At 41.4% G+C, this 144179-nt stretch overlaps 2 protein-coding genes across 4 annotated transcripts; one reads left to right on the top strand and one right to left on the bottom strand.

Moving 5' to 3' along the window:
• Positions 1-21732: 21732 nt before the first annotated feature.
• WDR41 (WD repeat domain 41) lies at positions 21733-58369 on the top strand. 2 transcript variants are annotated; one of them, XM_060235846.1, is made up of 13 exons: positions 21733-22075; positions 25455-25567; positions 30537-30585; positions 32955-33086; positions 35744-35806; positions 36963-37074; positions 37961-38023; positions 39072-39179; positions 43983-44164; positions 45335-45456; positions 47455-47543; positions 48291-48424; positions 58054-58369. In XM_060235846.1, the coding sequence occupies exons 1-13, from the start codon at positions 22025-22027 to the stop codon at positions 58204-58206; spliced, it is 1371 nt and encodes a 456-aa protein (XP_060091829.1). In that variant the 5' UTR covers positions 21733-22024; the 3' UTR covers positions 58207-58369. The 2 variants fall into 2 exon arrangements, with proteins under 2 accessions (XP_060091829.1, XP_060091830.1); XM_060235847.1 differs by lacking the exon at positions 25455-25567 and having other exon boundaries at positions 21949-22075.
• Positions 58370-68218: 9849 nt separating this feature from the next.
• On the bottom strand, positions 68219-140564 carry PDE8B (phosphodiesterase 8B). 2 transcript variants are annotated; one of them, XM_060235844.1, is made up of 22 exons: positions 140188-140564; positions 118413-118472; positions 112658-112848; positions 111786-111845; positions 110638-110695; positions 96219-96307; positions 93663-93741; positions 93299-93439; positions 92056-92144; positions 89677-89737; positions 89151-89202; positions 87401-87478; positions 86751-86827; positions 85462-85626; positions 84291-84336; positions 80275-80410; positions 77409-77607; positions 74962-75179; positions 74232-74361; positions 72383-72550; positions 69912-70041; positions 68219-68777 (listed from the first exon to the last, which is right to left on the bottom strand). In XM_060235844.1, exons 1-22 carry the CDS (start codon positions 140494-140496, stop codon positions 68656-68658), a joined length of 2658 nt encoding a protein of 885 aa, XP_060091827.1. In that variant the 5' UTR covers positions 140497-140564; the 3' UTR covers positions 68219-68655. The 2 variants fall into 2 exon arrangements, with proteins under 2 accessions (XP_060091827.1, XP_060091828.1); XM_060235845.1 differs by having other exon boundaries at positions 118413-118469.
• Positions 140565-144179: the final 3615 nt, after the last annotated feature.

Here is a 144179-nt window from a genome sequence, read left to right as displayed (position 1 = left end):
CAACTTTCTGTTCAGAGACTGGGACATGCTTTAAAGCATTCTTCAGTCTGCATTTGACCTCCTGGAGAGTGTGGGTTAGATTTTGTTTGTCTGTTAGGTACTCATATTTCTCAGCCCTGAACCTTTCTATCTCCTTCTCATAATCACTTCATCTAGCTATGTAATCTTCATGAAATATTTCCCTTCTTGCACAGTCAGCTTTCATTCAACTCTTTTTTAACATAAACTTGCCAACTTGGTAGAGATTAGCCTCTAGATCTTTCCGGGTGGTTTCTCTCATGGCTGCTATGCCTAACAATTCCTGTGATCACATCACATATGAAATCTTGATTTTCATAATCTGGTCCCCCACTGTCTTTGGGTAAAACTACTTTAGCTGCTGCTGCTAGGAATTTCTTCCTGGTTAAATATGCAGTGGGGGCTTTGTCAGGGCTCTGCACAGTGTGGTAGTAGATGTGCCTGATGGTATCTCCATCCTACGTGTAGGATATTACCTCAGCCATCCATTCTAACATGGTGGTATTAGAAGGGTTCTGGTGATCCATTAAATTTTCTACTAAGGCTAATTCTACTGAGGCGCATAATCTCAGCACCTGTCATAATTCAGTTAAGGAGGCTTCTTTGTAGTGAATTCTAGCTCTGGCCATCCACAACACTGAGGTGTCTATGTTATATGAACTGAGGTAGCTGGCAGTCAATTTAATATTCTCTGATCCCCAAGATCCAGTTTCCCTTACAATATTAATGGTTTCTGACCCATCTCCCTTTGCTGTGGTAATCTTTTTATTGAGTATGGGTTGAACTGGACAAGATTCCTTAATCTCCTGTGAGTCTGTTTCCTCTTCTTCCTCAAGACTCCTTGTCTGAGGAGAAATCTATAAACAAGGATGGGGTAACAGCAGAGATCAGGGCTCCTTTGAGCTCTAGCTTTTTCTTTAATTTCTCTATTTCTTTTTTACACACCTCATGGCTAACTGCATCACGGGTCTTTTTGTTTTTCTCTGCAAGTTACTCAGCTGCATATTGCAATTTGCTAACCTGAGCTTGACTTTTTTTCAGTTTACTCTTAGCTTTAGTGAGCTGTTGCTGTGCCCTTTTTAATGCCAGCAACGTGTCTTGCTGAGCTATGGTCAGGATGCATTTGTCCAACTTAAGTTGGGCAGCCTCTTCTTTTAGCTCCTGATTCTCTATCTCTAAGTGTTATTTTCTTGCATGATTTCTTGGATGTACATTTCATGAGCCCTCTCTGATTCCGAGATCCTGCTTTGAGCTTGGGCCAATTCCATTTCACATGTCTTCAGCATGTTCTCCTTTTCAGCTTCCTGTATTTTATGCATGTGCTCTGCCTCTGCTTTATGTGCTGTAAGCATTTGCTCTGCTTTCTCATGTTCCCTTTGCTCTAGCTGTTCCTGCAATTGCTTAATAGCAGAGCTATCTCTTAGGGCTGTAAATAATCCCCATGCAGCATAAAGGTCCCACTTAGTTGTGTTAAGTTTGGCCTTTATGTAGTGGTCTTGAAAAGTGTCTCTGAAGAGCTGGTATGGATCGGGGCTTTTAAAAGACCCAGTGAGCCAGGGATTGTCTCCCTTCTTGGCCAGCTGTTTCTCTAGCTTTAATGCTTCATTAGCCTTTTGAACAATGATTGCCATGGCTGCTACTTTGGTTCCTCTCAAAGTTCTTAGTTTACTTGCAGGGCAGGTTTTCCTGCACTACTTTTAGGTGCCTTTTAGGTGTGGAAGGCCACCAAGATTAATTGACAAGATTAATTGACACAATTGATTAATAGGCACTTCCCTGCCTATTGGGGAGCAAAAAACTTGCAGGACACCTCTGTGTGTCTCACGAGTGAAGAACAGAGTTGCAGGACCTTCCTTAGTCCTCTGCAACACTAACAAATGTGTGTGGCATGGGCTTATGGCCTTCCACACATGGCTGGACTCCTCTACTTCCTCAGGTGATGCACTTATAATAACGATCGAAAAGGAGAGCTCCTGCAGGCTGCAGGCCTTTTTATCTCTTTTAGAAGCAATGCCCTACACTAAGGTTGCTGCGGTTAGCAGGCTGGACCCCGGGACTTTTTGAAACAATGCCCTGCATTAAGGTAGCTGCAGTTAGCAGGCTGGACCCTGGAACTTTTTGAAACAATGCCCTGCACTAAGGTCGCTGCGGTTAGCAGGTCAGACCCTGGGACTTTTTGAAACAATGCCCTGCACTAAGGTCGCTGCGGTTAGCAGACTGGACCCCGGGACTTTTTGAAGCAATGCCCTACACTAAGGTTGCTGCGGTTAGCAGACCGGACCCCGGGACTTTTTCTTAGTTGATGCCCAGAAAAAGCTGATTCATTAAACTCATCCAGCTCTGGGACTTTTCTTCTTTAACAGTGTGTGGATGTGTGTACAGTGCACATGTACATGTGAGTGTGGATAAAGTATGCGATGCTCAAGAAGAAAGGAAGAGGGAGGGGTCTCTATCCATTCTTAAACAATCCTGGAAAGAAAAACTTTCTCCAGTAGAACACGGCACTTGATCCCGAAAGATTCTACAAACCCTAATGATGTTACCAGCCATGAAAACCTGAAATCTTTGATAATCCTGACCTATCTTCATGTTCCCAACCCAGACACATTCAGTAGGCCTCAGGAAGGGGCCAGACTTCACGTGATTCTCCCCTTGCTTTCCAGTCAGGCTCAGCCCCTATACAGGCGGTATCTGGCCCTCTGGGTGCAGCTGGAGAATCAGCGCTGAATGATAGAGCGGGAGCAGCCCCCCCACAATATAGAAATGCTCTCTAGAGACATTCACACAGGTCACAATCACTCACACATTCACACAACAGCCTAACCAGCAAGTTTTCTGGATACTGTTCTCCCACGTCTAGTTTTCTGAAGACACGCGTGTCGACTCATGTATCTTCAGACAGCCAGGATTCTGCCCAAAGCTTTCTCCACCAATATCTGTAAGCCAAATTGCCCTCAAAAGAGGTTGGGGAATAAATAGATGGGCAACTATGGCTCAAAAGGATCAAGAATCTATGTATACAGGATAATGCTTCTAGAAATTCTTACTAAATTGACGAAGGACACTAATTAAGTAAAATAATTGTGCTTTTACTACAGAAAACTATAGAACACACATACAAGGTAATGGATACAAACAACGCACATACAGACCTAAGAAAACAGATATGAAATTGATAGAGGGGTAACACAAGGGTAAAAACATAGACAGGGTATACGACCTGATCCTGGTGGCTTCGGGTCCAGTCACAATTAGAAGATGCAGACATGCACTGCTACGCGCCATGTCTGTGGGCCCCCTTACTTAGCGTAATGGGGGGGGCACCCATCTGGTTCCATGTGCTCAGCTTGAAGAGAGAGAGAGATGAAGCTTTTTCTCTTGTTATATTATTTTTGGAAAAGAAAAGGTCCTCCCAAAAAAGGGGCTGGCTTGTTGGTAGGCAGTGTCTAGTCTATTATGGGTACCTGATTGGATGCCCACTTCAAGCCAATGAGCACACCTGGCTCTGGTTACCTTATTGGATTTCCAGGTAACAATTGGACAGGGGGAGGCTCCCAGTGTAACTATTGGACAGGGCATGGAATGAAAGGATTAGCAAGTACTTTATGGGTTTTACCTATTGACAAACTACCCTAAACAAAAAAAAGACAGTGGGTCAATTTAGACCATGTTGTTAATCTACTAACACCATAGCTACCACAATGGGGCTCTCCTGCAGGGGGGGCTTGATTGTCAGTGTCAGTTACTTCCTTGGGCTAATCCTTTTGTTTCCAGGATCTTCTTAGCAGGAACAGTCTTTTGTGTGTGTGGGCATGACAGGAACTGCTTTTGCGTGGTAGCAAAACCTTTGTTCAACTTAGGGCTTATTCTATTTGCATCTGGATTGCCCCACCTTGTGTATGTGACTCTCCTGCTTTACTTTCATGGTTGACCAAGAACAAGATGGAGTCAGGATTCCTCTCATGGCTTCTGGTGAAGGCTGCTGTTAAGGCTGTCTTCTTTGGACAAGAGTGCAGTTCTGCATGACCTGGCAGCTCCTTGTAAAAGCCTGATAGTGTCCTCCTATGCAGGAGTAATGCATAGTTACAGCACTGGTAGGAACAAGCAGGCTTCTTAGCCAAGCTGAAGTGTTTGCTGCTTGACCCCACAGAGTAAAATGTCCCTATTGAAGCTGGCACAGTTGCCAAATGCTCAGAACCACACAGGGTCCACTGCCTATAGACAGTAGGCAAGTGGATATTTGTTATTAATGTCCATATTGAGTTAGTCCCAATATTCTCTGCTTATCACTGAATGTCCGTAGAAGCAGTTTGTCTGGGTTCACACAATATACGTTCACATCAATAAGAGTCCTGCATTTCTCACACTAGGCCAGAGTTAAGTCAGTCCATAAAAAGATGGAGGAGGAGGGCTTGGGCCTACAATACACAGGCTTCACTGTTCGCATTTTATTTTTGCACCTGCTTTGTGAGAGTAAGAACTTGAGTCTTGTCTATCAAAATACCTGAGCAGTTGAGTTACTTTTACCAAGTTCAGCAGGTATATCCTCTTTTAACACTTAAGAAACTGCTCCTAGGAGGAAGTCTCCTTCTGTTCCTCTCCCCACAACAGACACCCTATGAGGTGGATGGGGTTGAGAGAGCTCTCTGAGAACTGCTTTTGAGAGGAACGGCTCTGAGAGAACTGTGGCTGATCCAAGGTCACTCAGCAGGGGCATGTGGAGTGAAGAATCCAACCCAGTTCTCTCATATTAGAGTCTGTGCACTTAACCATAACTACACCAAACTGAAGAAAAAAAACTGGAAAAAGCATGAAGGGAAAGAACCAGAAGAAGCAGCCTATGTAAGTCAAGGACATAAATAACAACTAGTTGGTAGTTTTGTTGGCAGCAGTGCAGCCCTACCCATGTTGATGTTGATGCCTCCTTGGACAAAGACAAGATGGAGGAAGCTGACCCTAGCATTTTGGTGCTGCAGGAAGATCTGCTGAACAAGGAAGAGGCTTCATTAGATGTATGAGGAGAGTCTAGGGGTGAGGCTATAGGGTTGCCAAGTCCAATTCAAGACATATCTGGAGACTTTGGGGGTGGAGCCAAGAGCAAGGGTGTGACAAGCATAATTGAACTTCAAGGGAGTTCTGGCCATCACATTTAAAGGGACTGCACATCTTTTTAAATGCCTTCCTTCCATAGGAAATAATAAAGGATAGGGGCACCTTCTTTCGGGGCTCATAGAATTGGACCCCCTAATCCAATCTTTTTGAAGCTTGGGAGGTATTTTGGGGAGAGGCACTAGATGCTAAACTGAAAATTTGGTGCCTCTATCTCAAAAAACCAGCCCCCCCCAGAGCCCCCAATACCCACGGATCAATTCCCCATCATTCCCTATGAGAATTGTTTGTGGAGGTGCATGTTGGCTGTGGGGGCGGGGCTTCCCCCACCAGCCAGCTGGCTGGGGGAGGGGGGAAGCCTGTAAAACCAGAGGATCCCCCTCTGGGACCTGGGGATTGGAAAGCCTATGAGGCCAGCACACCACACCCTCAGTCCCACAGCCTGGGACCTGAAGTAGAAGCCCCATTACTGCCAGCCTCACCCTCTGGGTAACCAGAGCCCTTGGAATACCAGAGAAGGAGGGCCTGAAGAGAGGTATTTCCAGCTTAACACCAGTCAACCTCAGACTATGAGTCTGAGTCACCACAGGATCAGAGCTGACAGCCAGTGGTGAGTTGGACCTGTTCCTGAATTATTCAGTAGGGTTTTCCCATAAAAAGCAGCCAGGAAAGGGTGAGCAAGTGTGGAAGCAACTTCTCCACACCTCTTGTATGCCTGCCATTGGTCTTTGCCATCTTCTGAACCTTGGCATTTTTGACCTGGAGTGTGACTTGACTCGTGCCATTCAGATTTGATACTTGGACTATTGGATACCTGTGCTTGGGCCCCTGGACTGTATTTTGACTCTGCTCTTTATCATTCTACTCAGTTACCTGCCTGAACCTGCATGACTCCCCCTCAATAAATCTCTATTTATTTATATAAAATTATAAATACAACACATGGGAAAACACACAATTGTTTCAAATTCCTTTGCAGTAGTTTCTCTACAATGCACTTCACATTTTGAAGTAAGTGAGGTTGCTACAGTCAGTTTTGTGTTTTTAGGTAGAATAAAAAGACTAGGTGAGTAATGAGACAGGCTTTATATCTGTACTTCAATGGATTTGCTGGCAGAAAGGAGAGGTTAGACATGGATTTAAGCTCACAGCATTAGTTGTAACAGGGTGAAGAGTCAAACTGATTTCACAACTGCTTCTTACAATGCTTTCAAGCCCCTCTCCCACAGCTTACATGCAGAAACGTAGTTTGAATGTTTGCTTCTCCTCCTCTGCTCTGTTTTTGTAAATATTTGGGAAATTTAAAAAATCTCTCCTCTGCATGGAAGCATCACTTGGGCAGTGTAAACACACATATTTTAGTGGGTAGAAAATTCTGCCAACCATGTTTTAGATTCTTTAGTAATGAATTTAAATGGAGTTTTCAGAGCTTTTGAAGGCCATGTTATCTTTACTCAGAATCACCTTATCCACCAATCATGCACAATATCCAATGGCAGACGGAAAGGAAAATGGAAGTGGGGAAGAAAGACCCTATGGCACAGAGGAGAGCTCTCAGCAAATTAGCGCAAAGAGGAAAATATGTTGTAGAGCTTAAGAAAGTGCAGAGATGAGGAAGTAGCTGGAGTCCTTTCCTATTAGGAAAAAAGGAAAAACCTGGAGCTTTTCAGTTTAGAAAAGAATGAGGGAGAGGGTGTCAAAATAAAGGTTTATAAAAAGAAAGATGTGGTGGAATGGTCAGGAAGAACTTTAACTTTTAATCACATAATACTAGAACACAGGGGCACCTAATGAAGTTGATGGACAATACGAAGTACTTATGGAATTCACTGCCAGTGTATGTAGTGATAGCCCCAAGAGTGTGTGTGCTAAGTGCCATCAAGTTGCTTCCGACTTATGGCAATCCTATGAATTAATGGCCTCCAAAACATCCTACCATTAACAGCCTTGCTCAGGACTTGCAAACTGAGGGCTGTGGCTTCCCTGACTGAGTTAATCCATCTCATGTTGGGTCCCATTTTTCTGCTGCCTTTCTCTAGCATTACTGTCTTTTCTAGTGACTATCTTCTAGGGAGAGCTCAGGCTTGATTTGATCTATAACTCACTTATTTGTCATTATTTGTCATGGTATCCACAAAACTTTTTTCCAGCACCACATTTCAAATGAATCTACTGTCAGCTTTCTATACTGGCTAACTTTCAAACCCATACATAACAATGGGGAAAGCTATAGTATGGATTATCTTGATCTTGGTCACCAGTGACACAAACGTCTTTAAAAGGACCTGAGGAAAAATGCTCTCTCTGCCTAAGAATTTAACTCAATCCTTTGTGGGGCTGTACTATATACATATCTCAGAAGTTGCAGTGCTGAAAACAAAATGGCCAAAAGAAAAACTACAGGTAGTAAGCATGGAGGGCTTCCATTTCCTTTTATAACTTTCTGGGTGGTACACCTGGCCAAGAAAAAAAAGACTAAGTTACAGCTGAGAGGAAGCCAAGAGGAAGCCCATCCTAGGAAGGAAGAGGACTTGGGTGGCAAAAGCCCCTCTCTTTCCCATTCAAGGAAGGTGGCCTGATCTTAAGCAGAATAACAGGGTGTGGAAAGCCTGTGGCAGGACAGGAGGAGACTCATAGAGTGTAACTGGGCCCTCTTTCCCCTGTGGCATAGCCCCTTTTGCCTGTAAATATATCTCTTCCATTTGGTTGCTCCCACTCCCTTACTCTGGTAAAGAGAAATCATACAAAATTTGACTTTCTTGGTTTCCTTTTATTACTTTGTATAAAACCAGAAAGAAGTAAACATACCTTCCAGGAGTGCTGTTCAATAATAATGGCCTCTAGTGTTGTCCAGCCAGAACTGTTTGCAGTATGCACCAATGTAAGATTTCAGTTGTGGAGAGATCTAGGTATAAAGAACACACAAGGATTTCCCACCCCCTGGCATAATAGCTTGCACTCCTTTGGCAAGCTGGCCCGCAGGCCCCATTTCCATCCTGCCCTCCTGGGTTTTTCTCCCACCTGGAGAGACTTTTCTTTCAGTCTCAGGTAGCTTGCTGTTACCATCTGATCTTTTTATGGAATTACCTACTGGGAGGGTCAGATTTCCCAGCTTCCCTTCCATGTTCTGAGGCCTTGCCTCTGTGTCTCCTGCTGCCCAGCGCCTGGTCACCACAGGGACAGGTTACTGCCTCGCACACCCCTGGAGGAATGCCATGCCAACTGCCTGCCTTCCTCCTAGGTCAACTTTTAAAATAGCATGTCTGAGATGGTGAAGGTCTTTGTGGTATAGAGAACCACTACCACCATCAATTATAAAGGCTTTACTAAAAAGAAAATGTTTACAAGCATACATTTAGCACAGCACCAAATTGAGCAAAGGATACAAAAGAAATATGTAAAATGCAAATCCTCTGTCCCTCTCTATATACATAGCCTATCAGATGTTAAAATAGGTAAGATACTTTTTCTACTCTCTACTCTCTAACTGTCATGTAGTGACTATGGAAATGGTGGCCAAATTTTTGTACCTGGCTATCAAGAGGAGAGACTGTATTAATAAGTGTCAATGATTTATTACTGGTATTTCTTTGCCTGTCTGTGATGCTGTTGAATGCCATTAAAGGTTGTTGTTGATATGTTGAAATAGGACAGGCTCTTTAGCTTAGGAGTTCCAGATCTTTACAGAGGTTCATTTACCTTGATGCTTGCTCCAGCTCTTTAGACAAGCACACGGTCAATGACTGTCTTCCCTCTGGAGAGGTCTGCCTGCTTTCATGGACACAGCACCCAAGGAAAAGAAACCTCCTTTCTTTTGCAAGGAGGTTTTTTAAAAATCATATATGTTTTTCGACCCACTGACTAGGTCTCGCCAGGTCAAATAAGTGGTTTTTGAAAATTCTACACATTTCTTCCCTGGCATTTAATTCCTCCCATAATCTCTGTTCCCTGCTTGAAGGGGGAAGAAGGCAAGGAGTTTGGCTACCCCATTGTCTTTAGCTAGACCTATTAGCAGCTGAGATGAGCCTGGAAAGCCATTGACTAACTTCCTCCTTCCCAGCCTGGTCTTGGCACACAGGAAAAAAAAAACCTGTTAAAATGCAAAATGGAGGTTTCACTCCTTTCAACCTCCCAGGGGGCAAAATGCATTTCTTCAAAGGCACCGTTATTATAGCTTGACCACAAATACTACACTTTTTTGCTACCCTGTCCAACACAATGTTTGCAAGACCTTTTCTGTTGTGTCTGTGCCTGCTGATTTACTGTTAACAAAGAGAGGGGGAGTGTGTATGATTAGAGTGGGCAAATTGTCCCTTGGCGCCTTGGTGAAAGCTTAGCAGATGCTTGCTTTCTCAAATAATCCATCACCATAATGTAAAAAAGTTGCCATTCGTCGCTCTTCCATGGTGAGAAATTTGCAAGTGTTGAGAAAAGAAAAACATTTTCTCCAAACAGGAGAGGTGGCCCTTTGCATCATCCAGCGCACATGCCAGCATTTTGTTACAGTATCAAGTAATTTTTGCTTTTTAAAATTGTTTATTAAATTTCCTTTTAGCTTGAATGCTTGAAGACTAATCTCTGTGCTCATACCACATCTGATTCAGTTACACTTTCCAAAGATGAGAAAAGAGGTGCCTTGGGTGAGTGATTCACCAAAGGGCAAAGTTGTGAAAGTGTGATAGATAGTCTCCACACTAGCAAGAAAAAGCAAAGCAGGAGACATAATAACTTGGTGGAGCCTTTAAATGGCAGTGCAGGGGGGCGGAGCGTCGCTGGTACATGGCAGACGTGTTCTGAAGGAGCTCCTGAGCTACCCCCTATATATCGGCTACTTAAACTCACCAGACTTCGATATTGAAAACTTTCTGATGGGAATGCAGACTAAGAGCAAAAGGAAATCAACTTCTAAAGGAGGAAAATCTGTCGCTGACTTCTTCAAGCCAGAATCTACAGATAAGGTCAGTCCCCCTCAAACTAGATTGGCTGCAAATATGGCCGCCAGCAGCCCTCCCTCCCCGGGATCAGGGCTTGAAGAGGAGGAAGCCCCCATATGTAAGAGGGATCTAGAAGACTTGAAATCTGACATACATCGGTTTTTCAAGGAGTCCATGGAAAGCTTCTTAATACCCATCCAGTCCCGAGTACAAGAGCTTGCTGAGGAACTTACCGTTACCACCAAACTGGCTGAGCAAGCAGCGGAGGGCGCGCTGGGTTTAAAAGAAGACATTAAAAAAATGAAAAATTATGAATCCCAACTTGAGAACAGGATTCTCTTACTGGAAAATCGCCACAGGGCTGCCAACCTTAAATTTAGAGGAATTGGAGAGGGGGAGGAAAAAGACTCAGAAATTTCTATATTTATAAATAAATGGCTGACCAAAACACTGAAAATGGAGGAGGGGTCCTCAATAGCGATTGCCAAGGCACAAAGACTTGGTGCAATGGCAGCGGCTAAGCCTGGTAGACCACGGGACATTCTGGTAAGCTTCGTATTCCCCAAAACAAGAGACACGATTTTAAGGGAGGTGAGGCTCCACGGAGCACTTTCCTATAAAGGTAAAACAGTCCTGACTCTCCTGGACCTTCCCCCTGAAGCCTTGTCAAAAAGAAGGAGACTTAAGCCTTTCGTCTCTAAACTCCATGATGCGAATATTAGGTTCAGATGGAGCCCATCGTCTGATATCTTAGTATTCAAAAATGGCGCCTTGCTTAAGGCTTACAACGTCGAGTCTGGGAAAGATCTTCTGAACTCCCTCGCCATCAAGCTTTCCCCGGCCGAAGAAGAAGCTCTAGCTAAAGAAAGCCTTGCTGAAGAAAACCTGCCATCTGGATCCTAAATGTTCATTATCTTTTCCTATGTGCCTAAAACATTGTGCTGAATACGATCGACTTTGGTGCCACAAGTGCTGACGCTTCATTTTGAGAGGATACCCCAGCGGCGCCATTGCTAGATCGCTAAGCTCCTTTTGCGAACTGTTATTATTGCCTGTTTCAATTATGCTTGTTGCTCCACACCCTTTTATGCAGTTGGCCAAATGCACGGTTTGCCTTTGCCAGTCTATTGTCAATCTCCTTGTCAATCTTGGCGTCTGAGGAGATGATGCACCCCAGGTAGCTGAACTGCTGGACTGTCTTCAAAACTGATTCACCCACAGTGATGCAAGGAGGGTGATAATCTTCCTGGGGTGCAGGCTGGTGGAGAACTTCTGTCTTCTTCAGACTAACTTCTAGGCCGAATAGCTTGGCAGCCTCTGCAAAGCAGGACGTCATATGCTGCAGAGCTGATACCGAGTGGGAGACAAGTGCAGCATCATTAGCAAACAGTAGCTCTCGGATGAGTTTTTCCATTGTCTTGGAGTGGGCCTTTAGTTGCCTCAGGTTGAACAGGCTGCCATCGGTGTGATAGCGGATGTAGACACCATCGTCATCATCTAGATCTACTGTGGCTCTTTGAAGCATCATGCTAAAGAAGATCGTAAAGAGAGTTGGCGCAAGAACACAGCCTTGCTTTACACCTGTGCCTATTGGGAAGGGCTCCGAGAGATCGTTGCAGTGTCTAACTTGGCCTCGCTGTTCTTCATGTAGCTGGATGACCATACTGAGGAACCTTGGGGACATCCTAAACGTTCCAAGATTTGCCACAGGCCGTTCCTGCTAACGGTATCAAAAGCTTTGGTAAGGTCGACAAAAGTCACATATAGACCCTTGTTCTGTCCCTTAACAGAGGCTTAATAGGATGCTAAATACAAGGTTACTTTTTTTGCCCTCATGCTATGAAAAGCTTCACCTCCTGGTTTCCACACAAAATCATCTGTTAAAGAGACAGAACATGATAAAAAGAATTTATACCCCCCCCCCCCAAAAAAAAATGGCAGTGCAACACAGAGTACTAGAGTTTTTCCATCAGGAGATACTGTTATAGATTTGTTGGTGGTAATGATTATTACTACCCAGAGAGCAGACAGTTCTCCTCTCCCCAGAAGTAAGGGGAAAAGGTGGTTTTGCCAGGTAGAGATCAGGGCTATCTATAGGGCTTTTCTGAGCTCCAGGGAACAGGGCTTGCAAACCTGTACTTTCACAGGGGGTTAAAACAGCTTATTGGAAGGTCTATCAGTGGCTACTGGCCATGTGAGTAAAGAAAACCTTCACATTACAGAGTCAGCACACTTCTGAATACTAATGCTAGGAGACAGCATCAGGGGAAAGCCTTGGCCTCTGTGCTCTGCTTGTTGGCTTCCAGACCAACTGTTTGGTTACTGTGCAAAACAGGATGCTGAGCAGGATGGGTCACTGGTCTGATTCAGCAGAAAACCTCCTATGCTCTTAGCAGAGTATAGGACAGATGAAAAGATGCAGCAGAGGGAAAGAGGCTAGGTTCTGAACCAGATGTTTTTCTGCCCTAGCTGAAAAGGAGAAGAAATAAAAGAGGGAGAGGAATAAAGGAGCCCTGCAGAACAAGGCATTGGCAGAAGCCATTGTGGTCTCCAGGCTCTGGCGTTAGGTTCCAAAGGATGCACCCTCCCCATCTCCTATACACTCAGGGTCAAGCCAGATGTTGGAGGACCCTGATCAGATCTCCTGTCTTTTGTTTGCTCTTAAAAAGCAACTTGAGGGAACAAACTAGATCAGGATAATGATGCTATGGAAAAGAAAATTCAATAGTTTATCTCCATGCAGTTTTCCTTAAATCATCTCCCCCAACAAACTGTTATATTTTTCCTCCAGTGCATAGCAACATTTTATCTTTAAAAATTACATTGAGAAGGCATCATAGACGCAAAATTTACAAGACTGCTTGCCTTATATAGAGGTCAGTTGTTTTACACTGATAGGGTCAAGCAAGCAGGCACACCAAGCTATAGGATTGTACCCAAGTCTAGTCATAGGACATTGGAGGCCCGTGTCCAGGGCAGGAAAGCAAGAGACTGTCTGCTTCTGTACCAACTGGATAGAATAGTGGTGGCGTTAAATCTGTAAAAGCATAACTTGTGAACAGTGACAATAACTTGAGAACAATGGAAAACCTGTTCCTGACTGAGGCAGACTGGTGGGCTCAGGGCTCTGATTGTTCTGCCAGACTTTTGGTTGAGGGCAGCAATGGTTTCCTCATAACTAGCGCTCTCCTCTCTTTTTTCCATCTCTCCTGCTTTGGTCTCGTCTCCACCCTTCCCATCCCATGGTGACATGGTCCAGAGTGGGCTTGAGTATAAATTAGAGATGACATCCTGAGATCATTATACTATAGGAAGGACTGTTTTACTGATTTTAATAATATTATACCAATGGTTTTTTTGTTGTTGTTGTATATCGCCCAGAGCCCCATGTATTTGGGGACTGGGCGATTCACAAATCTAAAATATAATATTTATATTTTATAAAACCTGAAATCAAGGAAGATTTCCAGGAGATAATTCCATGCTTGGAATTGCCTTTAAAATCCGTTAGCGTTAAAATCCCTTAGCATTACCAAACATGTCTGAAGGAGAACAAAAATCAGAACTGGGAAAAGGGGAATAGGACTAAATAGGTATCCTGAGGAACTGATGGTATTGCCACTACACTGATGCTCCAGGACACAGATACAGGTGTTACAGAAAGTACTTTGAGTTTCATATTTTTAAATGGGGAAATTAGCTGGACTACCCAAGTGTGAGCCTTGAGGAGCTGAGATCTTTCGCCAATGATAAGGAGGTCAGATAGCTCAGAAAATAACTCCACGAGAATGAAATTTGAAATGGTTTTACTAAAAATAATGTAGGTGTTGCAATACAATCACTCTTTATGCATAAATTATATTAAACATACACACAAGACCGAAGAAATAAAGGGGTGGGAGATAGCAGGAAAAAAAGTGTAGACAAATAGGGTATACTACCTTTCTAGAAGATGGTGGCGGTCCATGAAAAAATGGAGGTGGGAGCAGGCACGACTGGCATGACCTGCCCCAAAGGAACCCGATAACAGGGCATATTGGTGGGTACAAACTCTCAAGGCACCTAACAGAATGCACACCGCTATGGCTCCAGACCTTGGCAGTTATAGAGTTGGGAGGGGGGGAGTCTCACAGCGGGGACTAGGTGGCTGAGCAAGGAACATTGATGGCCTTATTGAGGGATTACAATAGAGGTTCGGAGGTAGAACAAAAGGTGAAAATTAATTCTGTATGACCACTCAGGAAGGGCAGCTAGGTGACCATTTGGTTTTGACATTCCCAGGAAAGACTGAAATGACACTACAATGGGATAACAAAATGTGGCCATGAGCCTCCTGTGTGGCCATGAGCCTCCTCCCCCACAATGTTCAGTGTGAGTGGGTGTTCTCCCACCTGGGAATCATCCTCAGCTCCCACACCTGACCCTGGTGGATGAGTTGGCCTTCCTCAAGGTCAGCCTTCCCCTCTCTGGACTTTGGGGAGTAATGATCCAGGATCCATTTCTCCTGCTTCCCCACATCCACCTCTGCCATATTTGTCCCCCCCCCCCAAGAACCGTTGCTTCCAGCCTCCCCCTGTCCACCTCTGCCTCCTCATGATTTTTGTCCCCTGAAGAATTGGTACTTCAACCTCCCGCTGTCGACATATGCCTCCATCTCTGGGGCTGTTGCTTGGATTTTGTTTTGGACTTAGCAGGTCTCCTTTTGGCTTGAGGGCTGCTCTGCCACTGACTGGCCCACCTTGTTAGCAAGATCAATTCTAGGTGTTGCTGTTTTTTCTTGGGCCTTTATTTAGGACTTGGAGGCATGTCTTCCTTTTGGTTTGAGAGCCACTCTTTCACACACTTTCCTGGGGGTACCTGCTTTAGAGGGTTATAACTCAGCCCCACTTAACCCAATCTTCACCAAATTTGGAGGGCAGGTAGAAGAGAGTTAGCAGGAGACTTGCTGCAAATTGGCATCTCTAGCCCATGGGCTACTGCATCACAAACATCACAAAACAAACAGTTCATTAAACAAGAATGTAAGCCAAAATGCCCTCAAAACGAGGTTGGGAAATTGACAGGTGGGCACCTGGCTTAAAAAGGATCTTGAATCTATGTATACAGGATACACGTTCAGAAATTATTGCTTAAATTTGCCAAGGGCACTAATTAAGTAAAACAATTAAAATTTATTGTAGAAAAATATAGACACACATACAAGATAATAAACTCATAAAACGTACATACAGTCCTAAGAAAAATAGAGAGAGATTCAGAGATAACACAAGGATGGACAAACAGGGTGATAATTACCGATCATAGTCTTCAAGGAAGGCTTCAATGGTGACGAACGAGGACTAGAGGGAAGGGACCCTCAAGTGGCCAAGAATCAGGGATGTATCTAAACAGCAGGGTAGGGATACTGCTAGATGCACATCTGTGGGTCACAGGTTATAAGGACTACCTTGAGCTCTCAGGGGATGGGAGGTACAGGGGCGGATGACAGGTGGTCAGCTGGTGCATGACCTCAGAAAAGGGGAGGCTCTGCAATGACCATTAGAGCTGGACTTATGCAGTAGCCAATAGCCAGTTAATTGGCGGTCCCTGATTGGATGCTCATAGCTAGCCAATGAGCAGACTTGGCCTTAGTTACCTGACTGGACTTCCAGGTAGCAATGGGCCAAGGGGGAGGCTCCAGGATGACCATTAAGGGAAAGAATGGGAAAAATTATTAAGGTGGGGGGTACGTAAGTCTATCAAACTTATCTAAAAAGGTGACAATAGATGGCCAAATTGCTACCTGGGTAACACCCAGCCTATACAAAGAAACTTGGCTCTGGGTGAAGTTGTTCTTTCTCCTCTTTGGTCTTCTATTGGCACCAGTCTTTGTCTTGAGTTCCGTTAGACAAAGGCTTAGGCGGTCTGACAGGATCCACGCCTTAGATAAGCTTGATGGCTTTATACATAGGTGACATCTGTTGAGTACGTGAGCCTCCCGCTTCGCTGTTGTGGAGTCTGGCACTGCAGGAAGATAGCTGCTGTTGGTGTTAGCCTCCCAAGATGGATTCTATGGTCGAGGCTGGAAACCGCTTGCCTGGAGAGTTTGTGGTGGTGCACCTTCTCCCGCTGCTATGGCCGAGATGGGGATCGCATGGAGTGACTGGAAACCATCTGTTCTCCTCGAGAGACACAGAGTGCTGTTGCAACGTTGTGGCTGTTAGTACTCATAAGTCCCTTCCAGTCTGGTAGACAAAACCCACGTTCTCCTGGTAGATGTGTGTGAGTGGAGTCTCCAGGCTCCCTGGCAACCAAACGGGTGACTACGATGTTCTGGAATTAGGGGTATTTTTCTCACAATCAGGTTCATGAAGGTTCATGTTTGTGAGACACCATGAACTGGGACAAACCTTCATTTTCCTGGTTCATGCCTATCCCTAATGGTTAACACCCATCATAGGCTTTGGGTAACAAGTTGGAAAAGTATGGAAGGACAGTATGAAATGCCCTTCAGAGGCTGCATCACCACTCTCTATGGGTGATAGATTAGTACTTTGTATGGATAAATGTTTAATTGCATATCTTGTTTCCTGGGTTTATGTCTAGGCTTTTTTCATTCTGTGTCTCCGAACTACTTATTGCTCTAATGTAAGATTAATCCATAATAATTTCTACTCCTAGACCTGTGGTCACCACTGTGAACACTGATTAGATTTCTAATTTTCCTTGTAAGAATGTGCTAAGAAAATCCACTATTACAGTGCTTTTGCAGTGTCAGCATTGTGGCTATGGCAAATTACAGAAGAAAAATTTAAAAGATTAAAGGGTAACAAATCCACTTTTTATGCTTTTGAGTATGTGCCCCCAAAGACTACTTTTTGGCTCTGCTATCTAATATATTGCATAAACCCCTTTATAATGCTAGATATGAGACTTCAACTATTACTTATTGAGGAAGAATAAATCAGATAGGCAAACAAGGCCAGGATAGGGCTGCTGACACATGGATAGAAGTAACATGATAAGGATAACGTCCTGCTGTGTTTCAGTCCTTGAACCTAATAATTAATTAAAGCTGCTAGTTGATATGTGTGATTCTCTAACAGGGGATTAGTGAAGCTAGGAGAAAGCATGTGCAATAGGGTGAGCTGGTGAAATTCCCTTTCCTGCCTTACTTTACTATGCTCTCTTTCCACAGCAGGGATCCCTAACCTTTTTGAGCATGCGGGGCACTTTTGGAATTCTGAGCCTGGGCGGTGAGCACAAAATGGCTGCCACAGGAGGCAGAACCAGCCACAAAATACCAGGGAGTGAGGTCATATATAATAGTACTACTTCTTCAAGTTCAACACTATAGGCCAAAGCTGTATTTAACAGGATGCCTTTTAATCTAAACAGCCAGTTAGAAGCCTTGCTGGGCAAAAGCCCCACCTAGCTCTGCCCACTTTCTGAAAACACTTGCTGGGCACCTGGAAAGGTATTTGCAGTCACCATAGTACCCATAAGCATCACATTGGGATCACTGTCCTACAGCTATTCCCATCTCCAGTGCAAAAGTGAAGCAAGACTGGAGAAAAATGTTTTAGTTTATAATACAGTAAGGGATAGCAGGCAGGTAAGGTAAGGAACAGCAGGCAGAATTTAGCATCTCTCACCTTCCCAGTTTTGATGGGAATAAATCCACTCATCACATCTAGTTTGGCCTTAAATCTCCAGATTAAAACTTGGCTTCTGTCCTAACCCGCTAAATCCCTCCAGTCTTAACCTACCTGCTCCCATCTAGGTTTTCTATGCAGTTTTGTTTTGATCTGCAACTTCATTACATTTGGGGCATTCTAATATCACTGAAGACATCAAGGCTGATCACTCACTCTTCTTACTATCTCTGAGTAGCAGTTCTCAGAGGTCCCTGGCAGGAGCTTTTGGCAATGGCAGGGATTAAAATTGAGTCCTCCTAAATGAGGATAATTTGCTGAGCCAGGAGGGTGGAAGGGAACAGCAATAAGGCTAACCAATTTTACCTTAAAACAATTGCCATTTTCTAAGACCAACATGAACTATTGTATCCCCCCTCCCCCCAATATCCAGTTGGCCAATACACAGTAATTCTATATGGATTCCATTATGACACAGAATCAGTTTAATATTCATGTGTAATGAAACTGTGGTCATAATTGAATTCACACTTTTCTCATAAAGCTGTTGGAATGTAACTAATTTGACTATAGTTATGATCTTTAAAATTTGAATGGGCCTTTTACTGAAGACTTGCTGCAGGACCTCATTATCTGGGGGACTTTAATATGCTGAACACAGTTAAGGGACATGATTTCCTCTCTCATGGATGAGTTCCCAGCAATTGCATTGGAGTATCAGGATGTGTACAAACTGGATTTTAAAAAAATAAACAAAAGAGACTGCAGCTTTCTTTGTTCAAATTCACCATGAGGGTGAGGAAAAATTTATTTTTAAATCAAAGAATTAGATGTTCTCTATTATGAAAACAAACACATTAGAAAAACAAGGTTATAATGCCATCTGGGGGTGTGCGATCATATCACAGCTTCTTTGCTTTGCCTTTTCTTGCTTGGAACCCTTGAATATGCCAATGTACCCTGCTCCGAACTCCATTAATCAAGCTGTGTATGAATGTATGAGTTGCTTCCTATTATTGTTTTATGAATAACCTACTAACCAAATGTAGTACATATTGGACAGTGAACCTTTTTTATGGTTTGCAGTTGACGGTGTGCAGTGGACATGGACATCAATAAGTCTTTAACTATATATAAGGTATTCCTGTCATCAGCATAACACTCCTTAGGAATACTGTAATTATGAATGAAAACCTGTTAGGAATACTGCAGGAGAGATCAGTGAAATGTTATAATAGGGAATGCCTCTGGGATACCATTAAGCAAATGACATGTTTGTTTTTGAGTACAAAAAGATGACAATCAATAGCAATTTCCCCATCAATAGCCCTTTGACAGAATGTGTCCAAGCATGTACCAGATTTCTTTTTCTGCCATTGAGATGAAGTTCTTTTTTCTTTTTTGAGGAAAGTATCTCAAGGCAAAGTGCTCCTAACCATGTACAGAAATCTTTCCTTTGTGAAAGTAATGTTGTGAGAACAGCACCAGCCAAAAGAAGATACTTTTGACCTCAACTAGGTAGGAACTATTTATTCACAAAACTATCTGGAAGATTCACAGGAAAAATTAAATTGGCAAAACAAATTGCAAGCATGTACCTATTTCTGATTGGATCTTATTAGGGCTAGCTCCTCCTGTGTCCTTCATATGAAAACAGCAAATCTGCTAAAGCAGTGTGTCTCTTGAAGGCTGGCAATACTGTTATAGCTAATTATTTCCAATGGGTAGGCCTGGCCTCTTTACCCTACTTCAAGCTGTTAGCTAGAATCAGCAGTTAGACAGGACTTCTACTCCTTTTAAAAGTTAGAGACAAGAGGCTCCAACTAACAACTGTTTTGTGGGCCAGCTTCCTCTCCTTCCCCACTCTGTGCTTTCCTGAAATTCCAGAAAGTACATTTTTGATACTCCCAGAATTTTCAGAGTGTTTGGGGCCATTTTGGATATCCAAAAACTGACCTGAAACCTTTATAAATAGTGCTCAAGTCTTTGTCTTCCTATCATTTTAGCCCTTCTCTAGCTCTTTGTAGACGGCTAGAGAAGTAGCACAAGGTGGGGTGAAGGACAGAGAGACTCACAAGAGAAAGAAGGGTACAGATAAAGAAGAAATGTGAAAACTGAGAAATAAAAGAGTAGAAAAGGAGGGAGTGTGGACAGAGAAAAGGTAGATGAAGAAGGAATCTAGAAAAGGGGTAAAAAAAATCAGGAAGCAGGGCAAGGCAGAGATGAGGCGCTAGAAAACACATGGCACCCATAGCCAGGGGTCACTTCATAGAAAAATAGGTGGAGCTCATCCAGGGATTGTTATGCAGCTGCACCTACTACTCAATGGAGAAGGTGGGGAGGAGGAGGGGGAACCCTCAAAAAGGTTCAGGAGCTGCACTCCTGTAAGCTCCTGCTGAATCCGAGGCCTGCGCATAGCCATCATGTGAAGAAGAGCTCTAAGACACAAAGAGAAGAGAATGACAGAGATTATGCAGCTTTAGATAAATGAATGGATGGGGAAACTCTCACAATCAATGTGTGGTGGTGTGTTCTGGCTGTTCTAAATAAAAGGCATTACGTGGCTTGTTTTTGGATTTTGCTAGGGACCACTGCTGCTACCTATTTCTTGTCTATTGCAGGGCCCTTCTCCAACTCAGATGCCGGTTGATTTTGATCTAACATACTGGGGGAGAGAACCATTTGCAGAGTTTTATTTGGTTTGAATCTACAGCACTTTAGTCAGGCCTCATTTTGGGCAGGAACTCACAAGAGTGGAGCTCTGGAACCTCTAAATTTTATTGTGCTCTTTCTTTCTTACCCCTCGCACCCCCCAATACTTGCTTCTGGCCTCCATTGTTTAAACCCCCTGTGAGAATTTTCCTGAACTCTTAAGATTTTACTTGAGCCCTGTGGTGCAGAGTGCTAAAGCTGCAGTACTGTAGTCCTAAGCTCTGCTCATGACCTGAGTTTGATCCCAGCAAAAGCTGGGTTCAGGTAGCTGGCTTGAGGTTGACTCAGCCCTCCATCCTTCCGAGGTCAGTAAAATGAGCACACAGATTGCTGGGGGGGGGGGAGTGTAGACAACTGGGGAAGGTAATGGCAAAACCCCCCCCCCCAAAAAAAAGTCTGCTGTGAAAACGTTGTGAAAGCAACGTCACCCCAGAATCAGAAACAGCTGGTGCTTGCACAGGGTACTACCTTTTAAAGATTTGACACTTTCTAATATTTCCCCCCACAAAACATGGGAAAATAATCAAGCCATATAAAGCAGACAGATGGAATCTTCATCATGCCATTGTGGCCACATAGGAGAAAGTAATTTTAAAAGTATGATGGGAGTAAGGTTTTATTATGACAATTATAATTCTAGAAGCATTTTAAGGCAGATGCTGAACTGATATAATTCAGTACACCTTCCGATAATGTAAGGGGTGTGTGACATATGCAAATGGTTATGCAAGTGAATTGTGCTAATGAGCTCCGGTACCTCTTTTTATATGAAATGAAACCTGGTTTTAATCATTATTGGTAAGCAACTTTGAGCCAAGAAGAAAGTGGAGTATAAATATTTTACTAAATATTCCTATACAGGCATATAGGTAATATAGACTGTAATATATGTATTACAGTCCTGAGGCACTACATAGGTTTCATCTCAGGAGGTTGGACACAACGCCTGGGTTCCTTCCCACCATGTTTTAGACATGCAGCATGGAGTCAGCCGCCCTGAGCCCGTCAGGGGAGGGCGGGATATAAACATAATAATAAAATAAAATATTTGGGGGCATGTCAGGCAGCAAATCGGCGGCAGAAACCTTTCCTAATGGGGACTTGGAACGATGCAAAAATCCTGTTGACCAGTCATACAGCCTCTAAGCACGCAGCCACTGTTAATATAAAACAATGAATATAAAACATAGGCACGCTAACTTGACCAATCGTGCTTTAAATCAAAGGAAGAGGGGGAAACAACGATCAGTTAACGTAGAGTGAACCTTTGCAAGGAGGCAGATCGATCTACTCGGCACTCGTGCAGTTCTGTCTAGCTTGAAAGAGAATGAGGCAGCGTCCCTACTGTCGGAAGCGTCGTTGTTTCTGCCATTCTGAAGATTCGGCGATAGATTAGTCGAGAAGGCCGTTGTGGGTTTGCGCTAGACCCTTTCAAACAACCAACTCTGCCGGACGGACGGACTGCCTTTCACCACACCAGGCATGCGCGCTTCCAACCGTAACAGCAGGGATAGGTTTCGCGTGTCAGCTGACTGACTGTGTGCGAAGGGTCTAGGTTAGCCTTTCAGTGCGAGCCCAGGACTCCCGGTCCCGGTCGTGTGGACTCCGCCTCTTGCAATGCTGCGCTGGCTGATAGGAGGGGGGCGTGAGCCGCAAGGATTGGCCGAGGTAAAAGCGTTTTCGGTCGTGTTGGTGTGTGCGGCTGCCCTCCCGCGCCAGTTGGCGGGGAGAGGGATCTGCTTTCAGGGTGACGAGAACGTCGCTTCCGTCATGAAGAAGCTGAAGTGCCCGGGTTGGGCACTCGTGTTTCTTATTTGCGAGATCTTTGCTGTGGAAGCGCAAGGCAGGCAGGGCTTTGACATCGCCTGATGCGCCTCTGGCGGGTTACCTTTTGACATAATGATAAATACACGCATAGCAGGAGCGATAGAGATGAACAGCTGTCAAAGGGTGCGTGTGTGTGTGTTTTTAAGAGGAACTTTGTTTTTAACTTTGAAGCTTCTGCTTCTATAATGAAACCGAGACTCCAGTCAGATGAGACGATGTGACATACCAGACTGGCTGTTCCGGAGCATCATTTTTTTTTAGGGGCGGGATCTTTCTCTGGAGCCACTGCAAAGCCTGTTGCCAGCTGTGTCAAGTGACCCAAAAGGATACAATGCTGGGTTGATAGTTTTGAAAACATTCGAGGGGCCAGGAAAAACAAAACTTGAGCATACATAGGCTGCCTTTTTGTATAGATCAGTGCAACTAGTACAGTACCCCCCTCAAGACTAAACACTGGATTGGAATGAGTCCAGAAAATCAGCCTTTTCCAAAAGAACCTGGAGCTATCCCACTCCCCACTGGCACTAGTACTTTATCCAAGAAGTTATATATTCAAAAGCTGGCAGTTTTCTAGGTGCAGAGAGTTAAGGGGGGGGGGGTTGTTTTTTTATTTTTTGTAGCATGTTGACCATGGCCTATTTCAGAGGCTCAGTAACTACTTCTTTGATCAAAGAGACCTCAACCAGTTTCTCCCAGCTCAGGCAGGAAGAGCTAGTCACACTTCTCGAAGGACTTGTTTAGATTCCCAGGCAACAGCAAATGAAATGTGCCATAACAAAAGTGTTAAGACAATTTTGAGGGCATCTCAGATAAAGATTTTATCTGGATTGGATGTGACAGCACTAAGCAGATGAAATGGTGGTAGAAAACACAATTATTTATCATCACTCCATGGAGCAGACTATAGAATCCAAATCTGTCCTGAACCCTTTTTTACTTGTACTCTGGTCTTCATCTGCACTTTTTTTTTGGTGCTGCTTCTTATTATACTAAAAAGCAAAATGGGCTGCAACTAGAGGGAGAGCTCTTTTTTTAAAAAAAGGTAAAGGTAATCCCCTGTGCAAGCACCACTGACTCATAGGAACTATGTTAATCAGGCAGAGCTCTTTAGCTCAGAGAACAAATGACTGAGGGGTGACATGATAGGAAAAAGGAAAGGTCCCCTGTGCAAGCACCAGTCGTTTCCGACTCTGGGTGATGTTGCTTTCACGGCAGACTTTTTACGAGGTGATTTGCCATTGCCTTCCACAGTCATTTAAGCGGCCCCGTGGCGCAGAGTGGTAAAGCAACAGTACTGCAGTACTGTGGTCTGAACTCTCTGCTCATGACCTGAGTTCGATTCCGGCAGAAGCTGGATTCAGGTAGCCGGTCCAAGGTTGACTCAGCCTTCCATCCTTCCAAGGTCGGTAAAATAAGCACCCAGCTTGCTGGGGGGAAAGTGTAAAAGACTGGGGAAGGCAATGGCAAACCACCATGAAAACCTTGTGAAAGCAACGTCACCCCAGAGTTGGAAACGACTGGTGCTTGCACATGGACCTTTCCTTTCCCCAGTCATTTACACTTTCCGCCCAGCAAGCTGGTTTACAAAATTATGCATGGGATAGAGTAGGTAGAGAAATAAGTACTTTTCTCCCTTTCTCAATATATAAGAACTTTTGAGCACACAATGAAATTGATGAGCAATTGATTTAGAACCAATAAAACAAAGTACTTCTTCACCAAAAGAGTAATTAACATGTAGAATTCACTGCTACAGGAAGTGAAGGCAGCTACAAGCATAGATAGCTTCAAGAGGGGATTGGATAAATATATGGAACAAATGTCCATCAGTGGCTGTTAGGCACAGGGTATAGATGGAACACTGTCTGGGGCACTGATGCTCTGTGTTCTTGGTGCTTGGGAGGTAATGTGGGAGGACATTTGGAGTTCTAGCCCTCCTGGTGGACCTCCTGATAGCACCTGGGTTTTGGCCACTGTGTGATACAGAGTGTTGGACTGGATGGGCCATTGGTATGATCCAACATGGCTTCTCATCTCATCTTATTCCCTCTAAGCTGTGTTATTGTGAACTAGCTCACAGTATTTTAGCTTCTGGCTCACATGTTTTTGTCTTAGCTTAGGAAATATGGCCCCAAGCAAACTAATTTATTCAGTAGCTCACAAGTTTAATGCCAGTAGCTTAGAAAGTATAATTTTTGCTCACAAGACTTCTCAGCTTAGAGGGAGTATTGCTTCTCATGCATTCTTATGCTCATATGGTTAGTTCTAAACCAGTATATTAAACAGAGAGCACAGCATGATCGACATTGGGACAATCATGTGGTTGTCATGGTGGCTCTGAGGACCTATTAAGGAAGCCTAGGGCGGGGGTGTCGAACTCATTTGTTATGAGGGCCAGATCTGACATAAATGAGACTGTGTTGAGCCAGGCTGGGCTGTGTTGGGCGGGGCCATGTGTACCTATTTAAGATTAGGTAGCAGAGATATAAACTTTTTAAAGAACATAAAGATGACTAAAGATTTTTTTAAAAAAACTTAAAATAAAACATGATTAAAACATTAGCACTTTTTGGTCTTAAAGCTGCTTTCTTAGTATTTCTCCCATGGGATCCAGGGAACTGGTCAAAGGAAACTCTGGCTCTTTCCCTTCCTCCCCAGGGGATCAGGAGGGGGAGGAATCTTAACCAATGGAGAAAATAGAGGTTTTGTTCTGTAGCTCCTGTGTGATTGAGCAAGCCTGGCTAAGCAAGCTGTGGTGCAGAAGGAAGCAAGAGAGGGCGAAGGAAGCAGATGAGCCAGTTGCTCTGGGGTGGGGGGGCTAATAAGATCCCTCTGGAGGCCTGATTCGGCCCTCGGGTCACATGTTTGACACTCCTGGCCTAGGGCCTCTAATGGTCAGAGTGCATTTATGTCAGCTCAGTCAGGGATATATTAGGCAGTGTGGTGGATGGAACACTAGGAAAAACCCTAACCTTTATGTTTGATGACAAGCAGTCATATGCCATAATTGCAGTGTGGAAGCATACAGTTCACAATTAATATGTTACCTTTAACAGGGATTAATAAACATATTGGCTACTATTATACTTGATGTGAGTCATAGCTGCTGGGCGCCATCCTATCTACAGTCTACAAAATGAATGTTTATTGATTTTAAAGAACCTAACATAACAAATTTACTGGTTTATGGGTTTATTTTTCTGACTTTATGGATTTCTAGAAATCTGTGCAGACCTTAGGTGAAGAACAAACACAAAATCCCTACACTGAGCTCCTAGTGCTAAAAGGTCATCATGATATTGTGCGGTTTCTAGTGTCAATAGATGATTACAGGTAAGATATTACTTTTATAATCTCCTTTTGTACCATAGGGATGACTTCAGTAAAAGCCTTTAGAATGGATTCTCTGTTTTCCTTACCAACCCTGAAGCAAAACTGACAGGTAGCTTGGATAAAGAAACTATGTGGGATGGGACGGACAAAAAACATATTCTTAGCTGAATTCTAAGTAAAACACACTCATTGTATGCTTTGCCAAAACATTTACAGTTCAAATACTGAAATTCTGTACAATTTACTTATGAATTCCTGAAACTTTATTTTTCTCCTAGTACAGTCCCCCTGAGTGGTTTTTATGCCTGCATTTATGCCTGCAAGCTATCACACTTCATATGACTATGATGCAGTGATATTAGAATATTGTAACCAATAAACATCATGTATATTGGGAGGCCAATACTTTGTCTACAATACATGTGTTTAATTTGAGATAATTATCTCCATGCAGAATAGTAACTGATACACTGAAACCATTTAGTAAATGCATCTGTTGTGTTTTATATCCTTTTCAAGCTTGTACTGTATGCAGGGCTTTTTTTGAACAGGGACGCACAGGAACGCAGTTCCAGCTGGCTTGGTGCCAGGGTGTGTGGCCTAATATGCAAATGAGTTCCTGCTGGGCTTTTTCCTACCAAAAAGCCCTGTGAGAAACAATGGTGATGTCAGGGGCTGTGGTCTAATATGCAAATAAGTTCCTGCTGGGCTTTTTCTACCAAAAAAGCACTGACTGTATGTTGCCTGTTACAGACTGCCTGTTCCCTTTGGCCTGTGAACCACCTCTGTCAATTGGCTGAGCAGCTATGTCTCAAAAGCCCTGTTGGAACAAATGACTTTAGTTTATTAAAATATATGTATAAATTCTATGAATGCACACTGAAAACTGGAGAGTTAAATGATAGGGTGGGAATTTGGAAGGAGCTCGGAGCTCGCAACCAACTAAGATTCCCCCCTCCAGCAACTTCACAGAGAATGTGGGTGACACTGTTCTCTGTTGAGGTGATTCTCCATATGATTTAGCTTGCAAATTGTTTGATCTGTAGCATTTCTGGCAATTTTACAGTGCAATCCTAAACAGAAAAGACCATTGATTTCAATGGATTTAAAGGGGCTAACTTTGCTTAGGATTGCAATTGGGCTTCTCCAGACTCCTTGGAGAACTATTGAGAGGAAGCTTTTGCAATAATGTAGGAATTGTTTGGCAGCTTTATACATTTATTTGGGAAGACCCTTCCCCCCTCCCCACAGCAGAGAAGACTCTGACAGATGGAACAGGCTGTGGTAGCTTTCGGAATGTCAATGATGTCTTTTCATCAATGATGTGTTTTTTTGGAAACTGGTGGTTCATAACACAGAGTCGTTCTTAAGTTTTCCATATTCATTTATCAGCTGCAAAGGATGATTCTCCACCCCTGAAAAAGAAAATCTGCTGATTTTTATTAACCCTGAATCCCTTGGATACAAAATTGTTCTTGATTCGTATTATAGTCACATAGATTTCTTGAGAACTACTTATGATGTTTAGAAGAAAATTTCCAAGCGAATTAAAAAGGGGATGGACTGTATCTCACTAGTAGAGTATCTGCATGTGTCCCAGGTTCAGTCCTCAGCAGCTTTGGCTAAAAGGATCGAGTAGTAAATGATGTGAAAGATTTCTAAGTGAGATCCTGGAGAGCTGCTGCTGGTCTGAATACCCTATACTGACTGATGTTCTAATTCAGTAGAAGGCAGCTGCATGTGTCTTCATCTGTTCAAAACAATGTGTGTTATATGGGTAGATTCTGAAAAGGTGTGTGTATGTGTATGCACCTACCCACCCACCCAAAATAACAATGTATTTGCATATAAACAATAACACATAACATACTACTTGAATAGTGTAGTTCAGCTGGAGTTTCTCATTCAGTTTACTGTAATATGCATAGCCATTAATTAAATTGTTAAACTGGACTCTTATTTGATTCTTTCTACTGCAATTAGCAGTTTTCCTTCATTTCTGCAATGGTTTTTCTTTAGTTTTCATAGTTCTTTCATTGCATTTTTGTCAACTATTGTAAGCTAGGTTTCACGCTTCAGCTCTTTAGATAATATCACCTTATTGAGAATTTTGCAGAAGGATTTTCTTGTTTTCTCGGTGGCTCAGCTAAAACCAGTGAGTGGAAAATTTTCTCAGATCGGTTTCTGAAGATTCTAAATAAATCCTGTATCAACCTAACAGACAGCTGCTTTTCACCTCTTTTCTTTTGTTGTTTTTGAACATGAAGAAAGGGTCATATTGATTGCAAGATCACTAAAGAAAGCTAAGCCTCAGCAAGAGTCTTCCAAAAAAATGGAATGAGATAAAATTGCAAGTAATACTCTAGCATTTGACACATTATAGTAGACTGAATTCATAACACATTTTAAGAATAGCTTTCTCTGTTGCTCGTTTGACCATTTGTTGCTCCTGCAGGAAACAGACAAGGTTATAGAGGATGGTGATCATGACTGGAAAAGAATCAGGTGACCCATGAAACACCATATTGGTAAAAAAAAATCCGTCTGCAGAATGAGGGTTTTGCCATGAGTCTTTCACATGAAATCCTATTCATGTTTCTAATTATTCTAAGGAAAGTCAAGTGACTTTTATACATTGAGATATAGACACTTTATTTTCACGTTTTGTAAATTCTCTCAGGCTGTGACATAGCATGCTATTACTAATAGAATACAAAAGTTTAGGTTTGAACTGAGTTTAATGAGAGTCCTCAGAGAATTTAGTAACTGTTGCCCGTTTGCACTGAAGCTGCTAAGAGAAGAGGAGATTGGATTTATAACCTGCCCTTCACTCAGAGTCAGAGTGGTTTACAATCTCCTTTCCCTTCCTCTCCCTACAACATTCACCCTGTGAGAGAGGATGGGGCAGAAGGAGCTCTTTTGAGAACTGTTCTCTTGAGAGAGCAGCTCTTTCAAAAACTGTGACTGACCCATAATGTATATGGAGGAGTGGAGAATCAAACCCAGTTCTGCCAGATTAGATTCTGTGCACTTAACCAAACTGGCTCTCTAATTAGCATATAATGTTTTAAAAAGGTAAAGGTAGTCCCCTGTGCAAGCACCAGTCATTTCCGACTCTGGGGTGACATTGCTTTCACGGCAGACTTTTTTTTTTTACGAGGTGGTTTGCCATTGCCTTCCCCAGTCATTTACACTCCCCCCCCCCCCAGCAAGCTGGGTACTCATTTTACTGACCTCGGAAGGATGGAAGGCTGAGTCAACCTCGAGCTGGCTACCTGAAACCCAGCTTCCACCAGGATCAAACTCAGGTCGGGAGCAGAGCTTAGGACTGTAGTACTGCAATACTGCAGCTTTACCACTCTGCACCACGGGGCTCTTATATTATGTTTTAGATATACACATAAGATATATTGGCCACTGTGTGACACAGAGTGTTGGACTGGATGGACCACTGGCCTGATCCAGCATGGCTTCTCTTATGTTCTTATGTGATGTTTTAAGTCAGGGCTGTTGAACTCATTTGTTATGAGGGCCGGATCTGACATAAATGAGATCTTGTTGGGCCAGGCCATGTCAGGTTGGGCCGAGCCATCTCGGGCCGGGCCATTTGTGTACCTATTTAAGATTAGGTAGCAGAGATATAAATTTTATAAAGAACACAGACAAACACAAATATATATTTTTAAAAAACTTAAAACATGCTTAAAATGTTAGCATTGGTCTTAGAAATGCTTTCTTTGTATTTCTCCATGGGATTCAGGGAACTGGGCAAAGGAAGCTCTGATTCTTTCTGTCCTTGCACAGGGAGAAGGAAGCAGATGACAGCCAGTTGCTAAGGGGCCTGATAGGAGACCTTTGAGGGCCTGATTCGGCCCCCAAACTGCATGTTTGACACCCCTGTTTTAAATGATCAAGACATATTTCCAAACATATAAGAACAAGCATCACCCAAGATTGCTGCAAATCCCTACTGACAGTATACGCAGCAAAACTGTGTTTTTCTCTGCACAGTGTATAACGCAGCTCTTAAATTACACATTACCTTGTAACTTGGTGAGTTCCTATGTTATCAGCTCATATAGTTGGTCTACTTGAATGAGCAGTGTTATATGTGAGGTGGGAATTTCTAAAATATGATGGCAGCAATCTGTGTGAGTAAGTGAGCTTGACAGTATGCTTCCTTGATTATATACATTCAGGGGTGGAATTCTAGCAGGAGCTCCTTTGCATATTAGGCCATACATCCCTGATTAAACCAGTCCTCCAAGAGCTTACACAAAAGAGCTTTGTAAGCTCTTGGAGGATTGGCTCCGTCAGGGGTGTGTGACCATGACCTAATATGCAAAGGAGCTCCTGCTAGAATTCTACCCCTGCATACATTTCTATGATAGTGTGAGTTCATGCCTCTCAGATTTCCTTGTTTGTGCACAAGACTGCTCTCTTGATAAAAGTGCAGATATCTTGAGTAATGTTTTTAGTGTTTTTAAGTATTCAATGGTTAATGTTTTAAACTTTGAATAGAAAATACAAGTAGTGCAACAACCTCATCAAGAGCTAATTGTTTTTTCGAACTTGATTGAAACAGTTTCTGTGGAATATTGTTAGTAATTTGCTTATCTTTAATTTGTAAGGAGTGTAATGAAAGAGAAGTGTCCTAATTGTATAGGTTTTTCATGTTGTGGTTCTCACTTTTTAGGTTTGCTGTTTCTTTAAATAATGTTTTGTGGTTTTTAATTTGTATTGGATGTTAGTTTTTGCTGAAATAAAGTATAGACTTTTAAAAAATCTTGTTTGTATTAGTAAAGATTTAGAAATTTATTTAAAGGTTTAGTTTTTGCTGATATCTGACCATCTACATCTGACAGCAAACTAATTCACAAGTTATTGTGTATAGCTTTAGGTAATATTTAACTATAAGCAACATATCCTTCAAATATGTGTGTCTGATTTTTGATTTCTTATTCACCAGGTTTGCATCTGCAGGTGATGATGGAATTATGTGTTTGTGGAATGCTCAGGTTTGTTTTTATTCAGAAATACATTTAATATATTTTGTTTAATGGATGTGATTTATGTTACAGCTGTTTTGGTGTTATAAAGGCAATCACAGGAGAAAGGATAATAAAATTACACACAAATAAAAATAACTTCACGTTGGTTATTTTTAATAATGTTGGTGTGGGTTTGGTGATGTTCAAATTGGAACCACTCCATTGAAGCTAGTGTATTAGCTAAATATAAGATTGGCTATTGGGGGTATTTGTAACATGAACATTTGTTTAAAAGCAGATGTACAAACTAAAGATTACAATTTGTAGATGATTACAATAGAACTATATGACCATATATTGTGAGCTTGATCAGTGTTAGAAAAATTGGAGGCATAATTGGCATTCAGCCTCCCTGTGTCTGCTTGCAGGATAGGGCGGGAAATAAATCCAAAAATTAAATTCTGATTATCAGTTTATTCTGACAGTCTGAATTGATGCATGAGCTAGTAAACTTTATATGCTTTTTAAAACTTTTGGAAAAGCCTCTCATCCAAGCTCCTGAGTAAATGTAATTGTCATGGAGCAAGAGTATGGGTTTACATGTCAAGAAGCAATGTGTAGAAGTAAAGGGATAGGTTTTGCAATGTAGTGGGGTTCCACAGGGATTGGAATTTAATTTACTTATAACTGATCTGAAATTTGTGGCGTAATATTTTTAGAATATTTTATATTATTATGGCTACATGCCCTAAAGGATATTACAGTGCTGGAACAGGTGAAGCCATAATTATAAAGGGGTTGGAGCTGCTTCTCTGAGAGGAAAGGCTAAAGATTTTCTGGGTTTTTTGTTTAGATAAAAGAGAAAGGAGATGGGGAGTACATGACAGATTTACAAAATTATGCATGGGGTGGAAGAATGAATAGAAAGAACATTTTATCCCCATCCCATGATGCAGTACAGAAAGGAATTATTTTTGCAAACCTTTCACTTAACTTGTGAGTTGCTATATGATGTAGTAATGGCCACTAGTTTGGCTGACTTTAAAAGATGTTTAGACAAATTTATGAAAAATAGGTCAAAATAGGAGTCGATTGCACCTTTAAGACCAACTTAGTTTTATTCAGAACATAAGCTTTCGTGTGCTCTTAAGCACACTTCATCAGACGAGGAATCCGGCACAGTGAGCAGAGCCATACGTAGCTGGTAGGCAGTGGCCAGATTTAAGAACCAATGGTACAGATTTAAGAACCAATGACAGAATAGTAAACTTATCTGGTAGGCAGTGGTTTAGAATGTAAAATGGTAAAAATATAAGATCCAATGACAGAATAGTAAAATTAACAAATTGAGGAAACCTTTGATCTGAGTAGCATGAGCATGCTACTGCCTACCCGCTATGTATGGCTCTGCTCACTGTGCTGGATTTCTCGTCTGATGAAGTGTGCTTAAGAGTACACGAAAGCTTACGTTCTGAATAAAACTAAGTTGGTCTTAAAGGTGCAATTGACTCCTATTTTGTTCTACTACTTCAGACCAACACGGCTGCCTACTTGGATCTATCTTTATGAAAAATAGGTTCATCAGTTACTATTAGCTATAATGATAAATGGAACCTTCATATTCTGATGGGGGTAATCTTCTGAATAGCAATGCTAGAGTCAATAACAATCATGACAAATGCCATTGTTTCTGTGCCTGCTTCTAGGTTTTCAGGGATTACCTGGTCGATCAGTTTATAACACAGAACACTGGACTAGGTGTACTGGCAGTCTGATCTAGCATATCTCTACTATAGCCAAATATTACACTATCATGTTTCAAATATAAAGAGTTACCAAATTACTGTATTTCCCAGTCTGCCTTGGACTAAAATTAATTTAACCCTGAGCATAGAATTTAGCATTTTGAGAACTGAAGCATTAATTAAAAAAAAGTGGGGCTGGAGGGGGATAGACAGTGACCTTGAAAACAGATCTGAAAATGTTTATTGAAGGTTAGATGAAATCTAGGCGAGGGAGAAGGGACGACTGTGTGGAGTTTCAGTTGGTAAAGGGCCATGGGTACCTCATGGCTTCTTTTTATAACCATGGATGCAATATATGTATATTTGATCAATTTTCTTATTTTATAAAGGTGATAGAATATAACTGTTCTCGGTTCAAAATTTAAATGATGAGTATACATAGCCCCAATTATGTCATCATATTAACCACCTATAAATATATGATATCATTAAGACTGAAGTGCTGATTAGTTTTTTTTAAAGGTATTGGCTTTTGTTGTAACAAAAGAAACTGAATACACAATTTTATTTTTTAATTCCACACTTATTTATATTGATCTTTTATAGTATTTTGTTTATACTCAGCAAATTTACTTTTCTTTTCTTTTCCAGACTGGAGAGAAGCTTTTTGAACTACATGCACATACTCAGAAAATCACAGCTATTGCAGCTTTTCCTGTATCTTATGCATGTGAAGAAAAATGTCATATGATTCTGACAGCAGGTGCAGATAGGGCTGTTATTGTATCCTTTAATCTGAACATAATTAGGCTATGAATTGACAGGCATCAGGGTGAATCATGGCTACTTGCTAAATTCCAGTGTTTGAGGTACTGCACTGACCAAATATCTGTCTTTGGTGATGAACTGATGTGCAAAAAAGAGCTGTGCTGCCTTCATCCATTGTATGAAAAAGTGGTCCATGTGGGGAAAAAGGATTATTTATGCAGATCTCCTTTGCCGTAAATGCAGAAAACTGCTGTAGAGAGTGAAAAGTCTTGTGCAGAAGTCCGGGTTGCATATTCAGTAGGTTGAAAGGTCCTATACAGTCTTTTTCCCTTCCCTGGTATGGTTAGAAGGAAGTGTTTATGGTACATCCTTAGAGACAGATGTATGGTGCATACAAGCACTGTTGTATTGTGGATATTTGGGTCAGGGTGATAGAAAGCGGACCAAGGCATCCAGTTACATCTCTCCTTTGTCATAGTTCTAACACTGGATATAGACATGTATATCTTGCAGGAGTTGCAGAATGAATAATGTACTGGGAAATCTTTCATTCCAGGATACTATATATCTTTAGAGATTTGAAAAAGAAGACCATAGAGTTATACCCCGCCCTTCTCTCTGAATCAGAGTCTCAGAGTGGCCTACAATCTTTACCTTCCCCCACAACAGACACCCTTTGAGGTGGGTGGAGCTGAGAGAGCTCTCACAGAAGCTGCCCTTTCAAGGACAACGTCCGTGAGAGCTATGGCTGTCCCAAGGCCATTCTAGCAGCTGCAAGTGGAGGAGTGGGGAATCAAGCCCAGTTCTCCCAGTACTTAACCAATACACCAAACTGGCTCAGAACAATTTGCCCATCCTGACATTCCTGCAGCACTTCATGTCTGAGTTCTCATCACATTTTTTACACTTCTTTTAATTTGCTAAGTCATATTTCTGCATATCTGGGGAGTCCCCCAAGTATGTCAGTATCCCTACTTTGCCTGTGAATAGTCCTGGTTCTGTGCCTTACTCAAGAGATTGCCCCTTGAACTGATTCATCTACTCTCAATGTTCTGTGCCTCCTGGTTCACACTCAATTCTTGTGAGACAGTTTTAAAATTTTACTTTCATAGAAATATATTTTTGTATACCTAGGGATCCCTTGAGTGTGTAGAAACCATATGTATATTGGTTGCTTTAGTTTAGTGCTTTCAGGATTGGTATGATGCACCCAAGCTGTCAGCCTCCAAAAAATCTTGGATGGTGTGAACAATTTGGCAGTCCTTCTGCCACTCTCATGGATTCCAGGATCCTATAAACTCTTAGGATCTTGAGCAGGCTAATTCCCTTTTTCTCTGACAGACTCTCTACTTCATGCAACATTCTGTGCTTTTGAAACATATTAGGCTATCTTGGCTTTGGGTTGCCTGGTTTTGTTGCTTTTGTGATTGGCAGGAGCCATAGAGTGTTTTTACATTCAGTTTGATCCAGAGTTTTAGAGTCTTCAAATCGCCTGCCACTGTTCCGCTTTAATTATTTTCCTTTTATATTTAAGCGTTTCAATTTGGGGGGGGGGTTGTCTCTGATCAGAGGGCAGCCGGAATACCAGTGCATAGTTAAATGTATACAATTGCTTGGAAATCGTGTCAACACTACAAAAACAATACAAATTTAAATCACTAGATGAGACAAGCAAAGATATGTAAAAATTTCAAGTGCTGTCAGTTCTCATGCAAATTACTGCACCTTGTTGTGGCTTTTGGAGTCTTTTAAAACGCAGGAAAACTTTTACAACACAAGTTTGAAACACCTGTAGAGAAAAGACCAGACCAAAACTAGTCTCGAGAAAAACACTTTTGTGGCGGCGTTGAAACCCATCTCACTGAAACAAATGTACCGTAGTTTTCGGACCATAAGACGCACTCCCCCCCCCAAAAAAAGTGGGGGGAAAAGTGTGCGCGTCTTATGGAGCAAAGGGAAGATAGGACGTACCTTCCTCCGGGGGGGGGGGGATCCGCTGCCTCCGCCTCCGATCCCGGCGCTCCCCCCGCGCCTGCCTGCCTGGCTCCAGCTCTGCTTCCAGCAAGTGCTGGGATTGCTCCACGCTGCCTCCACCGCAAACCCAGCGCTTCGCGAGCGCCGGCTGCGGAGGGGGCAGCGTGCTTCCTCTGTGCCTGTCTGCCTGGCTCCAGCTCTGATGCTTAAAGCAAGCGCCGGGATTGGAGGGCGGAGGGAGTGATCCTGGTGCTTGCTGTAAGCATCAGAGCTGGAGCCAGGCAGACAGGCACGGAGGAAGCACGCTGCCCCCTCCGCAGCCGGCGCTCGCAAAGCCCTGGGTTTGCGGTGGGGGCAGCGTGGAGCGATCCCAGCACTTGCTGGAAGCAGAGCTGGAGCCAGGCAGGCAGGCGCGGGGGAAGCACCGGGATCGGAGGCGGAGGCAGCAGATCGCCCCCCAGGAGGAAGGTGCGTGCTATGGTCCGGAGCGTCTTATGGACCAAAAAATACGATAAATGCCTCGGGAAGCAACGACGGGAAACAGTTATGAGAACATTATGTAATGTAAAAGGTGAGTTTACAATGCGGAGATAGAGAGTTGCAAACTGCTAGTGTAAAAACACTCTTAGTAAGTTCACTGAGGACAATAATGATAGTAACGTTGTTGCTACCTTCAGTTCCTTAATAAACAAAATCAGATTTGGGACTGTGACAATGGCAGGCAAATTCATAAAGTGTCCTGTTTTCATTCCACTGTAAAGGTAAGTGAAAGTGGAAGTTACTTTCATTTTGTGCATTGTATTATCCAATCAGAGAATTGTACAGTAGGACAGGAGAGCTCAGATTACTGCATTTGGTCTGATTTTTCACCTCATAGTTTTAGCAGCCTGTTTTTTCAGAGCAGTTAGGCTACGTTTAGGGCTAGATATGAGTGCTTGTGTTATTTTTTTATTTACTTTAGAAGCTGCTTAAAGCATGCATGCTGCATTCGTCACTTGTTCACTTACATGAACAATGTGTAACTGGAGTATTGAGGCCCACAAGTTTCAGTCATAGCAATTTCCATGTTGCCTGAAATGGGTATCTTTTGAGATTGTGGAAATGGCCTGTGGTGAGATCTGAGTTCTGAGATGCTATGCAGTTTTATTTATTTATTTTAGTGTTGCTTGTATGTACTTAGTTCCAATGAGCACATTAAGCAGCAGATGACAGTAGTTTTAAACGGCCTCTTAACGCAACTGCCTCCTGTGTACCTCTGCCACTTAGAGGAAGTGCTATGTGGAAGGCTCTCTCAGTACCAGTGAAATAATCCTTGATTATTTTTATATTTTCATTTAATGTGACATGGCAAAACTGAAGTATCACAACTGGTGTGAAATCAGTTCTGTGATTTGTAAAAGGTTAATTTTGGTTTTTGATTTCTTGAAAGCTAGAGAAACTCAAGAAATGAAGCATCATGGCTAATGTTTGTGTTCACATTGGTGGAGGGTTTTGATATAATTCTTTTAAAAGATATGAAAAGAAGAAGCTGATTGCTGTTATGTATTGTCTTCTGCTGGCAAAAGGGTTTGAACAGTTTAAATGTAAAAATGCCAAGTCTTAGTTATGTCTGCTTTGTGCCATCTTCAGTGAACTCTTTCTGAATCAATCTCTGTTAATTAATCCCCCTGTCTCCTGCATCAGAGATGTAATATCTTCTGTATGTATTATGTATATTTCTGAAAGTAGTACTTAAGATGTGTTTCATAAGAATTGAAGTCTTATGTTAAGTTGATCATTTTTTGAGGTTTTTAACTTTTTTAGTGGGGAGAAGAAAATCATTGTTATCTGTACATTATTGATGATTGCCATTGAAAAAAATTCCCTAAATAACTTTGTTATGGGGCATAAATCTGATTATCTAATTTGGTTTTACAGTGTTTGACAGTTCTTCAAAGGCTGGATGTATGGTTATCTGGAGGGAGCGATCTGTGTGTTTGGAACCGAAAATTAGATCTGTTGTGTAAGACAAGTCATCTTACTGATTCAGGTAAAAATTTTTTTTTGAATTAGTCATTAGTGAAGCTAAAATATAAATAAAATGGATCTATATTATGATACAAAATCAGCTTGGCAAAGACTCTTTAATTCTAAAGATAACATATATTAAATTGCCCCCTATTTTAAAAATGTCAATGTAATCATTTTTGAATTACAAGTACTCTGGGTCTCCTGTGTCCTATGAATTTTAGAATATGTCAAACTTCAGTAACTGTACATTAACTTAACTGAGCTAGGTCAATATGTTTAAATCAGTAAATGAATATATATCCCTTTGGAAATGAAATTAGACTCTTTCCAAGTAAGTCATGTACTCAAGGAATACACTTTAAATGTAAGATTCCAAGCAGACTTGTAACTATAATATATTAAATAAGCATTGAGTTACAAAAAAAGCACATGTAGTTTTTACATGTAGTGTTCTCTTATGAGGATTTTTTCAATGTATGATTTATTATTGCAGTGCAATCCTATTGAAATAAATAGTCTTAGTTTGGATTAACTCTCTTTAGGATTATTAAACTGGTTGAAAAGCCATTAAAGAGTTAACTCTAGCACAATCTGTAGTTTATAAACCAAACAAATATTATACTGTCCTAAAAGCAGAACAAGACTTTTAAGTCAAGGCACAAACAAGAAGTTTTCACATGTCTTAGTAATAGGTGATTATTATTTATTATTATAATTTTCAATAGTAAAATTATTATTATTATAATAATTGGTAACTTTCTACTTCACATAGTTTCCATATTCATAGTCATGCTTTCAAATTTTCTTTAGAAAGAACTAACCCTCTGGAAATGAAAGTAACTAAATTATTGGGATGTTGTGCTATTACTTTGTAATAAAATATGTTTTTGACTCTTTTAATAAAGATATCAGTGCAATGATTGAATTGCCAAAAAATTGTGTGGCTGCAGCTGTTGGCAAAGAATTGAGTGAGTATCACCATAAATACTGAAGAATAAATATTTGCATTTGTATTCACAACAATATATTTCAAGAATACTATTTCAAAATTGTGGAAAACTTGCCATATACATATTTCTGTCCACTGGCCAGAATCCAAATATCTGCCTGATGAGTTCTGTTTACCAAAGGGATTTTTGTGCTTGAATTTTAAAAAATTGTGTGTGTGTTATGAGGAGTCATGGCAGCCTCTGGTGACTGATTCCTACTGGGGGTCTGGAGGATATTCAGGAGATGGCTAAATAAAGCCTGCCCCCCGAGTCCTGGTATTCCAAGGAGGTCTCCCATCCAAGTACTTGCCAGAGTTGACATTTCTTACCTTCCGAGATCTGATGAAATTGGGCTTGCCTGGGTGAAAATAAAATTGTTTTATTTGGCTTGTTTATGGAATTTAGAAGTGTATGTAGCTTAGTTTTCTAAAACAAAATAGTGAATATACACATGCTGTAGAGACAGCTGCAGTTCTGCATTCTCCCTATAGATATAAAACACACACTGCTATAATGATATGTTAGTTACTGATAAAAAGAGAAACAAAAATCCTGGGGGAAATGGGTGCTGCAGGGGACTGGGACAAGGAAAATGTGTGCAGGATCTGGGAGATCTGATTTTTCATCTACATGGGTAGCAGTCCAGCTTTCATGCAATCTTCCTGAATCACTGCAGCAAAGCAGGTTTGAAAAGGTTTTAGGAAAGCCTGTAAAAACTTGAGAGGTACACTAAATCACCACAGTAATATGAGAAAATGGGAGTGTGGGGGTGGTCCCACTTCTCAGTGACATATAAGCTGTGGCAAAGAAGCCATGTCTAAGTGACTTAAGTCTTTCAATAACAAATGCAGTTATCACACCACTGCTCCGCCAATCTGGTGACCAGTGTCGTTAATGGAGACTCTGCTGATTATGCATGGAACCCTAGGTCAGAGCAATAATCTCTTCTGCTTACAGTAAAAAATATAGTATCTTAATAAACATCACAATGCCTTGGTAGAAATTTTGTCTGCTTTTTTTCCCTCAGTAATTCTTAGACTGAAAACTTCCAGAGATGGAACTGAGTGGGATGTCTTTGAAGTGAAACGCCTTCTTGACCATCAAGATAATATTTTGTCATTGATTAGCATCAGTGGTAAGACTTTGCTAGTTTAATTGTCATTGTGCATTGTGACCTGCAAAGTGTTCTTTTGTTACCACCTAAATACAGCTAAATGTTTTTAAAATTTGAACCCTGACCCCGTTTGTGGTCCTGCATGGGTGGGGAGAGCCAGCAGGGGTGACAGTGACCATGCCTGGCAATGTCCTGCAAGGCAGGACAGGTTGTGCAGGCAGCTTAGGAGACAGGCAACAGTGGGGAAATCTGGCCCTCCCCCTCCCAGGAGAGCCTATTATAGGGTCTGAGCAGGGCCCATGGGAAGGGGAGGGTACACCGGGGTATATATGTGTAAAAGCATGCTGTGCTGGCTGCGTGGAATACCAGCTGCTTTTTATCAGACTATTTTGACATCTCCTCTGATTGAATTTGGTTGTGTATAGTCTCACAGTTTGAACGCTTTTCCCTTTAATAAATTAATATCACAGCTATCATGTCCCTAGTCAAGCAAGTTAGCTTTACCACCAATGTAAAAATAATTCTCCCTTTGAGGGGGAGGACATCTTGTGGATGATTCCCATTCTATGTTTAGGAAGGCAGGAACAAACTTCTTCACTTCCTGTTCCATACTTGCCTAGAATATTCACATGGTACACTTGTACTTTGAAGGGAAAGTGGGATGATATAGTTTAATCTTCATAGATTTTGGCAGCTGATCAGAGCTGGTACTGGATGGGAGACCAGACCACCAAGAAGACTCTGTAGAAGAAGGCAATAACAAACCACCTCTGCTTCTCACTTGCCTTGAAACCCCCTTTCTAGGGTTGCCATTAAGTCAGTTGCAACTTGATGGCATTTACGTATGTATTCCTGTACTACATGTTTATCAGCCAAGAAATTATCAGCAATGTGAGCTCTGGCAGCGCTGATCTCCTGAGTAACTGCCCGTTAAACTGCTCCTGGACAGTTTTTACAGTTTTTGCAGGCTTGTTACAAAAAATAAAAGCTTGCCTTGCTACCTGTGGCAAATACAGATTGCCTCCAGTGATCATGCAGGGAATTTTATTTTCCTTCTAGGTCATGAACCATTACTGTAGAGGTTGTCAACAGGTAGGCTTATTAAAGTTTGCATACACTGAGACTTTTTGTGCATTTAAAAAAAAACTTTTGGCTGATTTCATGTCTTATTTCTGGAAATGGAAGTAAAGGCAGGAGGGAACTGAAAGCATGTATTGATATCCTGCTTGTTTTTCTAATAGAGATTTTGAATCTGTTGCCTAGCAACAGCTTGTATTTCCTCACTTCAGATTGAGGAGGGGGGAATAATGAGGTGGTGTGGCGGTGCTGATGCTGTTAGACTTGTTGGCTGCGTTCGACGCGGTCGACCATCGGCTACTGACCCGCCGCCTCGCCGATGTTGGGGTTCGGGGGTCAGCCCTACAATGGCTCTCCTCCTTCCTCGAGGATCGGGGACAAAGGGTGGCAATCGGGGGTGAGCTGTCCCAGAGGCGCACACTACATTGTGGGGTGCCTCAGGGAGCAGTTCTCTCACCGATGCTATTTAATATCTATATGCGCCCCCTTGCCCAGATTGCCAGGAGGTATGGGCTTGGGTGTCACCAGTATGCAGATGACACCCAGCTCTGTCTGCTAATGGACGGCCGGCCTGGCTGCGTCCCAGAGAATTTGGACCTGGCACTGCAGGCCGTGGCAATTTGGTTAAGGCTAAGTGGGCTGAAATTGAATCCAGGGAAGACAGATGTCCTTTGCTTGGGTCGGGGCACTTTGGGAAGGGAAATATCTCTCCCGGTTTTTGATGGGGCGCCATTGAAAGCGGCGTGCCGAGTCAGGAGCCTGGGAGTCCTACTGGAGCCTTCATTATCAATAGACGCCCAGATAGCAGCCACTGCCAAGTCAGCCTTTTTTCATCTGAGGCGGGCAAGGCAGTTGGCTCCCTTCCTAGAGCATCAGGACCTGGCAACAGTGATTCATGCAATGGTCACCTCGAGACTGGATTACTGTAATGCCCTCTACATGGGGCTGCCTCTGTGCCGAACCCGGAAGCTGCAGCTGGTGCAGAACGCGGCTGCTAGACTGTTGTTGGGGTTCCCAAAGTGGGAGCACATACAGCCTGGGCTGCGTGAACTGCACTGGCTGCCAGTTATATACCGGATTTGTTACAAAGTGCTGGTTATCACCTTTAAAGCCCTATATGGCCGAGGACCTGCCTACGTCTCTCCCCATACGAACCCCAGAGAGCACTGAGGTCAGCAGGGAAGAACCTGCTGACTATTCCCAGGCCGAAAGAGGTAAAGCTACAGAGTACCCGCGCTCAGGCCTTCTCTGCTGTGGCTCCACTCCTATGGAACCAGCTTCCGGAAGAAATGCGGGCCCTGCGGGACTTTGAACAATTCCTCAGGGCCTGCAAGACCATCCTTTTTCGAATGGCCTTCACCAACTAAAGAGAGAGACTGCTAAGTAAACTCACCATCTGTATAATAGCACCAGCATATTAATATTAATTTTATTGTTTTAGAATTTTAATAGAATTTTAATTAACTGTTAAATTAGTTTTGTTTAAATATACTGTACAATGTATGTATTATTTGTGCTGTTAGCCGCCCTGAACCTGCTTCGGCGGGGAGGGAGGGATATAAATAAAATGATGATGATGATTTATTTATTTAGGATTTATATCCCACCCTTCCCACAAGTGGCTCAGGGCGGCTTACAACAAAGAGTTAAACATAAAATTAGACTGACATTTAAATATATAAGCATTTAAAATATTTAAAACATTTAAAACCTTAGAAACATTAAATATCACAGCAAAATATATAACAGGAGTCTGGCAAGCTACGTTTCGTTTCTCATCAGTTAGGTGTGGGCTAGCCGGAAGAGAGTTGTCTTACAGGCCCTGCGGAACTAAACAAGGTCCCGCAGGGCCCTCACCTCCTCCGGCAGCTGATTCCACCATGTAGGGGCCATAACAGAGAAGGCCCTATCCCTGGTGGATTTTAGGCGGGCTTCTTTTGGCCCGGGGATAATGAGAAGGTTTTGGGTTCCCGATCTCAGTACTCTCTGGGGAACATGTGGGGAGAGACGGTCCCTCAGGTAGGCAGGTCCCAGGCCATATAGGGCTTTAAAGGTAATGACCAGCACCTTGTATCGAACTCGGTACATTACTGGAAGCCAGTGCAGAGCCCGAAGACCCGGCCGTATGTGCCCCCATCTTGGGAGGCCCAGTAACAGCCAGGCCGCGGCGTTCTGCACCAGCTGCAATTTCTGAGTTCGACACCGGGGCAGCCCCATGTAGAGGGCATTGCAGTAGTCCAACCTCAAGGTGACCGTAGCATGGATCACTGTTGCTAGGTCGTCGCGATCCAGGAAGGGAGCCAACTGCCTTGCCCGCCTAAGATGAAAAAACGCAGACTTGGCAGTGGCTGCTATCTGAGCCTCCATCTTTAAAGAAGGCTCCAATAGTACCCCCAGGCTCTTGACCCTGTCCGCCGCCATCAGCGGCGCACCGTCAAAAACTGGCAGGGGGATTTCCCTCCCCGGTCCCCGACGACCCAAGCAAAGGACCTCTGTCTTCGCAGGATTTAGCCTCAGTCCACTCAGTCTGAGCCACTCAGCCACGGCCTGTAATGCCCGATCCAAATTTTCTGGGGAGCAGACCGGTCGGTCGTCCATAAGCAGATAGAGCTGGGTGTCATCAGCATACTGGTGACACCCCAGCCCATACCTTCGGGCAATCTGGGCAAGGGGTCGCATAAAGATGTTAAATAACATCGGGGAGAGAACCGCCCCTTGGGGCACACCACAATCAAGTGCGCGCCTCCGGGATAGCTCGCCCCCAATCGCGACCCTTTGTCCCCAACCTTCCAGGAAAGAGGAAAGCCACTGTAAGGCCAACCCCTAAATCCCCGTGTCGGCAAGGCGGCAAGTCAGTAACCGATGGTCAACTGTATCGAACGCAGCCGATAGGTCTAACAACATCAGCATTCCCGAGCCACCCCGATCCAGATGCCATTGAAGGTCATCTACCAGGGCAACCAACACCGTCTCCGTCCCATGGCCCGGGCGAAAGCCGGACTGAAATGGGTCAAGGACGGAAGCGTCCTCCAGGAAAGTCTGTAACTACATCGCCACTGCCCTCTCAATAAGTTTGCCCAAAAAGGGCAAATTTGAAACCGGCCGGTAGTATGCCAATTGGGCCGGGTCTAAAGATGTTTTTTTTAGGAGGGGACGGACCACTGCCTCTTTGAGAGGTGTTGGAAAGTGCCCTTCCGTCAGGGATCTATTTATGATATCCCGTACAGGATATCATGATGATGATGAAAAGAGGGCAACAGCAAAGGGTGAAGAAGTGGGATATCTGAGAAGTGAGGTTGTGAGTTGGTGGCATCCTGTCTATGGTTAGCTCAAGAGACTGTTGGCTGCCACTAACCAGCAGTCAAAAAATGTTCTGTGACTCTTCTAGTAAGTTCATTGAACCAGAGGTAATGTGTTTTTCTTCCTCTTACAACACTGCTATTTGCTTAATAATTTTATATTTACAAAGGATGATAGAAATCCACATTCCACTATTAAAAATCTCTCATAGATGACCAGTTGAAACAAGAAGATGTGAAATTGCTCATTCATATCATTGAGACATGCAGAATTGTGCCCATGTTTTATTTATTTCTTACTAGATTTTGTGAAATACCGTGTTCTAGAATACAGCAAAAAGAGTTTAATGTATGCACTGGCACTTTTTTGTTTTTGATTACTTTTATTAGAAACTTCCTTAGTTTTGGAATTTGTTGTTTATGGGTTGTCTGATTTTTTTATTTCTAGATTTGATTTTTGCAACAGGCTCCCATGTGGGTGAGCTAATAGTCTGGGATGCATTAGACTGGACAATGCATGCATATGAATGCGACTGGGATGCATCTCTTCATGTGGACCCACAACAAGAAATAAAACTATCACACAGTCAAAATAAAATTTCAATTCAGCATTTAGCATCTGATGAAGAGGTAAAAGCTTTAAGCATTATAAAACTTAAAATCAATCAAACCTATAAGTTTTGTCAGTAAATACTTTCAGCTTGTTGCTTGCGCTTGAGACGTTACTAGTGGGGTATATGCTCCAGCATCTTTATTAGGCTGGGAGTAGAACAAACTGAGATGAGGTGCATAACATGATGCCATGTGTATGGGGTGTGCTGTTTTTGAGAAATTAAAGTAGCAGCAAACTAGATATTTTCTGTGTTTTGGAACTGTCCCAAATGGGATTCATGAGCAGAAACTCAGTTTGCATATGTTGCTGATGTTTATGAAAAGTTGACAGTTGTTTAAATAATTTGTTTCTCATAGCTCATATTCCACAATGAACGAAGTTAATTAGAAACTAAAGTTGAAACTTCCTTTACAGTAGTGCTTTACACTATAATTGCAATAGGTAACCTTGTCTACATTGTTCTGCTGTATTTCTGCCCACCGGGACTTTTGAAGCAACTCACAACATAAAGCCATTAAAACAATACCTTAAATTTAATGATACAATATACATATTACACATCATAATAAGACCCAATAGAAGCACAGTAATTAGTAAAACAATGCTAAAGTGCACTAAGCAGGAGGGTTTCAGAATAAGCTGTGTCCTGCCAGCACTACAAGGTCCCCCCCTCCCTTCTGAATGAATGCTTCAAAGGCCTTGAAAATAATTTGGAATGAAAACAACGTGTTTGCAGTTTGTGGCTTACTGGATGTCACTAATGGTTGGAATATTGTATTTTATATGAATTGAGGCATAACACAAAATGGTATTTTAGCCATTATAGTGGCATAATTACATTTTAAGGAGTAGTGTACCTTTTACCTTCCTAGTCATTTGGTAAGGGTAGCAATGGCACAATCCTGCTGGAAATCCATTATACAAAGTCAGGGCTTTTTTTTTTAAAGCAGGAACGCACAGGAATGCAGTTCTGGCTGGCTTGGGAACAGGGGGTGTGGTCTAAGATACAAATGAGTTCCTGCTGGGCTTCTTCTACAAAAAGTCCTGCGTGAAACAATGGTGACATCAGGGGGTGTGGCCTAAGATGCAAATGAGTTCCTGCTGTGCCTTTTCTTCAAAAAGGCCCTGCATAAAATAATAGCGTTATATCTGTTTTGTTAAGATGTTATGTTGAATTTTCTTTATAGTGTGTGTTTGCTGCTGTTGGAAAGGGCATATACGTGTATAACCTTCAAATGAAGCGTGTGATTGCCTTCCAGAGGACTGCTCATGACTCTACTGTACTGCACATTGCAAAAGTTCTAAACAGGTGCAAGTTAGATAATTTTTCATTCACTAAAAAAAATGTAACCATCTAAAAGATCAATGGAAACATATTTCACTGCTGAACCTCTCCCCCATTCCTTTTGCATACCATACCTGCCACTACCCATCTCTCCTGTATGTAACTTCCCTGGCAGCAGGGCAAGCCCAGTATATTCCTGAGCTGCCCTTTTGAATCAGAAAGAATTTTAATACTGAATGATTCCATTGATTGTATGAAATTAACAGGCAAAAATGCATGTTAAATAAGCCCCTTCAGCCTAAAAAACAAACAAACTGGGTGGTGGGGACAGCTAGCTGGTTTTGGGCTATATGTTATAGATATTACATACTATCTTTAATAAAATAGAAGAGCCAATAAGAAATTCAGTAACTTTTCAAATGAAAAAACAAGTGGAATCATATCACTGTGTACCTTAAGTGCCAGATTTCTTTTATTATCATCTTAACATGATTTTATTTAAGCATTTACATCAGCTGTGACTTCATTGAGAATTAGCTGGTCTGTCTATCAGTCTCTTCGGAGTGGAGGGCGGGATATAAATCCAATATCATCTTCTTCTTCTTACATTATTTCATCTTGGTGGTATTTTATTGGCACCTTGACTATGTTGAGATTATGAATCACAGTCAAGCTAAAAGTAGTTTGCTCATGGGATTACAGATCTCTTCTCTCCCTGCTGACTCCATGGTTCAGAAGGGTCTCCTGATGGCTCAGGAATGGCATAGGGGAGGGTAGAAGATAGTCTCAGGAAGGCCCCAGTACATACACAGTCACTCTGCATGGCCATTTGTCTGCAGCACGGTGGCTTTGTATATACTTTCACTGCAGACATTTGAAGCTCTGAAATGATATATATGAAAGTTTCAGAACTGTATCAATTTTTTAATGGAGTGATATGCTTGAAAACTGTTCAATATAATTCAATAGGCAGATAGATATATGATAAATTTTCCATTAATAAGACGCAAACTTAGTGTATAATGCTATTGCAGCAGTTACATTTTTGGGGGTATTTATTTTACATTTTATACTGGTTGTCTGCACCCAAGCAGTATTCAGAGTGGTTTTGTACACATACAAATAATCAGTAAGACTCTGAACATTTAAATCTGGTTCCAAAACGTCCTTTAAAATATCAGCATAAAATCAAGAAACCTTCAGCCAGCACTATAAGACTTTTCTGAAGTACCACATTTGATCAGCCACCAAAACCACAAGAGAGGTAGACAGACATACTTCTGATGAAAACTTGTACCACCACAAAGAAGATGCAACACCATGCAGAAGTTGTATTTTCATATAACCTATTATTGGCGGAGTGCAGGAGCTGCAGCCCTGTGCTTCAAAAGCAATCCCAAGGTAGAGCACATTGCTGTAGCTGGTATACAAGGTTAGCAAAGCATAGGTGCCTGAGCCATATCCTTGTTGAAGTGATGTGGGTGATTCTGGTTCAGAAGTGTAATTTAGTAAAAGGTAGTGCTGGCCAGGAATTCAACAGCAAAGTGAGAAACTCTAGACTATGTACCTTATTTCTCAAAGTCAATGAAACCTCTCCTAGGTCAGGCAAAACTGACATTTTTAGACTATTGTAATCTCTGTATGGTCCAGATTAAGCCTCAGCATTGGCCCTCATGTAGCCCATAGCCACGCTCAAGTGTTCATTCAGAGACTGCATTGCTGCTCTTTGATTTGACTAAAATTAAAAATAGGGCTTGTCACCCACTTGTTGATGGCACTGCACTCCAAACTGTCCCAGTGGCCATAGGTGTCAAAAGAACACTGGAGATGAGGTGAAACTTTGCACAGCAGTTTGAATGGATTTGGAGCTCGGAGCTCAGAGAGATATCTTGCCAAAAATAGTGGGAATGTTAGTTTTTAACGTTTGTAAGCATTCGTGGAAGGGTATGATTAACTGTATTTTGTTTTTAACCAAGTGTGCTATGTTTTAGTAAATGTAAGAATTTTCTTTGGTTTTGACAGACAATTAATATCCTGCTCAGAAGATGGTAGTGTTCGGATATGGGAACTACGAGAAAAGCAGCAACTTGCAGCTGAGCCTGTTCCATCAGGTCTGTGTCTCTGGAATGAGAATTATTTGCAGAACATGGTGGGGAGGAGGATTGTCCTGTATAAGAGCTTTTCAACACATGACACTTATAAGGCCTGCATGATTGGCATGTGTGAAGTTGCTCATGTGGAAGCCAAAGTGGGATGGATCATACCCCCATCCTCGACTCCACTGAACAAAATGTATGTATTTCTTAAAGTATGTATACCCCACCTTTCCTTTTAGCTCAGATTTGGAGCCTTCCTGCAACTTAATTGGCACTTCTGTTAGAGGAAAGCTTCTTAGGCTGGAGGAAGTTTAAGTTTTGTATTCAAACTGTAGAAACTGATGAAGAAAAAAAAACACTTAACAATACAGCCTCCTCCTTTGTGGCTTGGCTTCCACAGTGTTGTTGCTTGCTTACAGAACCTTCACTGATTAAGACTAGTGGAGTTGGTCAGATAAGAAGTTTCTTTCTTGCCATGTATCTGTGGTTTGTAGAAGATTTTTACTTGCCAGTCACCTTGGCTGTCATGTGGCTTTTTATAACTGGGCAATGCAGGCACAAGACCCAAGCAAGCAAAAATAGTATTGGCTTGTTCTAAAGTCCTATGAAAAAGAGGTTAGTGTATTGCTCCCAGTATTTCTAGTTCAGTTGGGCAGATAGGCATACCCAGGGAGATCTAAGTATGTCCAGCCTGACGTACAGTCTTGTTCTTTTCAGGTAGTTTTGACTTAAGACTAATTTGTGACATAATTTGTGTTCTAGGTTTTTTTAGTATTTGGGGATTTGGAAGGGCAACCAAGCAAGCCAACAACACTGCTAAAAAGGCACCAGAGAGCACCACTGTTTATTCTTTGGATCTTACTGGGGATTTGATTGGGCACTCATCAGCTGTGCAGGTTTGTTGAAAATGGGAATAGTAAATGATGAATTCAGAATTCCTTTAATTTGAGGATTGTTTCTTTTTAAACTGTAATTTAGAACATCAAGGGAGAAAAATTGGATTCCTGTGATCTTGTAATGGAAGACAAAATGCTTGCTTTCATTTGATCTTAGGCAATGCATGCACCAGGTTGAGCCACATAGGACTAATATGGTGGCTGTTTCTGCAAAGTTGGGAGAAACCAGATTTGCAGGAAAATACAAAAAATGTATTTTAAAAAGATAAAACAGCGTCTGTGCATGCACATGTTTCACTCTCTCACCCCCACACCCCCCTTTGGGTAGTGTTTTGGATTGCTGTAAGAACCCAAAAAGTGCTAGGCAAATGACATAGATAGATGAGTTGTGCAAGTAGAAGAGAAGTGAAAGATCATGGGGACATTGTTGAGGGAAAGCAAGTGGGGGAAGGCAAGAAAAAGAAAGAATGATGAGCCAGAGACAAGAAGGGTGAGAGATCAGGTTGGGAAGACAGAAAGATTGGAGGAAGAAAAAGAGTGAGGAAATGAAGGGAAAACTAGAGCCAAAGGAAGGAAAGCAAGTAGAGATTAAACAAGGGGGGCAGCTGGGGGAGGGACAAAATTCCTCTGCCCCTTGAGTCCTTGCTATTCCCCCCCTCTTGTTTTTATTATAAATTTGCACAGAATTCACAGCTGCTATATTGCAGCTTAGCTCTTTATTGCCAAGACTGAATTTCAGGTTTATCCATAGAGGTTTATGGCATGTAAATGTAAATAAACACAATCAAAGCTAACCTAAGTTAATTGAAACCAACTGATTAGGGACAAGAGTGATGTATTATTTATAGTTCTGCTAAAAAGTTGAATAGAAATATTAAACCTTTCTGATTAAAATATAAAATTGGTCTTTCTACTACATAAGCATACACATATATTCTTTACTTAGTTATTTTGTCAAGTAATATGAAGAGTCTGGATAAAATCTAAGACTGTACAATTAGGCTGATGTTTCCAGGCAGGTTTCACATTTGTGTTTCTTGAACATCATTCCCCCATGTCATATGCCAGCTGCCTTTTGAAACTGAGGAAAGTTCTAATATAAATTGGGTTATATTGTAGTGGTCCTCTGTTCAAAGAAAGGAGTAAAACCCCCCCTGCAGAGTCTGTTCAAGCTTTTTTGAAATGTAAAGGAGTGCTTTTGCATCTAGGCTGTACTGTTCTTGAATATTTCTCAAATGATGTCTCAGTAGGGGGCGTGGCGTCAACCGCGACGGGTATGGACGCCTGAGGCGAGAGCTCCGCTTCCCTCCCCTCATTTTCCTATCTCCAGAAACTTCATCTCGTTTTTTTTTTTTGCTTTAATTAGTCTTTACATAATGAGGAAGTCAAGCACTACTAAATCAGGGGCTGCTAGCCTCTCTTCTCGTACTCTGAAGGACTTTCTGTCATCTGCAGAGTCTCTGGCCTTGTCAGAGCATTCATTTGACGAGGAAGATAAAATGGCTGCGGAGCCTCCTCCATCCAACATTAGTTCCACACCATTAACCACGCAAGATCTTCTCTTCTCCTTCCAGCTCTTTGAGCGTGAAATGTCAACAAAGATCTCAAATAAGATTGTCTCTATACTTCAGCTGTTGGTGGACAGAATTGATAGCCTGCAACTGACTATTCAACAAGTGGCCGAAACTGCTGATGCAGCATATAATGCCTCTATAGCCTCTAATGACAACATACGCCATTTATAGGAGCATGAATCTTGGGTGTGTGACAAGATCCTTACCTTGGAAAACCAACTCCGAATCCACATCCTGAAGTTTAGAGGGGTGCCCGAGCAAGCTGAAAAATCTACGGATTACGTTTATCTCTTCCTGGCTAGCATCAATCATAAAGTGGGAAGAGGGCTCTACTCTGCTCATCAAACGGGCCTTCCGTCTTGGTTCAGTATGCCCTAATACCTTGCAGTGCCCATCAAGACATAAAGATTTTGTTGTGGAACTTGCCGACACCCGCTCAAAAGAACACATTTTAAGAGAGGCAAGACAAAATGGTTTTTTCCTAGATAACAAGTTTTATTAAATTTAACAGGGAAAATTAGGGAATTGGGGGAAGGATCAGGGATAGGATACAGAAAATAAAAGAATAGATTACAGTTATTACTACATCAAGAAAAACAAAAGAAAAATATAATTCATTATACCTGCAAGTACTCAAAATTAATACATTGATACTACCTTTAAAGTCTACAAATATTTTATGATCTTTTGTTATTACTGTAAAATCCTCCTGTTTTACCAGCTATTTAGTGGCAGATTCCAGATTCTTATCTATCATATCTGTGATCATACAAAACCAAATCTATGTATCTTTAATCTACATAAAGCAACAGAAGGAAGAAAAAAAAAAAGAGAAAGAAAGGTTCAAATTCTGGTCTTCAGTACTAGCTTATTAACCAAGAGGTTTCAATATGTAGCAACAGCAGCTGCATCTCTAATTTACAAAGGAATCTCAAGACTATACGAAAATAAAACAAGCTTCTCATTAACCATGAAAGGCTTTTGTGTTAGATGGTACAGTTATGATACTTATGTCATTAGCAAATGTTGATAACTTTAGGCATATACTTGAACAGTTGGCTCTCTTTAATAAACAAAAAGGATGGGCTTTCAAAAAGAAAGAAAAAGTAAGCAAGGGAGGAGAAGAGAAAGAAACCCACAAACCCATGGAATGCTGTTTTTACAGCAGCACTCATTTCAGAAGGCGCTAATCATTCCCAATTGCTCCCACAACTTCACACTAAACAGAAAGGGGAACCTTGATCTATAGGGAAGATTCATCTCACTCCCATCAAATTGTAGTCATTTACTTCCCTGAAAAGCAAAGAAAAAAGCTCTTAGTGGATTAATTCATTGGCAGACATCTCCATGCATGGGAATGAACAAATGGCACCTCCTCACCAACCATTCAAGAAAAAGCAAAAATATTAAAGGTATGTACACACTTTCCTTATATATATGTATGTGTGTATGTAATTCTAGCTACAATAGTCCAAATTCTAATTAAACAGATTAATTTTTAGCCTTACATTAGCGTATATTTAAATTTTAAAAAGTTTTACAAGTTGTTATAGTCTTTAAAACCCCTCTTTTTTAGCAACAGATTGTTAAACTTCATTATGATTTTGAGCTTTGCAGAAAATCACACCAAACCAAAACAAGCTGCCCATTCAATTTGAAAAATAAAAAACCAAATAATCCTGTTTTAGGTTTGAAGAATCCCTCAAAAAAAAAAAGGGGGGGGGTTCAAAATTAAGTCCCTTAATATTGTGCCTGTTAGAGAATAGTCTTATAATCTCTTTTTATAGTTTGAATAAAAATGAAGATCCCCTCGTTAGAAAATCAGAATATCCATTCCAAGATGTTACGTCAGATCCATAATATTATGCTCATGTCAAGCCATTGTATGGTAAGAGTTTATATTCTCTTCTTCCTAAAAGCCTTCCAAGTCATAATCCTTGTTATTGGACTTGCTTTGAGGCTGTAGATTTTATTTAAGGTGACTGATTTTTCCTTTTCATTGCTGAGCATTTCTACAAAGAGCTTTGGAGCCGAATCGATGTTATTCCCCTCTTTCTTTGTCTCAGTGAACTGTAGGTTTCGTATCTCCTCCATAAGTTCATAAATTGCATTCATTTTAAAATCAGGAAAGGCAATCTCAGGCAGTTGTCGTTTCACTTTTGCCTGCTTCTCAGTCAGATTTGTGCTCCTTGATACCTCTGTTCTTGTATATTTTCCATTTCTTTACAATTCTCCAGGAATTTTCCCATCTGTTCCTTTACCAGTTCTGCTAAAAGACCAAGTCCCTGCCTTATGGAGAGTATAGTAGCCATAAAATCTTTTGAATTATTCATCTCTTCCCTGCTGTTATTTTCAATATGATAGTAGAAATCAGAGAATAAGTTCAGAATGCCAGGTTGAAAATCCAGAAATCCAGCTTTTCTCATATAAAGTCACATTCCTCCTTTGATCAAGTTTTGTATAGTATGTTGGTAGCCCAATTGTCACTTATTTAATTTTAAACCAGATCTATCCACAACTGTATACACAGTCCAATTCCTTTTACTTGAAATAAAGACAATTGTTATACGCTTGTTCTTTTAATTTCAGAAGACTCTGTTGTGTGTGTGTGGGGTCTTTTAGCCTCCTCCCCCTCCTTTTGTACAGTCAAATTTGGTTTTATAATAGGACTTTAGTTGATAGGTTACATTTCAAAGTGAACTTACTTGCAAGGTATAGTTCGTTAACTGAAGTAGAAAGACGATTAGAAGAAAGTATTTTGTTACCGGTAGACATACCTAGTGCCATACAAAATGGGGATTGTCGCAGTGAGGCTTCAGGATAGGCAAAGAACCAGATTTCGCCTGCCGACAAAATCCCTGGGAATGTCATTTCCCATGCTGTCAGGGCTCCCCCTTCAGGGGTCCCCTCGGGTATCTGGGATTCCCAGACCCCCTCAATCCCCCCCCCCCGCCTTGCTGAGCTGAAGCCGGAACCAGAAATCAAAATGGTTTTTTATTGTTACAAAATGAGAAAATACAAGTCTTCTCTGATATTTCTGCGGAATCCCTTGAGAAACACCCTGAGTTAAAACCCACTGCCACCAAGCTGCACCAAGCTAACGTCCATTTCAAATGGTCCCCGGCTAGCAACATAAATGTATTCCATAATGGTACTCTGCATACAGCATTTGATGAAGACAGCGGTCATCTCCTGCTCCAACTACTAAAACTGGAAGCCCCTCCTGATGAACCTAAATCCCTCAACAAACGGAAGAGAGACTGCTGCTTCACCTCAAAAAGCTTTGAAAATCTCTGCCTGATCAGCTGATCAAACTTGACTTAAGCTTCCCTGATTCTTTGTTCAACGTTCCTGGTTTCTGGTTCTGTAAGACTCCTTCTATTAATTTTTTCCTCTTTATTTCTCCTTTTTGCCTTGCAATCTTAATTGGCTAATTCACCACTTATGCCTTGTTACTAGTCTTAGTTTCTTTGCCGTTCTCTTATAAGCAAAGGTTTGTTTCCCTTATATTTATCACATAGGTTGAATGCAATGCTTTTTTACTACCACTACCTGACTTGTACAGTAGATGGCAATGTTATACAGCATTCAGCCCTTCAAAGTATATTGATGCCTTCATTACATTTATCTTCGCAATAGTTCCTAGTAACGCTTTTTATTGTAAATCATGTTATACTCAGTTCTTTTGATGTTGTTTGTCTGGAGAAAGGGGGGCAGGGGGGTGGACGGTCTCTTTTCACTCCAAGTTTGGATGAGTTCTGTGTTCTGGGTTAACACCCAGTGGTTGGAAGAAGGGTGGGTGGGGTGGGGGACTGTACTTTTATTCTGTTGGCTCAGCCTTTTGGAACTCTCCTTAGCGCATGTCACTATCGTTTTATCGCTTACACACATATGTCAGCTACTCACACTATTTCCTCTGGCCATGGTCTTGACCATCTGACCTCAGTTCTTGTTCAAAGTCAATGCAAGTTTGCATAAGCTAACTTTCTGGTTTTGTTTAGTATTCAATAAGTGCCTTGTGGTTGCTAAATGTTATTCGGAATTATCTAAGTCTGTAGTGATTCGTATTGTGTTTCCTCTTCACGATTGTGCTTCCAGCACTCCCTGCTTTTCTAGCACCCTTTCAACCTTTCTCCATCTTTGCTCCCCCATCTCTCTTAGCCACTCTGTTCATTTCTCTTTTTTCTCTCACTTTCACCTCCTTTCCCTTAAGTCCTAAGGGTTGTGCTGCTCAAACTCATTTCTGTTTCTATCTTCATTATCTTCCTCATGCTGTGTCTGCCTCCTTTGTTTAGTCCTACATAATGTCTCAACACCTTAAAATAATTTCAGTGAACTGTCATGGTTAAAATCATAAAATTAAGCTGAGACACATGCAGTCCTCACTTCTGAAACTTAAACCCAGTGTGTTATTCCTTCAGGAAACCCACCTTTGACCTGCAGTAAATCATATCTTTAGCCTCCAATGTTTTGCCTTTCAATACTTAGCCCCGGCTCTTCCAAGTCACGGGGCATAGCAGTTCTGATCTCCTCTTAAGTTTGCTTTTCATTCTAGTCATCCTTAATAGACCCACAAAGTCGCTACCTTTTTATTAATGGTACCACTGACAGCCACCCAGTTACTTTAGCTTCCCTCTATGTGCCCAATCAAGATCAACTCAATTTTCTTAAAGACATCATCTCATCTCTCACACAATTTGCTACTGGGGACATTATTTTGGGTGGCGATTTTAATCACATTCTCAACCCTATCCTTGATACATCCAAATCTATTAATAGCTCTTCTTCTTCATATAAAGCAGCTCTACTTCTCTCCAACTTTCTCTCACAAGCCAGTTTGATCGACATTTGGCGTTCTCACCATCCAATTGAGCGTGGCTACTCTTATTATTTCTCTCGATTCGACGTCCACACACGGATTGATTTTATTTTGATTTCTCATTCTTTGGTCCCATGTGCAGCTTCGTCACAACTAGGTCCGAAACTATGGACTGATCATTGTTGGACAGAATGCTCTTTGAGGTTGGGCACTTTGCCTACCCCGTCATTTCAGTGGTCTCTTAACTCATCCCTCCTGCGTAACAAAAGATTTGTTGCTGACGTAGCGAAGGACATTCAAGATTACATTGAACTCAATAAAAATGATCTGGTTTCCCTTCCCATATGCTGGGATGCCATGAAAGCATTTGTACGAGGCAGAATTATCTCCTGGACATATTACTATAAAAAAGAAAGAGCTAGATCAGCTCTTATCTTTAAGATACATTCCTTAGAACTCCAATACAAGGTTTCAGGTGATAGATCCATATACAAACAACTGTTAGCAGAGTGGCAAGTCCTTCAGGCTCTGGAAACTACAACGATTTGAAAAATCTTCTTTTCTTAAAGCACAAATCCTGGTATCATGGTCCGTGTTCTCTCAAAACCCTCTCCTCAGCAAATCAGCAAATTTCAGCACATTATATAAATTGTATAAGAACCCCTAATGGTTCTACAACTTCAGATTCCAGCCAAATCTTAACTTCTTATCATGAATTCTTCCAGTCGCTTTATAGCTCAGGAAATCCGGACCCTTCTCATGTTTCTCAGTTTCTTTCTTCCTTTCAAATGCTTAAGCATTTATCTGTTGACAACAAAAGTTTTCTTGATAGTCCCTTCACTATGCAAGAGATCTCTGTTGCTGTTAAGTCACTTAAATCTGGAAAGATCCCCGGCAGAGATGGCTTTCCAGCTGAATTTTAAAAGGTTTTCCTAGACGATCACCTTCCACACTTAACTGACACATGCAACTCTCTATTTCTTTTCTTTTTTTTAAACTTTCTCCATTTTATTGCAACTCTCTATTTCTACAAGGCTCTCTCCCTGGTACCTGGTCAGAATCTCGAATTATTCTTATCCCTAAAAAGGGCAGAGATTTACTTGATATGAAGTCATATCGTCCTATCTCTCTTCTAAACTCTGATGCCAAAATTTTTGTCTTTGTTTTAGTCAATAGCCTCAACACCTTTATATCTGAATATATTCACCCAAATCAATATGGCTTCATACCCAAACGCAATATAGCCGATCTCATCAGAAAAGTCCTAAATGTTATTCATTTCGGGCAATCTCAGAAGTTGGAATCAATCATTCAGGCAAGCGATCTGGAAAAAGCCTTTGACACTTTAGAACCCACATATGTGCACCATGTTTTGAGCATCATGGGTTTTGGAGACAATTTTCTTTGTACCATACGAACACTATATTCGTCGCCAAAGGCTCATCTGAAAATCAATGGCTTGATTTCATCTGATTTTTCCTCATCAAGAGGTACACAACAAGGCTGCCCCTTATCCCCAATCCTTTGCCCTAGCCATCAAACCCTTGGCTAATGCTATCTGTTCCTCTAATCTTGTATCTGGGATTCACATTGGTCCTACTGAACATAGGATCAGTCTTTTTGCAGGTGACATGATTTTATTCCTCACAAATCCAGCAGTTTCTCTCAACTCAGCCAAGTCAATACTGGACACTTTTGGTTCTATATCAGGCCTTAAAGTCAGTCTTTCCAAAACCGTTATCTATCCTATCTACCTATCCCCTCCCTCTTTGTATTATTTGCGCTCTGCATTTCACTTTCAATGGGTTACAAATTTGTGGACTTATTTTGGAGTCAACGTTCCGCTCAACCTAAACCACCTCTATAAGGTTAACTTCTCTACTTTGCATCAATCCATTTCATCACTGACCAAACAATGGGAAACAAAGGTTTTAACTTGGCCTGAATGTATCGACCTCATTCATTCCTTTATTCTACCTAAATACATTTATCTCTTCAGAACCTTACCTATCACACTTTTTCGAATGATTTTGCTTTTTAATCTTTGGCAAGATTCTGCTATCACTGACACTCACAGAACTTTGATAGCCTTTCTTTGCACAGCAGCTAAGGCGATCATTGGCTCTGCTTGGAGGGACCCTACCCCTCCATCTCTTTCTTTGTGGTGCAAGAAAATCTGGGATTTTCTATTGATGGAAAAAATCATTTCTTCACTATGTCTCTCTACTTCAGCCCTAAACCATGACTCATTCATCTCCATTTGGTTTCCTCTCATTGAACACATTTCTCACAACCCCTCTCTATTCAACTTTTCTTCCCCTTTAGATATTCTAGTCTTATGATCTTACTCTTCCTTCCCTATCCTCTACTCCTTTCCTCCTGTTTATTTTTGTTATCTTTTGCTTTTCTTTTTTTATGGTTATTTTACATGTGGTTAGCTTACAATATAAATGTGGTCATTGCTTCCTTATTACTGCTGTTATGACATTGTTATCAGCTTTCTGATGCTTATTTAACTGCTTAATCCTCATTTTACTGCCACCTCTTCATGACTGTATTAACTCAATCTGCAACCTACTGAGGCACTGTTTAGTTCCTGTCTATAAATCACATTTGCCACTAATCCTACATGCAACTGTTAAAATTTTGGTTATTCTCATTTACTCCTGTAACCTGATGATATTGTACTATGTATGGTTTTGCATTTTTTCAATAACCTTGTAAAAATTTTTTTAAAATGATGACTCAGTAAATACTACTAGATACTTCAACACTTTGCTGCTTTGTTCTAATCTAGACTATTCCTCCACTGCACCTTGTGATGCCACCCAATTTCTTTGGCACCCTTGAACCAAGCAAGCTCACTTTGATATTCATGACAATGGTTCTTTAGGAATTTTGGTTATGTATATAAACGTCAGTCTTCAGAGCCCCATGTAGAATGCCATTTCCAGAATGAATCTTTGCTGCTTCCCGCTTCCTATTGCAGCCCCCTCCATCACCAGAAAAACAGCCCTTTCCAGTCTGTGAACTTCTGGGAATGCCATGGGATACAGTTTACTATATTGCACTACAGTGTAAATCTCTCCATGAGAAGATAGGATTTGGACCAAACCTCATGTTGTCTTGAGTTTGTTGTTTTCTGCGTATGTGAATTACCAACTTTGACCAACTTTTTATTGTTCAAAACAGGGCCAGTTGATTACATTGTATTAATAATATGGTTTTCATTGCAGATGTTCCTCTATTTTGGTGAACATGGTCTGGCAACGTGCTCTGCTGATCATCTCATTATTTTGTGGAAAGATGGAGAACAAGAGTCTAGACTGCGTAGCTTAATGTTGTTCCATAAATTAGAACAAAGTGAAAATTTGCAACTTGGGATCTGAGATGACTTAACAGGAGATAAAAGTACATATGAAACACAAGTTATTTACAGTACCATTCTATGCAGAGTTACTCTGGTCTAAGTTATTTGATTTCTCTGCATAGGATTCCACTGTTAAAATCTCAAATGTTAAAAATAAATTTGTATATTTTGACTCCTTAAAATCCTTTAATTATGTTTTGCTATTGAGTCTGTAGTCAGTATTATTAGACAGGTACACCTTCTTGATTGTTGTCTTCTGAACATGAAGCCCTTTTTGTTTCATCTGGTGTACTTTTACTGATCCTCTTTCTTAATTGCTGTTTATATGTAGTTGATTAACAGTGGTTTTTTAAATTGCTCACCGCCTTGAGAGCGGCATACATATTTTAAATAAAATAAATGTGTCAGGGATAAGTCCCAGGATCTGAAGAAAAAAAAATAGGGCCAAAACACAGTCAATCCATGTCTTCTGCCAAAAGGTTGATATCCTCATAGGGCATGTCTACATCATGTACCCTAATGCCACATCTTCATTATAGCCTATCACTTCCAATCTGAAGAATCTATCAGACATCCAGTAGATTCTTAGGACACTCTTGTAAGTTAGCTGAAATTTTAAGTCTAAGGAAGATGGTTTAGTGATTTTGAGAATTGTCTTTCATTGCGAGGCTTGGATTTGAATTGTAGTCCTAGAACCTAGAGAGGACAGCAAAGGCAAGGACTCCTTTACAACTACTCGCCAATAATACAGTCACACCCAGCATTTTGGAATAATAATAAGAATTGCAGATTTATACCCCGCCCTTTGCTCTGAATCAGAGACTCAGAGTTGCTTACAATATCCTTTATCTTCTCCCCCCTCAACAGACACCCTGTGAGGTGGGTGGGGCTGAGAGGGCTCCCACAGCAGCTGCCCTTTCAAGGACAACCTCTGCCAGAGCTATGGCTAACCCAAGGCCATTCCAGCAGGTGCAGGTGGAGGAATGGGGAATCAAACCTGGTTCTCCCAGATAAGAGTCCACACACTTAACCACTACACCAAACTGGCTCTCGTAATAAAACATGAAATACAATGGCCACAACTTTTTATTGGTTACAGCTGTAAGAAGCTTTGGCACAGCATGGGTTCACCGGATCCTGACACTGATTGACCCACCTGGTAGTCGATGTATCCTGTCCCACCCAACCTACCTACTGGTGTGGGGAGAACCATGGGATGGCAGTTGCCATATTCCTCAAGGACGATCACCGCTAAGTAGTCTCCTCTGCCACTTGATATTCCCAAGTCTCAAGGTTTAGCTATAGTTGTCCCTTTTTATAAAAAGGGTAAGAAGGAGGACCCATCAAACTATAGACCAATTAGTCTGTTAAACATAAGTAAACTCTATGCAGGACATTTATTGGATAAATTTCTAGATTGGCTAAAGCAAGAAAATATCTTGGTTGCTGAACAGGCAGGCTTTAGACCAGGTAGGTCTACACTTGATCACTGTCTTACACTACAGCACCTCATTAAGAAATATTCAGCCAGGGAGGCAACACCACTATATGCTGCCTTTGTCGATCTTAAATCTGTCTTTGACTCTGTTTCTAGACCCCAGCTTTGGAATAAGCTCCTAATTTCAAATATTGATAAAAGACTTCTGTTTCTATTACAGGCCCTGCATGACCATACTTTCTTAAGAGTCAGATGCAGTAGATTTGGTCATCTCACTGACCCTATAAAAACCCTTAGAGGTGTTAGGCAAGGATGTCTATTAGCCCCAGCTTTGTTTATTTTTACATCAATAATATAGTAAGTTGGCTCAGCACATCTGATCTCCATCCCCCTAAACTTGCAAACCGGCATATATCTGCCTTACTGTATGCTGATGATGCTGTGATATTATCTCCAACCCCAGTTGGTCTTAGGCGAACCCTAAGGAAGTTCAGCATGTTCTGTAAAGATGAACTTCTCTCAATAAACTATCAAAAAACCAAAATTGTAACCTTTGGGAGTTGGGCAATAAATGAACATCAGATAGAACAAGTTGACAGTTTTAAATACTTAGGTGTAGTTTTACAGGCCACTGGTTCTAGGGTTAAGCACAGCAAATATGTTGCCAATCTAGGGGAAAGATCAGCAAATGCCATACTGAAATTTTTTCGAACTCATGGTGGATATTATTTTCCTACAGCCCTGAAGTTATATAAGGCCAAATCATTGGCACAACTGCTCTATGGAACGTTTCTAGGACCACCCTCCTCATGCTTTACCCCACAAGAAATATTTCAGTCCAAATTTCTAAGAGCTGTTCTGCAAGTTCCAAACTGTGTATCCAATGCTTGGGTACGACTGGAGTCTGGTAATCTCAAGTTTGAAGCTAGGGTTTGTATTCTATCCATCTATATGTGGCTGAAAGGTCATTTTAACCCACAAGGCCTGTTTCCTTTGATTTTCCAGGATGATTTCCAATCCAGTTGGTTTAAGGCAATCTATAGCCATATTCATAGAATTGGCTTTTCACCTCAGTTACTCTTATCTTACGGACTTGAACAAGCTAAAGGGCTAATTAAACATAGAATTGAGGACATAGAGCGACAGTCTGATATCTCTAGTGCATCCAAACCTGGGGTGTTGTTAAATATCAAAAGCACTATTGAGCCGGCATCATATCTGACTTAATTGGAAGGAAGAAATTATAGATGGGCATTTGCTCTAGCTAGATGTTCTGCCCTTCCATCTGCAGTTATGCAAGGCAGGTACAATAAAATCCCCTATTCTGAAAGGCTATGCTCATGCCCTCTAAGTGAGGTTGAATCTGTAGAACATATGTTTTTCAATTGCCCATATTATAGGGAGGCTCGTTTTAGAATTATTACTCCATTAGTTGATAGGACATCTATTTATATTAATACAAACAAAGCAAGACTTAATTCGTTCCAGTCAGATAAGAATTCAGAGATTACGCATTCAGTTGCTGAGTTTTGTGCATTAGACTGTGGGAATTGCATTTTAAGTTCTTAAATTTTGATCTCTATTTTAGTATACTGTCTTTATTTTTCATATTATATTTATACTGTATTCTGGCCGTGAGACTAATAAACTATGATGATGATGATGATGCCACTTGAGTGTGAGGGTAACCCATTGGCAGCCCATGAGCTGGGCATGATCCTTGAAAGCCCTTAAGGGGATCATAATATGCTTGGGGAAATGGCATGCAGGCAGATTTTCCTAAAATGGATCTGGCCCCATGCTAATTCAGCAAGTCTTCAGGCCCTACCTAACCCCCTGTAGTCAGATGTCCATTCACCACAGAAACAAGTGAACACTGTCAGGCCAGAATAGGGCGTCCAACTGATGAGAGACATCTGGATGCTGAATTTTTAGGCCCCCCATGACCTCCATGCTTATTCCTCTTGGGGCAGATGGCCCCACACCAAGAGCAGTGCTCCAGCCAGTCTGACCAGAGGAAGGTCATGTTAGGGAGCTGTACCTGCAATCCATGTTAAAATACTCCTCAGCCTGGTGTTCCCATTCAGCACCCGTGCAGTCCCCAGGTCATTCTCACTCAGTTGTATCAGGACTGATGCCGCTCCTTGCGATGGCAGATCACGAGCAGAAATGTGTCTCATTGCATTCCCCTTGTGCCAACCCAGGTGATTTGCAGCAACAAACCTATCCCTATGTAATTGGTGGAATGGGCATCAAAAAAACATGAGTCATCGACTCCACCTCTCCCATACACAAGGGCAGCGTCAATCTTCGTATGGGACTTTTCTATATTTCCCTTCTAACACCTTTGAGGGCATGACTGCGCATCGAGCCAACGTAAAGGCTCTTCTGTGAGCTTATACCTCCAAATAAGAAAAGTACTTGGCCATCCTCATAACATATTTAGTCCCAGTAGGCGCCAAAAAAGAAGGGGCCTGTTCTAGATCCCTTTGTCTCTATCACAAATTCTTTGTTTAATGATACTTTTTGCTTTGGCATTACTCTGCGCCAAGAAATAAGGCATTGTTAATCATCAGACAGGTGCAGCCTGATGTAAGTCTTGTATGCCTTGAAACACCATCTCCTAATGGCCTGGATGCATATTGGTCATGGGCCCAAGCTGGCAGGTGTGGCTGCTGCCCCATTATGAAAGCACACAATAAGGCGTCACAGCCCTAAAAGGTGAATGAAATGACCAAGAAATTGTGACCAGGCACAAAAAAACAGAGAAAAATCACCTAGCAATGTGCCATCATTATATTCAAAACTGCTCAAATATGCAAATAATAACGAGATTAGCAAAGGGTACACAAAGTACTCTGATGGAAAAATCACCCAATCCTCAGTCCATTTTCAGTCCATAAAATGTACCCAGAAAATTTTCAATGCCCCGAAGGGCATCAACAGGTATAGACAATTAGAATAATCAAACTACTGGTCCCAGGACATAGCATCTGGATTCAAGCAACTTATTTGGCCGCTTCAGCCTTCCTTAGCTGGTGCTGGTAAGCAAAATGGAATCATCAATGCAGGTAAGTCTCGGGTAATCTCCAATCCAATACACAGTCTGGTAATGAAAATTTTTCTGAAATCAGCCAGCTTCTACATCCTGGGACCTCTAGAAATTTTGTCATAAGATGTCTGATCTAAACCAAGATCAAGGCTCAAGACATAACTTAACCTTTGGGCAAATTGCAACCTCTCAGAATCATGTACCTCAGTGGATTGTTGAGAGGATAAAAGAGGAAGAACCACATACCAGGCTGAGCTTCTTGGTGAAAGGGGAGGATAAAAATGTAAAAATAAGATCAATAAATCATGGCAAAAAACTGTATCTGCTTTCAGTCTGCAAAGATATCAAGCCTTTGCATGTATCTTTGTTGATGAAGCCAATTCCTCCAGTAAATATGTTCATACCACCCATATTTTGAGGAAAAGACATCAGTGATAGATACAGAAGGACTATTAAAGAATTTGGGTGGTCAGCATCAATACTGGCCCTACTATAGCATTCTCAGTGGACCATACCCAAGACTAGACAAGATTTCTTCACACTTGGCATGTGCCACAATTGCCTCATTTAGCTTACCTTCTATACAGGAATGGGAAAAATATATGTGGGGTTGAAGAAAATGGCTCTATACTCACAGGAAACTCCCTCACTGTCCTGACATGAGATCAATATCCAAGCAACTTTCCATATCCTTTCTTCCAACTGCCACCTCTTTCATCACTTTCCCCCCATATCCTACTTCTCTTCCTCTTGGCTCTTTTTATCTCAAACCTACCCTTCCATCCTCACCATTCTGTCTGCCCACTCATCCTTTTCTTGCCACTTTGCTTAGCCAGAGAGAATAAAGGCATTTGGCAGCATTCACAACAGCCTGAAGTTTCCCCTTTTTCTACATTTCCCAACCTTGTGGAGAGAGATTATGGCAGAAGGAAGGGGAGGGGGAAAGGTGCCTTTCCTTGCTGGGAAACTCCCTTGGACCAAGGGTTCCCTGGAAAGCACTGTGGTAGCCACCTGCTGCCACTCAGGCTTCCCAAGTAACAGGGTAGAAATAATCGAAAATACCTTATAACAAACAATGTAGCACACACGCAATCTAGCTTGTGGGAAAGAAAGTGAAGCAAAAATAATGTCTTTATAAAAACTGGTTTATTGTTACTCCTTGTAGCAGCATACCTAAAATTTTTGATTATGTTCTTATCTCAATTCAGATTTTTTGCTTGCTGAAAAAGTTTACTTAAATTCACTACCTCCATCAGGAAATCCTGGCACAGAAACGATAGTGAACCATCTGCCTTGCATTAGAAGGATCTTAAGGCCTGTCCCCATTTCATTAGAATTTTTACAAACTGGCTATTTTCATAGGTTTACACTACACTTAGCCAAAAGGTCGAGAAGCGATTCATAGGTTTAAAATATTCCATCATGGGACCAGCATTTTCAGGGGGTTAGATGAAATGAGCTCATGTCCCTCTGGCAGCTATAGTATTTTTCTATGCAGTTAAACCAGGAGGAATATAACATTTTTATTGCCCATGCTGTCTGTCCTCTATATCCACTGAGACTGTTTATTTGCCCCTGCATGTCCTAAAGACACTTGAGGTCCTGCTTTCAGGTGTAGAAATGAATAACACAAATAAATAACAATTGCTTGGAGGAGGCAAATTTTAGGTTATCTTCCATTTTTGGAAAGTCTAGATATAATTCAAGGTGGGTGGGCTCTATAATGTGGTAGGATCACCAGACCCTAATTCTGGGCAGGATTTCCCCCTTCAGAGCTTCAGCCCCACCCCTGAACAGCCTCCTCAGGTGGCATAGTTGCTGACATGATAACATCACATGGAAGTCACTTCCATGTGCCATCATCACATCAACAATGTCACCCCACCCACTCCACTCCCAGAAAGCTGCTTTCCACCCCCTGCTGGTAGGGTAAGTCCACCTGGTAACCCTGTGTGGCCATTACAGCACTTGATAAGGTGTGTGTGGGGGGGGTGGGGTGGGGAGGACAAGATCATGCTGTGGACATTTTAGAAACACTTTAGAATGGAGGCAGTGTCCTTGTGGCAGCCACAAAGATGTCATTTAAACTTTCCAATAATATAGTCCAAAAATAAAATAGGGCTAAGTATATTACTTTTGTAGTATTTGTAGGATTGGCAGCCCGCTGTTGGAGGTGGGGGATTCCCAGGCCCTGCTCCCCATTGGCAATCAGCTGGCTTGCAGGGGAATTTACCAGGAGGTAGACCCATGCTATGTCACCAATGATATGGTGACATCACTTCCAGCATGTACTGGGTGATATCATGTTGGTGATGTCACAGTGACACTCTGGTATTTGGGCAAAAACTCTATGGTAGAAGCAATCTTTACCATAAAGTTCTTGCCCAAATACCAGAGCACAATATGGTAGTGTGTGTGCTTGTGATGTGATATGTACTGGAAGTGACATCACCAGAGACATAGCCTGGGCTTCCCTCCTGCCCCTGGTAATCCTAAGTATATGTGATATTTCCATTGTTTGTAGTCTCCAAACCTGCTTATTCTGTAATTGTTTAAAAAACTGAATTGACTGGATAAAGAAAAAACTATACAATTGAAGCTAAGGCTATGTTAATAAAAATTAATTAAAATGTAATTGGATATAGGTATCAGTAGTAGTCTGTAATAGCGATGATAAATACAGCAGCATATCATTCTTTAAATTACACAATGTAGCATTATAATACATAGCAAAGTTAGGTTCTGTTAGAATTCTAACAAAAATATAGCTTATACATTTCTCTGCATGGAAATTATATGAATGTTTTACATTATTTTACATAACTTGATACAAAACATTGAAAAATGTTGGCACATTATATAAGCTACAATCATGGTCATTTCCCCATCAGTAGTAATACTGCATATTTACTTTATCTGGTTTGCCTTCCCGGACTTAGCATTAAACACTGGGTAGAGAGGTCTCTTTGATTCAGGCCTCTTTGATCCTTTAACCCATTTTGGCTTCTGAACGTAAACAGAATTTTTTAAAGGTTTCATACACCTTAAGGATACAATGCATCTAGCCCCACCCCTCACACACAAGCTCTACACAGGAGCAAGACAAGGTTTTGGACACCCCAGATTAATGCTTCTTTAACTATGGGAGGACAGCATTTTATCCTTAAAGTGTGTGATACTTTAACAAAAAAGCTGTTAACCTACAGAAGCCATATTATTTAAAGAGCCCAATAAAAGGGACCATAACCTTCCTCTCTTTGAGGGCAATGTAATACTTTCTGTTAAATCATATACAGTTCAGCCTTTCTATAGCCACTTGTAATCCATGATGTTAAATATTAGCAGAATAATTAGAAAGCAGTAGCATCTAATAACCAAATATTGTGATGATTATATAAGCCAGTGGCCTAACTGAAGATATAATACTTAGGGAATGCTGTTGTCCAAAACTAATAATCATGATACTCAAAAGTAATGGCACAATTTGCTAGTAAAGTCTCCTACATAAACCCTATCAAAAATGAATTAAGAATTGAACAAAAGCACAATTTAAACCCTGTACAATTCTCATTCATTATGATAGCAAAGCTTTGCAGATGATTCTCCTGAAATAGTGTTCCCAATTAGATTAAAAATACAAAAATATTTGTGCTTTGGTAGCTGCAGCATACATTTCACACTTTAACAAATTGAAATGCACAATAATGTTTTCCTTAGTATTATTAAAATGAATTGTACCTTTTAGGGTTAATTTTTTTAAAATTATGTAGAGTTAGCTCTATTACCCTTCTGAAGCATCATACATTAAATACTGATACAATTGTGGGTTGTCAAAATTACTGGACACTATATTAATACATATGTGATCCCTAATATTAAGGTCAATATTTTATGCATTGCTGCTGTGGCTACAGTCTAGAACAACAAGGGGTTTCCTGCCTCTCTGAGAGACACAATGCATATGCAGCTGTTTCTCTTCTCCTAGAGAGAAACTAGGAGGCCTCTGTATGGGTGTGGATTCAGGAGACCTTTGTAAAATATGGCTCATTGTATAAGGGTTTTATTTGAAACTTATGGCTCATATGTATAAACATCTTTCATACTCTACTCCTAAGATCTGTCACACCAGCAAATTACCTGTTCTAAGTATGTGCACTGAAGAGGAAACATAATGTTGTGCCACTGCTGCTGCAGGCAGTTTAGAATAATTGCTTGTATAAACTTCCACAATATGGCTCACTGCCACCTGCTAGAAGGCGGAGAAAAGTATGGATTGGCTCTAATTTGCGAACAGTAATGTTTCCTAATTTTATAAAGCAAGCAAAACTGTAAATGCAGGCAGATAGATCCAGGTGGGCAGCTGTGTTGGTCTGAAGCAGTAGAACAAAGCAAGACCAACAAAGTTTAAGACCAACAAACTTTTATTTAGAATGTAAGCTTTTGTGTGCTAGAAGCACACTTCATCAGACAAAAGTATGGAATGGCAAGCAGTCCTAAATACAGAGAAAGTGAGTAGTGAGTTAGTATACAGAGTCATGGAAATGTTTTTTAGATGATTTGCTGAATTACAAATTATTATGAAACGGAACAAACACCTCCCCAGGACTGAGCAGGGATATTGTTTTTTTTTATCTCATTACATATACTAAACCCATTTTCACCAAGTATTCCAATGTATTTCTCTTTTAGAATAGTGTATCAGAATAATGTTTTTTGTATTGACATACTCAAATAGGGATACTGGCTGTTTATCTCATTACGTATACTAACCCATCTTCCACTATATTTTAATGTATTCTTTTTTCTAATGGCAAACTGGAATTATGTTTATATGTATGTTACATGTTTAAATCAAACCCCTGAGAAACCTATACCCTCATTTTAACCCAGAGCTAACATTACAACAGACTTTCATTTATTGCAATTCACACCCAGGATACTTAATGAGTTTAGTACATGGACATGCTATTCCAACTTAATTGTTGTTATTTCAGCCCAGTTAACATAAACTAACAAACACCAGACCCCCAACTTGTGACTCTTTTAATCTGCTAAAAAACATTTCCATGACTCTGCATACTAACTCACTGCCCACTTTCTCTATATTTAGGACTGCTTGCCATTCCATGCTTTTGTCTGATGAAGTGTGCTTCTAACACATGAAGTTTACATTCTGAATAAAACTTTGTTAGTCTTAAAGGTGCAACTTGATTCTTGCTTTGTTCTACTGTAAATGCAGGTGTTCCTTATGTACCCAGAAACTCCACTGAGCATGCCTAGGACCCAATTTTCCCAGAGACTTCAATTGTGGGCACATCTCTATTGTGCATACAAACTGCCTCAACATGGAAGTCCACAAGGAAACCTGTTAATACAGGAACTCAGCAGTCACAGGCAGTTTTAGAGAAGATTGTGTGCAAATTAAACAGAACAAACTTTGAAATTATTGTGTGACACAACTGTTCTTACATTCAATAATAGTTAACAATATTTTTTTAAAAACCAACACAAGTTTGTTTTTTTAAACATTATATCCTCTCCCTCTTTGCATTATGTTTCACTTGAGATATCAGCATCTTCTGTAAAATTCTGTAAGTTTTATGAAAACTTGCTTGCTACTCCAGCTAAACATATTTTAATAGCATTACTGCCCTCCTATAGGGATCTATATGCATTATGAATTTTGCCCTGAAAACAAAATTATACCAATTGCTGAATTACAACCATTTTATAAAACTATCTTTAAAAGGACCTGTTGTGCTGCAAAAGACAGTAATTCTATAAAGCATTCATTGGTCTCTAGATTATCATCTTTATAAAAACAAAGTTTTGTAGAATTTAGTACTATGTAAAAGTGAGAAACAAGATTTTTCTCCTTGCTGCCCAGTTGGTTACTTCATTGTGAAGGATATTCTGTCCCGCTTGGATCCATTGGTTCACAGTGAGAGTGGTAGGCTATGATGTTCCACTTCTTCTCTTCAGCTTCCATTGTTGTTCTCTGAAGGGAGCCTGAGGCTTCTACACTTCAACTCATCTAATGTTTTCCAGTGTTTGTAATTATTTGTCAAGTGCTGCATTAGAACAGGTAGATGTGCAAATGCTGAAAGAGAGAACCAATGCCAAAAGCTGAAACGTAGAGTGCAAATTTCAAGTGCTCCTTCCTATCTGCAGAAGGGCCTTTTCTGTTAATCTCCAATTAACTGAAAATGAAATTATAACTGTGTTATGTTACATATAACACTGAATATAACCCTATATGTTAATAACAGTCCTATAATGTCCAACCATAACCATATGTAATATCTTAAATATTACTCAAAATACCCCATTAAGTGACAAAGAAGGTATTCTTAAGACTATGCCTTCTATCAGAGGTCTCCTTGTTTAAAGTTCTTTTTGATTCTCCCCACAGTTTATTGAATGTGGCTGTTGATTCTTGAGTGTTTTCTACTCAAATATTTAATTAACACATTTAAGGAAAGCTGAAAATACAGTTTTAAAGCAAGGACACACTTGAGAGACAGAGGGTAAAAGGACCCAGCATTAAGGGGGTAGATGTCCATAAGGCAGACCTATCTGAAAGAAAGTGATGGGACAAGAAAGAATGCTGGGAAAATGCTATTTTCACAGTAGAAAGGTATGATATATAATGTTTTTAAGAAATAAAACTGTTGAGTTATATTATTAGGGAGAACAAGATTTGGATTATATTGTTCATATACAAGGAAGAATAACCCTCTAAAATTATGCAACCTTTAAAATGTCTCTAAAGAATCTATTGAAAATAAAAGTAAAAAGTAAACATGCTATGCTTTCAAGAGAGTAGCTGTTAAACACAAATTTCTATTTGTTTTACTACAGTTATAATTTAATTTATAATTTAATATATAATATAATTTACTACAGCTATAATTTAACAGCAACTTAAAGCTATAGTCTGGGAATTGTACTTTACTGTAAAATCAACAGAGTGGCCCACCCTTAAGTGAGTATAAAATGTGATTATGGTATTTTTTAAAAAATCTGCATTCACCATCAACTTGTAAAACCACCAGTAAAGAGTGATCCTTAATGTTCTCTCTGTTCAGTTCTTTTCTCTCTTCCACAGATCCTACAGGTTTGCGTGTGTGTCTATCTGTTTCACACTGGTTACACAGAATTGTAACATACAATTCCTATTTTGGGGGAGCAGCAAAGAATTAGCTCCTCAGTTGAGAAAAACAGAACTTCTTACCATCCCAAGCATCAAACATGTCCATTATGAAGTAATCAATGAAGGATATCTGAGATTTGGGGATGCTACATGTGTTTCGGTCAAAAACTGGCATAACAACTGGTAGTCCTTGTCTTTTTTCTTCATCAGTCTATAGAAAACAAAAATAATTTTAGCAAAGCTGCATAAGCAAAGTAAGCATTGAGCATTTGGTGAGAAGAATGTAGCTATCCCATTGTCTAGTTAACTATCCATGTTACAAACTGACCTATGTGCAGTGCATTAGTTTGGTTCATGTGTGAACCTTCACTGGAAAAGTAAGAGTTTTCATAAGATCACAGTTAATGGGACAACAAGACTGTTCCTTGTCTTGACGAATCATTTTGGCCCAGTACAGAAATAAGGCAGTGTTTACAGTTATGTCAGGAGTAACATCCTTCAAAAGAAACTGGACCTTATCTGGATCAGCCAGGCCCATCTTATTTAAAAGAATAGGATCCAAAAATCGACCACGAATACTTAGATAAAAAGGACAATACAGGAGAATATGTGAAATGGTTTCAATAGATCCAGACTTACATGGACATAGTCTGGCCGGGTAGGGTATGTTATGATATCTGCCATATAGAACTGCTGATGGCATAACATCAAATCTTGCCAATGAAAAGGCCCTACGCTGTTGAGGACTTTGCAAAGAATAGAGATAGGAAGCCATATGGCCAACATCAAACAAAAACCCTAGACTCACGGGAGAACAAGTTTTATTAGCGGCGCTGTGGAGATTTTGTAATTCAATATCCAGAATTCTGGTTTTAATCATACGAAATGCCTCCGTTTGTGAGAGCATGGATAATGATTCTAAAGATAAACCAACAGTGCTAATCTTTTTCTTGATGGAGTCTAGCCAATTAGAGTAACTGGATTCTGAGAGCATTTGAAAGATAAGACTGGAAGGATCGAAGTTATAGTGTATTCGCAACCAATATTTAACAGTTAAGAGCCATGCCCTAGTTTCAAGTGGGACCTGCCCTGATTCTAGGCATAGGGCTGCATAAGGCACGCAACATGGCATTCCCATAATTTTACGAAGAAATTTGGCTTGGATGCATTCCAAGGAATAATCAAATGCACCAATCCATAATGGCATACCATATAGTAGTTGCGCACATGTTTTGGCCTTAAAAACTTTCAGAGCAGCCGGCACAAATTGATTTCCCTTATTGTAGAAGAAACGACAGAGAGCCTGGGCAAGTAAGAGTTTTCACTGGAAAAGTGGAGAGTTTTTTAAAAAAATCCTTATCTAAAAAGGGGGTCATGGTGGTATCCTAATTTTTACAGAAAAATGTTGATTCAAGTCAAACTATGGACAAAAAGTTTCATGGGGTGTTGATGCTATCATTCACACATTGATATAGATAAGCCTTAGGAATGAGAGCCAGAATATAGCTTCAGGCTCTGTCACTGAAAGCAAATTGGGCAAGGCAGGATAAGGAAATGTAATTGGCACTATAAGCACTACACAGAACCTTTGTGCCTTCACAGGCAGTGTATCTGTGAGCAACAGATACTAGGGAAAAGTAGATAAAAGGTCACATTCTAAATTAGAATTTCCCAAAGCAATTTCCTAAATTTCCCAAAGCAGCTTGGTGGCTAGCTACAGTGGACAGCCAAATGCTAGACTAAGGGTGTCGAACTCATTTGAGGGCCGGATCTGACATAAATGAGACCTTGTTGGGCCGGGTCAAGTCGGGTTGGGCCGAGTTATGTTGGGCAGGGTCATGTGTGCTCCTATTTAAGATTATGTAGCAGAGATATACAGTTTATAAAGAACACAGATGAACACAAATATATATTTTTTAAAATTAAAACATGCTTAAAACATTAGCACTCATTGGTGTTAAAGATGCTTTCTTTGTATTTCTCCCATGGGATCCAGCGAACTGGGCAAAGGAAGCTCTGGCTCTTTCCTTCCTTCCCCAGAGGACCAGGAGGGGAAGGAGCCTCAGTCGTTGGAGAAAATAGAGATTTTGCTCTGTAGCTCCTGTGCAATTAAGCAAGCCTTGCAAAGCAAGCTGTTATGCAGAAGGAAGCAAGATATAGGGAGAAGGAAGCAGATGACAGGCAGTTGCTTGGGGGCCTGATAGGAGCCCTCCGAGGGCCTGATTCGACACCCCTGTGCTAGACTAAATGGATCTTTGGTTGAATTTAAAAGGACACTACCTACATCCATTGTGTGAAGCTATTATGAACTTTGTATGACTGAGGTAGAATAGCTCAAGAGATTAAAGGCAAATAAAATTCAAAACATTAAGTATGCAATTTGCTTAGAGTAAGCAATTCTTTATAATGGCATCCTCACGTACTGCTGAAATAGGCAAGAAAAATTATTACAGTATTTGCAATTTAATTTGATAGACTTTTGCTAACTGTATGTTTGCTCTAAGTTCTACATTGCTGTCTATTATTCAGTTCCAGAAAAAAAACTTCCTTACCTGTGCAAAATATTCTTCTGAAATCCTGCCAGCCCATTCAATACACAGTTCTAGAGGTCGACATGGGTTTGCAACATCTGCACACTTAATCATCATGCGCTTGATCAGTGTCTGATTATCTGGAAAATTCTTGAGATTGGTCGTACAGTCACAGTCACTACCTTCACTCTGCAAAGCAATAAAGCAGGACAGTCTTGCAGCTCACAGCCAGTGAACACATAACTGTTACAAGTTTCAAATTATGACATAATATGATTAATCTTCACAATTGCTTCGTATTTTGTGCTGAAAGTCAGAAGTTAAACACAAGTGAGTAAAAAAGTATTCTCCTTATCTAGACGTAGGAAATATATAATTATGTCATAATCTACGTATCTAGCAGCTAATTCCAGGCCAATCTGAAAATATCTAAATCTGCTGATCAGGTACACACTGACAGAAAGCAGATTTCCCTCCAAACTTTGGGGAGCCCCCAGATCTGCAGACAAATCTGAAAACCTTGAACAATTATATGGGGGGAGGTTTAAATCAATAAAGCTGTCTGTGCAAATGCAAACAACTTACATGAGTAACCTCCTGGATCTTTGCTGCTGAGGCCCTGCTGCCAATGTGGTGGCTCTCATGAGAAGGGCAGCTACAACAAATGCAGGTTAAGGTAAAGATGGGGAGGAGAGATGGGAGATTTGAACCAGAGAAGAGGAGGGGGGAGACTGACAGATGAGGGAAAGTGAAGAAAAGGGAGAAGATCATCAGAGAGATGGAAGGGGGAGAAAGAGAAATAGGGGGAATATTGCCAGAGAGGGAGAAATAGAGGAGGGAAGGAAGGAGGAGGAGGAGGAAGAGGAGGATTGGATTTATACCCTGCCCTTCACTCAAAGTCTCAGAGCGGCTTACAATCTCCTTTCCTTTCCCCTCCCCACAACAGACACCTTGTCAGGCTGAGAGAGCTCTTTTGAGAGCTGCTCTTGAGAGAACAGCTCTGGGGGATCTGTGACTGGCTTAAGGTCACATCATCAGGTGCATGTGCAAGAGTGGGGAATCAAACCTGGTTCTCCCAGATTAGAGTCTGTGCTCCTAACCACTACACCAAAGTGCGGAAGAGAAAAAGGGGAAAGATTGTTTGAGAAGGAGGAAGAGGGAATGAAGGAAAGACAGAGGGATGTAAAGCATCCTTTCTGCAAGCATCTTGCAGATCCCCACTTGTACATTCTAATAGAAAAATCAGCCAAATCTCAGGATACTTAAATCCAGTGATTGGCGCTGTGAACAGACAAGACTGATCTTTCTACAAACCTGAAAAATGTCCCAAGTTTGCAAAAAAATCTGAAATCTAAAAAATAAAAAACACACACTGGGTGTTTAAAACAACAGAATGATAAAATGCTGGAAGCCGCCCTGAGCCACTTGTGGGAAGGGCGGGATATAAATTCTAAATAAAAGGAAAACCTGTAGCTCTAAGAAATGGATTCCTTCAGTGGCTGTTGTTACGCACACATGCATAGGAAAGCAGAGCTATAAAACAGCTATTTTGCTTGAAAATATTAGACATAAAATATAAAAATAGTAGAAATCCCTCAATCCTGTTTTTGGGAAAGGGCCCTCCCAGGAACAGGATTTTGGGAGGCATTTTGGACTGCCATGGGAAGGAAGAGAAAATCATGTTTCATTGGTGAAAATCCTTAGTCTGGATCCAACTGTAGTATGGTTATCAACTCTGGGTTGAGAAATACCTAGGCATTTGGGATTGGAACCTCAGGAGGGAGGCGACTGGAACCTCAGGAGGGAGGCGACTGGAACCTCAGGAGGGAGGCGACTGGAACCTCAGGAGGGAGGTTCCAGCTCCACTTACATTGGAATTGCTTTCTTCTGAGGGCTTGATGATGCTATTCACAAACTTATTCACATGTTCAAAGTGTTTTGTCATCTCTGTTGCCAAAACCATGTCAATAATTGCTTGACGAAGAGTCCGATAATGATTTCTGGAAAATACAAGAGCAGTCAAACTATATATTCACAGAACTGAATCTCTGGATATCTAATTACTACTGTACACAAAAGTATAAGAGTTCTTGGTGTGTGTGTGTGAGACTAGTGTCAGTATGACTATACAGAGCTCATTTGAATGATAAGTTAGCAAGTGTGCAACTCTCTTAAATAGCTTAGTATGCTATCTCTATGATTCATATTAGTTTACTAAAAATAGAGAAAGGCTCTGCGTGAACTTTATTTCCTGAGCAGTACATACATGTAATTCTGTTGTGTTAAATATGTCCGCTGTTTGCTGTGTGAAATATGTCTCTGAAACAATAATTACCTTTGAATGTTGACAACTTCAGATACATTTTGATTGCCTGAAAATAGTTATGTATTTACTTGCTGCTTCTCACCAAGGAATGCTGAGCAAGCACAATTAGACAACTGGCTACATTCAGATATAAATTTACAAGACAGTCAGATATTTACCACTTGCATTTTATAAAAATTTGTTGGGGTCAGATTTTCACATACAACAAGCATGTAATATCTTCAGACACTCTTTAAAGAAGCTCAAAACAAGGAAGAAGGCTGAAGATGCTAACCTGTTGAGATTTTTGAAAATATTGCACTTGTTGTCTTTTGCTGTGAGCTGGAATGCTAGAGCTGTGTGGTGGCTTTCCAGTACTGCAGTGTCATTGTAGAGAACAGCTAGTTCACTGCTTGCATTGCACAGGAAAGAGTTGGTCCGCCCTGGATGATCCACATCGTGAACTGTTGCAGCAATTAATGCAGCTACTATGTCTAAATAATCAAGGCTTCCCTAGAAGAAAGAGTGAGTCTCATTCATCAATACCTATCAAAACATCTTTGGGAGATTAGCAATTATGCATTTAATCAAAGAATCACAGTGTTGGAATTATCATCTAGTCCAACCCCCTGCACAATGCAGGAAATTCACAAATACTTCTTCCCTGCCACCCTCTCCCAGAATATGGCAAAAGGGGATCCTCCAGGACCCCTGGCCAAACTGGCCAGGAGAAAATTGCTTCCTGACCCCAAAGCGCCAATCAGCATTTCCTTAGGTGTGTAAGAAACAGGATAAGAAACTTGAAAAGAACCAAGGAAACTCTACAGTGATTCTCTCTCAGCAGCCTCATAGGTTTGCTTAAGGATAACATTTACTTATTTAAAATATTTATATTTCGCATTTCTACAAGACCCAAAATAGAAACATACAAATAGAAACATAATTAAACACATAAATTAGAATATAAGTATTTGAGTGGACAGGACCATGTATGCTACCCTTGAGTGCTTTGGAGATGGATCAAACAAAAGTCAAATAAATAAGAAAATTGTATTTTTTATCTGCGTGAGGTGACATTTCCCTGTAAATCACCCATTGTTGGTTATTCTAGAAATTGTACCCTATTAGAATTGTATGAGAAATGAAATGTTAGTTTTCAATGGCGACATTTCTCATCATTACATATCAGAATAATTACTATGAGATGATATTTCTTTATTTAACTGGTTCTTTATAAATTATTTTGTGGAAAGTTTAAAATAATGTTTGTTTTTAAAAAACCAAGGATTCCTTTATTTAATTTTCTGTGCAATTTTTTTAGTACTATGTGAAATTTGCTCTGCCTTTTCAGATCAATCACATTTACCATTGTTAAATCATAGCTGCTTTGCTACAGAATGTCATTATTCAGACTAAGGCCATTTCCTCTCTTTCTGGCAGACCTCTGTTTTTTTCAGGACTCCTGATTTTTCAGGTTGGCCTAGTCTGCAGTGTCTTTCATTTATTCTTGTCTGAATGCATGTTGTGTGGTCTCAATGTAACCCTGTCCACAACTGCAGGGTATGTGGTATAATCCTGCAGAAGTGAATAGGGCATAGTTTCCAGTCCTGAAAAACACAAAATGCTCTACAGCTTACAACAGCACTATAGATAAAATTAGAATTCCAACAGCCATTTCATATGCAAAGAACCTCCTCAGGAAAGCTCCATATACAAAAGAACCTCCTCTGGAAAACTTCTCCATTAACATGTCTCAGCCTGGGAAATTCCTACAAGATAATGACTCAGCCCTACCCCACCTTCCTGAGTAGATATAAATCCCCATCATTTCTTTCTTTCCTCTCACTTTGACACAGAGAGAACTTTATGTGTTGTACCTCTGAGGATGCTGGTCACAGCTGCTGGCGAAACATCAGGTACTACTAAGCCAGGACCATGGCCATACAGCTTGGAAAATCTACAACTAATGAACTCCAGCTAGGAAAGTCTTCAACAACATATTTTGTTCAGGAATCTACTTTGGTTTATATTCTCTTCTATGAACAAAACATTACTATGCAGTGACTTCCAAATCTGTTTTTGATCACTAAGCTTCCATAACTTGTTGCAGATTGTGAACTACCATTTGAACAGCTATTACTATCCATGTTCTCATGTTATGAATCTACAGATTACATTTTGGTATGAGAGCTGGAAAGATACTGGGCCAATTAATAAAGATCACACAGTGAACTAGTACTTCCTGGAATGTATCACCTCAGGGCCACAGGTGGTGGTCTGCATCTTTGAAGGCTACGCTATAATTTAAAAAAAACGAAAAACAATGATCACTACACAAATAACAATATTTCAGGAAGAAGTATTCATCCTAATCTACTTTCTCATGGGTCATTTTTCATACAACAGAGTTGTTTTGGAAGGCACAGCTTTCAGACACAGTCCTGCCTGCTGTAGCCTGAAGGGATAAAATCCAGGAAACTTTTGCCACATTATTCTGCCTACTGTTCCAGTCCTATCCTGAGATAGATTATCATGTATGCAAACATTGCTGTAATTCTTCCTTGGAAGCTTCATTGCAGGGAAAAGTTATACTCTCTCTGAGTTCCACCCAACCCCCACCCTCCCTAATTTAATCTGTTTCTATCTTTCTATCATTAAAACCCATCCAGCTTGTCTTCCTTTCTGGTCTCCTTATAAGTACTCAAAATTGAAGAAGGGTTAGTAATACGCCAGAGAATGTACCTTAACTCTGTCTTTCCCCAGAAAGAATGCAGTAGCATGCAAGACATCAGCTGCATGAGTGGAGTTATGGTAAGAATTGGAAGAATGATAGTTGGCTTCAATCACCTGGAACCAGGCTCGCAATGTGGCTTCTGAACAATTTAAAGATTCACAGACACCAAAGCGGGCAAAAATTTTCATCCCCAGATAAACCAATGGCCTGAAACACAGCAAGAAAATAGTAAACCAGGTTAGGATAGCCAGTTTCTATCAACCTATCCTTGTTGTTGCCTTTGGTTGCATTCTCATGCCATGACAAACAGGTTTGTCCCTTATGGAAATGAGCACCATTTGCTGAAGTGCATGTATATTTCCTTCACTCCTCCCTTACAGGTGAAGACTTCACTCAGATCCCAATTAACTGTAACATCCAAATGGAGACACCTGAGAGATTTGGAGATTCCTTCCATGTCATGCAGCTGTCTGCATTTTCTAAAATGAGATTAAACTGAGGTTTAGAATGCCATTTTGTGGAGAAGAAACATACCCTAATTCACCCACATGACTGTAGTTGGATGTCATGGAGAATCAGGGCTTGATTTGAGGTTTCCCAAACTATTCTGTGCATAAAGAGGGAAAGGGGATACAAAGGGAGGAAACAGCAAGGGAAGCATGTGAGAAAAGCAAAAAGAAGTGTACATGCTAACAATGGACATCTCTGTTTGTCATGACATCTGAATGAAGCCTTTGAAGGAAGCCTTAGATTATTAAAAATAATGTCATTATAAGCTACAATGTAGACTGGTGCCTTGAAAAGCCTACCATCTACATTTTTACCATTGATAGACAAAGAAATGGCTGGGGAAATTGGGAGCAATAAGACTAAAGGGGAAGAATAACAGCCAATGTAGATACATATTCTTGGGTTGGGCTTCAGTGCTGAAGGATATATTCCAAAGTCTTTATGAAAGAGGTGGATTTGAGGTGGACTTTGAGGAAAGCAAGGTGGGTGGCATTATGTAGGTGTACCTGGAGGGAATTCTGGGCTTACAGACAACATGGAACCTGACCGAATGGATGAGACTGGAAGGTCCAAACACAACTTGACAGAAGAAACAGTGGGCAGAGATGGCCGGCGGACCCTGGAGGAGGTTGCTTGTTCTCTGCTCTCCGTGAGACTCTGCCTTTTGTCTTTCTTTCTTCTACGCTCCCTCAAGGTTGTCCTGGCAGGGAGTGGACTTGTTTAATGTTACATGGTTTCCCCGCTCTTTGGTCTAATAAGAGCCTCTAAAGCTTAGGAGCTGCTGTTTTCGCCTTATTTACTGCGGCTGTTATCTGTGGTGTGGTAGCGAAGGATTTATGGCCTTGGCCTACAGCAGGCAAAATCATTTCCTCCCCCACACCTTATGAAGATACTTGTGTGTGGACAGTTGTCTTTTCCCTTCAGTGTGGATAGTCATAAGATAAGAAACTTAAACAGCTTAAACAGCCCATTAAATGGCGGGCAAGCGGCCTAGAGATGAGGTTGATGAATTTGGCGTTTCACCAAAGAGCAAACAGTTGAAAATTAAAGACTTTTTTGGACCAAAGACAAAGCAAGCTGGGCACTCTGTGGAGTATAATATCAAGACAGCTAACCGTTTTACCCCACTTGAGGAACATTTAGACCTACCAGAGGAAGTGGAGTGTAGTTGCTCGCCTCGGCCGGTTGGGAGGGCAGCAGCTGTGGATGATTCTGGGGCGTGGCAGTTGCCCAGCAAGAATTTGACTGAGGGGGACTGTGGTGCATCAGCAGGCAGCAATCTGCTTGACCTAATTGCAAGAACTGTTGATTGCATTTTTCAAGGTATGGAGGAGATTTCGAACCAACTTAAATCTCTTACAGCAGCGATAGCAGGACTGTCCCTCTCAGAGAATAGTAATCAACATATGCCAATCAGATCATTAACTTTGAAAAATTTTAGCAGTCCACGGAGGCCTGGGCAGCTTACACCCCAGAGAGAGAAAGGTGAGAACTATCAGCAATTGATTCTCCAGCCAAGTAAGATCTGCTTGATGGTATGTAAGTACAGGGGATCATATCCATACTGGGGAAATAAATTCATGGCTAAGAGTCGGCTTAGCGAACTTTTGAGGATTAATCCAGCTACAATTGACCTTATATCAATAGAGCCGCTCAATCATCAGAGCCAAGCAAAGAAAGTTTTACTCTCTTTTTCTTCCCCTAACGTCCCCACTTTACTTCTCAGACAAAAAATGAAACTGAGCACAAAAGGGGTTTTTCCGGTACGTGTATTCCAAGACAATGTTGTTCGGGTCCTATATCCTATGAGGCCTTGTGTCAACACTTGCTCTAATAATAGACGTGGAACGCAGAATTTTGCTACTCCCCCAAAGGCAGATCAGAGGAATCTATCCTCTGTTGGTCTACCAGCCTTCTGTAAGCAAGTTGGGAGTGATTCCCATGATATGAGGACGGAGTCCGAGGGTGTTTCTTCAGGTCAAACTATGGAGGGCATTACTTCGCTGGCTTGTCAGATGGGAGATGGAAATGGCTGGCTAGAGAGCACTGAGACAACATGGGAGAGCGAGTGGATCCATTATACCTAGCTCATGTAAAAGCAGTCAGAAAAAAAATGTCTATGGAATATTTTTTAAAATATCCCTGGCAGTTTCAGAAGTTACACCCATTTCACATATTACAGAGAAAGTCAAGAAAATGGAAACACAAAGTACTCATGCTTCCTACATCAACATTCATCATTGTGGCAGGGATAGATTGATGCTTCAAAGCAAATTATTCACAGGCTTCTTTCATATCATGACCACTTCAGAGATTGCCCTCCCTTCTATTTTTTGTCTATCTATGCAGACAGAAAAGGCTTACTTTTTATGTGTGACAACTTCCAATTCAAAAATATTGAAGTCCCAGCTCTCTTCATTTTCTAGTAGGCGTGCAATACAAGGTGGGACATCATTGATGGTAATGGGCACTGAGAGATGACCATGGCTCTGGTTCATATCTGTCCAAATGACAAACAAACTAGTTATGGTTATTTGTTTGAAGAATATTCAGTAAAATGTAAGACTTGGAGCCAAACAAGATACAACTGTGTCAGAACCATACCAATCATTTATAAAGAGGAGGAGGGAGGGTGCAAAGGGGTCTATTGTGATTCTGGGGTGCTGGGCAAAAGTCCAGGATGGGGCTCCAGAACCAATGCCAGGGCCAAGCAAGGGGTGGCCCTTATCCTGTGCATGTCCACACAGGGCCTCAGGTGACTTTTCCCTCCTCCTTTGCAGGGTGTGGCTATGGGTGGTTTTTCCTGAAGTGCACAGCCTGGGGCAGCTGCCTCTGTTGTTCACTGGCTGACTTCCCCTGGTCAGTGTTGGGGTTCCATATGCAAATAAGGCATATAGGAGAGTTAATGATCTGTATCTTCTCTTCTCAAGCACTTTTCTCCTCAGACTGGCTATGATATATTTAAAAATTTCCTCAGCTAGAAGAAAAGCACTTGGAAATAGAGGCTTTAGGGAGACAAACCATATGCAATTGGAAGGTCCTGGGCTCATCATCAGAGTCCACATTTTGCTTTTAAAACTGGGCTTCCCCCCACCCCTTCTATATGACTAGGCATTGTGTATTTAAGAATACATAACTACTGCCATCACATCCAGTTCTTAAAGTCTCAATGTTTAAAGTTAAACATTTAAACTTAAGCTTTCTATACAAATATGAAAATGCAGAGCCAGTAATGTTTTCCAGAGCTAGTGTTCCCATTTGATTCTACCCAATCCATATCACAAGATGCTGCCAGCCAGTACAATGGGTTCTGGATCAGCATCTGTAATCAGCAACTCTGGGACTGGTCAGAGAAGGGTGAAGAAAATCTCAAATGTTGTATGATTGCATAATTTGATACACAAAATTCAATGTTTTTTTTTAAAAAAAAACAATACAGAAGTTTGAATACGTGTGGTTCTTTGTACCAGTGGTTTCAGAGATGACTGACTGATCTGTAATACTAGCAAAGATGGGAATGTTGACATGAAACTGCTGAGTGAGATTATCTGGGTGATATCTCGGTCGTTACCATCTGTGGATGACACTCAGCTCTATCTCACACTTCTGGCCAATCCTTAGGAGGTTATAGAAACCATGAAATGGTGCCTGGAGGTAGTTTTGGAGTGGATGCTGTCTAATAAACTGAAGCTTAATTCCAGCAAAAAGCAAGTACTACTGGTAAGTGAAAGATCTGACTTGGGATTTAATGGCCCTGTTCAGACGCACAGTATAATCAGATGTCGCTTGTTTCCTTCTGGATTTAAAGTGACTGATCAGACAGCAACATCTGCCTCCCAGTATTAACTCGTGGTAGCCCCCCCCCAATCCTTCTCGGAACCGGATTATTTTGTTACCTGCTCCTTTGCGGTGTTTTTTGAGTTCTCCGGTTTCACCTCGTAGTTTTCTCCATCTGGATAGTTCTGCTGCGATATTAACCAACTTCCGGATGTCTAAAGGCTGTCCCAGAGCAAAAGGAGCCTCAGACATCCGGTTTACGATCACCATTTTTTTTTACTACTTAGCGATATGTACATAACTGCATAACCACATAATGTTTTAACCTATGCGCATGCGCATAATAGTGGAAGAAAAATAAGAACTGCATGGTGCCGTCGTGTGGACGGCAGAAGACAGTTTCACCACGGAGTGATTCAGATTGCAGTATGGCAGTCTGATCAATAATATCCGGAACAGAACCAGGTCATCAAAGATTTCAGGTTTTCACGGCTGGTAACATCATTAGGGTTTGTAGAATCTTTCAGGATCAAGTGCCGTGTTCTACTGGAGAAAGTTTTCCTTCCAGACATTTCGTTCTCAGCTGCGGAGAACATCCTCAGTGGCGTTGCAGCCGGAGCAGGCGCTCAGACCTTCTTGGCTGCTGTGCATTGAGTGGAGCCAGGGCTGCTGGAGAGCTGCTATTTCTACGCTGGAGGGGGTGTGATGAAAGGGCAATTGGTTTGTGGATGTGCCCATTGTTTGGTGGGGCTTCCTGGAAGGGTAGTGATAAGGAAACTGGCTGTTGAATGTGACCATTGTTCTGTGTTAATTGCTGGGAGGGTTGGAAGGGGTTTGAAGATAAGGAAGATGGTTGTTGACTGTGCTGATTGCTCTGTGGAATTTGCTAACAGAAAGGAAGAAGGCATTTTCATCCACCAATCTTGGTACCCAGCTCTGCATAACACCCTGCAGACTATAAATTGCAGAAAGTCTCAGAACAACCAACAAATTCCACAGAGCAATCAGCACAGTCAACAACCATCTTCCTTATCTTCAAACCCCTTCCAACCCTCCCAGCAATTAACACAGAACAATGGTCACATTCAACAGCCAGTTTCCTTATCACTACCCTTCCAGGAAGCCCCACCAAACAATGGGCACATCCACAAACCAATTGCCCTTTCATCACACCCCCTCCAGCGTAGAAATAGCAGCTCTCCAGCAGCCCTGGCTCCACTCAATGCACAGCAGCCAAGAAGGTCTGAGCGCCTGCTCCGGCTGCAACGCCACTGAGGATGTTCTCCGCAGCTGAGAACGAAACGTCTGGAAGGAAAACTTTCTCCAGTAGAACACGGCACTTGATCCCGAAAGATTCTACAAACCCTAATAAAGAACCGGGTCAGTTTAACATGGACTCAGCATGCTGTGTGAACAGGGCCAATGTGTCACTCACTCTGGATGGGGTTGTAGTCCATAGTTTGAGGGTACTATTAACCAAGACTACTGATGGATAAGCATGTGGCAGCTGTGGACAGGAGCTTTGACTGGTTAACCAGCTGCAGTGGAAACTTCAATTGGTGCAGAATGCTTCAGCCAGGATGCTGACTAGAGTGGGCCATAGGAACCATATCACTGCAGTCTTGGCCCATCTACAATGGCTCTCAACCTGTTTCTGGACATAACTCAAGGTACTGGTGATCAATGTTCCCTCTAAGCTGCAGAGTCTTGTGAGCAAAAATTCTACTTTGTGAACTACTGGTATTAAAGTTATGAGCTACTGGCACTAAAGTTGTGAGCTGCTGCATAAATTAGTGTGCTCTGAGGTCATTTTTCCTGAGCTAAGACAAAAATTTGAGCTGGAAGCTAAAAATCTGTGAGCTGGCTCACGCTAACTCAGCTTAGAGGAACACTGCTGGTGATGAACTTTAAAGCCCTATATGGTTTTGGGACCAAAATGCTTAAAGGACTACTTCTTTATGAATTCACCTTCTTTGAACTTTCTTATGAACTTACTTTCTTATGATCTTAGCTTCATCTTGGGTGGCCCTGTTGCAGGCGCCCTCACCTTTTGAGATTAGGCATGAAGAGGGTGAGAGTCTTCCTGGCTGAGGCAGAAAAACTTTGGAACTCTCTCCCCATGAAGACCTATCTGTCCCCTTCTGTGGTCATCTTCTGCCAGTTAGTGAAGACTTCTTTGTTTCATTTGGCATTCTCTCAGTGAAACTTTCTTCCTGTTGTTTATGTTTTTGTATGTGTATTTTAACTTTGACCTGAATGGCTCAGGCTAATGCAATCTCATCAGATCTTGGAAGCAGAGTTGACCCTGGTTAGTATTTGGATGGGAGACCACCAAGGAAGTCCAGGGTTGCTTTGGAGTGGCAGGCAATGGCAAACCACCTCTGAACATCTCTTGCCTTGAAAACCCTATGGAGTCACCATACATTAGCTGCTACTTGACAGCACTATGCACCACCACTATGTTATTTTAGCATGGTTTTAAGTGTTTTAATTATTTCTTTTTAATGGTTTTTAAAATGTGTATATGTTTTTAGTCTGTTAAATGTCTTAGTGGCCCTGATGACTGCAGAAAAGTGGGGTATAAATTTTGTAAATAAACTTACTTTTAGAAAATACATACTCATTTCCTGACAGCCTTCTCAAGCCATCCTATAATGAAACAAAAAGATATTGTCTGCGGTAGGTTTTATATGGCAATAAAAAAGACAGGAAAATGCCCTTTCAAAAGCTGAAACAGAAAAGGGTTGGGACATCCAAAAATACATGTAACAATCCAGAATGTTATTAAATTTATCAACTATGCAATTTAAATAATGTGATCCAAAATATCATAAACCCATACAGTAAATACTCTATTTCTGGAAAAAGGCAGACAATTGAATCTATAAATAAAACCAAATTCTGCCAAGAGTCAAGGTTGCCAGGTCCCCCTCGGCCACTGGCAGAGGGTGGGGGTGGGGTGGGGTTGCCAGATCCAGGCTAGAAAACCACTGGAGATTTGGGGGCACTGTACCCATGAATGTTGTAAATAACGAAACTGAAATAAAATGCAATGAAGAGATGTAGGGTTTGAGCAGAAATCGAAGGCTATTGTTACTAGTTTTCCTATATGTAGGAAAAGCCATATGAAAGCTGTGTATATAATTTGTGAAAACTCACACTAGTGTCTGGGGGTTTTTGTGCGTGTGTGAAAATCCTGGGATATGAAATATTATCCTGGGATATGAAATTTGAACAGGGAACCTTTCTTGCAGCAGCTTTATTGAAATGGCCTGGACTGGGAAGTTAAAATGTCTGTAGAGTAAACCAGGTAAAACCCTGAAAAGCTACTGGGCTCTGTTTGCCCAGGTTGTCAGCAGCCCTTCAGGGCCGGACTTCCCCTGTCTGGAGCTATGCTCTAAATCTGACACCTGAGTTAACCACCTTGTTTTACTTTATAATAGATACTGATCTATTTATAATAGATACTGTAATAATACAGTCTATTTATAATAGATACAGTATCTTTATAATAGATACTGATCTGAAACAACAAACCTTCCCTCTTTAGGGGGGAAAAAGGGGGCCATTGTTGGTTCTCAGTCATGTAGATCCAGGTGCTGTATTGGTCTGAAGCAACAGAATAAAGTTAGAGTCCAGTAGCACCTTGAATTAAACTTTGTTGGTCTTAAAGGTGCTACTGGACTCTATTCAGTCAAAAGAATGTGCACTTTCAATAAACAGTTCTATATTGTTTAATGAAGTTGGTTGCTTGAATATTGCCTTCTTACTCACAGTCATCAGACCTCCAACAAGATCACTAGTGTGAGGATCTTCATCTTTGGTACCCAATTGAGGAGAGTAAAGTTCTGTTGTCCGTAAAATTTCCAAAACTCTATCTAAGGCCTCTGCAACAGTTACAGGACTGTTCTCTTGAGCTGAATTGATTATATTTATGACCTGTAGCGTTACAAAGAAGAGAATTGCATTGTATATAAAAATCCTGTTGCTGATTTCAGACATTTTTTATATATAAATAGACCATAAAAGGACTACTCATTGCTTAACCAATTAATTACTTTTATTATTTATTGTGAACCGCTTATCGCATGTTCCCTGGAGAGATGGTATAAGAGTTTTCCAAACAAATGAACAAATTAATTACTATGAGCAGCTCTGAGTTTCCTTTGAAGAGAAAACAGTGAATACAAATTTTAACAGAAAATATTTAAAATATTTCTGTCCTTTCTGAGGAGATTGAAAATGTGAGGTGATTTAACATTTAACAAACACTATTCATTCTTAGAGTTCAAGACCACCATAATATTTTATTTTCTATTTAAATGAGAAACAAAAATGCTGTAAAACATAATTGTCCTGAACACTGAGGATGAAAAAAGTCTTGAATTACTAAAGACAGGTCCCATCAATTAACCACTTGCTATTGTGCAAAAGTTTCAGTTTCTTGTTTCCTGTGAGTTTACACCCAAAGACATTTGAAAGATAAATAGCACTGCCATCGTTCATGTGTTTGATAAGCAAGAAGTTCAGATTTCCCTAGCTTCAACTTGTTCACTACTTTTATCCCTCTGTTGTTATGAAAGTGACAAAAAACAAATCAGATAAATTCACATGTAGTAATAGTAGTAGTAGCAGCAGCAAACTGAGAGTTGGATTCCATTGATTTCTTGAATGTGCAACAATGATTGTACAAGTGTAAATGACAAAAATACAGCTTGCAAAATTTTAAAAATACTTTTCTAGATTATGAAAATGCATTTTGAACAGAACTTGTGATAAATTACTAATTTACATGGAATGAACACACACAATAGCATCAGTATATCACCACACAACAGTACAGCTATATACTGTGCACATTAAGGGTGGCACAAGATGGAACCATTATCTGAAAAATGTATCACTCTCCTTTTCTTAGGTGCAGCTGTGTATGAACTAGATTCTCAAGATAATCATTTTGGCTGAAAAATTTAGGACTTCCTCTCAGTCAGGCTGTCTTGCCATGCCCATTCTTATAACAGACTTGTGTATTGAGACAACTCCAAAAAATATTTGACTTCTACCTTTGTAATTGGAGCTTCTATCGTCATGGAGTGAATTCTTGCCACAGATGAATATCGACGATTCTGTAAGCTTGGGGCTGCCGTTAAGTATAAATATTTGGTTTTTGAGAGAAAATAAAAGCTGTATTTTCACAAAATCCATAGTTTTTAATGAGTGGGACCTATATATTCAAGCACTTGTTTGAAAGCAAAGGTTACAAAAGATGGAACAAGGTCTAAACACCCCCCTCCCAAAATGCATGAGCAGAAAGTGCACAGGAGCAAAGGCAACATTTTTTAATGAAAGGTCACTCTGGAGGCCCCCAAACCATGTGAAAAGGGTGGGGGGGAGAGAAGGCTACCACTTAACAGTGAGACCCCAAATATTCTTGTTCCCAAGTGGAGCAGCTGCTGCATGATTTGATCTCAGCCAGGGTCTTAAGTAACAAAGGAATTACAAATGGATTTACCACCAAGTGATCTGCAAAATGTTTTCCACTAATCATTTAATTACTTATTTTCTCTTCTTACTTTGCTACATCTCATGCAGGTGAGAGCTGATTGTTATAAAAACCATAAAAGACAAATAAAATGCTATTATCTTGGATTTTAGCAGTAAGAAAGATTGCTGCTTTTGTTTTCTGGTGTTCAAGTAATATGCATTTTCTTACCATCACTGCTTCGAGAGGTTATAGATTTGACATCAATAGATTCTTTCCTCCTGTTTTTGCATCTGAAGGAGTGAGATTCTATAAATATTACAGGAAGCATTTAAAAACAGTCAGAATTGGTGTCACAGCCACATATACCCTTTGTTTAAAGTGTAAATTTTAATTCTCTCAGTTTTACAGGTAAAAAATTTACAGCAGAATATGTCATGATCTACCTATGACCAGAAAGAGAGGGAGAGTTACAAGAAATAGAACATAAATAATCTTCTTTTAGCTTTGAGTCTTAAAAGATAGTCTAATTTTAATTGGGTATGAAAGTCATGTGCATTAATTGCAGGAATAACTTGATTCTCCTTTGCAAACTGGTCACTATACAAATTAAATTTGTCAGGGCTTCAGAACTGTTGCATCTCTGCACAAGAATCAATTGAACTCACTGATCTCATAGGAATTATTAATCCTCAGCACAATGGGATTGCTTCCACAATAGGACTCTTTTGTACTTCTCTGCCATTTCTGAGATCAGATGCAAGTGAAATTAAAATACTCCAAATAATCCTGTACACATATGAAAAAAATCTTATTATATACCAACCTGAAAGTAAATATAATTCATGAACCATTCTGTTTTTTCTCTGCAATCTCTCTTTACATTATATACCTTTGTTTTTACTGTCACTTTGATTTCTCTCCTTAATTAGTTACCCTGTGTTCTCTTACATTCCATGACATTTCTGTATTGATGTTTATTTACTGTATCCTGGGAAGGCTTTAATTATCACTTTGTTCTTTGCAGCCAAAGTATTGCTCATTAATTTTTATTTTATTTTTCATGATTGCATTTAGGATTTTTTTTAAAAAAATAAATAAATCTGTGAGCAATCACTTTCATTTCAAAGGAAAAACAGTAATCAAATTATGCTTACAACCAAGGATCAAGAACTCATAATTAAGAATTCCTTTAGGATTGTTGTGGTCAGCATGAATTAAAGAAAGTAAGCAATGAAGTAGTGAAAGATAAACAGCTAAGCAGAAAATGTAAAATCTCAATTCAACCATCTTCTTGGGGTTTTTCATGATTTTTAAAAACTCCCTCTCCCAATCTGATCAAATGAAATGAGCACATAGACAAGATTGACTGAGTTTATTAATGCTATCAAGAAAGCCTTCTGCATGGTCAGCTTCACACTACAAGAAGAAATGTACACAGAGTTTTATAAAATTATGCATGAGGTGGAGAAAGTGGATACAGGGAGTTTTTTCTCTCTGTCCAATAATACTAGAACGTAGGGACTTCCAGTGAAATTGATGTACAGGACAACCAAAGGAAATGCTTCTTTACTCAACATGTAATTGAATTGTGGAATTCGTCACAAGCACTGATGACTTTAAAAGACAGTTAGATAGACTACTTGTCCATGAATGGCTACTAGTCATGGTGAGTTAAGGAAACCTCCACATTCAGTACTAAGAGGCAACATTAGGGAAAGTCTTAGCATCTATGACCTGTTTGTTGATCTTCCAGAGCAACCAGTTAGCCACTGTGTGAAATGGGGTGTTGGACTAGCTGCACCACCAGTCTAATCCAGCAGGGCTCTTCTTTATGTTCTAAGCAGTTTGGCATGTGGACAATTTCCAGGCAATAGGAACTGTCACACAGAATGCCTCTATGGGACTGCCTTTCAGAACAAAAGCAGAAGTGGTTCTTCATTTTCCACTGAGGCCATATAAAGAAAAATCATTTTCTAACCTGAATGAAACTGGTCTCCTGAGAACTTCCCATCATGATGAATCTTGTAGCTCTGATATTACATGACAAGGGAAAAAGGAAAACAAACATATAATCCTTTGACTCTGCTAAAATTGAACTGCCCAACACTCATATATCTACAAAATGCCTACTATGTGTGTGTATATAAATCTCCTATGTCTTCATTTGCACATATTAACAATTTAACTATCTGTAAAATCAAGAGATAGTTATTTTGCCGTTTCGCTGAATTGTCTGTAATTGTAATAGCTGCATAACTTTCAGCTACTTTGGATATCCATCTTTACAGTTTCAGTTACAAACAAAAGTGACACTCTTTAACTAAGTACCAAATAATCTTGCTTGATCAACAAAATGTGTATCTCTCCTGACATTTGGATTTAGAAGTTTTGAACACACACACACCTATCTGTCTGCCTGTCTGTCCACCCCCCACACACTGTTGATACAAAACAAAATAGTTAATTAAATTGGCAGGTTATATGCTGTAAAGTGAAAATTGTACCTGTTTGTTGCTTTCATTGGTGCAACATAACTTCTTGATAGATACAAAATGTCTGATTTTCCTAGCAATATAAAAGAATCCATGGTTACTTATAAACATAATGAGAATAGAAATGGTGATTAGTTGTTAGCCACTTGTTTTAAAAAATGACTTGATCATTTTTCTTTTTAATTCTGGCATGATAGTGACTTCCTTCCATTAAATGAGGACTCTTCCCCCGAAGGAAAAAGGTCTTTTTGATCCTCATTTAGCAGAAGGAAGTCACGAATCCATCCCAATATTATACTGTTCATCTTCTTCTCAATAACAGTCACATTTTAGATAGGTTTCCTTACCTATGTAAATATTTCAAGAATCTAAGACCCTCTCCCTTCTCACCTTCAACCAATCAGACAGCATAGTGGTTAATTCAAATAGATTCCCCTTCTCCAAGGCTGAGAAAAAAACTGCTTGTTTTTATTTTCGAACATGCCAGAATTTGCCTGTAAACTACCCTGAGGACATTCACTCTCTGCTCTTCTAGTGTACTCTGTGGTGTCTTGCAACAGTCAGTCCTGCTTGGGAAATTCCTGTGTGCATTTCTGCTAGTTTCACCTGAGCGTAGCTGCAGCAGTCTTCCCATTCCCAGGTCATGCTTCCATCTCTTTGCAGCTCTTCTGCTTTTACATTTTGAATTAATGGTTTTCCAGATGTTTGGGACTCTTGTCTGAGGGTCTGGATCTCTGGAACCTGCTTGGATAGGTGCAACCCCTGCTTCACCATCTTCTACTATCTCTTTGGCCGCTTGTCTCTCCTTCTTCAGTGAAGCAAAGCATGTGTGAGTGTCTGGAATGGTTGTGTTTTAATATGAGCATTCTAGCACAAAGTATTCTTACTGTGCCCAACAATGCAGTCCCAAATATTTAAGAGACACTTCAGTTTCTTAAGAGGCGGGGGGGAATCATAGAAGGGACCTCTAGGGTCATCTAGTCCAACACCCTGCACAATGCAGGACACTCACAAATACCTCCCCCTAAATTCACAGGATCTTCATTGCTGCCAGATGGCCATCTAGTCTCTGTTTAAAAACTTCCAAGGAAGGAGAGCCCAAGGAAGCCTGTTCCACTGAGGAACCGCTCTAATGGTCAGGAAGTTCTTCCTAATGTTGAGCTGGAAACCCTTTTGATTTAATTTTAACCCATTGGTTCTGGTCCTACCTTCTGGGGCCACAGAAAACAATTCCACACCATCCTCTATCTGACAGTCCTTCAAGTATTTGAAGATGGTGATATAACATCTCTCAGCCGCTTCCTCTCCAGGCTAAACATCTCCAGCTCCTTCAACCTTTCTTCACAGGACTTGGTCTCCAGACCCCTCACCATCTTCATCACCCTCCTCTGGACCTGTTCCAGCTTGTCTATATCCTTCTTAAAATGTGGTGCCCAAAACTAAACACAATACTCCGGGTGTGGTCTTACCGGAGCAGAATAAAGCGATACCATCACTTCACATAATCTGGACACTATACTTCTGTTGATACAGTCCAAAATTGCATTTGCCTTTTTAGCCACTGCATCACACTGTTGACTCATTTTCAGCTTATGATCCACTAAGACCCCTAGATCCTTTTTGCACATACTACTGCTAAGAGAAGTCTCCCCCATCCAATTACCATGTATGGGATTTTTCCTACCTAAATGCAGAATTTTACATTTATCCCTGTTAAAATTCATTTTATTGGTTTTAGCCCAGTTTTCCAGCCTGTCAAGGTCATCCTGTATCCTGTTTCTGTCTTCTACTGTATTTGCAACCCCTCTAAATTTAGTATTATCGGCAAATTTAATAAGCATTCCCTCTATTCCTTCATCCAAATCATTCATAAAGATGTTGAACTAAACAGGTCCCTTGAGGCACTCTACTTGTCACTCCTTTCCAAGAGGATGAGGAACCATTCACAAGCACTCTTTGGGTGTGATCTGTCAACCAGTTACAGATCCACCTAACGGTAACAGGATCCAAACAACATTTTCACGGCAGACTTTTTACGGGGTGGTTTGCCATTGCCTTCCCCAGTCATCTACACTTTCCCCCCAGCAAGCTGGGTATTCATTTTACTGACCTTGAAAGGATGGAATGCTGAGTCAACCTTGAGCCGGCTACCTGAAAATCCAGCTTCCGCCGGGGATCAGATGGACCACTGCTCTAATCCAGCAAGACTCTTCTTGTGTTTTAATTCCACATTAATAACATAGTGGTGTTTGTGTGTGTATTTAGTAACAGAGTAGTGTATGCTCACATATTTAAAGTTGATTAGTTAAGTAGATAAACACATACATGCACCTCAGAGTTTGTCTAACAGAGAAAACAAAACACAATTCATTTTTTAGTTAATACACTTACCCTCCTTGGCCAGTTACAGGCGTTATCTTCACATGCTGTTGAATACTGTCTCCTGATTTCCTCCGTGCATAATAAACTCCTTGCCATTCCTATATAAGAAAGTAAAATCAATACACAAGGCAGTTTACAATCCTATTTTTATAAACAAACAAAACAAAGTGGATAGGCTCAGTCCTAAGTGCTAACCAGTTTGTGAGCCTTTTAAAGATCCCTAACATTAAAAAAGAATGGAAAATGACAAGATTACTATATCATATTCTGCCATAAAATTTCTAGCAAAAAGCTAGAATGGGTGAATTTGTGCTATCTCAGGGAATTTTATCCCACATATCACATCTGTGCTCAAGCTTATCACTTATCCATCCTTTCATTTAGAAAACATTTACTATAAGGGAAGTTATATGGTCTACCCTTCAAAATAGGCATTTTAAATGAAATCTTATGGGGGGGGGAAAGGGTTTGGAAGAGATTAGATAAAGAAGAAGTCACAATTTCCCCTAATAAATGCATTATGAACCTCCACTGGCTGATTAAGTCTACACCATCACATTATCACTGCCAATGATAAAATGGGTTAGAACCAGGAGTGGTCCACCCATATCCGGTAGAACGAGGATACCTACCTGGCAAGTAGAATTCAATTTCCAAATTCCATGTAAAAAAGCCAGGTTCTGTTTTAACCTCAGCCTTGTACATTTTCAAAATATAACTATTCAAGCATAACTATTCAAGTTTAGCTTGCACAACATGTTGTATTATGTTAGTTGGTCTCAATTAATGGCTTATGTTTTGGATTTGACTATGGACCAATGTGGCTTTCTAATATAACCACTGGCATTGCAAAGAAAATAATGGATAATTTCTTCCATCTTCCTGACAAACAGGGCTTTTTTTCTAGCAGGAGCTCCTCTGCATATTAGGCCACACCCCTGATGTAGCTAATCCTCCTTGAGCTTACAGTACATCCTGTACTTAGAGCCCCCTAAGCTCTTGGAGGATTGGCTACATCAGGGGGGCGTGGCCTGATATGCAGAGGAGCTCCTGCTAGAAAAAGAGCCCTGATGACAAAGGATCTAAGATCTAGCTATCTGTATCTGCCAACACTTTGACAGAGCAACAGCTAAGATGAAGCCTTGTTCTTAATTTGTAATTTACCAAAAAAGAACTAAGGAGAAACATTTTGAACTTCAAAACAAAACACAGCTCAATAGTTTAAGGATGCAGATGGAATTTAGTCACATACTTTTCCTCTTTTGATACATGTGTTGATTGTGTCCAGTAGATCTGTACGGTTTTTGTCACTTTTTGGAAGTTCAGTAAGCTCTTTTCCTATTAGCTCTCCCTTTTGATAGCCCATCATTCGCTCAAAAGCTGGATTAACATACTGTGAAACAAAAAATTAATTTCAACAAACAAGTAAAGCTCACAGCTTAAAAGTGCGTCCAAAAAGCATGTAATATCTTCAATATTCACTACACGTACCACATGCACATTTGAGTGTAAAAATCCCTTTCCAATAGCTAATCAAAGAGCGAGGTTAAGACATAAAAACCTAGAGAGGTGATAGAAATATGGGGCAATAGATAAAAATCATGCTTTTTTCATACCTGAATTACATGATCATCACTAGTTATTTCTATAGCTTCATGACAGTGGTCTAGAGCTGTAAACACTGAATTACAAGCCCTGCAAGTAACAAATGATTATATTCTGTTAATATTGGTAAATATACAGGACAGAATTACATTAGTGCATGGACCATATAGAGGAAAAAAATGGAACCAGAACTTTCTTCTGTTAAAAAGTCTTTCTGTTTAGAAGACTTTGGTTTAATGCACATCCCTTAATGCATGTAGTCCAACAGAGAAAAAGCATCAAAGTTGGCAAGTAGGGTTGACAACCTCCAGGTAGGACCTTGCAGATTTTCCAGAATTACAACTGATCTCAAATTGGCAGAGATTAATTTCCCTGGAGAAAAAGGCTGAGTTGGAGGGTGGACTCAATGGCATTATACCCATCTGAGGTTCCTCCCCTCCCCTAACCCTTCCTCCAAAGCCTCCATCCCTAAAGCTCAAGGAATTTCCCAACCTGGAATTGGCAACCCTAAGACAGAAAAGAGGGGGTTATGTGGTGTTTTACTGTATTTTGTACTTTTATAATTGGAACTATAAACTGTCTTGAACTGTGGGAAACATGGGAGATGATTATGATAGACAGACAGACAAAATGGGCATGGGAACTGGAGAGAAGAGATGAGGGAGAGGGAAGGGAAAGACAGTTGAGTCCTAAATCTCCGCCCCTCCCAGACCATAATGCCAGAGTGGTGGCTAATTATTTACCTATACCTGTACCCTCCAAATCCTCAAAACAGATTTTTATGTGCAATGACAGTTCTGCCATAGGGTTGCCAGCTCAGGGTTGGAGATCTTGGGGGTGGAGCCTGAGAGTCCATATTCCAAAGTGGACATTTTCTCCAGGTGGGCTGATCTTTGTTGCCTGGAGATCAGTTGTAATCCCAGGAGAACTCCAGCTACCACCTGGAGGTTAGGCAACAAAGAGAACCACAGACGGAACAACGTTATGTATTATTTTATTTTAATTAATTTATTTATTTATTTATTTTATTGGATTTATATCCCACCCTCCCCACCAAAGCAAGCTCAGGGTGGCTCACAACAGTAAAAACATTTACAGGTTAAACATTAACTAATTAAAATCTTACAATAAAACAATTAAAACATTTTAAAAACAGTTTGGTGCTAATAATAATAATAATACATTCCAGTAATTTCAGTCTTCTTGAGTACCCTCATATGTGGCTATCCTTTAAAAGCAAGTTGAAATAAAGCTCTCTTGCAAGCCTTGCGGAATTGAGCAAGGCTCTTGCTTCTTCTGGCAGTTGGTTCCACCAATTGGGGGCCACTATAGAGAAGGTGCTCACCCGAGTGATCTTCAGTCTTGCTTCCCTTGGCCCAGGGATCAATAATAGGTTCCGTGTCCCTGATCTAAGTACCCTCGGGGGAACATATGGGAAGAGACATTTCCTAAGGTAGACAGGTCCTTGGCCATAGAGGGTTTTAAAGGTAATAACCAGCACCTTGTAGCGAATCTGGTACACTATCGGCAGCCAGTGCAGTTCCCGCAGCCTAGGCTGTATGTGTTCCCGCATGGGGAGCCCTGATAACAGCCTAGCCGCTGCATTCTGCACCAGCTGCAGTCTCCGGATTTGAGACAAGGGCAGCCCCATGTAGAGGGCGTTACAGTAGTCCAATCTCAAGGTGACCATAGCATGGATCACAGTTGCCAGGTCGCCACGGTCACGGAAAGGGACCAACTGCCTTGCCCGCCTAAGGTGGAAAAAGGCGGATTTGGCAGTGGCTGCTATCTGGGCCTCTATTGTCAATGAAGGTTCCAGTAGCACCCCCAAGCTTCTGACCTTGGGTACCACTACAATTGGCACACCATTAAAAGCTGGTAGGGGGATTTCCCTTCCCAGGCCGCCGCAGCTCAAAGACAGGACCTCTGTCTTTGTTGGATTCTGTTTCAGTTGACTCAGCTTAAGCCACCCTGCCACGGCCTTCAGCACCAAGTCCAGATTTTCTGTGGTACAGTTAGACCGGCAGTTCATCAGTAGATAGAGCTGGGTGTCATCAGTGTACTGATGGCAACCCAACCCATACCTCCTGGCAATCTGGGCAAGGGGCACATATAGATGTTAAACAGCATCGGGGAGAGTACCGCCCCCTGAGGCACACTACAGTTAAGTGGGTGTGTCTGGGATGTCTGTCCCCAATCGCCACCCTTTGTCCCTAACCGTGGAGAAAAGAGGAGAGCCATTGTAAGGCCAACCCCTGAATCCCTGCATCAGCAAGGCGGTGAATAAACAACTGATGGTCGACCATGTCGAACGCAGCCGACAGATCCAACAAGATCAGTATCGTTGAGCTGCCTTGGTCCAGATGCCGCTGGAGATCATCCACCAGGGTGACCAGTACTGTCTCCACCCCATGACCTATAATAATAATAAGTTTTTATTATAATAAGCAAAAGCCGGACTGATGGGGGTCCAGGATGGAAGCATCCTCCAGAAAACTCTGCAACTGTGAAACTGCAACGATGAAACTGATGATTACATGAACATTTTTTCATATATTTTCACGTACCGTAATTTGAATTGTGATCGTACCTCACCATATTCTATTTGAATCAGTTCATTGTAACATACAATGATGCTGTTATTCTCAAAAAATACCTGGGGGGCAGGAAGAAAGAGAAACAGGAGAAGATTATAATTGCTTTAATCATTTATAGATACTATATAAATTTCCACTTAGGACCAAACAAAATTTTTTGTGGGGGGGTTCTGTGAAGTGACTCACATAACAGTCAGATGGATGAATCTCCCTTATACTAAGTCATACCACTGACTCATGTAGCCCAGCATTCCTTGTTGCAGATGACTTTTCTATCCCCTATTGCCTGAGATCCTTATGCCAAAGAGTAAAGCTGGTGCTATAGCCATGGCCCTTCCTGCCACAGGACATTGTTCTCACAAGCACTTTGCAAGCAAATAACAAATGCCAAGACCTAGTCTACAAAAATATGGCTTTTTTTGTGAAATGTTCAAAACCTTTTTAATAAGAATTTCAAAGTGGGGATGCTAATCACACAGTTTGACTGACAAGTGCTTTCATGAAAATCACACATTACATTTGCAGAAGTGAGAAACGGAGGGCCAAACTAATCATGGTGGCAGGCAGAAGCAGACTTCATGTATTAAGCACAACTGGGGAGGGGTGTCCAATTTAAAGAGTAAAACAGGCATGTAGTGGGAAAGTGTGCTGAACCCTCCCTCTGACTCTGATTACCTTCCTGCTGTCAGTCCCCAGAAGGGATTTTCCCCACTGCTGAGTTCTGATACCAAAAGTGAGCCTGAATGGATAAAATCACTGCAGGGAACAATTTGAGGGGAGATAAGTAATCAAAGGTTCAGCACCCCCACCTATGTACCCATTTTGCTCTTTAAATTAGAACCTCTACTCCCTGCTTTATTGGAGAAGGCAATTTAAAGAGAAAATGTCTGCTGCCATGAAGTCTGGTCCTCAGAAAACCAAGTATTCTGGAGGGAAATTGTTTTTACTGTAATGCCTTATGAAATATGATTTTTAATGCCTGGCATTTGTTTAGTAGAATATTCATAATATGTTTCTGGACTTCCAAGTTTACTATTTTGAGGGCCAAACTAGACAATACATTTTGCCACGAGTAGGACCAGGTTCCTGACTGCACTGAATACTGCACATACAGTCTCCCCAAAAGGCTTCTCAGTTATGAAAATACAAGTTTTATGTGTTGAAAACTGCAATGCACAAAAGAACTAAGACTCTTCAATGTAACAAAATCTTCAGGCTTAAAATCAGTCACTCATAATTTATTCAAATTTGTGAGACATAAACTATTACCCTCCATCCTATACCAGGCCTACAGCTACTGAAGGCTTGAAAGGCCACTGAAAAAATGCTCTGGAAAACTGCACCCCCAAATATTACGAGAAATATAATCTAGTAGCCCCGAACAGTTATGGCTCCAGTGTATCCACTGGAACTCACTCAGTATCCATTGATGACTACAGATATTTGAGACTGAAACTCCTAGATGGAGTTATATATTTATTGAGAGATAAAGCTAACTGAAGATCTGGAGCGGAGGGACCTTTTTCAGATCTATACACAGACTTTGATGTCATCAAATGATACATTCTGATTTTACTTGCCCTATAAAAGAACAAACAGATCAAGGGTTAGCAATCCTTTGAAAAAATTTCAAAGGATTGTGCTGAAGGAAATGCAGAATGCCTAACAGCCTCCTCCTTTCTTCTTGCAAAATGTAAGGATATCACTGTCATAATTCTAGCTTCAGAATTTTTTAAAAATCCTGACAGATATTTTTAAAATATATATTGTCTATTGGTGCTCTACTATGCTCCTTAAAAGACATGGCAGTGACCTTTCAAGCCAAGGGGTGCTTATCTGGTGTTGAACATGTATTCCATAATGGGAAATGTTTTGTCCTCACTTAGCAAAAGTTACAGGTGGCCATGGGAGGTGGGGGAAAGATGCTCTTGCTTCAGTTGAACTTGATGTACTTGATTGATGTGAACTCAAAAACCTGCACTAGCCAAAGCACTCACATTACATAAAATCTCCCCCTCTGCTTTCTCACCTAAAGGATGTTAAATATAAACAGTCTGAGAGACCTCTTGCTTGATAATGCTCAAATAGTAGGTCTTGTTTCCTTTTCCCTAGAGATGGGGGGAGGGATGTTGGGTTTCTCTCACTCTTTCACAGCCTTCCTACAATAAAGGGGTAAGAAGAAGGAAGGCTGCAGTTCTTTTCTCCAGGAGGCAGAAGCTTGAAAAAGAACTCTTGCTGATTTCCAGATTCCAGCTGGGGATAAATTTCCCATAAATTCAGATATAAACAGCCGCAGTTTACAGACAGTGCTGTAAGAACTTCTGTAGCCTATGTCAATGCTACAAACGATCCATGCACCATGTTGTATGAAAGAGCTCAAATTAAAAATTAAAATTGAGAGTCATGGAGTAAAAGGACAGGTCCTCTTGTGGATCAAAAACTGGCTGAGTAATAGGAAGCAGAGAGTGAGTATAAATGGGCAGTCTTCGCAGTGTAGGACGGTAAGCAGCGGGGTGCCGCAGGGCTCGGTACTGGGTCCCATGCTCTTTAACTTGTTCATAAATGATTTAGAGTTGGGAGTGAGCAGTGAAGTGGCCAAGTTTGCGGATGACACTAAATTGTTCAGGGTGGTGAGAACCAGAGAGGATTGTGAGGAACTCCAAAGGGATCTGTTGAGGCTGGGTGAGTGGGCGTCAACGTGGCAGATGCGGTTCAATGTGGCCAAGTGCAAAGTAATGCACATTGGGGCCAAGAATCCCAGCTACAAATACAAGTTGATGGGGTGTGAACTGGCAGAGACTGACCAAGAGAGAGATCTTGGGGTCGTGGTAGATAACTCACTGAAAATGTCAAGACAGTGTGCGTTTGCAATAAAAAAGGCCAACGCCATGCTGGGAATTATTAGGAAGGGAATTGAAAACAAATCAGCCAGTATCATAATGCCCCTGTATAAATCGATGGTGCGGTCTCATTTGGAGTACTGTGTGCAGTTCTGGTCGCCGCACCTCAAAAAGGATATTATAGCATTCGAGAAAGTCCAGAGAAGGGCCACTAGAATGATTAAAGGGCTGGAGCACTTTCCCTATGAAGAAAGGTTGAAACGCTTGGGACTCTTTAGCTTGGAGAAACGTCGACTGCGGGGTGACATGATAGAGGTTTACAAGATAATGCATGGGATGGAGAAAGTAGAGAAAGAAGTACTTTTCTCCCTTTCTCACAATACAAGAACTCGTGGGCATTCGATGAAATTGCTGAGCAGACAGGTTAAAACAGATAAAAGGAAGTACTTCTTCACCCAAAGGGTGATTAACATGTGGAATTCACTGCCACAGGAGGTGGTGGCGGCCACAAGTATAGCCACCTTCAAGAAGGGTTTAGATAAAAATATGGAGCACAGGTCCATCAGTGGCTATTAGCCACAGTGTATGTGTGTATATAACATTTTTTGCCACTGTGTGACACAGAGTGTTGGACTTGATGGGCCGTTGGCCTGATCCAACATGGCTTCTCTTATGTTCTTATGTTCTTAAAAGATATGCCAGAATGGTAAGTATTTGTTTTTTATTTGTATTTGATTTACACACCCACCCTTTAATAATAAGGGAATATGAGAGTAACTAATTTGGTTCAAACCCTTCAGAGGCATACAAATTCCTCTAATCCTCTAACCAGGGGTTGTTTTGTAGAAAAATAAGTGGCGGGACTCATTAGCATATGCCACCCCCACCCACCAGCCAAAAGCAATGCGATGCAAGAAAGGAGAGGCATGAGCTAGCGAGATCCAGCTAGTCCAAGCAGGCCTTACTCACCTAGGGCTCTCCTGGGTCACCTCCCTCAAGTCAAAAGGCCAGCAAGCCACCCGGCACCCAAAATCACATAAGAAGTGGAGAAAGGGTGGTGCGGGCTTCTCCAGGGGTTAATGAGGGCTGCTGGGTGGTGTGGTAAAACTCCTGGTGGCTGGCTGGCTGCCTTTTCTCCTAATCCAGGGACAGTTATGCAGGTGCACCTACTATTCAATGTACAAAGTAGGTGGGGAGGAAGAGGGGGAACAGTCAGAAAGGGTCAGGAGCTGTGCTCCTGTGAGCTCCTGCTGAATCTGAGGCCTGCCTCTAACCTTCAGAAAGGGCAGATGGTGCTCTGTGCTATTGCTTTCCCAGTACAGAGACTAGCAGAGGATCCCAGTTTAGATATGCAAACATAGTTTGTGCTTTTCATAAGAACAAGCCCCCTTTTCTGACCAGTGGGGCCCTTGGATGACCATGGGGTAAAAGGATTACTGAAGGAGGATAGGGAAATGGCTGAGAAGCTGAATGAATTTTTTACCTCCGTTTTCACTGTGGAAGATGAGAACTTTTTGCCCGCCCCAGAACCACTAATTTTGGAAGGGGTGTTGAAAGACCTGAGTCAGATTGAGGTGACAAAAGAGGTCCTACAACTGATAGACAAATTAAAAACTAATAAGTCACCGGGTCCAGATGGCATACATCCGAGAGTTCTGAAAGAACTCAAAGTTGAACTTGTGGATCTTTTAACAAAAATATGTAATCTTTCATTGAAATCTGCCTCTGTTCCTGAGGACTGGAAGGTAGCAAATGTCACCCCCGTCTTTAAAAAGGGTTCCAGAGGAGATCAGGAAAATTACAGGCCAGTCAGTCTGACTTCAATACCGGGAAAGTTGGTAGAAACCATTATCAAGGACAGAATGAGTAGGCACATTGATGAACACGGGTTATTGAGGAAGACTCAGCATGGGTTCTGCAAGGGAAGATCTTGCCTCACTAACCTGTTACATTTCTTTGAGGGGGTGAACAAACATGTGGACAAAGGAGACCCGATAGATGTTGTTTACCTTGATTTCCAGAAAGCTTTTGATAAAGTTCCTCATCAAAGGCTCCTTAGAAAGCTTGAGAGTCATGGAGTAAAAGGACAGGTCCTCTTGTGGATCAAAAACTGGCTGAGTAATAGGAAGCAGAGAGTGAGTATAAATGGGCAGTCTTCACAGTGGAGGACGGTAAGCAGTGGGGTGCCGCAGGGCTCGGTACTGGGTCCCATGCTCTTTAACTTGTTCATAAATGATTTAGAGTTGGGAGTGAGCAGTGAAGTGGCCAAGTTTGCGGATGACACTAAATTGTTCAGGGTGGTGAGAACCAGAGAGGATTGTGAGGAACTCCAAAGGGATCTGTTGAGGCTGGGTGAGTGGGCGTCAACGTGGCAGATGCGGTTCAATGTGGCCAAGTGCAAAGTAATGCACAAGAATCCCAGCTACAAGTACAAGTTGATGGGGTGTGAACTGGCAGAAACTGACCAAGAGAGAGATCTTGGGGTCATGGTAGATAACTCACTGAAAATGTCAAGACAGTGTGTGTTTGCAATAAAAAAGGCCAATGCCATGCTGGGAATTATTAGGAAGGGAATTGAAAACAAATCAGCCAGTATCATAATGCCCCTGTATAAATCGATGGTGCGGTCTCATTTGGAGTACTGTGTGCAGTTCTGGTCACCGCACCTCAAAAAGGATATTATAGCATTGGAGGAAGTCCAGAAAAGGGCAACTAGAATGATTAAAGGGCTGGAACACTTTCCCTATGAAGAAAGGTTGAAACGCTTGGGACTCTTTAGCTTGGAGAAACGTCGACTGTGGGGTGACATGATAGAGGTTTACAAGATAATGCATGGTATGGAGAAAGCAGAGAAAGAAGTACTTTTCTCCCTTTCTCACAATACAAGAACTCGTGGGCATTCGATGAAATTGCTGAGCAGACAGGTTAAAACGGATAAAAGGAAGTACTTCTTCACCCAAAGGGTGATTAACATGTGGAATTCACTGCCACAGTGGGTGGTGGCGGCCACAAGCATAGCCAGCTTCAAGAGGGGTTTAGATAAAAATATGGAGCAGAGGTCCATCAGTGGCTATTAGCCACAGCGTGTGTGTATATATAAAAAATTTTGCCACTGTGTGACACAGAGTGTTGGATTCGATGGGCCATTGGCCTGATCTAACATGGCTTCTCTTATGTTCTTACGTTCAGTTCATATGAACACCTTCCTCACTGTCCCAGTTCATAAAGTCAGGACTTTAAAATGTCACTCACAGAAAGAGCTCATTCAGAAAAACACACACTACATAAGGAGCCTATCACGGTCAGAACAGACAAAGCGGCTGAGAACAGACGGGCATTTTGAGGCAGCTAGGAGGTGTCCCAAATCGGACCGGCGCAAAAAGAGCCATTAGGGAGCCTCCACACGCTCAGCCACATGCCGCCTGCCTCCAGTCTGTCAGGCAGTTTGGCGCCTCCACACGGGAACGTGACCCCGAAGCCGGATCCTCTTTGTCCCCCCTCGGGGGGGGGGAAGTGCTGATGCGCACGAGTGCTCCGGCGCTCTCATTGGGTTCTTTAAAAAAACCACCTGGAAACAGCTTCAGGCGGCTTTGCAGTTCCACATCGCCAAGCCACCTCACTTGCTCCCCTCCCCTTCCAGATGGCGTGGAGGTGACTACTGGCCGGCTCAAATATTTGCAACCACTTTCGAGCAGGGTCGAGCCGCCAGAAGGACGGGGTGAGTGCGGGCTAGGGATGTTCGGCAGATGTTTCTGTGTGGAGGGATTATTTGGGCCAACTTCAGAGGCATCTCTGAGTCGGCCAAAGTGCCATTCTGTAATCAGCCAGTATGACCCTAATTGCAAGTTATTAAGTTCTGTTGTTCTAGCAAAAGGAAAAATACACTGGCATAATGAATTCATGCTGCCATTGGGCCATCTCTGGGTCAACAGTGGTCTGTCACTGGTTTAACTCTTACACTTAAAACTGACTTGTTCACATAAACATGTGACTTGTTCACATAAACATGTGTCTTGTACATACAGGCCTTCCTGACTATCTTGCATCCATTGTGAGATGTAGTTTGGTCCTCATACTATTTCTATTGTATTGATTTTGTAATCTGCCTTGAGTCTCAATGAGAAAGGAAGCCTATAAATAAAGTAAATAAATAAAAAAAACAAAAATCCCACCCAAGCACATCAACATGCATCAAGCAGTACACACAAACATGACCACCAGGTGTCTCTCTCCTCCGCCATATAGGGGAAATGGGTAAGTACTGCCTAAACAACACTCCCTTACTTAACAGGTTATAGCAGTATATCCCTCAGAGAAGACACAAAGGAAGTATGCATTGCATAGAAGGGGATGCTCTGTTGTTCCCAAACCTACCAACCCATCCTCACATCAGCTACCTTTGTTAATGAGCACCAAGCACTCTAGTCCCTTTTGCCACTGCTAGTCAACCATACACTATGCTCATTCTGATTACCTAGAGTTTATTTCCCATATGAGAAAACCTGCAGGAAGTTAATTTTGATCCAAGTAAACAGTGTCTCACCATAGGATGCCATTTTCAAAAGAGATGCATAGGAGGCAGGACTTTTTTTGAGCAAGAATGCAGTTTCGGCTGGCTTGGTGGCAGGCAGTGTGACCTAATATGCAAATGAGTTCCTGCAGGGCTTTTTCTACAAAAACCCCTGTGTGAAACACTGGTGATACCAGGGTGTGTGGCCTAATAATGCAAATGAGTTCCTGCTGAGCTTTTTCTACCAAAAAAGCCCTGGTAGGAGCTAAAATGAACAGCGTGAAACTGTAACTTGCAGTGACCGTATTATGTCGAAAGCAGTTGTGAGAAACAAGCCTTAGCTTTCCGCTCTCACTATTGAAAAGTGTCACTTGACTTGTTATTACTTACTAGAGAGAAAAGGCAGGAAGTGTTTTTACAAAAGGCAAGTTCCTTCTTCTACTTGCAGTCCTCTGTATCGGCAGCGTACATCAGATTGAACATACTGTGTTAGTTCTGTGTTAATCCTACAGTGGCTCCTGTGAGCTGGCACATGATCAGCTAGGGAAAAAGTTTCTGTTCATACAGAATGCAAGGCATCTGGACACACCAGAAGAATCCTTAAAATAAATGCCATACAGATACACTTGTAATTAAAGTGCGGCCAGCAGGATGTGTCACACTTGCCATTCACAGCTACAGTTGAACTCTATATCAGGGCAAGTAAGTACTTAAATAAGGCATTCAATAGGATTCTGTTCAAACAAGTTGACTTGTGAATGTGTAAGGGAGATAAGGAGGAAAACAGAGTTGTCACTGACAAATTGGGTGGCTAATGGAACATGCAGATAAGGCTGCATTGTGACTGCCATGGGCCCTGGGCATCTCTTCTTTTGTGGGCCCCACCCCCTTCCTCCATTAACAAAAAATTAAAATTATATTTTAAAACTGCATTGGTATACAGATGAATATAATACAGACTGGATTATATTTATCTTTATGCCAACGCAGCCTAGGGTTGCCAATCTTCAGTTGGGGGCAGGGGATCCACTGATTTGAAGGGTCTCCCCCTGCTTCAGGGTTATCAAAAAGTGTGTGTGGGGGGGTTGAATGGGCACACCATTATACCCAATGGAGAACCCCCATAAGGTATAATGGAGAATTGATCTGTGGGTATCTGGAGCTCTGGTGGGGTGGTTGTTTTTTGAGGTAGAGGCACCAAATTTTCAGTATAGCATCTTGTGCCTCTCCTCAAACCCCCCCCCCCCCAAGTTTCAAAAAGACTGGACCTGGGGTCCAATTCTGTGTGCTCCAAAAGAAGGTGCCCCCATTCTCCATTATTTCAAATGAAGGGAAGGCATTTTAAATGTCAGTCTTTTTCCTAAATCCACCCTCAAAGTCCCCAGATATTTTCTGAGTCAGACTTGGCAATTCTATGAAATATGTATTAGGGTTAGGGTTGCCTGGTCTTGGTTGGAAAATACCTGGAGACTTTGGGGGCGGAACTGGGAGAGGCCAGGCTTTGGATAGGGGAAGGGTCTCAGCATGGTATAATGCTATAAAGTTCACCCTTCAAAGCAGTCATTTTCTCCAGGGGAGCTGATCTCTGCCTGCTGGAGATCAGTTGTAAAAGTGGGAGATCTACAGGCCCCACCTGGAGGCTGGCAACCCTAGTGGTTGCCAGACTCCCTGGTAGAAGGAGAATGGTAATCTTCCAAATTAAATTGTATCAAGAACTACCATTATTCCACTTTGTCACAAACAAAATTAACTCACCTATCTGAACTCTCTATTGAAAGTGAAATTGAGTCATTAAGAAACATGCCCATTGATGAAATAATCTAGGAGTAAAAATCTACCAATAAAAATGCCATAGAGTTAAAATTTAGATAATACATTTGCATTAATTTGTTGAAATGGTATTGACCAAATGCAAATTATATTTGTTTTTTTGTTTGTTTTTTTTAGTTTGTTTATGTGCTGGCTGAGATAAAGAGTCACCTAGGTCACGCGTTCTTTTGCTGACGCCCATAATGAAGAACTGGGATTCAGACCTAGGCTCAGAAGGGGAGAGAAAAAAAACTCTAAAAGCCGCAAAGCCAGACACAAGTTACTGAGATTCTTTTTAAAAAAAAAGAAAAAGAAAAGAAAAGCCTAGCCCGTAGTTCAACTTTTTTCAGCAAAGGCTTTCCTTCTGCTGAGGTATAAATCTCAAGGCTAAAATCTCCAGCAGTCAGAGACCAAATGTAACGCAGTCAAAAAGTCCGTGGGGAGTGAGGAGCAGCAGTCTCATTACTGTTTGCTCATTAAAAACCCTCACTCCTCCCCCACCATTATAAAAGGTTGCAGATAAGGTTACTATAGGAGTATAAAGGAGTATATAGGCTAAAACTGAAATAAAACCAAACAACAGTACTCCCCTTTGACGGAGCTCAGTCAGCAGGCATCTGCTCCCTCAGAGTGCATTCTGGGCCGATGACCCATCTATGTCTGCCATTTCCTCTTATGTTTGGTTTCAGCGCTTCTCAGTTCTGTTCCATCAGGATCTAACTTGTGCTGAACCATCTGATTTTCCTCTAGCTGATTTACCTGACTGGCCTCCTGTCCCTCCAGAGGAAATAAAAGAATTAATTACACAACTGAAATTAGGAAAGGCTCCTGGCCCAAATGCCATTTCCTCCGAAATCTTAAAATTAGACCCAGACTGGTGGGCTTCTCCCCTTGCATCTCTGTTTACAATTGTAAATTGAACTGGCATAATTCCCTTGGCATGGTTGAATGCAATAGTGGTCCTGCTATACAAAAAAGGTGATCACACTAACCCTGCCAATTACAGGCCGATTAGCTTACTCTCCATCATTGGCAAGCTTTACTCCAAACATCTATTAGTCAAACTCAATCTCTGGATGTTGCAGGAAAAAATTCTAGGCCCTGAACAGTTGGGCTTCTGCAAAGGGAAGACCACTTTAGACCACTGCATTACCCTATCCCATCTAGTCAACAAGTACATAATAACCAGAAATTATTTGTTGCTTTTTTAGATTTAAAAGGCGCATTTGATTTAGTTGACTGGGACCTCCTCTGGATTAAGCTAGATAAACTAAACATGGATAAAAGACTCCTTATGTTTATTAAGAGATTACACACTTCTACCACCTGCCAGATCAAATGCTCATTAGCAGGCAACCTAACATTGAAGATTGCTGCCAATAAGGGTGTCAAAAGGGGTTGCATTTTGGCTCCCTTTTTATTCAATCTCCTCCTTAATGACCTAGCTATTCAGTTGTCTGGTCCTGACTGCCATAGTCCAAAACTCGGTGCATTACATGTACCCTTGTTACTTTATGCTGACGATACGGTGCTGTTGTCCTGCTCTAGAGTCTGTTGTCCCGTTGTGTTCTGTATTTTGCTAGTAATAAGCTCCAGCTCAATTATGAGAAGTCCAAAATCCTAGTTTTCTCAAAAAAGTGGAGACTTTACAAATGGGTTATTGATGGTAAAGAGAAAGAACTAGTCAAGTATTTTAAATTCTCAGGTGTTTATTTTCAATATAATGTGACTTGGTCTACCCATTGCAAGTATGCAGTAAAGATAGCTAACATCAGTGCATCTGCCTTAGCTCTCTTTTTTTATGGCAGAGGTAACCAATTTGTGCCAGCTGCCATACAAATATTCAAAGCCAAAGTGATTTCACAACTTCTGTATGGCATCCCAATCTGAATTGGATCTTATGAAGGTGCTATCGAACGTGTCCAATCCAAATTCTTGTGTAAAATTCTGGGCATGCCAAAATGTGTCCCATATGCAATTATCTGCTTAGAAACTGGCATGTCTTTAATGGTTACTAGTGCATGGCTCATGACCTTCAAATTCTGGCTACGCTTGCACTACAACTCTGAACCAGGGAGCTATATCTCTCAAATGCTCTCTGAATTTAATTTGTAAATTGATCAGCACATATTGAGAGAAAAATAAAAGCAATGGGTTAATCCCTAGAACTATTGTCCATGCTGTCCTTCACCACCGCAGTCCAACAAATTAAAAACAGATTGCTAGATATTGAGCGCCAAGACCTATACAGCCTGGCTGAGAAAACTTGTTCCCCATTGAGTTTTGAGATCTCTCTTAGTACTGGGAAATGGCCTCATATCTATCCGTCTTGCAGGTGCCACAGCAGTATAGAGCTTTTTCCCTTGCCAGATGCAATGCCATGCCCTCTGCCATTCTTTATGGCAGATCTAACAAGACAGCCTACTCAGTCAGATACTGTCTCTGGAAGCAAAAATGTGTGGAGTCAGTTACTCATATTCTTCTTTATTGTAATTTGTATACAGATCTTCGTCACAAGTATTTACATCCTCTTTTAGTTAGCATGGTTGATTGTTCTGATGCACTTAAGGTCTATAATCCTTTGAATGATACTTCATCTAGTGTCACTGAGAAAGTGGCTAAGTTTCTTTTTTTCTGTTTTAAAGGCACACCAAAGGATCTCATAGAAATAGTTTATGTTAATGCTTTTCCTGATGTATATGTATGCAATCGTTCCATTTTATCTTTTTTTTTAACCAATTTGCTCTGATTTTATATATATATATATATATATATATATATATATATATATATATATATATATATATATATATATATATATAAAATGCCAATAAAGGCTAACTTAACTGGACTTGATATTTGTTTTTTTCTTATAAGTTAATAAATTAATATAAGAATAAGCTCCAGCAAGAATTGTTATCTCAGTGGCAATTAATGCGACTGACCTTTTGATTTGAATTGTATGTATATTTGTTTTGGGTTGTATTTTATGTATAAGTATTCTATGTATGTAGTTGTACTTTCAAGATGTAAAGGTGTGCAATGAGTAGATCAGCATTGAGCCTGTGTGCCAAAGATGATCTCTTCACACTAGTATGCACTCATCATAAAAGAGGCCACATATCTTCCATTCTAATAGTAATTCGCTTGTGGTGTTACTGTAAAAATTCATTTATTTTTGAATTAGGTACATCCTGACATAGCCAAACAAACACTTCTGTGTAGAGCCACTAAGCTCATATGAGCACATAAATTTGATCGTGTAAATTGGCTCTTAGCTATGTCAGCTTGTATGGCCAACTTATCCATTAGACACAGTGCCTACAGCCCAACAAATATAATGTGAATCACCATCCAGAGTCAACAAAAGGATATCACCAACTAGTACTATCTATATCAGAGTGTCATAGCTGCTGGGCCACATCTGGTCTCATGTGGCCCATCAGGCAACCCAATGGAGCTACAGCCTCAGGATGTGAGAATATCTACCTCTGTCAAATATGACAGGACAAACTCCCTGTCTTTTTATTTTCTTTGACTGCTACATAAAGTTCCAGGGAGGTATTGGTGCCAGCCTCCAGGTGGTAGCTGGCAATTCCTGGAATTATCACTGATCTCCAGGTAGCACAGATCAGTCCCACTGGAGAAAATAGCTGCTTTGGAAGGTGGCCACTATAGAATTATACCATATTGTGTGTCCTCCCCTCCTCAAACCCCACCTTCCCCAAGATCCTCTCCAAAATCTCCAGAAACTTTTCAACCTAGATTTTGCAACCAGTGGGAGGCTACACAGGTTCTTCTCATTGTTGTCTACTTCTGCCTAAATGGATGTTCCAGTATTCAGTTCAGGTAGTGACAAACAGCAAACCGTTTCTAACTGAGGTCATCTTTGCATGCACATTACTCTTTAAAAATGGGAAAAAAGAAAGCTACTATTGTGGCCTGAAATTGAAAACTCTGTAATTACTGGCTGTTAAGAATTCTAAGCAGTGCAACCTGTGATTTCCACAAGTCCCCCCCCCCCTCTTGCTTTTCTTTTATTGACTAATTTGAAAGGGAAATTTACAAACCATTTCGCCCCTGCTTGTTGGGCATCTTTATAACATATAAATAATAAAATCTTACAACAATGTTCACAAGCACGCAATCTAATAAGGCAACATAAAAATAAGAAAGAAAGGGTAAGACCAAATGTTGGAATGGGAACCAGATCAAAAATATATTATGGGAAGACTAATTGGACACAAAAAAGTCTTAAACAAAAAGATATCTTAAAGAAATCAGCTGGTGGCTATCAATTCTAAAGATGGAACAACCAAAGAAAGAGAGATGGGAAATTAATACAGAAATCCAAAGCTTTAGGTCCAACTACACAATCCATTTATTAATGAACCAGGTCCAGTTTCCCCCATGTGCAGCTCCAAAACGGGGCCAATAACTCTACCCTGGGGCTATTTCAGTTTGGGAAAACAGTATGGGGATAGGAAGAGGCAGGTGCCACTCCTTTCCCCTATGGCATGGGCCTGAGCTGAACTGGGCCCCTACAGACTATGTGGCTCTGGGTGTATCATGAAGTTTGGCCCTCAGAGAGCAATTATAAGCAGTTCTACTTAAATCTACTGAATAGTGCTTACTTGCAGGAAACTGTTCTTGCACAGTCAATCCGTTTGTGCTACACGCTCAACATGAGTAATAGTTTCTCCTTGTTAAAAAAATACATCTTTTAAAAACCATATTTCTCTGTGAGCAGGTCTGTCTTATGGACCACAGGCAAAGCAGGCATAAACTTCCTCCCTGACCCAGTCCAGTGACCTTGAAGGAAGAGTTTCAGTCAGCTCCACAATCCTCTTCTTCCCAATACTGGCTATGAGCCATCCTCTACTATCAAGTACTGAAGACTTGGCAGTTGGCAGTTTATTATGATAACATTTGAGAGTCCAAATTCAAAAAGAACACACATATTTCTTGGCACATGTCACAGGGAATCATGTCCAGGCTTGTAGAATTTTATTTGCCAGTTCATTTCCACCCACTAAAACACTGATTTGCTTCAGTATAACAGATTTTCCTCTGTCTGCTAAACTTACTACTCCAACATGTGCAGTTAAAATGAAGAGAAGCTCCCAGCTACTAAGTGGCATGAATTCATGGTTGATAATACAAACAGTTGATCTCTGAAAGAAAACAGCTGCTGAAGATGAATGATTTAGTCAGAATAACTTCTACGTACCCTATTAAAACCTGCATGGAGAAGGGGTAGTACAGAGATTTCTTCTTGGTCAGCTGATCTACAGGAAAGCAGAATATGTCACCTAAGAGATGCTTCAGTGAAATAAACATACGTATTCATGCATAAATATATATTTACAGTAGTTCTTTTTTTTCAACTAATGCCTGTTTTGCAGATGTAGCATTTTTCTGTTATAAGTGCTGCCATAACAGATCTGGCAAGATTTAAAAAATCTAGGTGGACTGTGAATGTAAGCTAGTGCTCAACACCTTGGACTCTATACAATGCCAAGAGCTTCCCTGCATTATCCAGCAAAGCGTCCCAATTGCATTCTGGCCCTTGCTTTTGTTTCTTCAGTGACAATAGTATAGTAACCTGTGAGGGGGAATTTCAGTCATGTAATATTCCATGCATATTCTGAAACTTAAAAGATTTTCTGCGTGTTTAACAGTGAGAAACTTTTTTAAAGTTTCAGAATGTTCATGGAACATTACGTGACTGAAATTCCTCCTCAAAGGTTACAGTGCTGTTTAACAGTGCCATCCTAATCAGATCTAATCAGAAATCAATAGGGTTTACTCCCAGGAAAGTTTCAGGTAGGGAGCCATGCTGATCTGCAGTAGAAGAGCTGGATTTGAGGCCAGTAGCATCTTAAAAACTAAGATTTTCAGACTATGAGTTTTCAAGAGTCAAAGTTCTCTTCATCAGATACCTCAAAACCTTGTTGATCTTTAAGGCTCTACAGGACTCAGATCTTGGTCTTCTACTGCAGAAGTGTTTGCTGAGGTATTTGAGGGTCTTTAAAGGTGCTACTGAACTCAAATTTTGCTTTCCCAGCAAAGTGCTCTCAGGATTGTATTGTAAACTCACCCTCAGGCTTTTTTGTAGGTTTTTATTTATTCCTTGGAACAAAAATATTATATTATTATTTTCTTTAAGAAAGAAATGTGGCTACTCTTAAGAAAACTTGTGAAAATTATAGTTTGGACCATACACAAAATTCCAAGTTGTAATGGAATTTTCTTTCTATTTACTAGACAGATTCTATGAACAATAGCTTTATGGACATTATGCCCAACCTTTTCAAAGATCTCTTTAAATTATTATTAGACAATGAATAAGGTAACATAGTTTTCAAAAATACTTACCTATGCGGGATAACAGATAATATTACAGTATATTCGGCAAGCTTTGTAGCACGGATTGCCCTAAAATTAGGAAATTCCGTGTCATAACTGAGGAAACAATTTTCAGAACATACACTATTAGGCCAAATACCATGTATTAGTATATATAACTGGGATCCCACACCCATAGGGGGAAAAAGCATGCATAATCAGAGTTTTATTTGGTTCCCCCCCCCTGCACATTTATCCCCTCTAAAGAGGCAGGCCATTAGTCTATAGCATGGGATCTAGAAAAGAGACGGAAACTGAGAGCAAAGAAAGAACCGTAAATTTTACAGAGCTTCTACATTAACATTATTTTTGCATATTTTAAAATGTGGGCTTTGGAAGATACTATGCAACCAAGAATATTCACTTGCCAAGGGTTGATAAACTGGCTCTGAATGTAATAACTTAACCTTTCTCCTCCATTACTGACATCCAACAAAAGGATGGTTTTTATTTGTTCCCATACAGAACCAACTTCATTTTTGTTCTTGCCATGGACCTAATTCTCACTAAAATTGTAACTTGCACCTGAGATTATGATTTCAGATGTAACTACAAGACTGAATGGTCCTTCATAAAAAATATTTTATCCATACAGAAACTGAGAAAAATACAGTAGGAAAAATACAGAGAAAAATACAGCCTAGCCTTCCCTTTGATATTGAGTTTTCTACATTCAAGGACTATTTTTATATTTAAAAATTTGATAATGTGGACTCCATCCATACTCTTGAGTGGTAAAACAAAGAAACAGGTTTACCATCTTAGCAAGAACTAGTCCATGGCCATCATGTTATTATGTTACAATATTCCTGTATTTCACATGAAGCATTGATAATAATTACCTGCAGATGGCTTCTGCATCAAAGTATCTGGAGTTTCTATAATCTATTACAATTATTTCATGATGTTTATCAAGAAAACATTCAAGTGCTGATTCTGGTGTCCGAGCAATGTTACATCTATATCCAGCTCTATCACAAGCCCACCAGAATCCATCACTCTGTTTGTCTTCTTTTGCAAAGATCAGCAACACCTGTAAAAACACAGAAGACACTCTAACATTACACATTCCATTCTAGAATTCAAGGCAGTATAAATAAGGTTCTAAGCAGATCTCCCATGCAGACAATGACCAGACTCAGATAAGCTTAGCTTCGTTAGAATTACATTGGGTGTCTTTCAGTTGGGGTCGGCCCTAGACTGTCTGGCACCCTAGGAAAGGCTAACTTCTGGTGCTCCCCCCACCACTGATAATGTCAATGAGTCCTATGCAGTGCCTGCAGAAGGCCAGTGCCCTAAGCAATTGCCTAGTTTGCCTAGTTGCACACCCTTGGGGCCATTTTACTGTCTTTCACATGTCTCGAAATGGGTACAGAGTCTCTCATTATAAACTAATCCAGATATAGATCCTGTGACATACTGTAAGAAGCCAGTGGATAAACTAGCCTGAGAAGCCATCCAGCCCTCAGAAAACATTGGTGTATTTGTGGGTGCAACATTTTCCTGGCAGAGATAAGAGTAACAGCAGTAGAGCAGTCTGAAAGTGAAGAGCTACCATCAAGTATCCATCTTCCAACTCAGATTGCCATCAGCCAGCTCCCACTGCTCTGATATTACTTTTCAAGCATTTATATAGGCACATTAGGTTCCCTCTTAATGTTTCCTCTGGGCACAGAGCTTAGTGCCTGAGAACAAAAGTATAAGATGCCTCAGGATTCTTCAAGCAATGATTTGGCAGCAGAGCCTAAGTGCCTTATTCCCTGTGCTACTGAAACATCTTGTGAACAGAAGGAAATATTATCCTGATCTCCAGGGTTCTGCAGTACCAGACAGAATACTACAGCTTTTTATCCCAGTTGACCTGAGATAATCTCATTAGGCTTTATAAAATAACCATTTCTGGACTGGTTCCTGAACCAGGTTGCTTAGTCTAGACTGAATTGCTGCAGGCAGCCTGGAAATTTAATGAAACACTGGCTTACCATGTGGCCATCTGTCCTCCTGACACTTATTAAGCAATGCTCCATTTATCAAACTCCCAGGTACTTCTCACACATGTAATTACATAAAGAAATTCAACAGTATCTTTTGAGAAGGATAAAAATGGCTTCTACAATCTCATGCAATTTACCAATTGCACAGGTTATGTCAATAGCCAAAACACGGCAACTACAAAGCACAAACATAGATTCAGTGTTGGTCTGAAGCAACAGAACAAAATTTGAGTTCATTGGCACCGTTAAGACAAGGTAGGAGCTTTATATGCATGCACACTTCTTCAGATTCAGGTACCTGAAGAGGTGTGTATGCACTCAAAAACTTATATGTTGAATAAAACTTTGTTGGTCTTAAAGGTGCCATTGCACTAAAATTTTGATCTGTTACAATGCACAAAGGAATTGATAGGGGAAGGTCTGACATCCTCTGACACCACTCAGGCTACTTTTAGTTGTGTCCTGATTGCCCCTGAAAGAATATTCCAAACCAAGCCCCACCCCCATCTGTTCCACTCAGTGCAACACAGTTAATACCAAAAGGCCTATTTTACATTTTCATGGCAATTTGATCTCCAGGAAATCTTTTTCAAGCACCTTTAAAGGTCCTGTGGGGTTAAATACCTTCACATCTATTTTCCCATTTGATCTGCCTTCCTAAAGGAAGTGACAAAAGTTACCTCTGTTCTCTCATATCTCAGTTTAAAAGGGATACTGTAAATTATGTTTGTAATGAGCACTCTTTAGGAAGGGAAAGTATTTGTCAGTTTTGTAATAAATATTAGCAGTTATCAGACCATACATCCAACAACATAGGTTGTATAATCTCCCTGCTGTAGGGTTGCCAGTCTCCAGGTGGTGGCTGGAGATCTCCTGGGATTACAATTGATCTCCAAGTGATAGAGATCAGTTCACCTGGAGAAAATCGCCATTTTAAAAAATGGACTCTATGGCCTCGAAGTCCCTCCCCTCCTGAGGCTCTGCTCTCAAACCTCAAGGTATTTCCCAACCTGGAGCTGGCAGCCCTACCCTGCTGTATAATTTTCAATGATTAACAGTAGTGGTCCATCATTAACCATGTTGCACTTTAATTTTAAAATAAGAAAATAAACTTCCTTTAGAGTAAATATAAGCAAACAAAGAAAAGGCTCAGTGTTTATAAACTTTGCCAAGAACAGCTCAAGCTACTCAGCTACAGTTCCTGCTGTGAGAAAGGTCAACTGTTTCAGAGACCTCTCTGTTTCATATGAATAGACTGTCCTGTTCATTTCAGTAGGACATCTTGTATAATAGTTCAGAAAGAGTTGTGCTAAAATGTGTGAGATGTCATTTAATAAATAATGCAGGTGTAGGCAGTAAAGCTACAAAAACATCTTGTTAAAACTGTAAAACAAAATGTACAAGAATACTTGTAATTTTTTCTTTTTTGTTTCTTCTTAGCTGTTCTTCCCCTCCCCTGCTTTTGTATTCCTTGTTTTCCCCTTGTTTGTGATATTTTGTTAATATGGTTGTGGGGATTCATTATATAACGGAGTAATACAATTATTTCAAAATTAAAAAATAAAATGTGTGAGTCTGTAAAAAAAAAAAGGAGTGGGGAAAGGGAGCCAGCATCTTCATCTGTGTTACTGAGTATATCCATGGTGTCACCAGGTGAATGCCAGAGCAGCCCAATAAGGGGGTGGTGGTGAGGCAAACCCAATTTTGTGTTATCTAGAGCTATGTAAAGATCTGAATTCCCAGTAAGTAGCATGATGATTAATTCTACTGTTACAGCACAGCGCATGCCAGCATGTGACAAAAAAACTAGATGCTTGTGGCTATATAAATATTTAATGTGTTACAAAGCTCTAATTCAAGACAGAACCTCAGAAATGGAGAATTACTGGGAAGTACAGAATTACTGGAAAGTAATTCTTCGTGCTGTGTAATTTAAGGTTGCTAAATCTGGATTTGGAAATTCCTGCAGATTTGGGGGTGGTGCCTGGGGTCTTCAGTTACTCCTAGGCTCCACAGTATCCTATAAAGTCCACCCTCCAGAATGGCCATTTTCAACAGGAGGACTAATCTTTGTAGTCTGGATATCAACTGTAATTCCAGGAGAACTCCAGGGCCCACCTGGAGGTAACTCTATGTGTAGCTGCAGAATTCCTTTAGAAAACTTTGGTCAAATTAGATGCAATTTAATTTCAGGACAGGACAGACAACAGCCCAAACCCTCTGCAACGTCCTTATTTTCTCTTAAGTATAAATAACATCTGCTCTGACTAGGATTGACCAGGATAGCCTAGGATAGCCCGATCTCATCTGAACTTGGAAGTTAAGCAAGGGCAACCCTAGTAAGTATTTGGATGGGAGATGAACAAGGAACCACAGAGTTGCGATACTGAGGCCATGGCAAATCATCTATGAATATCTCTTTCCTTGCAAATCCTACAGGGTTGCCATTGCCGAAAAGGTAATGTCTGCTGTATAAAGAGTAAGAGAATAAGACCCTGTAGGGGGCAGCAAGAAGACAATTAGATAGGATAGTGAGGTCAGCACCCTCTCTCCTGTTAAGTGTTATTCCTTGTCTGTCTCCATTTTGCTACTCAGGGCAATTTCCCCTTTCTTCTCAGAAATGCCACTCAGTTTTACCCTCTCTCTCAGCCAGAGATGTAGTTAGGAACCTATCTCTGTCACTCCTCTTTCCTATCAAGTATATTAATTCCTAAATAAACCTTTATCTACTCTTTAATCAGGCTGTGCACTGTTGCTGCGTTAATTACTCTGCCAATGGGAGTTATGGTGGCCCAGATTAAGCAAATCTCTGATTAAAGGTAGAAAGATCGCCAGAGGCTCTTGGCACAAGCAGGCAAGAGCAAAAAGGGGAAAAGGCAACCTCCTGTGGTGTACAGAGTGGTCGCTTAATAGGCTCATGGGGAACAATTACCTAATTTGGACAGAACAAATGAAGAGTCATCTTCTTGAAATAAGATTTTGGGACATTATTCAGGGTGCCCGACCAGGTGATGATGACTCAGCAAAGCAGAAAACCTGATATTCCAGCAATGAGATGTGTCCAGATATCACAGCAGTTGTATTTATGCTATGCAGAAAGACAGAATCGCCAAGCAAAAGGGACTGAAATGCAGTCAAAAGACTTGCAATCTGCATGGCACTGTACATCTGAAACTAAAGCTATCAACAAGTGACAGTCTCAGACTAGTGAGATATATGGATGCAGATTAGGGAAGACAAAGTCAAATCTACTGGACACAAACAGTAGACATTTATTCTTCTATGGAGGCAAAGCAGTCTGGAGCAGCAGGAAGCATGTGGTAGCTTCCTGTGTCCTCAACTGAAGCATGAAGAACTGAAATTGAAAGTACAACTAATGCAAGACTTTGGGACAGAGGAACCCAAACCAATACAAATCTTTGAACACAACCAAGGACACAAGAGAACTTATCTCTGTCTCTTTCCTATTCAATATGTTAATTCCTAAATAAATCTTTATTTACTCTTTAATCAGGTTGTGCACTGCTGTTGCATTAATCTTGCAACAGCCATAAATCAGCTGCAACTTAATGGCAAAAAAACAAACCATCTAGCTAGAAATTTTCTAGCTGCTAACCATATGTCTTGCATTCCCTCTAAAGCCACAGATCAGAAGAAGTGGGATGGATCTTCTATAAGTGGACAAAATCTGTTGTTGAGAGATGTAAACTATTTTTTTTTAATTTGACCTTACAGACCAGTTTTTTATGTTATAATGATTGAAAGGGTTAAAGTGAATGGACTGCTCCTTCACAGGTAATTAATGAAACTAAAGTACAGCAGGGTCCTTTTTTTCCAGGACACCATTGTCATTATATGTCAATATCTGCGTAATATTGATTCCTTTAGTTTGGTTATTTCTGGACATGTAATGAAAGTTACAATCAACTCTATGAAAAATCATGTAGTGCAGTCTTCTGAACAGTCTCACTATACAGTATGGAGCCATGCAAAAATCTAACACCTTGCTCTTGGACATTAATTTTGGTTGTATATTTTGTTCAATTTATATTTCCAGAGTGTTGCAAACTGCTTCTGAGTTTGATTTTTTAATTTTTTAAAATATTTTAAATATATATTTCATGTTGTATAATAGCATAATGCATTAACTCAATATTTAATGAGTGATTGATGTATATTTAAAAAATTTCTATTCCATCTTCATTTCCTTGGACTCAAGATGGCAAACAATGTACCAACCAAGTATCAAGGACATAGATTATATGTGAATGTATAACACTAAAATAGATTAAAATACACAGTTAACAATTTTAAAGCATTCAGACTTAAAGCACACAGGATCAGAAAAACTCACAGCATAATCTGCTAGAAAGAGTCACCCTCCATTAACTGGATGGGCCATTGGCCTGATCCAACATGGATTCTCTTATGTTCTTAGTTATCAAGAATATTTGTGCTGAAAACCTACTGATTTTCCTTCTATCCTTGTATTTGTTTAAGTCTACAGAAATGTCTATTTTACTTCAGCTGGAAGATTTCAGAACTTTATTTGAACTTTAATATTGAACTTAATAGTTACTGCTAAAATGAAATAAAATCTTACCTGGATAGGATCTTGTATCAATCTCATGGGCCCAATTTGTACCTCTGTAGTTGAAGCCTGCTAAATGAGAAAAGCACATGTCAAGGCATATTGTCTACTAAAGATATTAAATTGAACATGGAAAGCATGATTTATTTTTCTAAAATCAGAGATACCTGGAACTGGTTCATACATGACCTGGGGACATAAGTTATCAATGAGGCAAAGCACTGGAGAAAGCACTGTGCATGTGCACCTATTCCCACCATACTCAGAACTCACAGTGACCCGAGTTTCTGTGTGTAGGCGCAAGATCTGTATTATTTCATGGCAGAAGAGGATGTGCAAGCCCAGGGCAACAACTGACTACATAAAATGAGAGAAGAATAACTGCAGCAGGCAGGAAAAGCACCCAACTCCACTATAATCAAAGTTTTGCTTGCTTTGGCAAGCAAAAACAGCAGCAGCCCAGCTTAATACAAATCACACCCATCCATGTAATCAGTGAGTGCATGTACCTGCACACTAGCTCATTGGCTAGTCTGTTGTCCTTTTGAGTCTCTGACTGGTTAATGGAGGAGCCTGTCAATCTTTCTTTAGCTGCCCCTAAGGATTCCTCTCCCTCCAGGACTTCCTTACAGCCAAAGATTATTTCTACCCATAGACAGCTTTCCCTATGCCGCTGGGGGAAACTGTGCTTGTGTTGGTAGTGAAATATTTGCCTGTAAATTTCCACAAAAACAAGACAAGATGGAGAATGACCAAGGAGAAGGCATACCAGCTGCTACCACTTGGACTATTGGTAAGAAAGGAGGCAGGCAGGCAAGAGTTGGGAACAACTGACAAGGTTGTGCCCCATTTTCCCTAATGGGCCAGCATCCCTTGACAATGTCAAAATTAAGAAAGTCACATTAAAGATTTGTACTGACAGGAAACTTCTGGCACCATAAATTGTATGTCAGTGGCATTTCATCCACCTAAGGACTAAAAATAAGAACATAAGAGAAATAGGGTTGCCAAGTCCAATTCAAGAAATATCTGGGGACTTTGGGGGTGGAGCCAGGAGACTTTAGGGGTGGAGCCAGGAGACATTGGGGCAGAGACAGGAACAAGGGTGTGACAAGCATAACTGAACTCCAAGAGGGTTCTTGCCATCACATTTAAAGGGACAGCACACCTTTTTAAATGTCTTCCTTCCATAGGAAATAATGGATAGGGGCACCTTCTTTTGGGGCTCATAGAATTGGACCCCCTGGTCCAATTGTTTTGAAACTTGGGGGGTACTTTGGGGAGAGGCACTAGATACTATATTGAAAATTTGGTGCCTCTACCTCAAAAGACAGCTCCTCCAGAGCTCCCGAAACCTCCAGAACAATTCCCCATTATACCCTATGAGAATTGATCTCCACATAGGGAATAATGAAGATGTTTCCCTCTCTCCCCCCCCTCTGTTTCTGGCGAGTCTGATGCAGGGGATTGGCCTCTCTACTCACCAGTTGCTGCCAGCTTCTTCACAGTAACACAGACACACCATCCCAAACTGAAGCCTTTCAAGTCAAGCCTCCGGAGGTGCAAAGGCACATGGTCCTTTGTGGGCGGGGCTTCTTCCCCCCCCCCCACCAGCCAGCTGACTGGGGGCAGGAAGCAGCCTGGGAAAACCGAAGAAAGGCTGCTGCGATCGGGGCTGGGTGGGAAGGGAAGGGCAAGGAGAAGCTGCTGCGATCCGGAGTGGGAAGGGACGAGGAGAAGCATTGGGGATCGGTGGGAAGGGAAAGGGCAAGAAAAAGCTGCTGGGATTGGGGCTGGGTGGGAAGGGCCGCCATTCCCTTCCCCCCTGCTTTCCGGATTTTTGGCGAGCGGGGGGAGGAGGCTCCAAATCGGGGGTCCCCTGCCCAAGCAGGTGATTTGGGAAGCCTAAAGGGAAACCATGTTGGATCAGGCCAATGGCCCATCCAGTCCAACACTCTGTGTCACACAGAGGCCAAAAAAAAAAGGAGGTTCACAAGCAGGGCTAGAAGTCCTTCCACTTTGCCCCCACACAAGCATCAAGAATACAGAGTTTCAATAATATGCTGTGGCTAATAGCCACTGATGGACCTCTGCTCCATATATTTATCCAAACCCATCTTGAAGCTGGCTATGCTTGTAGTCACCACCACGTTCTGTGGGCATGATGTATAACAAACAGGCCTTAGTTGCAATCTTATGCTTGCTTGAATATTCTTCTACCCTTGACAATGCCATAATGTTATTCCTGCAAAAGAGATGGCACATAATACTAGAACCTAGCTGAGGGGTGATTGTTTAGGAAAGGCAAAAGTAAGTATTTCTTAGGGTTGCCAAGTCCAATTCAGGAAATATCTGGCAACTTTGGGGGTGGAGCCAGGAGACATTGGGTGGAGCCAGGAGCAAGGTTGTGACAAGCATTATTGAACTCCAAAGGGAGTTCTGGCCATCACATTTAAAGGGACCACACACCTTTTAAATGCCTTTCCTTTCTGAGCTGGTGCCTGTTTGAAGTTAGTTGAGACTATATGTCCTGTGATGAAAAATTGTGAGATTACTTTAGTGTTATATGGAAGAGGTTGTTGATACTGATTAACCGTGAAGCTGTATGAATTGTGGTTCGTGGATAATTTGATTTGAAGGAAAATGGAGTAAAGCTTTCCATTATCAAAGATTTCAGGTTTTCACGGCTGGTAACATCATTAGGGTTTGTAGAATCTTTCGGGATCAAGTGCCGTGTTCTACAGGAGAAAGTTTTCCTTCCAGACGTTTCGTTCTCAGCTGCGGAGAACATCCTCAGTGGCGTTGCAGCCGGAGCAGGCGCTCTGACCTTCTTGGCTGCTGTGCATTGAGTGGGGCCAGGGCTGCTGGAGAGCTGCTATTTCTAGGCTGGAGGGGGTGTGATGAAAGGGCAATTGGTTTGTGGATGTGCCCATTGTTTGGTGGGGCTTCCTGGAAGGGTAGTGATAAGGAAACTGGCCGTTGAATGTGACCATTGTTCTGTGTTAATTGCTGGGAGGGTTGGAAGGGGTTTGAAGATAACATCTTCCTTATCTTCAAACCAACCAGCTTCCTTATCTTCAAATGGGCAGGAGAATTCATTATCCCTATCTTATCTGCTTGTTCTTTTTAAGTAGCTCCATTCTGACTTTCAATATTTCTACTACTATTAAGTCAGGTTAGCTACAGATATATCTTGTTTATTTCTTAGATCTGTATCTGGCTCTTCCCCCAAGAAGTTGAGTAGCTATGGTTTCCAGATGAACTCCCACAGAGACACTCCTCTGAACCAGATCCTCTTATTGTTAACTGCTGAACTGTATCATGTACTTTTGAATAATCCTGTTGATGGATGTATCTGCTCCTAAGAAAATCTGATATTGCCAAGAATGCCCCAGATTCTGGGAAATGTCCAGGAGTTTGTTTGTTGCTTTGTTGTGAAATTGTAGAAGGACAATTTTTAGGAATACCGACATTATGAATTTCCAAGGAAGAATGTGAATTTACTTTTAAATGCATCTCTCTCTCAGTGAAAAGATGACATATAAAAGAGGGCTGACACTTACAGTATAAACTAATTGGACACAGTGAACCACTTTGTAAATAGTTCCTCATAAATCTTACAAGCTGATTTAGGACCTTAAGACCTTTACTTCTCCTTCCTCTAGTCACAACAAAATATTACATGAATGCCTCATGCAGGCACAACTTTGGTTTATGAGCTTTCGAGATGATCAGTTATCAGAGCAGTAATTGCCCTCCTGTTATTTATTTATTGCAAGTTTCACACAGCTTCCTCCAAGACTGCAATCTGCAATCTGCAGGACAGTGGATATACTACATTTTGCATATGTATTTTGAGTATGCATTGTTATTATAAATTTGCTGTACTGACTATTGTTGCATGAATGTCACATGCACATACTGTCTGTGGCGTTCATACACACATGACACCTTATTCCCATGCCCTCTGTGAACTTCTGAACACTTAAGGGCAAAAATTAAAGTGTTTCTAGAGATTGTGGGTAAGATTTGATTTTGATTATAAAAGAAACACATCGTTGAGATTGTTAGAACCACTCTCTGCAGACCCATCCAATTTTTTGTCAGCCAAGCACACACTTGGCAGCTCAGCTAAGGGTGAATGGAGACTGGATGGAGATAAGTTGCAAGTGGGGAGAAAATTCTGCATTCATCTCCTATATGGCTCTTTTGGTATTAAAGCAGACCCTCTACCTCCAGTTTCTAAGCAACCAAGAAAGATTCCGGTTAATAGGTTTGCAATGTTATGTGTAGTTTAACTCTAAAAATTTCTATCTTAAAGAAAATTATTTTGAACTTTTGCATAACCCAGACTGTGCATCTGAGCCTGATTTTGTCAGCTCCGCAGCAGTACTGCAGTACTGTGGTCTGAACTCTCTGCTCATGACCTGAGTTCAATTCCGGCGGAAGCTGGATTCAAGTAGCTGGTCCAAGGTTGACTCAGCCTTCTATCCTTCTGAGGTCGGTAAAATGAGTACCCAGCTTGCTGGGGGGGAAGTGTAAAAGACTGGGGAAGGCAATGGCAAACCACCCTGTAAAACGTCTGCTGTGAAAACGTTGTGAAAGCAATTTCACCACAGAATTGGAAACGACTGGTGCTTGCACAGGGGACCTTTCCTTTCCTATAAAGAAGACATAGGGACTCTTCTTTCAAGACCACTGGAGATCATGAAAGCTGCATAATGGCAAAAATTGACCCACCACTGAAGATGATGGGAAGACTTTCAACCATACTACATCTTTGTGATTCCAGCCTATAGCAGCAACAGAGAACTGCAATGTTGTTCCCATGACAAAAAGAGGACTGTCACCTTTTCCCCATCTCTACTTTCAGTACATCAATCTAGAAAAGAGACCAATCCCTTTCCTGTGGTCAGTGGTACTCATTATAACTGTATAGAGCAGAGGTGTCAAACATGCACAAGGAAGCACCTTTAAGACCAATGAGTGCTAATGTTTTAAGCATGTTTTAAGGTTTTTTAAAATCCTTAATTGTGTTTGTCTGTGTCCTTTATAAAGTTTGTATCTCTGCTACCTCATCTTAAATAGGTACACACATAGCCCAACCCAGCTGCACATGGCGTGGCCTGACAAGATCTCATTTATGTCAGATTCGGCCCTCATAACGAATAAATTTGACACCTCTGGTATAGAGTGTCTCATATTCATCTGATACTACTTTCAAAATATGACTTAGGGATGAAGACCAAAGAACAGCTCTCAAACCTATCTCTTGTGTTCCCAGGTGATTGATTGGACCTTTTTCTAAATAAAGAAGACTGGGTAGATCAAGATTAACTATCAAGGGTTGCCAAGCCTCCTCCTATAAAAGGAGTCCTCATGACAATTGCTGTTGTTGCCCAGTATCACTTCAAGCAGCAGTGGGATACAAATAAAAATAGAAATGCTGCCAATATGTCATTTGTAGGTACAACCTGGAAGCGACAGTGGGTAGCTCTAGGAATTGCTAGAAATCCTATGATTTTATCACAGAGTTTCCAGTGACTCATGGTCACTTCTGGGCTGTACTCAGAAGTGACACAATGACTTAAGTGATGTCACCCCACCATGTCAGATTGAGGTGACAAAAGAGGAGGTCCTACAACTGATAGACAAATTAAAAACTAATAAGTCACCAGGTCCGGATGCATACATCCGAGAGTTCTGAAAGAACTCAAAGTTGAACTTGTGGATCTTCTAACAAAAATCTGTAATCTTTCATTGAAATCTGCCTCCGTTCCTGAGGACTGGAAGGTAGCAAATGTCACCCCCATCTTTAAAAAGGGTTCCAGAGGAGACCCGGGAAATTACAGGTCAGTCTGACTTCAATACCGGGAAAGTTGGTAGAAACCATTATCAAGGACAGAATGAGTAGGCACATTGATGAACACGGGTTATTGAGGAAGACTCAGTATGGGTTCTGCAAGGGAAGATCTCGCCTCACTAACCTGTTACATTTCTTTGAGGGAGTGAACAAACATGTGGACAAAGGAGACCCGATAGATGTAGTTTACCTTGACTTCCAGAAAGCTTTTGATAAAGTTCCTCATCAAAGGCTCCTTAGAAAGCTTGAGAGTCATGGAGTAAAAGGACAGGTCCTCTTGTGGATCAAAAACTGGCTGAGTAATAGGAAGCAGAGAGTGAGTATAAATGGGCAGTCTTCACAGTGGAGGACGGTAAGCAGTGGGGTGCCGCAGGGCTCGGTACTGGGTCCCATGCTCTTTAACTTGTTCATAAATGATTTAGAGTTGGGAGTGAGGCTGAGCAGTGAAGTGGCCAAGTTTGCGGATGACACTAAATTGATCAGGGTGGTGAGAACCAGAGAGGATTGTGAGGAACTCCAAAGGGATCTGTTGAGGCTGGGTGAGTGGGCGTCAACGTGGCAGATGCGGTTCAATGTGGCCAAGTGCAAAGTAATGCACATTGGGGCCAAGAATCCCAGCTACAAATACAAGTTGATGGGGTGTGAACTGGCAGAGACTGACCAAGAGAGAGATCTTGGGGTCGTGGTAGATAACTCACTGAAAATGTCAAGACAGTGTGCGTTTGCAATAAAAAAGGCCAACGCCATGCTGGGAATTATTAGGAAGGGAATTGAAAACAAATCAGCCAGTATCATAATGCCCCTGTATAAATCGATGGTGCAGTCTCATTTGGAGTACTGTGTGCAGTTCTGGTCGCCGCACCTCAAAAAGGATATTATAGCATTGGAGAAAGTCCAGAGAAGGGCAACTAGAATGATTAAAGGGCTGGAGCACTTTCCCTATGAAGAAAGGTTGAAACGCTTGGGACTCTTTAGCTTGGAGAAACGTCGACTGCGGGGTGACATGATAGAGGTTTACAAGATAATGCATGGCATGGAGAAAGTAGAGAAAGAAGTACTTTTCTCCCTTTCTCACAATACAAGAACTCGTGGGCATTCAATGAAATTGCTGAGCAGACAGGTTAAAACAGATAAAAGGAAGTACTTCTTCACCCAAAGGGTGATTAACATGTGGAATTCACTGCCACAGGAGGTGGTGGCGGCCACAAGTATAGCCACCGTCAAGAAGGGTTTAGATAAAAATATGGAGCACAGGTCCATCAGTGGCTATTAGACACAGTGTATGTGTGTATATAATTTTTTTTGCCACTGTGTGACACAGAGTGTTGGACTTGATGGGCCGTTGGCCTGATCCAACATGGCTTCTCTTATGTTCTTATGTCCCTGCCCTCCAACCCTCTGTGTCCTACACTGTTATTTATTTTATTGATGAGATTTAGATCCCACCCATCCTGCCAAGGCAGGCTCAAGGCGGGTAACAACATAAAAAACATATACATTGATTCATTAAAATCCTAAAATCATCAAACCAATAAATCACAATCCATAACATTAATTAAGCACAAGATGGCTATAATCTATGAATCTTCACCTGGCTTGCTGATGATAATTAATAGCACAAATGTTCCAAAGCAATGAGCAGTCAAAGCACACTGGCCAATATCCAGCCAGTGTACAGCATACAGCAGGAGGGGCAGATGGGAATCAGATGTCCAGATCTCACTGGAAGGCCTCCATCTTACAGGCCCTGTGGAACTGCAATAGATCCCGCAGGGCGCTGGTTTCCATGGGGAGCTCATTCCACCAGGTGGGTGCCAGTGCTGAGAACTTGATTCAGAACTCTATGATCAGCTGGTGCAGGCACCAGAGAACTAGCTGGATATGAGCCAATAAAGGCACCATTGCCAGCAGGTGTGCTGCTGTGTTCTCCACCAGCTGTAACTTCCAAGTCAGGCACAAGGGTAGGCCTGCATAGAGCGAATTATAATAGTCTACTCTGGAAGTGACTGTTGCGTGGATTATACTGTGGTCAAGTCACGGGAAGAAAGGCCTGCTGAAGATGCAAAAGGACAGATTTGGCAGCTGTTGTGACCTGGGCCTCCACAAACAAGATGGCATCCAGCATCACACCTAGGCTCCGGACCCTGGGCACAGGCACCAAAGATACCCCATCCAAGGCTGGGAGCCAGATTCCCACCCCCAAATCCCAATGGCTCAGGAACAGGACCTCTGTCTTTGATGGATTCAATTTCAGCTGACCCTGCCTCAACCAACCAACCATGGCCCCAGTGCCTGATCCAGAATAACTGGAGCCAAGTCTGGCCCACTATCCATTAAGAGATACAGCTGGGTATCATCTGCACATAGATGGCACCCAAGCCCAAACTCTCGGGTCAGCTGTGCGAGGGGGCACATATAGATGTTAAATAGCATCAGGGAGAGGATCGCTCCCCGAGGGACCCCGCAACTCATGGGGAATCACAGGGAGTCCATTTCCCCCAGTGCCATTCTCTGTCCCTGACCTTGGAGAAAAGAGGAAACCACTTCAATGCAGTCCCCCCAATCCCCATGTCAGCAAGGTGGGTGGGTAAAAAGATCATGATCGACTGTATCGAATGCTGCTGTAAGATCCAATATATGGGGCACATGAGGGAAATGCCCCCCCATAAATATGTTGTGCTCCCTTTGAATTCCTAGCTTTCAAAGTGAAACAGGATCTTATTCATTACACCAGTATTTGAAGTTTCAGATGAGTTCTGGCTAGTCTTGGAGCAACATCTCCACTGACCTTAATCCTGGAAGCCCCTGGTTGGTGCCTAGGATGTGGTTATTCTGGTCTCTGGCTTGGGGTGTTCCTTCTGTGGCTTTAGTTTTAGGATTCTTTTGTACCATTTTGTCCCTAATTTTGCTTCTGCCATTTCATATTGTCACAGTAATGCATCAGCAAGTAAAAACAACTTCCTAGTGGACTGCCTTCATATTGCTTCAGTAATGTTGGAAAGCCAGGATGGCACAATGGTTCAAATTGTCGGACTAGTATCTGGGAGACCCAGGTTCAAATCCCCACTTCTGCCATGGAAGCTTGCTGGATGACCTTGGGCCAGTCATGCACTCTCAGCCTAACCTACTTCACAGGGTTGTGAGGATAAAATGGAGGAGGGGAGAATAATGTAAGCCACTTTGGGTTTCCACTGAGGAGAAAGCAAAGTACAAATGAATTAATTAAATCAATAATAAAGGTAATGTATGGAGGTTCAGTTCAAGCAGGGAAACCCTAACTATGGTGTTACTTCCCATTGACTGCCACATTCCTACCTAGGTGCTTATAATGGAGCGGGAAGTAAAGATATGATTAGTGAGACCCACACATTTGGAACTTATATAAGTCACTAACATGCATCCTTTCTTCAACAACAGATTTATAGGCTTTGTACTTATTTCCCTCTTGTGAAAAACCAATGCCATTCATCCAATCCTATTTCTAAGTCTAAAGAGAAGCAAAGACTCAATACCACTGGTTTGTCATTAAACTGAAATTAATGAAAAGACCCACAAATAAGAATATATAAGTGTGAATGTTAGCATATATATATATATATATATATGTGGGACTTTTCATTGCTCCCTTGCCTGTGCTGAAGCATACATCTCTCTATATTAAAAGCCTGTCTCAAATACAAAGGAATTTAGAATAGGCAAGGAACATCCAGACTAAACTGCAAGCAATTTAAGGCAAAAACCTAAAATAGAGAGCTAATAGCTGTAAGAGCTGATGTGCTCCTTTTTCCATATCTGACATGAAATGACAAAAGAAAGAACACAGCATTATGTTAAGGACTTTTCTCCTAAATTCAAAAAGAAGGTAAAACTTACTAGAAATGCATTGTCATAATACTACATAGACATCTTCTGGTGAAAAGTTATTGGCATTATTAGGATTTATTGTCCTTCCTAAGGGTAAAAAAAAAAAATCCATGCTAGACACAATATGTCCATGATGCTGACAAAAAGAGTAGGGTATTCTCAAAAAAGCTACCTTGGTAGGTGTGGAGAGTAAACTCTTTCTACATATTTGTATGTCAGTTAATTTAAATGCTTACAAATTCAGGTCTGCCTGTTGTCTGTAAATGAATTGGAATTTATATAAATCAGTTACCAGTTAGGCTTAAAACATTTAGAATAGAAAACCTTTCCTTCCATTCTTACTGGGCTTCCATGTTTTGTGATAACACACAACAAAATAATCACACTACAAACAGAAATTATATCCAGTTCAAAAAGATCTACAGACATCACATACATGCTATTTATACCATACAATCACAGCAATATATGACTTCTATCCAATTCAAATTATTCATTTGTAATACCATAATGACTTCCATGGTCTGTCTCCAAATGGAAGAATTCTAAAAGTATCTACATGAATGTTAGCATTCCTCCATTTCACAAAAGAAGTAAGAAGAAGAAGATATTGGATTTATATCCCGCCCTCCAGTCCGAAGAGTCTCAGAGCGGCTCACAATCTCCTTTACCTTCCTCCCCCACAACAGACACCCTGTGAGGTGGGTGGGGCTGGAGAGGGCTCTCACAGCAGCTGCCCTTTCAAGGACAACCTCTGCCAGAGCTATGGCTGACCCAAGGCCATTCCAGCAGGTGCAAGTGGAGGAGTGGGGAATCAAACCCAGTTCTCCCAGATAAGAGTCCGCACACTTAACCACTACACCAAACTGGCTCTCCAGTGGAGTAACTTACTCCACAGTGGAGTAAGTTATTCCACTGTTCTTCCTGCAGTCTCTTAAACTACCTTTCTTTAGGACTTCAGTATCATTCCATAGCTTTGTTGTGCCTATGCTTGCTATTAATGAAAGTTAAGGAAAGCTAGCCATTAAAGGGAGAGAAAGAAGCAAATGGGCACCTCTCTATTGTACAAATAAGTGAATATAATAGATGCAAAACTCTAAAAGTAAATTATCTGGGAACATAAGGAAAGAAATTTATATTGTTAATAATATGAGAGGAGGTTATGGGTACCCTTACTAGTCAGTTCCTTTTAAATTCTGTTACATATTTAATTATCTGGAGTGGCCTTGCATGTTAAAAATCTTCCATGCCTTTGACTATGGGAATTATTTTAGAGGTATATTGAATTAATATAAAACATTTCTTCAGCTTAACTTGTGATGGATTCTAATTTAGACTTGAAAGCGGCAAAAGAAAATTATGACCTCTTTCCCTTTATTGTTTGCTTCTGTAATCAAGCTCATGATTGGAATGAAATTACAAGTACATCACAGGTTGGATCTCTAAGAGTCATATTAATGACGGCTTGGATACAAAAAAAAAAATGCCTTTCCATCTGCTCTACTGTAGCTCCTTGCATTACCCAGAAAGCTAGCTGTGAGGTTTGAGGACTCGCTGAAATGGTGTGAAATAATCACATGGGATGCCTCTGGGGAGGGGTAATACAAAAACTGGATAGCTCCCATTGCATAAAAAAGAACCTTCTGCTCAAAGTACATATTAGAATTAAGGCTCCATATTCAAATTTCAACACACTGTTTTTGATAATGGCTTTGAATTCATTAACACTGTTCTAAATATTAATACTCAACAAAGTCGTCCTAGCCTCTACATGAAATAAGTATAAATAAGATTAGCAATGAAATATTTCACATAATATTAAAATAGCAGGTTTTTTACACATGGAACTAGATTGTGCTACCAGCTAACTATCTGAAGCTTCTAGACTAGCAAATCACATTTAGTTATACAGTGGGAGGCATCAAGAAATATCTTGCTAAGTGGATTGAACAAAAACTTCTTTGGTTTGTACATAATTTCATAATTAAAATTGTCAATCCTCCCTACATTTTGGTTTTGTAATTTCTTGTACTCTATTTAGTAGCCAACAAAATCCTAAAGAACTAAGAGGTTTATATGGGAACCACAGTTACCAACCTCCAAGTGGAGCCTGAAGATCTCCTAAAACTACCACTGATCTCAGTACCACAGAGGTCAGTTCCCCTGGAGCAAATGCCTGCTTTGGAGACTGGACTCTACTGGCATCATATTCCATAGAGGTCTTGCTGACTGACCAAGAGAGAGATCTTGGGGTCATGGTAGATAAATCACTGAAAATGTCAAGACAGTGTGTGATTGCAATAAAAAAAAAGGCCAACACCATGCTGGGAATTGTTAGGAAGGGAATTGAAAACAAATCAGCCAGTATCATAATGCCCCTGTATAAATCGATGGTGCGGTCTCATTTGGTGTACTGTGTACAATTCTGGTCACCACACCTCAAAAAGGATATTATACCATTGGAAAAAGTCCAGAAAAGGGCAACTAGAATGATTAAAGGTTTGGAACACTTTCCCTATGAAGAAAGGTTAAAACGCTTGGGGCTCTTTAGCTTGGAGAAATGTCGACTGTGGGGTGACATGACAGAGGTTTACAAGATTATGCATGGGATGGAGAAAGTAGAGAAAGAAGTCCTTTTCTCCCTTTCTCACAATACAAGAACTTGTGGACATTCAATGAAATTACTGAGCAGTCAGGTTAAAACGGATAAAAGAAAGTACTTCTTCACCCAAAGGGTGATTAACATGTGGAATTCACTGCCAGAGGAGGTGGCGGCGGCTACAAGCACAGCCAGCTTCAAGAGGGGATTGGATAAAAATATGGAGCAGAGGTCCATCAGTGGCTATTAGCCACAGTGCGTGTGTGTTTGTGTGTGTGTATTTTGGCCACTGTGTGATACAGAGTGTTGGACTGGATGGGCCATTGGCCTGATCCAACATTGATTCTCTTATGCCCCTCCTCAAAATTGATCATGGGTATCTGGGGCTCTGACAGAGTCTGATTTTTGAGGTAGAGGCACCAAATTTTCAGCATAGCATCTGAGGACTCTCCTCAAATCACCCCCCAAGTTTTAAAAAGATTGGACCAGGGGGTCCAATTTTATGAGCCCCCAAAGAAGGTACCCCTGTTCTCCATTATTTCCTATGCAAAGCAAAGCAAATTTTATTCTTATATCCCGCCCTCCCCCGCCAAAAGGCGGGCTCAGGGCGGCTCACAGACATGGCAAGCCATGATTTGGTTAAAACAGATACACAATTATTTAAATGGTACAGTTATAAATTAATTAAAGTTTAAAAATAGAAAATAGAAAAATAGAAAAATGTAAAAATGGAAGGATGGCATTTTAAAAAAGCACAGTCCCTTTAAATTTGATGGCCAGAACTCCCTTCAGAGTTCAGTTGTGCTTGCCACACCCTTCTCCGGGCTCCACCCCCAAAGTCCCCATATATTTCTTGAATTGAATTTGGCAACCCTAAGCAGAGATATCTGCCATGCACACTTAAGAGCGCACAGGGTTGCACTCTGATGGCAGGAGAGGCCAGAAAAGGCACTAAACTCCTCTAAGGGAGTACTTAGCACTAACACATGGGGGGGAGACAACAGAGTCCATGCTGAGGGGCTAATGTGCCTCATTTCAAAAACCTAACAAGTACTGCATCTCCAGAGGCTCAATGTGAAGGGATGACCATGCACTGGCTGGTGAGCAGAAGCAGCAGAAATCTAGCTGCCCCAACCCAAGAATCTGTACCTGTCTCCTGTGTCCTCTTTGCATAAGCTTGGGTGTCACCTCAACAATACTAGCTCCTAAACCCCAGGCTACTTGTGTATACATATAGGGACAACTTTGGGGAGAGGCCATGACTAAATGGTAAGTATCTAATTTACAACCAAGAGGTCCTAAATTCAACCCCCAGCATCTTTAGTTAAGAAGTATCAGATAGTAGGCGATGCAAAAGACCTCCACCTAAGTCTCTGTAAAGCTGCTGCCAGTCAGAGTAGACAATACTGATCTTGATGGACCAATGATCAGATCCCATGTAAGGCTGCATCTTGTGTTCATGTACATGTTCAAAAAGGAAAGGGAGAGCAAAGTACAGTGACTAAGCAAGGTCACACCATTCTAAGCCCATCAACTTCAGTAAATTTAGAAGGATGCTTAGAATAGCACTGTACGTGTAGCTGATGGGCACTGCCTGAGTGTGTGGTTCAGGGTTCAGCTAGAGAATACTGTGATCAGATCTTTTTTTATAAAAGCGTCATGGAGCTCATTTATGGATCTCTCCGTGTCTTGTCTAATTTGGCTTTTAGAGCCAGATGGTTCTGTGGTTTACTCCAGTGTTTACTATGAAAAAGATTATGAAGGTTAAACATTCAAACACAGAGTAGACATGAACTAAGGAACCACAGGCAGCTGTAACTTCCCAGTGAGTGACCACCCCATGTTCTTGCACACTACACATATCACAAGTATATCAAGGCAAACATCACGCAAACACTGATACTTGCACTGCAATATCAGTTGTCATGAAGGAATGAGAGTCCAATTGTTTATGCCAAGTAGAACATTAAAATGATAAGGGAATGAGTACTTAATATGTTTTATATTTTGATTGCCTTCATTTTAAAAAGAGCCCATAATATCATCAAACCATGGGAATTAAAACATCCACTGGTTTCTTTTTGACAATTCATGTCCCAATCAAAATAAAAGTCAACCATATACTTTATATGCCTAAAGATAAAATGTGCTTTAGTTTATGTCTCAGTGTTTTTATTTGATCTCCCCAAAATCCAGATGACATAAACATAAAACATAAATATAAAACATAAGCACAAAACATTTACTGATAAAGTAAAATTACCACAGAAATACCCTGTCACAAATTTTGTTAGTGATTAAGGTGCTGGACTCTTGCTCTTTTTTACTGCTATGGACAGACTAACACAGCTATCCATCTTGATCTATCACAGAAACCACATACATTGATTTCTTCTTTCTTCAAGTGACTAAGTCCCTGCTCAGATTCTCTATACTTGAAAACAGCAATCTAGATATTCTTTGTGTATGTGTGTGTGTCTGTGCAACTTACTGGGGTGTGTGTTGCTGGGTGTCCAAAGGTGGGGTAACTGAAGAGTTCTTGGGGTGCCTTTAAGTCCTTGAATATGTTGAAAGGAAATATGTACTGTAGTTTTTCTATCATTTTCATTCAGCTCATATTTTTCCTTACATTTTTATAAATGAATTTGTCTTGCATGACCCCAATTTGGGGTCATAAACCTGCCAAAATTAAACACTTTGGGCGTTTTCGCACTCACCTTAATCAGCAGCGACCCCCCTCTTCACCGCGCAGGATCTGCGCGGATTTCGCACTAATTGCCGCGGAGCACCCGGAAGAGCTGGAAAGTCCCGCGGCTTTTGCGGCGCAAACGGAAACCGCCAAAAACCAGTTTCCATTTGCGCCGCAAAAGCTGCGGGACTTTCCGGCTCTTCCGGGTGCTCCGCGGCAATTAGTGCGAAATCCGCGCAGATCCTGCGCGGTGAAGAGGGGGGTCGCTGCTGATTAAGGTGAGTGCGAAAACGCCCTTTGATTTCAAGGGAGAGATAAGCATGTGCTTATATCTTTCCCTTTCAAATCAAAGACAAAAAAAATTACTATAACAGACTAAAGGCACAATCGTAAAGCCATCTTGGAATTGTTAAGGGCAACAACTAGGTTTCTATGCTGGCATAATGTGGAGATTCATTGGGATATTTCCATGTTATGCTAATGTAACACTACATTTGAATGAATAGCAGCTGGCAGTGGTCATTAACATCATGAATTCAGTGGACAGATGTTTAGATGAGAAGATGCTAAACAAAATTAATGGATCGGCCAACCAGTGTGAGCATCCCATCGCCAGTGATTGGGCATGACAGCAAAATCTCAACAGTCTAGGACTGTCTGGTAAGGTGTGGATGGGAGATTTCAAGCATGCTAAGCCTGTGCTATGCCCTTCTGTATTATTTCCTGTCCTTATATATTTGGTTGGATTTGAAACCAGGACAAAAGGGTTTCAAATACTCCAAAATGTGTCTTTTTCCTCTGTAACCTGGGTATATATTTTTGATGCTCTGCAGTACATGACGTATGGATTCTAAGCTTGACTTTTCCTTCTCTTTTGCTTCTGATTGGCTTGTTGCTGTCCAAAAGGTGGTTTGCCTCAGTCCCTGATTTCCCTGTAGTGACATCTGAAACACTCCCAGTGGTTTCTCATATTAATGCTTTTCTCCAGCAAGCTGTCGGGGAGAAGACAGGAATTCCTTCTGTGAATGTATAGTCGCAGATTTTCTTGTTGCTTGTCCTTAGGTTTCCCAATTTGGAGCCTCCTCCCCCCACTCGCCCAAAATCCAGAAAGCGGGGGGGAATGGCGGCCCTTCCCACGCAGCCTAGATCCCAGCAGCTTCTCCTCTCTCCTTCCCACCAATCCCCGATGCTTCTCCTCCTCCCTTCCCTTCTCACCTTGGATCGCAGCAGTTTCTCCTTGCCCCTCCCCTTCCCACCCAGCTCCATTGCAGCAGCCGGAGCTTTCCCAGGCTGCTTCCTGCCCCGCCCCGCCCCAAAGGACCATGTGCCTTTGCACCTCCGGAGGTGGTGAAAGGCTTCAACTTTCTGTGTCTGTGTTGCTATGAAGAAGCTGGCTGGTGAGTAGAGAGGCCAATCCCCTACATCAGATTTGTGAGAAGGGTGTGTGTGTGTGTGTGTGTGTGGGGAGGAGACGGAAACATCTTCATTATTCCCTATGTGGAGATAATTTCTCATAGGGTATAATGGGGAATTGATCTGGAAGTTTTGGGGGCTCTGAGGGAGCTATTTTTTGAGGTAGATCCACCAAATTTTCAGTATAGTATCTAGTGCCTCTCCCCAAAGTACCCCCCAAGTTTCAAAATGATTGGACCAGGGGGTCCAATTCTATGAGCCCCAAAAGAAGGTGCCCCTATCCTTCATTATTTCCTATGGAAGGAAGACATTTTAAAAAGTGTGCTGTCCCTTTAAATGTGATGGCCAGAACTCCCTTGGAGTTCAGTTATGCTTGTCACACTCTTGTTCCTGGCTCCACCCCCAAATCTTCTGGCTCCACCCCCAAAGTCCCCAGATATTTCTTGAATTGGACTTGGCAACCCTACTTGTCCTAGAGGACCTTCCCTTGCAAAAAGCTGCTCTTTAAGAAATTATTCCCCCTCATGAAGGATTTGAACCCTTGTGCAGGGAGTTTTCCTTCCCCAAGTAGGCTCTGAAGGTGTCTGGGTGGTTGAAGTTTCCATAATGGTTGTATATTTGTGGGAGGGAAATCAAACTGCAGAACAGGCAGGAGTGTGGTAGTTAACAGGGTTCTCATAGGGAGGACCATAGTCCTCTCTGTTTCCTTTGTTATTTCCCTTGCTGTGCTGTTTGTTTAAGTGTAGACAGGATGCAGTCAGGTAGGTGTTTATTTATTTATTTCTATCCCACCCTCTCCGCAAGTGGACTCAGGGCGGCTAACAACATTTATATTTACAATTTAAAAACCATAAAATACAGTTACAATTTAAAACCATTATGTGGCGCTGTACCAGGTGTGCCATCATCAGCATTTGTTCACTGGATGACTGCATGTATGGGTGATGTGGAGATATCATCAACATGCTGCTCCATGTGTCAGCATTATTTCTATGGCTTCCAGAACAGCTGTTATGCTCATAGTTCCTTGGGATGGGTTTCTGGAATTTGTTTTCTCTGCTGGGAAAGCATAGCTTAATGAATTGCTATGCCAGTGGTGCATTGATATTAATGACAAACCAGTGCTGCGGGGTTTAGGATTCCTAAAAATTGCAATATGACAGTATAATTTCATATTACTTGAACAGATGACTATGTCTAAAGCATATTTATGTATCTACAACAGATAAGTTGCTTTGTGCTCTGTTTCTAATAAGTCAGTATTTATTAGAATATCCCCCCATTCCATAAATTTATACATATGAAAATGTTGCTTCCTAATCATGTTTTTACTACAATAATGAATACTTGTTCTACATGGAAAATGCATCAAACTGTACTTTGTTAACAATTACTGTACCTTTTTTCAGTGAACTGTATCATATTAAAGGAATTATTGAACTGTATTATTTTGTGTTGTTGTTAGCAGGCAATGATTTAGCATAAAGTGACTAGAGCTACCTTGCATATTGCTCTGGCTCACTTTAGATCATGTGTGGCCAAACCATGGCTCTTTCACACATATTGTGTGGCTCTCAAAGCCCCCACCATCCTGTTGGCTGGCTTGGAGAAGGCATTTGTCTCTTTAAATCACTTCTCCAAGCCAAGCCAGCTGGTACTTTGGAGAACACATTTAAAGTTGCTTTCTTTCTACCTCTCTCTCAATCTCCTTCCTTCCTTTCTCTGATGTTCATGTCTTGTGGCTCTCCTACATCTGACATTTATTCTATGTGGCTCTTGCATTAAGCAAGTTTGTCCACCCCTGCTTTAGATCATATTACAGGGCTGGCCAAACTTGCTTAATTTTAGAGCCACATAGAATAAACACCAAATGTTTGAGAACTGCAAGACATGAACATCAGATGTTTGAGAGTCTCAGGACAGGGAGGAAGGGAGATAAGTGGAGAGAGAGGTGTAAAGAAAGCAACTTTAACTTCAAATGCATTATCCAAGCCAGCCAATGAGGTGGTGGGGGCTTTGAGAACCACACAATATGTGTGAAAGAGCCACATTTGGCTCCAGAGTCACAGCTGGCCACCCTTGTCATATCTGACATGGTTCATTTTCAGATTGCTTCCAGCTATTTTGCTGCAAAAATGACTTTAATATAAGAATAAAAATAGGATAATTTTTCCTTATAAGAAGAGCATGCTATTTTTAATAAAATTATATAACTGATGCCTAGATATGTGCAAAATGAAGATAATAAGCAACACTGAAGCTGAACTATTTATGGAAATCCCACATACAAAGAGACTGCTAAATCTGGAAACAGCTTACATTCTCCCAAAGCAAAAGCATGAAGCTAAAATTAGATGCTTTGGGAGAAATTCTTTTAGTTGAAGTCCTAAGCAGTATTTAAATATTGTATCTGAGAGCATGCATTTAGCCGTATCAATCTGCCCATACCTTAAGGTTGGTGGGTTTTGCCCTTCTCTGCCTGCCTGCTTTAAATGCAGTTAATTTAGTGGGGATGTGGGAGAGGGCCTTCTCAAGTGTGAGCCCCCAGGCTTCAGAATTCTGAGCTTCCAGAAGCACTGTTAGCCCACCCTCTCACTTTAGCTTTCCAGAGGCTGGCAAAGGCAATTTACTTCCCAAGGGTTCTTGAAGATAGTTGGACAGTTTTATTGCTGGGCTTGTTTTATTATGTTGTATTTTTCCACTTTTTCTCTTTTTAAAATGATTTGTTACTGTATTTATTATTTTTGAAGTTCTTTTTTTAAAAAATCTGGGATTTGTTGCTGTCATTTACTAATGTTTAGGTCTTGAAGATTTATAGTTTTTTGGCTGCCCTTCGGTGTTTATTTTTACTCCTTTGTGATATAAAGGGTTGCATTCAGACAGCCCATTTTTCTGGACTACAATTTTTTTTTGCCATTGTGGAATACTGGCTACAGTATTGGTCTTAAGAACGCCACACATACTCTGACATGTGGCTCACTGGGCATGTCACCGTCACCATCTCTCAGATTTACCAACCACACAGGACTGGAGTTAGGATAAAGGAAAGGGAAAAGGAATTATGTATGCTTCCCTCAAGAGGAAGGACAGGAAAAAAATTAATAGGTAATGAATAGTAGTGAATTTACTTGTAGCATTCTTAAGGGGGTCAGAGGTCATCCCTGTTGTGAACCTGAGTCATAGAAGGCAGTCTGTCTAATACAATAACCAATACCCTCTGCATAGAATGGGAGAGTGGAGGATGTTATTTTCATAATCTATTCCTGCATTGTATCATTCCTTTTTAGAGAGGTATTCATTACTGCCTTCCCTTAATTCTTGCCAAAGTACTGTATAAAAAATAAACTATGGGGTCCAATTTGCATCGGGATAACTCTCAGTTGTTGCATGATAGCCTTACTTTGTTAGGCATATGGCTCTAAATATCCAATAACTTAATTCTTTCATACTCAGATATCTCCATTTCTACTCCACTCATGTCTGATGGAGAGAGCTTTGACTCTCGAAAGCTTATATGCCCTGAAACTCTTGTTGGTCTCTACTGGACATGAATCTAACTATACTTACATAAAGTGTCCTGGGTTAAGCAAATAAGCACAAAAGTCTCTTGCATTGTCTGTTCATCTTTCCTGCATCATCTGGTTCACCCTTTCTGCTCACTCACACTAGAGGGCAAAGCACCATATCTGCACTTTAACCACTACACTACACTGGCTCTCATAACAAACACTATGCTATAAACCAGGGGTATCAAAAATATGGCCTGAGGGCTGAATCAGGCCCCAGGAGGGCTCCTATCAGATCCCTGAGCAACTGGCTGTCATCTGCTTCCTTCTCCGTCTTTCTTGCTTCCTTCTGCATCACAGCTTGCTTTGCAAAACTTGCTCAATCTCACAGGAACTATGGAGCAAAACCTCTATTTTCTCCATTGGTGAAGGCTCCTAACTTGGGGAGGAAGGGGAAGAGGGATAGCTTGCTTTGCCAGGCTCTCTCAATCACACAGGAGAGTTACTAAGCCAAGCCTCTCTTCCTTCCATTGGCTGAGGCCCCTCTCCCTCCTCATCCCCTGGGTAAGGAAGGAAAGAGCCAGAGCTTTCTTTGCCAAGTTCGCTGGATCCCATGGGAGTAAAGAAAGCACCTTTAAGACCAATGGGTGCTAATGTTTTAAGCATGTTTTAAGGTGTTTTTTATTTTAAAAACCCCTTTAATTGTGTTTGTCTGTGTCCTTTATAAATGTCTCTGTCACCTAATCTTAAATAGGTACACAGATGGCCCAGTCTGACATGGCCCGGTCCAGCCCAATATGGCCCGGCCCAACAAGGCCTCATTTATGTCAGATTTGGCTCTCATGAGTTTGACACTCCTGCTATAAACCTTCATCCTAGAACATGCTTTTGTCTTTTTGGAATGCAACTTTAGACTATATTCCAGTAAACATAGGCATATCTAAGGCACATTCTCAATACTAAAATAAATAGACTGAAGAGGTTATATATTGTAGTGAAGCCTCCAGGATGTTCAGAAGCTTGACCCTGAGCTGCCTCCCTATATACAGGGTTGGCAGCAAATTGAGCTCTTGCAGCTTGCAAATGTACGTGAGTGTGGTGACCGATGTGCATGTACCAGAGCCTGGCCAGAGTAGGCGGGACCGAAGCAAGAGTGAGTCACTGGGTGCCATGGCAACAGTTCCCTTCAGCTGCATCCCATGTGCATCTGCAGCAGCATCCCTGTTCAATACTGGCCACAGCTTTTTCAGCAGCACACTCGATCCCCCATTCCCTTCTGTCAGACAGAGGAAGCTTTGCCAACCAAAATAGCACCATATGGGCAACAAAACATGCAGAGGAATATTGGGACTGCCTTTCCCTTGGTCTCTGATCTCTTGCTACTCATATTCTGGGAGCCAGGTGAAGAGGCAGCATTCTCTTCAGCAGCACCCCCCCCCCCGCCCCATTTCCACACTCTCCCTCACTTTCGTCTCCATCTTAAGCCTTGGGGGCTAACTTGGCAAAAAGGGATCTTGGAAGGAGCTGCCACAGCGAGATCTCCTTAGAGAAAATAGTGAGGGGGTGGGTTTAGTTTCTTTCACGTGGATGGTTTGACCCAAACGGCTCCGGATTTCCTACTAGGCTTCTTCAGGGGTCCACTGAGTAGACCCCATTGGAGTGCTTTCTTCCGAGGATTCACCTTGCTCCAGAGGATTCAGTTTGACAAAGGCACTCCCCGCCAGGGCCAAAGGGGGCAGCCCCCAAGGAAGAGGCCCTCTGGAGCCTGAGTTCCCACCTCCGCCCTCCAGGCGCCGCCTTGCCTTTGCTCGCCTTCCCGCCGGAGGAGGCTGCCTGGCGCGGCGTCCGTTTACCTTGACGCTGATCTGGCTGGTCTGGGTCTCCGCCTCGACGCCACAGCAGTGGCGCCCTCCGCTCCTGCCTTCTCGTCCGGCGGGCTCCCTGCGCTCGTGCGCCGGGCAGGTGGGCTGAGGCTGGCGGCTCTGGTAGGCGAGCACCGTAGGGATGGTATCGGCCGCGTCGGTCTTGATGAAGAGGCCGTGCAAGGTGGCAGCGGTGCCCTGCGAGATGGTGGTGGTCTGGTGGGGGGAATTGGACTCGTCCGAGTCCCGGCAGTAAATCACGCCGCTCTGCGAGACGTGGATGCTGGGAGCGCAGCCCATCCCTCTGCCGCGCCGCCGCCACTCCGCCCGCGCCTCCCCTTGAGCCAAGCACAGCCGCCAGCCAGGCGGCGGGGCCACAAGCGCTGCCCTGGCGACCTGCAACGGCCGAGGACGAAATGCCGAGGGCCCCCTCCCTGCACCAGGCTAGGGGGCCGCCCCCGGCCCTGCGCTGCTGCTGCCGCCGCCGAGCATCGCCTCGCCTCGCCCTCAATCAGCAGGAGCCCCACGCGCGCCCCGCAATGCCTGCCTCCTGCTGCGGCTGGAGCCCCCGGCCGCTTCCTGCCGGGCGGGGAGCCTGAACTCCATCAGGGCATCTTTGCACAGCACTGTCAGGGCAGGAGGAGGAGGAGGAACCCGGAAGGTTCCTCGGGGGAACTTGGCGCGCTGCCGCCTGCCTGTGTAGCCACCTCACGCTTCTCGCCTCTCCCCCCACCCGGCTTCAAGCCAGCCTATAGCTCGATTTCGTGCCTTGTTAAAAGCAGTGCAATTCCCGATTTTTTTTTTTCATCCAATATATTTACCTCAGACGCCGGTTAGACTACATGGGACTGTTTCCTCAGGGGCAACTTTGGAAACAAACAAACAAAAAACAATGACGACGACTAATAGGAAAGGGAAATTCTTCCGTCCAGCTCTCCCCACCTTCGGGACAGCATTGTTATCTCTGTACCAGGAGGACCTAGGTCATACGAAGATGAATGGCACTGTAGCACAGAATGCCTCTTGGCATCGTTGGTTCGTTCCGAATGATTGTAGGAACTCATTGGGTTTCCTAATGACCATGTCCCCTTTGGGACTGTCCCTTTGGGACTGGTCCCAATACCTATTCATACAGACAATTGCATCAGGGAGCCTCCTTCCTACTTGTCCCAGCAGGGAACCTCCTGCGCCTGTAGTTTTTCACCTTTTCAAGTGGTTAGTAGGGCACTCTGTGCCTGCCAGAAGCAAGGATGCTGATAGAGGCACTGCATAGTGGATGAATATCAACCTAAATTTACTTTGTTTATATCTGTTTCTTTTACTGTTTGATGGCTAGAGTGCACAGTTGCTACCTGCCTTCTCAATATCTGAGATCAACTTATATACCCTTATATTTTCATTCTTCTTAATCTTGTTTTTTCTTTCAGTGCTTCCTTGTGTGATTTGGTTTCTAATTGCACTATCATCCTTAAATTCTTTATTTGATTCCCATTCAGAGATGCCAGCCTCCAGCTAGCACCTGGGGATCCCCTAGAATTACACTTCATTTCCAAACTACAAAGATGAGTTCCCCTTGAGTTGCTTTAGAGGGTGGGGTCTGTGGCATACCCCACTGAGGTCCCTGTCCTCCCCAGGCTCCATCCCCAAACCTCCAGGAGTTTCCCAACCTGGATCTGGCAAGCCAACACCTCCCCCCCCCAATCCCCTGCCAGTGGCCGGTGACAACCTGCCAACCCTACACACTCTGCCTCTCCAAAATCTTCAGGAGACTACGAATCATCCTGATAGCTCGTCTGTATTCCTCCCATCTTGCCAATATTCAATTTAAACTGACTGCAGTACTCCGAAGGTGGTCTTTCCAAGACTGGGTTAGGCTTCAAAAATAATTGTATTTACATTGTTAATATAGACCAAAATGGCCTTGATCTCTTGAGCTACGTCATTTCACTACATCATGTTCAATTTCTGTAACACCTAATTTTTCTTGGAAAGGCTACAAACATGCCAGTTGTTTGTGTGTCTGGACCTTCTTCATTAATACATTTATTAGGAACACATAGTATTTACTTAGCACTTTGATAAAAGTGCTTTTATAAAACTGCTCCGGCGGGGAGGGTGGGATATAAATAAAAATTGATGATGATGATGGTGAATGTGGGTAAAATAGTAAAGAGAGTGTCTCTGTTGTGCAAAGCTAACTGAAAGAACAATGAAAGGAGACACTTGGTGGTATTGTCAGATCATGCCATCATGTTTTCTATAATCACCGCTGAAAGCTGAAGCTATACATCAAGGTTTGCGTTCTCTGGATTGTCGATCTCACAGATGCCTCTTTCATATTTGATGGTAAGGAACAGACACGGCTGAGTTATCTGAAATCTGGACCTCCAGGAAAGATATTAGCCATGAAGAAAAATTTATGTTTCTCACTGGCCCAGCTATAGGTACGCAAAAGGTGAATATGTGACAGCCTTTCTTCAGATAGTGGTTTCAGAGAAATGCAAACTTGTTTCTTTTCAAAATGTGTATACCCTTCCTTTCAGTCAATCTCCAAAGTAGTTTATTCCAGATTAAAATAGTAAAATTCAAATCAATTAAACTAAACTCAACAGCAGAATAGTATTTTCACAAAAAGCAGATAACCTTTTAATATTCCATTAAAAGCTTGAGGAAACAAAACAGCATTTGCCTGTTGCCTAAAAGAAATGGTTGCCAGGTCAACACATTTGGGGAGCGTATTCAATATAGCCGATGCAACATGTGAAGAAATGCTCTCCAAGTTCAAATTCATCTCAATATTTCAATGTGGGGCTGTTATCTACCCATGCTCCAGATGCTGCAATGCTGGTAACAGTGGCAAAAGAAAAATTCCAGGAGATGAGTAATTTTTCTGCCAAGAACAGAGCACTTCAGTGCTTAGTTGTGCAGGCTGGATTGGAATAAAAGGCTTACCATCTGACTGCTTAGCTAGGATGTCACACCTAAAGACAGAGACTGATAAAGCTAAAAGGCTATATTGTATCAGGAAGATATAATCCCAAAGGGACAGAGACCCCTCCCCCCCAAAAAGGGAGATTATAAATTCTCTGAGTATACCAGAGAATCTAGCTTGTTGGCCTTTTCAAGCCATGAAGGACTAACTCTGTCTTGACCAAAGATTTTCAGATAGGTTTTGCCAAAATCAGCTATGTCTGACGGTGTTTCTAGTATTAGCATAAGAAAAACTGATGCATAAGACTTGTCAAATCTGAAATAGTGTTTCCAGCAGTGGTCACCAGACAGATGCATCTAAAGCAGAGGTGTCAAACATGCAGCCTAAGGACCAGATTATGCCCCCAGAAGGCTCCTATCAGGCCCTTGAGCAACTCACTCTTCCTTCTCCCTCTCGTTTCCTTCTGTGTCACAACTTGCTTTGCTCAATCACACAGGAGACTCTATTTTCTCCATTAGCTGTCCAGCAACTTATGTACAAAAACTCACAATGCCCAGCCATTTCATGTTTTCCTTTGTATCTTAGGCTCAGAGCATTGACTATGAGATTTCTGTAATACTACATTTGCAACTTACAAATACACACTCGAACAGCACACTCAAGATTGCTATAGTGCAGACATTGTTTCCAGATTTTGATGCAATAATTCCAAGCAAGAGGTGTCAGTTATCAGAGACTGTTAAATAAACAAAATATTGCAAGAATGCTTATGTTGTAAGCATGTTTTATTGTAAGCTTTTGAAAAATCTTTGTTTGTCTGTGTCCTTGATAAAGTTTGTATCTCCGCTACCTGGCATTGCATTTGATGACAGTCATGACCCGGCCCAACAAGGTCTCATATATATCTGATCCAGCCATCATAACGAATGAGTTTGACACCCCTGTTCTAAAGAGTGCATGAAGGTAACAGACCTCTTCTATTTTTTGTCCCCAACAGCTAATGCTGAGAAGCATACTAGTTCCATTTTAGCCATTATGACTAATAGCTATA

This window comes from Heteronotia binoei, chromosome 4, assembly GCF_032191835.1.
Source record: "Heteronotia binoei isolate CCM8104 ecotype False Entrance Well chromosome 4, APGP_CSIRO_Hbin_v1, whole genome shotgun sequence".
NCBI lineage: Eukaryota > Metazoa > Chordata > Lepidosauria > Squamata > Gekkonidae > Heteronotia > Heteronotia binoei.
This window is presented reverse-complemented; position numbering and strand designations above follow the sequence as displayed.

Bases quoted from the DNA above. Each gene is read 5' to 3' on its own strand.
- WDR41 (XM_060235846.1), top strand. From the start codon at position 22,025: ATGCTGCGCTGGCTGATAGGAGGGGGGCGTGAGCCGCAAGGATTGGCC. The intron at 25,568-30,536 runs GTAAGATATTAC...CTTATTCACCAG, and splicing joins GTGTCAATAGATGATTACAG to GTTTGCATCTGCAGGTGATG. The intron at 44,165-45,334 runs GTAAAAGCTTTA...TTTTCTTTATAG, and splicing joins ATTTAGCATCTGATGAAGAG to TGTGTGTTTGCTGCTGTTGG.
- PDE8B (XM_060235844.1), bottom strand. From the start codon at position 140,496: ATGGGCTGCGCTCCCAGCATCCACGTCTCGCAGAGCGGCGTGATTTAC. The intron at 92,145-93,298 runs GTATGTGACTAA...TTTCTTATATAG, and splicing joins CATGTATCAAAAGAGGAAAA to GAATGGCAAGGAGTTTATTA. The intron at 87,479-89,150 runs GTTAGAAAATGA...TAATATTTATAG, and splicing joins AGGAGACCAGTTTCATTCAG to AATCTCACTCCTTCAGATGC.